Source organism: Salminus brasiliensis, chromosome 11, assembly GCF_030463535.1.
Source record: "Salminus brasiliensis chromosome 11, fSalBra1.hap2, whole genome shotgun sequence".
NCBI classification, from domain to species: domain Eukaryota; kingdom Metazoa; phylum Chordata; class Actinopteri; order Characiformes; family Bryconidae; genus Salminus; species Salminus brasiliensis.
Genome location: NC_132888.1, coordinates 35,693,956 through 35,807,110, shown reverse-complemented (window position 1 = coordinate 35,807,110; position 113,155 = coordinate 35,693,956). Strand labels below are relative to the sequence as shown.

Here is a 113,155-nt window from a genome sequence, read left to right as displayed (position 1 = left end):
CCACTTCTCCAAAACTCTATAGTGCAGTAGCAGCCTGTAGTAGATTCTCCCTATTACAGTCAGTGGAGAATCAACAATGATCCTCAAGCTGATATTTCAAGTCATGGAACTGTGTGTGTGTATAAATTCTGCAGCTTAATTAGTCAGTGTTTCATTTAAAGACTAAAACTCACTTTGGGTCCAAAGGTGCAGCTCCACTGCTGAAAACAGGATGGTTCTCCATGGACTGGTCACTCTTCACAGACACCACTGGATTCTGGATTTTCAGCCAGCTTTACCCTGAGAGCAGTTGATATACAAAATACTGTGTTAAAATACTAGTGAGTAAATTCTTTCTTTAGTCTGAGTGTAAGAGACAGTATTTACTCCTCTTATTGCTGATGGAAACTTACTTTGGGTTAGAGGTTCCTCCTGCTGGAGTGATTAAGCTCAATCGTAGAGTGTTTCTCTTCACACACACATTTTCTGTTTAGAATAGAAACAGTGTTATCCAACAACACCCGATTACTGGAGCCAATGATAATACCTGATTTTTGGCATATTTTTCTTTCTTTCCTGTTCGATTGTGTCAGAATCACTAACAGAGAAAAACACAACACTACAGTCACATCTGAGACAATCTGAGAGCACTGCTACCTTTTCTGAGACTCGTCTAGAAGTTCTTCAGTCAGAAAGTCCGTCTTCATCCACCTTCAGTGAAAATGAAACTACTCTGGGCGTGGTCTGGGCATGCAAAACAACATGCCAGGCCTGTTCTGAAACAGTGATATCAGAGAAAATAGGCGCTATTGAAAACTGACAGCACATGTCTATGATGGTTAATCAGCTCACCCAGGTGAACCAAACAACAAGCCTGCAACAAGCACTCAGTCTGTCCATCAGACCACCATTTCCAGAGTTGTCCCACAAAAGGTTACTCGCTCTAGCGGCATACCTGGTAGAATGCTGAAAATATGTGCTGACCAACCTAAGGATGTCCTGACAGACATCTGCAGTACAGAGCCGACCCAAGGCATACTCGAATTACGTGGCCGCTTAGGGCCCCAACGTCACCAAGAGCAACAAGATGTCATGATAAAAATATAGTAATATATAAACATTAAATAATAAAAAAAAGGTATTACACAGGTAAAAGCAATTTTCATATTAATTTATTTTCATAGTTGGCACACCAATACTAGGTTAATCAATTCCTACTGTTGACCTACTTGTAAATGACATATGTGAGTTGTTTCTAAGTCTTTGGACAGCTCTTAGGATTGTTGTTTTCAGTTCATTCAGCAGAACACAGCTTTTCCAAACTCAAATTTATCAAAAGCTACTTGAGATTTACCAGGCACAGAATAACTCAGTGGGCTTGCACTGATTAGTGTCAACCACAAAGTTGGCCATGGCATCGCTCACATTGATTGACTTTGCCTCCAGAAAAGCTAGGGAATAAAGATTCTAAAAGTTATGTCAGAGAAAGCTAAGGCAGAGGAAGGGTCCTTGGGTGAAGATGGAAGTGGTTTGGTTCATTTTTCAACTGCTGTTTATTTTGTGCCATTATTATTTATATTATATTTACTTCTTTATTTTATTTTTTATTACAACTGCTTATTTTTATATAAGAAGATATTGTGAATGTAATTAGGTTTTATTTTGTGGTGGGAGTAATGCACACTTTTGCACATCGGTTCAAAATGAAAAAACAAAAGAAATTAAATTGGTGAACTTGATTACTGTAAATGTCTTCTGCTGATGTTACTTTCAAAAAGCCACACTTATATAGCACTCTGTATTTAAAAGTGAAAATAATTAGAACATTTTTGTGAGCTTGCTGTAAGGTTAAAAACAATAGCCAGAATGACACCAGTATGACATAAGCTAATTACAAATAATGCAAATAATAGTGGGTACGTTACACACACAATGTAACCTATGGATTGGTAAAGCATCTTTTGCTGAGGTGGTGTAGGGGGGCCCCCCCAAGTGAAAACCTGCTACTCTAAAGGCTTGGGTTGGCCCTGCTGCAGTATTTCCCTGAAACAGTCAGTTGTCCCAGAGTGCTTCGAGACAACTACCCTCATGCTGAAGAAGTAATCTGTGTCCTGCCTCTGTAGTTTGCATGGTACACGCTTCACGCTCAATAACTGACTACATATAAAAACATAATTATTATATGTAATTGAAATATTAAAGCAATGTTTAATAACTTATTTAATTCTTATTAATAAATTAATAAAACATTTGTAAAGTGTAAAGTGTTTTGTGAGGCAGTGTAATACATATAGTGAATCTTAATATATTTACAGTGTGTGTGTGTGTGTAGATGGTACTTTATGTATGGTCATGAGCTGATCTGGAAGTACATGGAGACACAGCAAGACAAGATCAGACACTATGTTGGATGAGGCACACGATCAAATAACTGTCTTTGCAATGGGGCCCTCAGGCTGTTACTGACATTGTTAGCTAGTTAATATGCTGCAGCTGGGGAGCACGGATCAGGAACAGGGTGAATTGTACCGTAATGATGTGCAATGAAAAGTGGTGCAATGAAAGTGATCAAGTCTGTTGTGAGACCACCCATCAATAGTGGATATAGGCAGAGGATCTTCCAGAGATACCAATGGCAATCCCAAAGTCCTAGTCAAGTTGTAGTCAATGAAATTGCCAGTAGCACCTGAATCTACAAACACTAAGGTGCTTCTCTTGGTCTGGTTCCTAGGCCATGGCAGCATTGAGAAACACCCCAGAGGTATGAAGAGATGTGTTGGAGTCCATCACAGGGCTCCAGTCCTGTGATGAACTTTAGCCTTTCCCAATAATTCTGGACATGTGTCCAGATTGCCCACAGTAAAGGCATCTGCCCTCTTGCATGCGGGACTCCTGCTCTTAGTGAGACAGGCGAGTATGCCCCAACTGCATGGGCTGTTCACCTCCATCAGGTGAGACCGGAAGTGGGTGATGCAGAAGTAGTAAGCCTGATGTTGTTGTGGGGAAAACCTTGTACCTCGGACGTGGGGCTAACTCAACTTCATGTTCCTCACTCAATCCTTGCTGGGAGGCTGCCGTTAATGCAGATTAGTTCCAGCCACTCTCAGCAGCCACAGTGCAAAACCCAACTGTATAGTCAGCCACACATCTCTTCCCCTGACGTATATTTAGGAGGCAGGGGCTGGTCTCTCCCCCACTGACAGGGTGATCAAAAGCCTGATGCATGGCAGTCATGAATAAGTCTGTGAATGCAGACACATCAGGTTCATTCTCACAAACAGGAGTGGCCCAAGCAAAGTCACAACCTGTGAGTAAGGAAATTATATAAGCTACTTTGGCCCTCTCAGTAGGGAAGCGAGAGGACTACTGTTCGAAAGCAAGAGGGCATTGGAACAGAAAGCCACAATAGCATCCTAGATCCCCGTCTCTCTGAGGGGGGTAAATGTAGTTTAACCTGTGGAACAGGATCAGGGACTGTCACAGGGTGTAGCCACAGGAGTTGCAGCATGGATGGCTGCAGATAGGGCTGGCAACTGTGTTAGGATGGGTTGGAGAGCTTGCTTATCTCTACCAATGGCGGAACATTGGATTGCTAAGGCAGCTTTGACTGTCTTCTCTGATAGCACTGCTAGGTCCATGACTGGCTCAGTCTTGCTGTAACATGGTAGCTCACCTGGAGGTGGATTAGAACTACCAACCTCTTGGGTGGGAGACCAGAATGAACTGAGCGAGCTACCAACTAAGGAGATCAGGAGTTAGGCAGAATCAGAGAACAAACTAAATGTAAAATTAACATAAAGTACTGAAAGCAGGAAATATGCAATTACAATAGAAACTAAAAAGTTGCTTTATAGGGGATTTCAACCCCCAACCTCTTGCTTATGGGACCAGAGGAAACATACTGTGCCACTGAAGCAGATTCATGGAACGTTAAGACCAAAGTGGAAAACTTGCCAGGGGATGACTGACAAGCTCAAAATTACAGAGCAAAAGAAAAAACTTAAAATAGAGTAAGCTTCCCAAACATAAGGGACAAAGGCGGGAAAAAGAACAAAGCAAACCAAAAAAAAGGTTAGGTCTGACACCAACAAGACATCAGAAAAGAGCCCCAGAAGACCACCCAAGGTAGGTTTACCAATTTACTGTCCAGACTTGTGCATGAGAAACCCAATACTGAGCACAGGGCTAGAGGTTGGCTCTCTTTAAATAGGAAAGGCACAGGTGTTGCTGATTGCCCCCGATTAATCAGGGTGTAGTGGTTCTGGGTTTCCCCCCTGGTGGCTGGGGATGGCATAGCAGGTTGCCCAGCCACAGTCTGCACCCTTACATCTTCAGCACTAAGAGAAGCTATGTCCAGATATTCTACACTGATTAAGATAACGACAATCCTGGACATTTCCAAAATTACCCATTTGTTAAATTCTAAAGTACTAAAGTATGACAAAAAGGCTTTCCCTGAGACAAAACCAGGGTCTGCCTCACCCAAAGAGCCAGGGACAAGCTAAAGATCATCACCGTTTGGGTCAATCAGAAGCCATGGCTCTTCTCCAGTTTTATGTAGAAGTAGTGGTCTAACAGTAGCCCAGCACTTTTGTCCTCTGATGGTGGAGATGGATCCAGAGTGGAAGGGAAGCTGTTCTTTAGGTGCTTCATGACCAGCTGCTCAAAGCTTTTGGTGATGATTGGAGGTAGCACTTGAGGTCCCTCAAGTAGTAATTGAGGCAGGACACAGATGACTTCTTCATAACAGGGATGATGATGATCTCTTGATCAGTCTCCCATTTATGCAGTCAGACCTGGCAGCCTTTCATGGGTTAACTCTGGAAAGGGTGGTCATGACATCAGCTGTGGACAGAATGAGTACTTGGTAGGAAATGGGGTTGTCCTCCACACTGGTTTGTTGTTCTGGGCTTCAAACTGTGAGTAGAAGTCGTTCAGGTTATCTGGCAGTGACGATTTGCCATCACAGACATGTGGTGTCAGTTTGTGGTCAGTGTTGTCTTGGATGACCTGCCTCAAAAGCAATGTATCTCTTGTCTGATATGCTCTAAAGGCAGCATCATGGGTTTTCATTAGCAGGAGATCCTCTGCAGTCTTCTATGACTTCTGGTTAGAAGGTGTGGTGATGGTCTTGAAGAAAGTCACATCATGTGCCAGTTGAAGTAGCCTGTCCCAGGAAGACTGCAGTGATGTCTAGAGCAGTAGCATTGATGAACCTGTAAGAACTGTTACTGCCACTGTAAATCATGCATTGAGAATGTGTTACGGTCTGGTGTGGGGTTTGGACTGAAGTGCAGTTTAAGTTGTTTTATTATGAGTAAATGGAAATGGAAATTCTCTTGTGGTGTGTGCTTGGTGACTGTTGGGCTTGAACTTGTCATCTCGGTTTGTCTTCCTCTGGAGATAGACTTCTTATTAAAAAAGGAGAGTCTGTAACCACCGTCTTTAGTTGTAACAATGAAATATTTTATTTCAATCAAAAGAACAGTGTGGAGAGAGTCTGCCAATTCTGAGTGCCCCTCGGTCTCTCTCCCCGACATAGGAATATCTTGAGTTTTTATACCCTACTTCACGTCATAATCTGTTGGATTGTTGCCATATGTGGAATGTTTGCATTTCATCCATAAGGAACATTCATTAGCCCCCACCATTACATACGTGGTCCACAGACACATCTGGACCACGTTTAAATCAATGTCATGTCCACCCAAAGGGATGTCCAAATCTAAACAGCATCTTATGTTCGTTCGATTCATGTATAGTTTTCACATTTGGTCAAGAAACGGGGGCCCCTTTCTTTTCTGCATCTACCCTGTGTGGCTTACCATATCACTCCTTAACTCCATACCATTCCTTCAGGCCTATGAACATCTGCATAGCCAATGAAAACACTACAAACTCCCAGCCCTGGTAATGGGAGCCCTGTGTATTTCTACTGTGCCACCACAGCTGTGAGGGGTGGCAGTATAAACACTGATCATAAGCCACACAGAAAATGGCGGGAAAACAAACAAAGGAAAACCAGGAGTGATGTTTACTCAAACTAAAGACAGCAACTCAAATGCTTTTCTCTTTTTGCTTTTCTCTTTTCACTGTTACCAACTTAAACTTTTTTCTTTCCTGTTCACAACTGTTCACTTTTTTTCTGTTCACAACTTAAACTTCTCTTTTCTCTTTTCTCTTTTCTGTTCACACCATAAACCCACTGTTACCGTTCGCTCCTCTACAAAGGTGCGATGAGGAAGTGTGTTTGGCTGGATGTATTTATACCGTGCCTCACAGGTAGGCCTGGTCAGCGTTGATTACCGCTGGGAATTCTGGGGCTTGGAGTTCTTTGCTCCAACCCCACCAGCTTTCCTACTTTGCTGGCCGGGCCCCCTGCTGGCGGCTGGCGGTACATGCTGCCTGCTCACAGTACCCCCCCCAGGGACGCAGAATCCAGGATTTGGTGTGCCGGAACCCAGGACCGCTCCTCAGGCCCGTAGCCCTCCCAGTCAAGCAGATACTGGGTACTGCCCTGGACCGTACACACGTGTATGCCGGGGCACCCCCACCATGCATGGGGGAGGGGGCTGGGCCCGAGGCACAGGGGCCCCACATACAAACAGATGCAGGCGGGACACATGGAAGGTGGGATGCACCTTCATACTTGCGGGCAGTTGCAGCCGGAAGGATACCGGGTTCACTTGCCGAAGTATCTTGAGGGGCCCCATGTACCTAGGGGACAGTTTGTGTGAGACACCTCGCAGCGGGAGGTCTCGGGTGGACAGCCACACCCTTTGACCCACACGGAAAGACGGAGCACAACGCATCTTGCGATCCGCAATCTGCTTTCTGGCCCTCGAGGTCGCCAGTAGGGTGGCCCGAGCCTTCTGTCCTACAACATCGACGGACAAGCTGCACAGCAGAGGGAACCCCCACCTCCATCTCTTGTTCTGCGAACAAGGGAGGTAGAGTACCCAAATTGGCACTCGAAGGGAGACATACCCAGGGACAAGTGCCAAAGCGTGTTGTGAGCGTACTCTGCCCAGGGCAGTTGGTCCACCCAAGAGGCCGGGTTCCCTGTGGTCAAGCAGCGGAGCAGCTGGCCAAGGTCTTGGTTGGTTCGTTCAGCCGGTCCATGCGATTCTGGGTGGAAACCTTAAGTAAGGCTGACTGTGGCTCCCATCAACTGGCAGAAAGCTCTCCAAAACCAGCTGGCGAACTGGCATTCCGTGCACCCTCACCACGTGCTGCAACAGCAGTTCTGCTGTCACTTGAGCAGAGGGGAGTTTGGGCAATGCCACAAACTTGCATGCCTTGGAGAAACGGTCCATGACCACCATTATAACAGTGTTGCCTTTGGATGGTGGAAGACCAGTCACGAAGTCCAGGGACACATGGGACCATGGACGAGCCGGAGTCGGCAAAGGGTGTAAAAAGCCAGGTGGTCGGGACCGAAGTGCCTTGCCCTTGGTACACACTTCACAAGAGGCAACATAGGCACGTGTGTCCTTGTCCATTCCTGGCCACCAGAAGCATCTCTGGAGGAACTCCAATGTCCGGACCGCACCTGGGTGGCCAGAAAATGGGGAGGAATGTCCCCATTGCAGAAGCGCCTGGAGAACTGCGGAGGGCACATATTGCCGACCAGGAGGACCACCCCCGGGGTCAGGCTCCGGTCGGAGGGCTTGCACAATGTCCTGCTCAATGTTCCAGTGGAGGGGAGCAACTATTTGGGAGGCAGGGATGATTGGTTGTGGCTCTGAATTTGGATCCCCGGGGTTCCCACCGCCGGAATAAGGCATCTGGCTAGGTGTTTTTTGAACCCGGCCTAGGACAGTGTAAAATGAAAGCGGCCAAAATACAGTGCCCATCGGGACTGCCGAGGGTTCAGTTGTTTGGCCTGCTGTATGTAAGCCAAATTTTTGTGGTCCGTCCAAACAATAAATGGGTGTTTGGCCCCCTCAAGCCAGTGCCTCCATTCCTCCAGAGCCAACTTCACTGCAAGGAGCTCCCTGTCCCCAATGGGATAGTTGCGTTCCACCGGGGTTAGCCTGTGGGAGTAGAACGCACAGGGATGGAGCTTTTTACCTGGTCCCAGGTGTTGGGACAGGACCGCACCTACACCTACATCAGAGGCATCTACCTCGACAACAAATTGTTCATTGGGGTCCGGTAGCTATAAAACCGGGGGTGAGGTCAACTTCAGTTTAATCTCTTCAAAGGCCCTTTGAGCCTCCATGGACCAACGAAAGGGGCCTGGGGTCTTTCGAGTCAGGGCAGTGAGGGGAGCCACCACTGTACTGAAGTTCTGCACAAAACGGCGAAAGAAGTTTGCGAACCCCAGGAAGGACTGGACTTGCCTGAGAGAAGAAGGATGTGGCCAGTCCTTGACGGCCTGAATCTTGGTTGGATCCATTTGGGGGGTGCCTTTGGAAATTATGAACCCCAGGAACGACACAGTCTCTGTGTGGAACACAGACTTCTCCAACTTGATGAAGAGACGGTTCTCCAAGAGCAGTTGGAGGACTCGCCTGACGTGTCCCACGTGTTCCTCCAGGGACTGGCTGTATATTAATACGTTATCGAGGTAGACATATGTGAAGCGGTCCAACGCCTCCCATAACACATTGTTGATAAGATGCTGGAAAACCACTGGGGCATTCATGAGGCCGAAAGGCATGACGCGATACTCATAATGCCCTGTAGGGGTGATGAAAGCGGTTTTCCACTCATCCTCCTGTCGTATGCGGACCAGGTTGTAGGCACTGCGCAGGTCCAGTTTGGTAAAGACTGATGCCTGCTGCAGTGTCTCAAAAGCAGTCGACATGAGGGGGAGGGGATAGCGGTCTTTCACAGTGATCGCGTTCAGACCTCGATCATCTATGCATGGTCGGAGTCTGCCAAGAAACCAGCCCCAGCCGGGGATGAGGATGGACATATGAAACTGGACTCCAATGCCTCCTTAATGTAGGAGTCCATGGCAGCACGTTCCGGGGGGGAAAATCGCAAACAGGCGCCCCCTCGGGGGAGTGGTTCGGTTGTCCAGGCAATTGCATACGTCATAGAGGTCGGTGAGCGAAGAGGGTAGGTCATGAGTGGCAAGCTCGTCCTTCATCTTGCCACTGAGAACCCGTAAAAAGATTGGCCTCAAGGCCTTTTCACCCCGAGCACTCTCCGCTGCCAGAGTGCGAAAGTCTATAGCATATTCTGCTACAGAGTGTGCACCCTGGGTGAGGTATAGCAGCCGTGGGCCAGCGTCTCTGCCCTCTAATGGCTGTTAAAACGTCTTCCTTAGTGAATGCCTGAGCAGTAAGACAGTCAGGAGAGTTCTGCTCCCACAGGGCCATAGCCCACGCTAGAGCTCGGTCCGTGAGCAGTGACACCATGTAGGCCACTTTGGAGCGCTCTGTGGGGAACCAGAAGGTTGCTGCTCGAACGCGAGACTGCATTGCAGCAGGAATCCTCTGCATTTGTCTTATTCCTCAGTCTAACGCTCAGGTGTAACCAAGTGGGCCTCATGTCCAACCGTGGCTACCTCAGGAGGAGGGGGTTGGACTGGCTGTGCGGCAGTCTCAGGGCGGGCCTGTGTGGCCTCAGCCTGAACTGTTACCAGCTGGTTCAACCGCTCTGTGATCGCCAATATTGCCAAAATCTGTGATACTCCAAGATGGCGCCGCGGAGGTGGCAGCCTGTTGCAGCAGCTCCTGCTCACTTCTGAGCTTTTCTAACTTTTTTCCAATTTAGAAGTTTTTAAGTTAAGTTTCTTTGGTAGTTTAGTGTTGCTTATGACTCTAGGCACAATGGACACCAAAAGCGTGGTGATTTTGCTGGTTTCTACGCTACTTTTTTTCTTGTTTACGACCGTGTCTGGAGATCCCGTGCGGAGTCGCGTGCCTATTGTTTACACCGGGGACCAGCTGTTAGCGCTCAGCAGCGCTGCTGTGCTGCCGCGTGAGAGGCACGACATCCCCCGCGAGCTGAGGAGGAGGCGGCGGGGGAGCCGGGCTGGAGCTCTGTGTCGCGCCCGGAGGAGACGCTACAAGCCCGCTCTTCCTTCTGTAGTCATGGGGAATGTGAGGTCGCTCCCCAATAAGATGGATGAGCTGGCGGCGCTAACGCGACATCAGAGGGAATACCGGGAGTGCAGCATCATGGTGTTTACAGAGACCTGGCTAACCACGCTGACTCCAGACACCCCCGTATCTGTGGAAGGATTTCACCTCAGCCGGGCGGACAGGACGGAGGAGAGCGATAAGAGGAAGGGAGGCGGACTGGCAGTATTTGTGAATGATAGATGGTGTAACTCTGGGCACATCACTATTAAGGAACAGATTTGCTGTAAGAACATTGAACTGTTAGCCGTTAGCATGAGGCCGTACTATCTGCCGAGGGAATTCTCGCACGTTATCATGATAGCTGCGTACATCCCCCCCTCTGCTAACGCTGACTTGGCCTGTAATGTTCTGCACTCAGCTGTGTGCAGGCTGCAGACACAGCACCCGCAGGCCCTCCTTCTTATCTCCGGAGACTTCAACCATGCTTCACCTTCACCCAGTATGTAACCTGCCACACCAGAGACATGAAAACACTGGACCTGTTTTTTGCCAACACAAAGGAGGCATACAACTTGTCACCTCTCCCTCCCCTTGGAAGATCTGATCACTATCTGGTTCACCTTCTGCCTGTGTACAAACCCATTGTACATAGGGAACCAGCTGTCACCCGTACAGTGAAGAAATGGTCTAAGGAGTCTGAGGAGGCTCTGAAGGACTGCTTCGAAACAACGGTGTGGGAAGAACTGTGTGATCCTAATGGGGAGGACATTGACAATCTCACTCACTGCATTACGGACTACGTCAACTTCTGTGTGGATAACACCGTGCCCACCAAGACTGTTCGGTGTTTTTCCAACAACAAGCCATGGATTAATCCAGATATAAAGGCTCTCCTAAAAGCGAAAAAGAGGGCCTTCAGATCTGGTGACAAGGATGAGCTGAAAGCTGTGCAGAGGGAACTGAGAAGGAAGATCAGGGAGGGGAAAGCCAGCTACAAGAGGAAGCTGGAGGAACAGTTGCAGCAGAACAACGTCAGGGGAGTATGGAAAGGCCTTCAAACCATTTCTGGCCACACAAAGTCCAACTCCCAGGTGGCGGGGGACCAGAAGTGGGTGAATGATCTTAATCTATTTTTCAACAGATTTGATCAATCACCTAGCCCTGCCCCCACACAGACACCCCTGCTGTATCCCCACTCAGCAGCACTACCATCATGCTGCCCTCCCCCTTCTTCTTCTCTCAGAACTTCTGGCTCACGATCATCACCATCATCATCCCCTAATGGCTCATCGTCTGGCAGCATCAACCACCCATTCACACATTCCAGCACCCAACCCCCCTGCTCCAACCTGTCCTTCACAACAACCCAGGTGAGAAATGAGCTGAGGAAGATCAAGCCTAAGAAAGCTACAGGTCCTGATGGAATCAGTGCCAGGCTCCTCAAGTCCTGCGCTGATCAGCTGTGCAGGTTAGTTGAGCATATGTTTAACATGAGCCTGAAACTGGGAAGAGTACCACAGCTGTGGAAAACATCTTGTGTGGTACCTGTGCCCAAAACACAGCACCCAATGGACCTAAACAGCTACAGGCCGGTGGCACTGACTTCCCATCTGATGAAGTCACTGGAGAGGCTGGTCCTTAACCACATCCGCCCTCTGGTGAGCCCATCCATGGACCCTCTTCAGTTCGCCTACCAGCCTGGTGTCGGGGTGGATGATGCTGTCATCTATCTTCTACACAGAGCTCTTTCTCACCTGGAGAAGCCCGGCAGCACTGTGAGGATCACCTTCTTCGATTTCTCCAGTGCTTTTAACACCATACAGCCAGGGCTTCTAAAGGACAAGTTAGGACATTGTGGAGTGGACAGTCACCTGTCAAACTGGATACTGGACTACCTCACCAACCGACCACAGTATGTGAGGGCACGGGACTGTGTCTCTGACTTGGTGGTCAGCAGCACAGGAGCCCCTCAAGGAATGGTCTTGGCACCGTTCCTCTTCACCCTGTACACTGCTGACTTCATGTACAGCTCACCGACCTGTCACCTCCAGAAGTTCTCTGATGACTCAGCGATCGTCTGCCTCATATCCAATGAGGAGGACAGCGAGTACAGAGAACTTATTCAGGACTTTGTGGACTGGTGTCTGCAGAACCATCTGCAGATAAACGCTGGAAAGACCAAAGAACTGGTGGTGGATTTCCGCAGGTGCAGACACCCCCCTCCATCAGTGAACATCCGGGGTATGAACATCGAGAGTGTGGACTCTTATAAATACCTGGGTGTTCATCTGAACAACAAACTAGACTGGTCAGTCAACATTGCTGCACTCTACAAGAAAGGCCAGAGCAGACTCTACCTGCTGAGGAGATTGAGGTCCTTTGGAGTGCAGGGAGCGCTCCTGAGGACGTTCTTTGACACAGTGGTGGCATCTGCCATCTTCTATGGAGTGGTCTGCTGGGGCAGTAGCATCTCGACGGCAGATAAGAAGAGACTGGACAAACTCATAAAGAGGGCCGGCTCTGTCCTGGGGTGCTTCTTAGACCCAGTGCAGGTGGTGGGAGACAGGAGGATGACAACCAAGCTGGCATCCATGCTGGAGAACAGCTCCCATCCCATGCATGAGACTCTGGCAGCACTGGGCAGCTCCTTTAGCGAGTGTGTGAAGGAGCGCTATCACAGGTCCTTCCTTCCCGCTGCCGTCAGACTGCACAACCAGCACTGCTCCCAGCGGACCACATACGCACACACTTAACTACACACACATGTTCATGTTCAGGGAATACTTTGTGCAATACCCCCCCCCCATGTGCAATTAAGAGTCTTTTGCTGTAAATAATATTGTTTATTGCTTTTTTAATTCTTATTTATATTGTGTATATAGTGTAAATTATTTATCTAATTTTTGTAACTGAGTGTCTTGCTATCCCTTTCTGCTGTCACACTGTGAATTTCCCCACTGCGGGACTAATAAAGGACTATCTTATCTTAATAGCAGTTGCTCATGGCGGCCGATGGCCGTGCCTTGATGTTGGAAAGCTTCCTTAATAGGCGCCAACTCTGCTGAGTCCATTGTTGGTCACACCTTTCTGTTATGGTGTGGTGTGGGGTTTGGACTCAAGTGGAAATGGAAATGGAAATTCTCTTTTGAAACAGAAAACGGAAAACGGCGGGAAAACAAACAAAGAAAAACCAGGAGTGATGTTTACTCAAACTAAAGACAGCAACTCAAATGCTTTTCTCTTTTTACTTTTCTCTTTTCACTGTTATGAACTGTTCACTTTTTTCTTTTCTGTTTACAACTTAAACTTCTCTTTTCACTTTTCTCTTTTCTGTTCACAACTGTTCTCTTTTCGCTTTTCTCGTTTCTGTTCACAACTTAAACCCACTGTTACCGTTCACCCCTCTACAAAGGTGCGATGGGGAAGTGTGTTTGGCTGGATGTGTTTATACCGTGCCACACAGGTGGGCCTGGTCAGCGTTGATTACCACTGGGAATTCTGGGGCTTGGAGTTCTTTGCTCCAACCCCACCAGCTTTCCTACTTTGCTGGCCGGGCCCCCTGCTTGCGGCTAGCGGTACATGCTGCCTGCTCACAGAATGAGGCCACAGGTCTAGGTCTACCCTTGATTTATAGGTGTTTGCACCTGTTTGTAAAGATGAAGACACATGCAAAATCAAATTATTTATTTTAAATGAATCAGATGTCATTTCAAAGGATTAACAGAAAAGCTTGCGGGGGTCAGATACAGATGCTTCCATGTTTCCCCCTGTAGAATGATGCTTTTGCAGCAGCTACTTCCATTCTAAACCTAGAGAAAAGAAACTAATAGGAGTGGAGGTCAGAGTTATCTTGTGACCTACTCCACTTTTTTTCAGCCATTTGTACTTCTCCTTACCTCTCCTTTACCTCATCTTTTAACTCTCTCTACGGTTGTTGCGGAGAACATCGGTCAGCCACGGGGAAGGTGGAGAGGAATTTGCTGATTAAGACGAGAAAGGGCAGAGGAGGTCGACAGAGGTGGAGATAGATGAGAGGAGAGTGTCTGTAGCAGTTTCTAGTGGGAGAGAGGAGAAGTCAAGATGTGGAAGAGTGGTCAGGACAGTCCAGGCAAGAGCTGAGGGGGAAACAGAGCGAAGAGTGCGGTGAAGAGTAAAAGAACTTGTGAAAGTAGTGGTTGAAGAAGGAGCAGAGAGAGGGAGTGAGAAGGAAAGAAAGTGATGATCTGAGAAGTCCAGAGAAGTCACAGCCACATCCAGAGCAGGGACAGGTCTGCTGAAGATAAGGTCCAAAGTGTGTTTCCTGCTCTGTGTGTTGGTGCAGACTGATTGAACGTGAGATCAAGGGATGATAGCAATGGGAGTAGGCATGATGACTGGAATTTCTCCGATGGAAGGTTGAAGTCGCCAAGCAGAATAAGTGAGGCGGCTTGGATGACATCGGTGAAAATCCAAGAAATCCGGAAAATTGAATAAATCTAACCCCGCATGAAAAACAATCAATGATGGTAAGTATGGTAGTGTTATCCTCTGAGTCCGGGGGGGCTGTGACGAAATCTACATGCAAGATGGGACCAAGGACGATAAGCGACAGGTAGGGGCATGAGTTTGCCAGCGGGAAGGGTCTTACATTGCAAGCAAGTAGTGCAAGAGAATAAGATAAGATAAGATAAGATAAGATAGTCCTTTATTAGTCCCGCAGTGGGGAAATTCTCAGTGTCACAGCAGAAAGGGATGGCAAGACACTCAGTTACAAAAATTTAGATAAATAATTTACACTATATACACAATATAAATAAGAATTAAAAAAAGCAATAACAATATTATTTACAGTAATTACAGCCTCCACATGCCTGTATGACCTCCCTACAATGTCTGGGCATGCTCCTGATGAGTTGGCGGATGGTTTTCTGAGGGATCTCCTCCCAGACCTGGACCAAAGCATCCGCCAAGTCCTGGACAGTCTGTGGTGCAACGTGACGTTGGTAGATGGAGCAAGACATGATGTGCTAGATGTGCTCAATAGGATTCAGGTCTGGGGAACGGGCGGGCCAGTCAATAGCTTCAATGCCTTCATTTTGCAGGAACTGCTGACACACTCCAGCCACATGAGGTCTAGCATTGTCCTGCATTAGGAGGAACCCAGGGCCAACCGCACCAGCATATGGTCTCACAAGGGGTCTAAGGATCTCATCTCGGTAACTAATGGCAGTCAGGCTAGAGGGGAGTTTGACATGCCACAGGGATTCCGCATGAAGTGCGCATCACAGAAAATAATAGGGCTTACATTATTAAGTCTATGATATGATGTTTTCGCCTTATTTTGATATTTAGAAATAATGTAAATTGCATTTGTAAAAAAAAAGGAAGATAGCATGATCTTTTTTCTTCTATTTGGCACGCCTGTACTGCCTATGCCACGGGCCAGCCCTTTTGCTTAAGCTCACTCTGGACCCACAGCATATACATGTGTGTCTCTGTCTGAAGGGAACAGAAAAGTGGAGCATGTGAGAGATCCGTCATATCCGGATCATCCAGACAAATTTGAACTGTGTTCTCTGGAATGTAGTGGTGCTCCATCCAATACATTTGGGAGTTGGGGATAGGGTTGGGTGATCATCGAACATCTTGACCTCGCTAATGCTCTTGTCACTGAATGCTATCAGTTTTTCACAGCAATGCTCCAAAATCATTTGGTCTGGTTTTAAACTACTGTTTTCCCCTCTTTTTATTAAATTAGTGTAATTGATTATAATTTACTGTAATCATTATCTCTTTATTGCATCTGTACTAAAGTAATGTACTATGTTAATAAGGGAGCTACATCATATACAGACATGTGTGACTTGTTTCTCCTGTAACCACTAAACATTACTAAACATTTCTGCCATTGACGTGTGCCAATGAGGCCCTGATAGGCTGAAGGTGTGTCTGAGTGGGTGGAGCTTGGGAAGAGTCCGACAGAAAACACAACACACACTCTTGCCATGTGCAATACTACATTTGTCCAGGAGGGGGAATTTGTGTTAGTTTTGGTCTGAAAAAAAAAGTACTGCTGAGCCACCACTGCCTGACAACATTTAGGTAACATCAGTAAGAAATAACAGTGTACAATAATCCTGTATTACTCATCCTTTCTTTTCCTTTTCCTACAGTGAAACACACACTAAACACACTTTAGTGTAGATATTTCAGAGTGAGATAAAGCTGACACACACACAAATGGTTATTTAGGTTAGGTTATTCCAATTCACTCACACACACTGAGGAGCCAAAACAAACTCAGATCCCTGCATAAAGTGGCTCAGTGAAAGTGGTTTGGAGTGTGTGTATGTGGGTCAGTGTGTGTGTGTCAGGTGAGATGCTGTAGATGGACAGAGTGCCGGCTGGCCAGTCCAGATACACTCCTACTCTGCCAGACTGCTGTGGATGGAGAAATTCACAGATTGTCTTTTTATTGTGATAAACAGTGTACCTGTAATCAAAGTACTGCAGACTCCAGGACTGATTATTGAATACAAACCGACTGTCTAGACCACCTCCTTTCCTCCTGATCCCTCTGTAAGACATGGCTACATCAGCCTTCCCCTCTCTCCACTCAGCCTCCCAGTAACAGCGTCCAGTCAGACTCTCCACACTCAGGACCTGACCCCAACAGTTAAACCTGTCTGGATGATCCGGATATGGCTGCTTCTGTCTCACACACTCCACCTTTCTGTTTCCCTCACACAGAGAGAGACGAGTGTGTGCTGTTTTTGGGTCGAGAGTGAGCTCACATGCATCTGCACACACACACAAACACACATTTTAAAAGGGACAGCATAGTGGGAGTGTGTGTGTGCATGTGTATGTGAGTGAGTGATGGATTTTCTTACATTTCTTCAGTCTTTGTTTCATCCTGTTCTTCCCTCCACAATCCACCCTTAACACACACACACAGTTTTATTAAGATGGTAAAAGGTGATAAAGTGTGTGTGGAAATGAAACTGAAACTGGTTTTAGAAACTAAACCCTTATTAATGTAGAATTACTTATCAAAACCGTATCAATAATGTGTCATAATTATTAGCACCCCATAAATGCTTCCGAGCAGAACGTTGGGGAAGAAGGTTCTCATTTCTGTTTCTTATTTGAGTGTTCAGGAACTCTGAAGAGCTCATTCATGACTTTGTGTTTCACTGGAGGGGAAATATGATGAAACAGAGGCCACGTTCCCTCAGGCTCTCCTCAACACAGGGAGGATTAGAGAAAACACACATGATCAGAGCTGCCCTTCAGAAATCAGACAGAGTCTAGAAAAAACAGCTCCATCTCTGAAAATGATCAACTCTTCCACTGTCCAGCTGTAATACACACAGAGAACTTCAGGGAACCTGCCTGGAAGCGGATGTGAGTTTATTACCCTCAATGCTTAGTCACCAGGATGGTGGCAATCTGCAGATTATCTCAAGTCTCTATTAAAATGATCTGACAGCACCACAAATGTAAGCGGAATGTGTACAGCAGCACTGTTTGCTCTTAACTACACTGTATATCTGGTGATGTGTTTTATAAATCTGGCCAAGTAAGGCCACAACTCACAGTAGTTTCTCTAGTTTGCAGTGTGGATCCTCCAGTAGATCAGAGAGCAGCTTCATTCCAGACTCTTCAGGGTGATTATAGGTCAGATCCAGTTCTCTCAGATGTGAGGGGCTTGATTTCAGAGCTGAAGCCAGCAGAAAACAGCCTTCTTCTGTTATCATACACCCAGACAATCTGCAGAAAAGAAATGGAAAAAGAGGGAGAGATGGAATTTACACAAAATCATCTGCAAAACAAAAACAACAAACTCCAAACTCTACATAAACATCAACATTTTGACATCAAACAGGACTAAATGAAACACAATAAAAAAACTTTCAATGAGCATTATTCATCACTGCACATCACTGCACATTCCTAAATTAAATTAATTTTTTTATGAATTAATACAACAAGACTCAAGAGCAGAACCAAATTTTATATGGGCATCATTGCAGAGTTAGGTTATAGCCAAATGTGAAATCAATATTTTATTTTTATTTTATTAGTTATGTAAATAATGTAGAATCTATTTTTTTTTTATTCTTACATTTGATGCTATATTTAATGTAGTCTATCTTTTAGCTCCTTCTTCCATGTGACTGGACAGTCATTTAAGAATTGTCCTAATAGTGTCAGGACCTCGTTGTCACGCTCTCCCCCGGGGTATTCCCAGGACTCCACTCTAGTGCCCATAAAAGGAGCTAGGATACCGGAAGTCGGCCGCGCATCTCTGAAAGTGTTTCATGGTTCACTGCCACACCTGACCAGGCATGACAACTAGCTGTACCGTGTATGAATATATATCATCAATATATGTCAGAAATAAACTTTTACTTGGAAGACCAGATTACAGAAACACAATTAAAAGTTGCACATACTGCATATTTTGGGTAAAAAAGTTTCTGTTAATAATAAACTATTCTACTTACATTCTACAATACACAAAAATTTCCATCCCTATGCCACTCTGGTCACACTAAAGATGTGTGGAAAGTGGAAAGGGAATCCAACCAAATAAGATCCAGATACTACTCCATTATGCTATCAATGCCAGGTGTAAACTGCTTAATGAAGTCAGTGATCAGTGGGTGTGTCTACCTATAAAACTTTATATAAATACAAAAACTAAAACAAGCCTTTTATGATAGTGGCTACTCCTGCTCCTGTCAGTGATGTGCGTTCTGCATTAAATGTACTCATTTTTCTGACACAGTTGAATATGTGATTAGTCTATAGTCGCAGTACTTTGCTTGAGCTTCATGTATCCAACGCATCCAGCAACTCGAGGGGTTTACTGGCTTTGGAGCCAGAACTCTCCTCTAACTGGGCATTCTACAGTGGCAAGACCAAGAGGCCTGCACAGTAGTGGTCATGCCTACCATCACAGTCCATTCCAGGAAATGATGCAAGCTGTGCCAGAGACCTTCAAAATTTTCTTCTGCCAAACATTTGCTCACTGTGGAACAAAATTGACTATTTCAGACTGGATTTAACTACCTTCACTCACTTCAAGTCTGGGGACAAAGATGCTCTTATACCCAGATACCTACAGATGTCAAACGAAAGCATCAGAGTTGAGTTGAATGCATTCACTTTACATAAATGTATGTAACCTGAAAATGAAATACATTTTCCCAAAAATTATCAGAGCAGCCCACAGGGTCCGTAATATATAGAAATAAGTCATTAGCATACAGTGTGTTTAGTTGCTGCAAACTTTAGGGAAATAGAGAGAGGCTCAATAGCCCCCAAAAAATGAACAAAAAAAACAGAATCTGTTGTGTTGTGTTCTGTGGTATTACTGAACAACATTGAACATTTCTTGTGAATAAGGAAAATATTCTGAACAACACTTATTGGTATGCTCTCTAGCTTAGGGTAAAGTATATAAAAGTCATTTAACAAATATTTTAGATATAATTTTAAAAACATTCAGGAGGAAAATTGGTCCATTTTTTTTTAAAATATTTTTTTAATCAGAAAGACTCTTTTTTTCTTTTTTTTTTTGGAGTTTTTTTGGTATGTCATGACATTTGTGAAATGCTGCAACAAGGTTTTTTACTGGTATACCACTACTATATAACATTAGAATAAACCCAAATAAGCATAAAGTCAGTAGTCAGTGAGAGTGAGAGTGTCTACCCGTCTTCACTGCAATAGTTATTGAGCTCTCTAAAACAAAGATATGCTAGTTGTTCTGCACGTCCCAGGGAACATGAAAGAATACTGATCTCTTTAAATATGAGATCTTTGTAATGGTTTGTTATAATTTAATTAAAAAAAAATCTCACCTGAGTGTCTCCAGTTTACAGTGTGAACTCTTCAGTCCAGCAGAGAGCAGCTCCACTCCTGAATCCTGCAGGTCTTTGTTACTGAGGTCCAGCTCCTTCAGGGAGGAGTTGACTGTAGAGTTGACCCCAGACTTTCACAAGAGTTTACCCCAAGATTACACAAAGCTAATCTGCAAAAGGACAGAAATTACAACTGGTTCTATAAAATAGGACATTAAGTACATTATATGGTTGGGATTCATAAAAAATCATTATGTTTACATGATGTTGTCATGGAATTCTGTCAAGAATCGATAAGGCAGACAAGAATATGCATTGAGTAGCAAAGTTTTATTGAGTCTGCACGCAGCTCGTGACCACGATACAGACTGAGGTAAAAGCATTTAACATACATATTTATAGTATAGATTAGGGAGTTGAGAAAAGGGAGGGGGAGAGGGTGTGCGTGCCACACCGACGTCTGAAGAGATACATTGTTCAGGTCGCTGTGACCCATAGATCAGAGTACTGGCGCCTGAGAGGACACATTGTCCGGGTCGAGAGGTTACTAGCAGGTTAAGATAGGCTGTAAATACGTCAGGTGCACTCCCAATGCAGCTGTAATCTATGCTAGGAAAAACAATAGTGTTTCATGGGAAGAGAAGAGCGATTTAACACATGCCGTACAGGCAGTTGCAAGGCCAACACATGATTATGGTTAGCACACACTATCACAAGGCTAAGCATGATTACAATGAATAAGTGGATTTTAAATGAGTCTATTATGAATCAACATAAAATTATAATGTGGTTATAATATAATTTTCCATAACACTTTTCCCTTTTATTCTTAATAAATAATTTAAACTTTATTATGAAACAATTCTCTAAGGCCCTCAAATTGGCCATCATTCTCAGAATTGGACGTCTCTAAGAAAAGGGCTGCAGCTTGTACTTGTATGGATTTTGAGACACAGCATCCCACCAAGGAGAAAAAACATGGCCCTAGAATCAAAATGGTCAATATCAACATTACAATTAGCTACCAGCGACCACAATCTGAGTACCTCATGCCCTAATAGGGCCGACAACCAATCCCACCATCCCCCTTGCATAGTGTCCGGAGGAATCACTGCTTTACGCATGTGGCTCATGTATTCTGTGATGTTTGTACTGAAATCGGGAAGATAAAAACAGCATGAAGTATTTATCATTTTACAGACCCCCCCTTGGTGTGCTGAGAGTAAATCCAACACCATACGATGCTGTACCACGGCCGCTCGTATGGCCTGTTGTTCTTGTCTCAGAGCTCTTACAGCCCCAGCGGTGTCATTCACTGTTACCATGAGTTCGTATGCCAGTCCATTGATCTTCATTAGAGTCGCTGCTGTTCCGATCCCGGGTAGAAGCGACCATCCGATGGTACCTGTGAGTGTGGTGAATGGCTCCATCAGGCGGTACTGCCCGTAGTGTGTCTGTTGAAGTGACCTCTTCATCCTTGTGTGAGAAGCTTGAGGTTGTTTGGCGTTGTGTAGGCTGAAAACCGTGGACCTGGGAAGAACAGCCCCAGCATAGCAGCAGCCGGTCCAGTTCCTGGGGAGCTGTCCATAGGCCTTATCCCCACAGATCCATAACAAATTTTTGATGCCCTGAGGTTTAGTCATTGTGCAGTCGTATTTGGTGGTGTTCCCCTTGCATTTGGTGCCTCCACCTGTCACAGTGATGTATCTGTCACATCGTGACCATCCTACACTACGAGTCCCAGTTAAAGAGCAAGTTGTCGATTGGCTGATCACATTGCACATGGAGGGAGTGATGTGATAGACCAGGTCAGTTTGGCGAAGTGGCATGACGACCCATGGAACTGACATGTGCTGACATACCAGGCAGTGTGGCTGTTCAGCGGACCTGGCGTGTATTGCTGCAGACATGCAGGCTGTGTTGTGGTGGCATTGGATTGCTAACCTTTCTTGTTCAGTCATGCTACGGCCCTGGAAACCTGGCTCCAAGTCCTCTGCCACTACTTCCTCCTCCTCTGCTTCCTGTGCATTTAGCAGTCTTTCCTTCAGCAGTTGTTCATCCGTTGGTACAGGGGGGAGAGCGATGAGGGAGAGTGGAGCACAATAATCAACCCCTGCTCGTTTAATGCAGCATTGGTAGTTGCCGCTAGGGAGAGTTTCATTCCATCTTCCAGTCACATTTATACCCAGCTGATTGCCATCTTCTGGTAGTGTTATCAGTGTGATGTTGGCCCCACTCTTGATCTCTGACTGGGCAATGGGGTCATAGAGATATTTCCGGTAATCTGCATAGCTATAAAGATGGCTGGGTACTTTTATGATGCGACAGTTTAGCACCTGTGACTTATCCACATGTGCTGTGATCATTTGACGCAGGGGGTTGTCAAATGCATGTTTCCACAGGTAGTCTCGCCCACTGGATGTGTAGATTAGGTGTTTGCGTCCCATCTTGGCAAGTCCAATGTCTGAGGCAGGTCCCTCAGTCTCCCATTGGACAGTGACAGTTGCATTTGTTTGTGCTGTTGCCATCCGGAAGCAGTAGATGAGCAGAAACACAGTCACACCCCACCCCGGTGTTCTTGGCAGTCCCCAAGTGCCCATAGTGGCCGGCATTGCCGAAAACACCCTATAGCACAGGTCCTGACCTAAGACGGGGTGTGCTGTGTTTCGCTGTCCTCCACCGGTGGTGCCCTCTTGCAGTGCGTGTGATGTACCCACGTTGCTCGTCCTTCAGTCCTCACAGCTGTGTGGGTGACCATCAGCATGTGATGCGGTCCATCCACCCTCCTGGCTGGAAGTCGTGCAGCGGACTCTCTGTTGGGCTCGGCAGCACTGCTTTCACCTGTGTGCACGAATGGGGTCCTGTTGTCACTTGAAACTCGGCTTGGCAGCCCCCATCTTGGGATGATTTCTCTCAGGAACGCCTTTGTGACTGCTGCTCCATCCTGTTTTTTCTGTTGGAAAAGCCTCAGACCACATACTGAACATGCACAAAACCAGCAAGTATTTTTCCCCTTCAGCCGGAGTAAGTTCTACAAAATAAAGTGCTGAAACGGTCCAGTTGCTGGGGGGTGACCAGCTGGTGGGGCTCTTGTGAGTCCCTGGCCACGAGTTGTGTTTTGTGCACACACTAAACATTTTGAACAAAAATTTCGGGTGAGTGTAGTGATGCCTGGTGCATACCAATGTTTTGTTATGCTATGGACATGTAGCTACGCCCATGTACAATTTCAACTAGGCCCCTCATGTATGCTCTAGGCAAGCAGGGGCGATTTGTTTGTGTGTGTGCACAAACAGAATTTAGTTTGCTGCATTCGGCTTTTCTCCATTGCTTAATTTCTGTTGCAGTAGCCATGGACTGAATTTCAGTGATGCTTGCAGGCTGTGTAGTGTGAGGTAGCTGTGAAGCTCTGCAAATGCGTTACCTTTGCTGACAGGATCTTGGGCTGCTGTATGAGCAGCACATTTCATTACTGCAACCTCAGCTGGTAGCATAACAGCTTCCAGAAGATCCTTGACTAATGCATGGTGTTTGATTTTGCTCCCTGAGCTGGTTGGGAAGTTCCTGTGCTTCCAAATATTCCCGAAGTCATGCAGATTGTTTACTCTTTTGCCTTCGGGTAATTTGCATGCTTCAGTCAGAGCTACAAGTTCTGCAGCTTGAGCAGAGTATGATGGGGCAGTGCCTGTGTTTTGAGCACTTCTGTCTCTGAAACCACAGAATATGCTACTCTGTTAGTACCTGTGTTGTCTCTGCGAGCAGAGCCATCCACAAAAGCTCCATTTCCGCATTCTGTAATGGTTCCTCTTTGAGGTCAATGCGGGGGCTACATGTATGTTGTAGGACTGCCTGGCAGTCATGAGGTTCCCCGTCCTCAGCTGTTGGGAGGAGGGTGGCTGGGTTGAGAGTGGAGCATCGCTTTACAGTGATGTTTAGCATGTCTAAGAGTGTGGTGTGATACCTCAACCACCTTTGTGCAGATAGGTGGGACACCTTCTGGTCCTGCAGGATGCGGTGAACCGCGTGTGGGACCATCACTGTCAGTGGAGCATAAGCAACAATGTCCCTGGATGCTGTAATTGCCTTTTCTGCTGCAGCTACTGCTCTGAGACACATTGGTAAACCCTGTGCTACAGTGTCTAACTTGCCTGAGAAATACGCCACTGGGTGTTGTTTATTACCATGTGTTTGAGTGAGCACAGATGTCATGTATTTGTCCTTAGCATCTACCATTTGAGTGAATGGTTTTGTTGGATCAGGGATTCCCAGAGCAGGCATTGTTTGTAAGGCCTTTTTTAACTCATTAAAAGCTTGCTCTGCTTCTGGAGTCCACTTTAAGACTGAGCTGCTGCTTCCCTTATTGGGAATAATATCTCTCAGAGGGCCCTCTTTTTCTGCATAAGAAAGGATAAATGTTCTGCAGTATGAACACATTCCCAAGAAGGAGAGCAGCTGCTTCTTTGTCTTGGGTTTGGGGAGAGAGACTATGGCCTGTGTGTGTGATCAGCTGACAAGGCCTGAGTGTCTCTGGAAAGTATGTGACCCAGGAATGTAACTTCCTGTTTGCAATATTGCAATTTGCTTTGCTGGCCTTGTGCCCCTCATTGGCTAAATGGGTGAGGAGTGCCAGGGTGCCTGCTTGACACAATTTCCATGTGGGGGGTTGTAAAAGCCTTGTAAAGGTATACGTCTGACCTTCGAATGAAAATGCAAACCAGAATTGACTGTCTGGATGGACAGGTATGCTGAAAAAAACATTTGCCAGGTCAACTACTGAAAATCACCCATGATCGCTTGGTATCTGAGAGAGTATGGTGTGTGGGTTGGGTACTTCTGGCGCTCGTGGATGTAAAGCTGCATTTACAGCTTGTAAATCCTGCACAAATCTCCACTCATCTCTGCCTGGTTTCTTAACTGGGAAGATTGGAGTTCGCACAGGAGAGGAGGGGCATGGAATGATTACTCCAGTTTCTTTCAAAGACTGAAACACGGGCCTAATGCCCTCCAAAGCCTCCTTTTTTAAAGGATACTGATGTTGTTTGGGCCTGTAATCTGACTTTGGCACAATACGGACTGGTTCACAGTTCTTAACCAATCCCACATCATGTTTCCCACACGCCCAGAGTGTGAGAGGCACAGATGACAGCTCCTCCTCCTCGGTTGGGGTGAGCGCAACACCGGTGAAGAGCTCATTCTGTGTGAGCAGCTCCACAGTTCGGTTCACCAGCAGCTCGTAAGCATGCTTTGGTTTCCACGCATTAGCAGTGGGGCTAAAGAAAACTAGGGTTTTAGGTGGGTTGCCAGTCCGACAGTCGACTGAGCCATGCAGCCCATGGCCCCACCTCTTCCCACTGCATTGTGTCCTCTGACCTCCCCAACGCAATGTGAGGAGTCGAATCCGACACATCAAACAACTCACTCTGTACTTCACACAACTGAACCAGGGCAGCAGCCCACCGATCACTCCACACGAGTGCACACACGTTCAGCATTTCTCTGTCTACTTTAAAAACTCAGTTTCATAGTCAAAATCAGGTCCATCAGAAACATGGGCCATACAATATAAATCATCTGGCTTTTTCCAAAGCAAATGGGTTGAGACTGTGCTTTTCACCTCTCAGAGGAAGTGTTTCATTGTTTCTCCTGTGCTGTCCAAACACTGCCACTCATAGGCATACCCTGGTCTACCTGGGTCATACTGAACCATCTGAGGTTCCCCGAAAGAAATGGAGAGCCCCTTTGGGGTGCTCTGGAGTGTGCAATTCAATTTGCACATCAAATCTCGTGCCATGAGGTTGGCTGGACAGACAGGTGAAACAATGAAACAATGTTCAAACTCATAAGTTTCTACTTTGCATTGGAGGGGAGTGGACACCTTTTCTGTTACCGTATTACCCCCTACACCTATAATAGTTACAGTTATGTCAGGTTGAAGTGGACACACAATCTGTTCTTTTTGTATTACTGAGTGGGCTGTCCCACTATCTACCAAAAACTTCAATTTCTTCCGATTTATTACAATTTCAATTTGTGTCAAAGCTGTGGGGTTTTTACTGAGTTGCTGTGCTAACGAATAGTATGGATTTTTCACTTCCCTGCTTGGTGCGTCTCCGTCTGTGTCCTCGCCGTCCCGCCCAAGCTTACGCAACAGCAGTCGTCTTAGCTCCATAGCTGTGGGTCGGCAGGATCTCACAAAGTTCTGTAACTCTTGGCTGAAATGTTCTCCCCCCACTGTTGCTGAGTGGGGGAGACTGGAAGCGGCCTCTGCAATATCAGCTTCAGTCCAGTGTCTGTGTACCATAATCACTCCTTCTGCTCCAGCCACCTCAACCATAGGGAACTGTCCAGCTGGTGGAGTTAGAGGTGGGGGAGGCCAGTATTCGCCCTGTGGAATCGCTGGCATTGCAAATACCGGTCCTCGTGGTGGATCACTGCTGGGGGGGCGGTAGGCCTGTCTTCTGCTGCCGAAAGCGGGTATGTCCACTCACTGGGATGTTTCCTGAGGCCTGTTCCACTCGCCCTCATTCTTCCTCAGTCAGGCCTTGGTCCTGTTCACGGGTCAGTGGAGCATACGGTCCCTCTGAAGTGTTTCCAACTGGTTTGGATGCCAGTTCCTGTGTGGTCCTATCTAGCACCCCCTTAAAGTCCTGTAGTTGGTCTCGCAATTGGGCTTGTAGTGGTGGCTGACGCGGTGCGTCTTCAGCTGGGTATGGAGGGGGTTCTGCTGCGGGTGTCGATGCTTGCACTCCAGCCGCTTGGTTGATCTGCTTGTCGGGCCGTTGGTTGAGCCGTTTGCTGAGCCACTGGTTGAGCTGCTGGCTGGGCACTGGAGGTGCGGCGTCGAGGTCGGGATCGGCTGTGAGATACACACACTGAGAGACACCGTTAGTTCCCCCTTTTCCCTCCCAAGCCTGTATCTGGCCTTGACGCTTCTCTGGTTCTTCCAGCCAGAAATTCAACATGCTCAGCATTCCCACACTGTGATTTGACCAATGTTCTAAAGTTTTTTATCTGTTGTATTTGGCTTACTGCCCAGTCTAGTTTTGAGTTTCTCAAAATATTTCTTCTGATATTTAACACTTGCTATCATTATGAGGAAAACCAAAATATTTAACCCAGAAGTGCACATAATGCACTTCTAATAATAATTTTTGAAAAAATGCTGCTTCTTTTTATTATATTATATTATATATATATATATATATATATATATATATATATATATATATATATTAAATAAAAAATAAAAAGAAACTTACTATGATGGAATCCCATTTTGCTCTCTCAATGCACTGTACCTTCTGCAATTTAGTCCCAAAAAGTTTTACTGTGAGGTTTTTTTGCCTCAATTTCTCACTACGTCCCCACCACCTGGACCCGGGTCACTAATCACTATCGATACGTCTAAAGATAGAGGACTTAAAACCCATCCGTCTAATAATAGCGGACTAAAAAACCCGTCTGTCTACTACCAGAGGACTAACATCCGTCTAACAATAGAGGACAAACATCCGTCTAACAATAGAGGACCAACATCTGTCTAATAATAGAGGACTAACGTCCGTCTACTAATAGAGGACAAAACCGCAGCAGTCTACTGCGCCTATTTCACAGTACGTCATGAAATATACACTAAGGTGGTGGAGGACCAAGGCAAAAACTCCAGGGATTTCGGAGTATATTGTTATACTCACTGAATGATCCAATTCAGGTTCTAACAGGTCACCACTGGTTCGTTTGGATGAGGCAGGCCTTGCAGGCGGAGGGATGATCAGTCGCGCTCACCCCCACGGTACTTGCCCTTGTTCTGTGGGTCTTCCTCGTTTGGGTCCGGTTCGTTTCTCCGGAGGGCGTCCCCGGTGTGCGCACAGCTGCTCTACCTCTGCTGCAAGGCCGTGCTCATCCTGTTCATGACGCCAAGTTTGTCATGGAATTCTGTCAAGAATCGATAAGGCAGACAAGAATATGCATTGAGTAGCAAAGTTTTATTGAGTCTGCACGCAGCTTGTGACCACGATACAGACTGAGGTAAAAGCATTTAACATACATATTTATAGTATAGATTAGGAAGTTGAGATAAGGGAGGGGGAGAGGGTATGCGTGCCACACCGACGTCTGAAGAGATACATTGTTCAGGTCGCTGTGACCCATAGATCAGAGTACTGGCGCCTGAGAGGACACATTGTCCGGGTCGAGAGGTTACTAGCAGGTTAAGATAGGCTGTAAATACGTCAGGTGCACTCCCAATGCAGCTTTAATCTATGCTAGGAAAAACAATAGTGTTTCATGGGAAGAGAAGAGCGATTTAACACATGCCGTACAGGCAGTTGCAAGGCCAACACATGATTATGGTTAGCACACACTATCACAAGGCTAAGCATGATTACAATGAATGAGTGGATTTTAAATGAGTCTATTATGAATCAACATAAAATTATAATGTGGTTATAATATAATTTTCCATAACAATGTTTACAGTCATACAGATACAATAGTATTCTAAAACACGATAAAATGAATCATGTTGTCAGTGTCCTTATCATGTTTCTCAGCTTCTCCACATTTTTCCAGTCAATTTACAGAACATTCACCTTAGTGTCTCAAGTTTACAGTGTGAGAGCAGCTCCACTCTTGAATCCTGCAGGTCATTGTTACTGAGGTCCAGGTCTTTCAGAGAGGAGTTTACTGATTGTAGAGCAGAGCATAGAGCTTTACATGAGTTGTTGGTGAGAGAGCATCCAGAAAGCCTGCAAACGCAATAGAAACAATAAACAAATAATATATAAAATGGGCCAAACATGCAACCTAAAAAAAGAAAAGTCATTCTACTAGTGTTCAAAATGTGCCTAATCCCTGATCCCTGAACACTGAAGTTCAGAATGTACAGTGCCAATATGGGGGTGGCGGAGGTGTATGTTTTAAACTGGCTTTAAACTTAAGGGCACAATCTGCTTTCATGCTTTTTAAACATCATCTTCCTAGATCATCAAGATTTGTACTGATATACTACATAAGATTTCTACTGATTTTGACCATGTGAAATTTACTAGATACTCAGATATTCTGATTGTCTGGCTTAGCACAGCACAAAAACAACGCTTATTAGCGGTTCTCTGAGAGCCTAGTGCAGCTTTTAATACAGTCAACCACATATAGCAGCACACATACCCATTAAGCACATTACTATCTTTGAACTTAAATTCTTTTTAAAGGAAAAATAGCATATTATCTTTCTGGATATCCTAAACAATTAATTTGCTTGCTACTACAAATTTCCTGTTATTTTCAACCAATCAGAGAACTGTAAACTAAAATATGGGTATGCATGTGTTCACATATTCTGATGGCCATTTTGAAAGCGGTCTGAAAACTTCAAAAGAACGTAGTCCTGTAAACAGTCCTGTGACATTTTTTAGGTGATTTTAACTTCAAGTTTGGGTGACACTACTTTTTACTAAAGAGGGATAAATGTTTTAAACTATGCATAGCACCACTTGAATGTGGTAAATAGTTTGGAGTTAAATCTTTTTAGAAAGATAGCACAGCTACAGTACATTGTATTTAATCAAAATGAAATAAGGCTGCTAATTCATACATTATTTCCATTTTTCAACACAAAGACATATTTTCAGACTCAATCAAACCATAACTCACTCCCTAAAACACTTATTGTTAGTCTGTTACTAACAATGTTTTCAGTGTGTTCTTACCAGACTGTCACTTTGGATTGGTCAGCTGTTTTCCTGTCTTTCTGTGTCTTAAACGTGTGTGCAAGATATGCTTACATTAGCACACAAGAAGTTGTACCAACTACCACACGAAATAAGTAAGTGAAAGGAAGCCTAAGTAAGTCTTATGCCTTCTGCAAAGAGAGAGTGGGGAGGGCAGTCTTGCTGTGACTTTTATGTACCATTAAACCCTTAATAAATATACAAACTCTGACTAAAATAAACAGGACAAAATGCTGTTCTCGAAAATGATTTGTAATATTCTAACTGAAATGTGGTCAATGTTTTTACTCAATCAATATTCAAATACATCTATGAATGCAGATGTTGTGTTAATGTAGATAAAACACTCACACAGCTCTTCTGCAGGCAGTCACAGCTGGGATCAGTCTCTCATAACTCTCCTCTGATGTGTTATATTTCTTTAGGTCCAGCTCCTCCAGCACCTCCTCCGAGGTCAGAAGCATGCAGGCTAGTGCTGAACACTGTCCAGGAGAGAGCTTCTCTTCTGAGTGTTTCTCTGAGTTTAGATACTCCTGAATCTCTCTGGAGAGAGACTGGTCCTTCATTTCATACAGACAGAGGAACAGATTGATGGATCTCTCAGTAGTAAGAGAACCGTGATGTTCTGGATCATCTCCTTTGATTAAGCTCTTAATGTACTCAGTAGTTTTGGACTTCAGTGAGATGCCCAGCAAGAAACAAAGGAAAAGATCCAAGTGTCCAGTCTGACTTTCTACAGCTTTATTCACAGCTCCCATCAGCAGCTCATCCAGTGGAACATTTTCTCTGTATCACGGTTTATATAACAGCAGCTCATCCAGAGGAACATTTTGTCTGTACTGTGGTATAAAACACTGCAGTTCCTTCATGTTCTTGCTTTCATAGCAGTGAAACACATAAACTGCAGCCAGGAACTCCTGAAAGCTCAGATGAACAAAGCAGTAGACCTTCCTCTGGTAAAGCACACATTCCTCCCTAAAGATCTCAGTAAAAACCCTAGAATACACTGAGGCCTCAGTGACGTCAATACCGCTCTCTCTCAGGTCCTCTTCATAGAACATCACATCAGCTGTTTGAACGCCAGTTCAGCCAGTTTCAAAAGCTTGGGTCTGTTGGATTCCAGCAGTTTCTTTGGGTCTCTCTCATCTTTCTCCTCATACTTCTGGTTCTTCATGTTGGTCTGAGTGATCAGGAAGTGGGAGTACATTTCAGTCAGAGTTTTAGGGATTTCTGAGTGATGACGTTTGATGAGTCTCTGAAGCACAGTGGTTGAGATCCAGCAGAAGACGGGAATGTGACACATGATATGGAGGCTCCTCGCTGTCTTAACATGGAAGATGATTTTCTGGGCTTGGTCTTGGTCACTGATCCTCTTCCTAAAGTACTCCTCCTTCTGTGAGTCATTAAATCCCTGGATTTCTGTCACACAGTTAATGTGTTTAGGAAGGATCTGATTGGCTGCTGCAGGTCGGCAGGTTATCCAGATTAGAGCAGAGGAAAGCAGCTCTCCTTTGATGAGGTTGGTCATCAACACACCCACTGATGAGGTGATGTCAGATATTTTCTTACACTCCTCAAAGTTCAGTGCAATTTTGCTTTCATCCAGACCATCAAATATGAACACAGCTTTGATCTCCTCATAGATCTTTGGATCCAGGTCTTTAAGCTCAGGATGGAAGTCACACAGAAGTCCATGAAGACTGTACTGATAGTCTTTAATCAGGTTCATCTCCCGGAATGGAAGAACAAACATTTTTTTCCCCTTCTTTTTTACTTCAACTTATATTATTATACTTTATTTATTTTGTATATATTTTTTATTATTATTTATTAATTTCTTTTTTGTTATCTTTATCTATTGGTGAATGGAGGGACAGCAAAGTAAGAATTTCATTGTACAGCGTAACTGTCTGTTTCTGCTGTGCATATGACAATAAAACTCTTGAATCTTGAATCTCTGCCCAGTCCAGAATGAACTTCTGCACAGAGACAGTTTTCCAAATTCCAGCAATGCCTTTAGTTAGCACACTCCTCAGATCTTGAGCTTTTGGTTCTTTATCTTCTCGTTCTTTGTGTTTGAGACCTTTATGATCCTTTAGAGGTTTAAAGATGTCTGTGCAGTTGATTGGAGTATCTTCTCTGTGTCTCCTAAGTGTTTTCTCCATCTGTAGTACCTCATGTTCTTCATTCACCCCTTCACTCTCTCCCTCTATGATGTAGAGCTGTGTATAAATGCTGTTCAGGAGGGTTTTATTCTCTTCTGTTTTGATTCCCTCAAATAAGCTTTCATACTTCTTCTTCATGCTGCTTTTGTGTCTCCTCATGACTCTGTACAGGACATTGTCTACTGGTTGCTGAGAATCCTGCTGCAGGGGTACAGTTCCCCCCACCAGTGTGCATGTGTGTGGTGCTGTGTCTGTGGAGCCCTGCCCAAAGGGGGTCAAACAGAATCATCAGAAATATAACATCAAACGAAACCAATTTAAATAGTTGAACACAGCCTATTGAACAAGAGCTTTCTCCAAATTTAACATAGCATGCCACACTTAATGGCAACAGCAATCTCAGAATTATTCAACCCCCTAAAAAGAATCTCTCATAAGAGCACATATATGCAAGACAAACAGAAACTGCTGATGTTATCGATAATAGGGTGGTGGGTTCAATTTCCGGGCTTGGCAAGCATCAAGGCCCTTTACCCTCTCTGCTCCCCGGGCGCTGGAGTTGACTGCCTACCGCTCTGGGTGTGTGTGTACTCATTGCCCCTAGATCACTAGTGTGACTGTGTGTTCACTACCACAGATGGGTTAAATGCAGAGGACACATTTCGCTGTACAGTGTACACTGTACAGTGACAAATACATGCACCTTTACCTTTAATACTAGCATAGCATAGCAATAGCATTTTAGCATTAATACCATATAGCCAGTGACTGGACACACTGGACTGTCCTGCTGAGGTTTTAAGTCATAACCATATATATGTGTGTGTGTGTGTATTATATGAAGTAAGGTTCTATTGCTTAATTACTCTTCAGTGTTTCACTGAAAGACAAAAACTCACTCTTGGTCAAAAAGTGAAGCTCCATTACTGAAATTAGGATAATTAATGAACCGGTCACTCTGCACACAGCTGGGTTCTCCTCGTCCACTGCTGAAACCAAGAGGTTGCTCGATGGACCAGTTACTCTTCATAGACACACAGCTGGGTTCTCCTCGTCCATTGTTGTATGCAGGAGGTTCTGTAATAGACCAATCACTCTTCATAGACACACAGCTGGGTTCTCCTCATCCACTGCTGAAACCAATAGGTTGCTCGATGGACCATTCACTCTTCATAGACACAGAGCTGGGTTCTTTTCCTCCACTGTTGTATGCAGGAGGTTCTGTATTAGACCAGTGTCTCTTCATAGACACACAGTTGGTTTACTGGAGGTTCTGCAGGCTTTCCGCTGAGGCAGTTGATCTACAATGAGAGTAAAGTGTTCAGTAAATACCTTCTTAAGTCTGAGTGTAAGAGACAGTATTTACTTCTCTGAGTGCTGATGGATCCTTGCACACCTTGGGTCAGATGTTCCGCATCCACTGCTGGACTGATGAAGCTCCATTGTAGAGTGTTTGCTCTCCAATCACAATCACGGTCTGCTCCACTTCTTTAATCTTTAAGCTTTTGGCTCAGAAAAAAAGCCCTGGGAATGAAAACCTAGCCTAACCATATTTTGATAATTTCAATATAAATTGCTAGTTGCAGCTCATATACCCCAGTTGATAACAATTACCTCAGGACATCTAAACCACACTTCAACCCAATCTAAAGACGACATTCTAATAACTACATTCTACATTCACAAATGTTTCAGCATGATAGATTTAACTGGTCAACACAACTTATCCATGACTTCTTTCTAAATTGACTACATTATAAAAATGTTTTATATGCTGTACTCTGTTTATTTATTGCTGTGTAAGCTCAGTGCTTCACTAACAATATAGTGACAAAGCTAATAGAAAGTGGATCCACATGGTTACTCCTCAATTTATGTGCTAACACATCAGAATACCTTCTGAGCTGAACCGTGACCCGGACAGTGCTTCAGCCTCACTGCAGTGAACATCTCAGTTGTGTGAATGGCTGATTCAGGATGGGATTTACTGCATTCATCTACAATTCATTCAACACACACAAGACCTTCAGCACAAGAGTCAGTAGTGCACTGGGATATTTATAAGTGTATGTGATCTATTGTATTTGTCACATGAAGAAACTTTAAATTTTACTTAAAATAATGGCTACATAGAGTCATTAGATTTGGTTAATATCCAGTCATGCCCAAAGTGCATCAGCCAATGTAAACGTCCAGATTACAGACAGAATGTAATAGCAACTTTAATAGCAAACGCATTTAGTGGCTAATAGAGCAACAGATTTAAGGAACTTCCATACCAATGGTTAATAAAGGCTGGTGAATACCCACTGCAGATGCAAGGTCTAGTGATGTAATTAATGAAAGGGCCACGAACACAAAGGCACCACCCAAAAATTAAAACAACGAATTGATCACCCATTGACAAACAACTTCAACAGAAGCTCCTCCTCTTTACTGATAAACACCAACCAGCTCCATGGTGTTTGAGTGTGTTGGATCAGTGTGTTATTTTTAATAACCTGAAAAAATAGTATTTTGAGTCTAAATAATTAGAATGCTTATTGTATTGTATGTATTATATATATGTATTATATACTAATATAAAAATAGTTATTTGAACTGAAGAATCAGAACTGAGTTAATCAGTCTTTCAGTATTAAATAATGAAGTGTAGATTTTCAGCACTTCAGTAAACAGCAGTTCAGATACAAACACATTAGAAACAATGATCAATAACACTGACTGAGGGACTAAGTCATATAATGAGTGCTTGATTGAAAAATGAGTGATTCACTCTACTTTGGAGTGCTGGATATCACTGCCTGGAACAAAACACTTGTCAAACTGGTCTTCTGGGTCACACAGTGTTACTGCACCTTTTTTTAACAGACGTTATTTCAGCTCCTGTCTGATAATTCAGATTCCAACTCTGGACCATAACACACATAACTCACAGCAGAAACATCAGACTGGACACTGAAATATCAGACATTTCATATGTACTGATCCACCTTTATACTGAAACATACACACACACACACACACAAACACTTTAGCTAAGAAACACCTTGACAGGTAATAATCACGTGACCTACTTTACTGTGTAAAGTTTGAGTGTCTGTCCTGTTGGAGTGTGTAAATCTACTTGATACTGAAGATTAGAATCACTAACATAGAGAAACGCAACACTACAGTCACATCAGAAACAAACTGAGAGCACTGTTACCTTTTCTGAAGCTCCTCTAGAAGTTCTTCAGCCAAAAAGTCCAACTTCCTCCACCTTTAGTGAAACCGAAACTGGGATAAGGTGTGGCTCGTTTTGGGGTGTTTCTGCCTTTCTGGACTGTGCAGAAGTGCCCCCAACAGGACTATTGTGCAGTGTTGCGAGGTGAATTAGCAGAACGTTCTATGTTTCTATATTTGGGTGATTTCTTCACTGAGGGGTCCCAGTGTTTTAAATTCAGGTCATAAACTCATGTTAGAAATACTTCTTTTTTTATTATTTAAATATAAATAACTCTGTAATTAAATATATTATTTACAAAATATTATTTTACAAATATTATTAGTGTAAAATAACCTATTTAAAAGACTCCAAAACTGAATCTAATGTCAGAGAGTTTATTGAGTCCACTTTTACCTTTATTATTACAGCTTCAATTCCTTCTGTTTCTCTGTAGAAACCTGCAGGAGATCTTTTCCACACCTCCAAGGTTCAGTCATAGATATCTGAACATTTTAATGCCTCTCACAAAACAAACTCATTGATATGGAGGTCTGGATTCTGGGGTAGTCAATATATTGTTCTAGGAACAGCAGATAAACTCTCCTGATTATGGCTTAAAACTCTTGTGATGGAGTTTCATTTTCAGAAGAATCTTTAGTTCCATACTAAACAGTTCAGAAGAGCTCCAGCTTAAACTGCAGGAGTAATATAGATCTAAAGATCTGAGGAGAACAGGATCTAAACGCCCCTGCTCTGGTTCCTCTACATTTATCTTTAGAATAAATCAAGTTGAATTAATTATTTTTTTTAAAGAGAGAATGTAAAAAGCTCTAATATGTAGGAAAAAATGACACGGCTTTACAGAGTTGAGCTGCTGTGATCGGTGTGAATGTCTTGGTCCGGGCAGTACGCAGCCCGGCTACTCAACTACTGGCTGCTGTTGAGACTGCACAACACTTCAGCACAATCCACCATTTGATTTGTATTATTATTATTGTATTATTATTATTGAAGTATTTAGTTAAATATATTGCATAAATGCATAAATGCATAAATTTTGATCAGAGAATGAAAGCATGCTTTATCGGAGAGCACTGATGCTTTTTTACGCCCCTACTAGCCCTACTGCTCCATCTTATATCTCACCTCCCTCCTCTGACAATTAGCCTGGATGCAGTTGCTCAGCCATGGAAAACCTATTCCATGAAGTGCTCTATGCACTGTTCTTTAGCTAATCTGAAGGCCACATGAAGTTTGAAGGTCTATAGCAATTGACTCTGCAGAAAGTTGCCGACCACTCTGCACAATTTTCCTCAGCATCAGCTGACCCTGCTGTCATTTTACTTGGCCTACCACTTTGTGTCTGAGATGCTGTCTTTCCCAATCGCCTCCACTTAATTATAATACCACTGACCACTGACAGTGGAATATTTAGTAATGAGAAAAACATTCACGACTGAAGCTGGAATTCACTAAGCTCCCTTTCTTTCACAAATATGTGTAGTAGCAGTCTGCATGTCTCTGTGCTCTGTGCTGTTTTATACATCTGTGGCCATTGAATTGATTGGAAACCTGAATTTAATGATTTGAATGGGTAAGTGAAAATTTTGGCAATATAGTGTATATTAATTATATATGAGCTCAGTGTTGGTCATCATCAATGCTTTACTTTAAAGCATGCAAACATTGTAAACATTGTTTTCAGCCATCACCCATGCCACATCCCTTCTAGTGTGACATATGCTGAACGCCTCTTTGATTTGTGTAGGACTATAAGAGAGTTGAATGTGTGTAAAACTGAAACATATTACTACTATTAAATCCAATCCAAAATACAAGGCTTCTGTAGACTAAAACAAACTGAGAAAAATAGTTTTAATTTCAGGTCATACAAAATGATATTTCACCATTACCACTAAGAAAAGTAGTTTATTATCTAGACACCAGTGTGTGTACTATGTCAATCATGTCTATGTAGCAGTGCTGCCCAGACAGAAATGGTTTCTATATACAGAATATATATATATATATATATATATATATATATATATATATATATATATATATATATATATACACACACACACACACACAAACATACACACACCCATCTCATTATGAAGAAATACATAGTGAAAAATAATAATAATAGGGTTTATCATTTTTGTTATTGTGTTTCATTCCGTCCTGTTTGATGTCAGAGTGTGGAAGTATATCTCTCTTAGTGTTTGTTGTTTTTGTTCCTGCTCCTTTTTTCCTTCCTTTCTGCATATTGTCTGGTTGCATGGTTACAGTAGAAGGCGGTTCTTCTTTAGCTTCAGCTCTGAAATCCAACCACTCCCATCTGAAATAACTTAATCTCACCTATAATTACCAAAGAATGTCTATAGTGAAAGTGCTCTTTGACCCACTGGAGGAACCACGCTGTAAACTGTAGAAACTGCTGTGAGTTGTATGTTATTCAGATTCAGTAAACACCGCCAGATTTCCATTGGAAAAGAGGAAATATGTTGAACTGACACGTCTTCTCATTCATGTCAGTAACAGTTATTGCAACTGCCTGCAGAGCTGTTTTGTCTCTGTCAGATTTTTAAAAGTCAGCTCTGATCATGTGTGTGTTCTCTAATCCTCTATGTGAAGTGCTGGTATTCTTTAAGGACACATTGGTTAAAAAAACAGTACTGTATTTGAAAGGTTCTGCTTTGCTGAGCTTGAGCATCACAACAATCAGCACAGCTGGAATTGAGGTTTTTGAGAGGGATTTTTATCTAGGAGCACATTAATGCAGAATTCAATATTGTGTATTTTACCACAATTAAGCTTTACTTATTTATTTGATACAACAATGATTGTTTACCACATTGCAGTGAATCAGTCATAGAGATGCATTAAATACATTTTCACCACTTATTGATGAACTGATGTAATAACCAAAATTACAGTCAGTGACCACACATCATTCCCATTATTGTGAAATGGAAATGATGTTGAAAGCATTGCAGGGTTGAAGTGGTTTGGTTACAACTTAACTAATTTAAAAAGTTCAAAAATTGATGCTAATGCCTCACAACCCACTTGTTCCCACACTGCGCCTCAGTGTTTGCCAACTACTCATACTAGATTGCTCACAGGTAATTACGCGAAATCTATTTCTTTAGGTGTTAGCTAAACTGGTTTATTCTTGAGCCATTTTGGGAGGATGTTGGGTAGCTGCTGCATTGGCATTGTACCTGTTCTTGGGTGGAACAATCATCACCACTTTAACACCTTCTAACTCAACCACCATTGTGTCAGCTGCTGTCTTCCTCCCCTGACCATGACTGTTTTGTACTGCTAAATCTCCTGCAAGATATCTCAGCAGCTGAGAGGAGGCATTACGAGGGCTGTGTAAGGGCCCAGTGTGTATTTCATGAAGGCTCAGAAGCTGGCCAGCTCACTGGCTCTTGTTTTGTTGATGCTTGCAGCTTGCTAGCTGCCTATACACACCATGGACACCATTTACATTTTACATTCAGAGAAGCCATGTTCCTCTTTTTGTTTTCTGTGTTGGTGTTTTTCTGTCACATACAATGTGGTCAGTCCTGTGGTGTATGCTTTCAAGACACCAAACATGAAGGAAGCAAGCAAATTGGTCTGGAGCAAGACTCTACCATGTCACTGAGGACAGTAAAAAAGATCAGAGCAACCAGACAGGAGGAATGTAAAAAATGCAAGCGGCTGCAAAACTGTAACGACTCTAGAGTTAAGGTGGAATTGCTTTGAGGAGAACTGCAAAATGAAATTAGGTATAAGCTACTATGACTGTCTTAGACCAACACACTGCTACCATATATCAGTTTGCAAAGCCAAAACTGTTTTAACCCCTTAAAGCAGAAAGGCTTATCATACACTAAGGTGTATTACTTAGTAACTACAGGGACTTCTGTACAAACTGGTGGAGCAATTCTTTGGTAGGAAACATTTTTGGCTTATTTTACCTTCTGATGATATAAGCTTACTGTGCCTCAGTAAATACTAAATCAGGACTGGCTAATCACCTGTTAAAATCTATTAACATGACATCTGAATCATGACTTATGCTGCTTCAGTAAGAGCAAAATTACCTTCCGTTAGTATTGTGTCCATATAACTTAGATTTGGAGTATAGTATGCTTGAAGAATGTCAAGAACACGTAAAAAAAAAAAAAAAAAAAAAATTAGACATGAGAACCCCCTCCGGAGAGGACAGAGGACAGTGTTTTTTTGTGTTCAAAAGATATATTTCAGTGAACCTGGCGGAGTTCATCAATGATCCTGAGTAGATCAGCAGCCCTGATTCCCCAGTTACTGCTTGTTCTCTCTATTTCTTTTGCTATTTGCTAAATATTAATCAAAATATTAATGAATTCTTCATCAGTGCTTACAGGACACTGTACAACGGGTTGCAGTTGGCTGAATATTCTCAGTCCAGCATGACAGCAGTGCCTCATACACTTGTATCAGTGCAACACACTCCTAAAACACCACCGCCACGTTACTCAGTTTCACTGCAGTGCTAAGAATTAAATTGCAATATTAATGCATTTTTTAGATATGAGAACCCCCTCCGGAGAGGACAGAGGACAGTGTTTTTTTGTGTTCAAAAGATATGATTTCAGTGAAGAAATCATAGAAAATAGCTAAGAATGATCCACCACCCAAATAACACCTGCTTCGGTAGTCAGTCCTGTGATGTCAGTGGGGTCCCATGTGACCACCTTGATTATCTTTTAGATCTCCTTAATCCTTACCTATATACTTATTACATAGGGTGTTTCTAATGCTGTTATTGTGTGATTTTGGTATTGCTGCTACCCGACTGGGACCTGAGTACCTCATTTTGTTCTCTTTCTAGAACTGTAGTAAACAAACTCTAATTCTAATCTCTGGCCAAATTACAGGTGTTTATCTAAGTGGAAATCAATGACCAAATCTTCCACATATAAAATTTTTCTGCACATTTTAAAATGCTGATGAATTGAACAGGTCTGACAAAACATACTTCTTGTAGCTATTTATTGTGCCATTACTTTTGCACATATTTTTTTTAACATTTATTTGCAAATGGAGCAAAAATATTTTACTTAGCAGTAGCATTGTCTAGCAAATAATGCAGTAATTATGCTTTAAAAGCAGTGTGCTCAATGTAGATAATGTGAAGAAATACCAAACTTTTCATTAGACATATGCATATACAGCAGGTGAAAGAAGTATGAAACACATGACCAATTTTCGAAGTAAATATTGTTCTATAGGTGCTATTGACATGTAATTCTCACCAGATGTAGGTAACAACCCATGCAATCCACACATGCAAAGAAATCAAACCATATATGTTCATATATTAAGCAATGTGTAATAATGAAAAATGACACAGGGAAAAAGTATTGAACACATGAAGACAGAAGTGCAAAAAGCCATGGAATGTCACAACACCAGCTAAAATCTATCAGTGATTAGAAAACAGTCCTGCCACATAGTGCAAATTAATATTAGCTGTTTCAACCGATGGCCTATAAAAAGGACTCGTGACCAAGATGCCTCAGGATGAGTAAAACCTGTGAGCTCTCTCAAGACCTTCGCAACCTTACTGCTGCAAAACAGTGATGGCAACGGTTCCAGAAAAAAAATTTAAAAAAAGAATTATCAAATGAGTTCCAGTCCAAAGGCTGAGGGGCAACTGTGGGGCCGCCTTTATGTCCATAGAGCAACCAGCTTCCTCTTCCCTCAGTCCATAAAAATGTGCAAATTAGGTTGTGAAGGTCTTGTTTATTAAACAATTATTAATAAACAAACTTGGTGTTAATGTCCAGGCTGGGTAAGGTTCCCACTGTTGACATGCCGGACCATAACAAGTTTAGTGAGTTTCATAACACAGAATGAGTTATGTTTTTGTAACACACATTTTTGTATTATTATTATTATTATTATTATTATTATTTCAATTCATTGTAAATATTGTTATACCTAGGCTATTTAAATATATATTTCTCATATTTCTGGCAGGTGGCATTGCAATAAAATGCTAGGCCACTATTAGTTTTTTTGGCACAACATTGTTCATGTTAACAGTTATGTATTTTTATGACTTGAAGCAAATATTAAACACTTTATTAACAAAGGGTTCCATGAGCATTACTGTGACATACAACCCTAGTTCAGAGTCTGGTAGACTGAATCTGATTGGTTGGCTGTGGATAACAGACATTGGTAGACAGACTGATTGTTGGTGGGGTCTAGATTCTGATGGGTGGTGTTTTCTCTTGTTTGGAAATGCGGCAGAATTGGATCATTTTCATAATCTGTCTGAAAAACGTAAAATTTAGGGTTTTAAATAAATCTTGTTTATCAAAAAGAAATTATATCACAAAAGTAATTTGATCATGTGATGTTATATTTACCTCTGTGGATGACTTTGGCATTCTTTCTGGACCCTCTGGGAAATTGTTGGGAGCTGTCCAGAATATAACAATAGTTGAAATGTATTTATTTGATAATTGTCCATATTCAAAACTGTAGTGTGTAACTGTTTGGTGATGCCATTGGTTTTATTTGGAGTATTGAAATGTTAAAGTAGGGGTTAAAGTAATGACTGTTACTAACAGGAGGTCTTTTTTTTAAATAATCATCTGACTTCAAATGATTGGAAGTAAAGACAAAGATGCAGTGGAGTACTTTGAGTATGTAGCTTTTTTACCATTGTATCAAACTCCAAATTTGGTCCAAATTACATGCATTTATTCTAATTTGAAATCAGTGGATAAATTCTCTGATACTGAACCATGAGATCTAAACCATTGTGTGAACTGAACTGTAACTTCTGTGTACTGTTACACTCCTAATATGTAATCCTGCTAGTTACCATCCTATTTATTATCCAGATTACATAACGTACACAGTCGTGAAATTAGATATGAAAAAAAGGAAATCTTTGTATTTAAGATATTTAAAAATATAAGCAGTTGATCTTTATCTAAACAATATTTAGGTAATATAATTAAACACAGACTTAAATTAAATGCATTTTGAAATTATCTGAAAAATCTACCTAAAAAATAGTTAAATTAGAATCAGGAGCAGAACACCAGCTGCAGATGATGAGAAAATTGATTCTGGAGGAGTCTGTCTTATTTAAACATCACACATTTAGTCTGGTCTGCCCTTGATGGTTGAAGTGAGTGGTGAAGATCACCATGGCCAGATCTGAAGAGCTCTCTAAGGCCTTCAGAAAGAAGGTTGTAGATGCAGAGGATGTATAGAAAAGGCTGCTACAATCCTCACATCCTACAACTGGCTGTTCTAAAAGGACAATGACCCCAAACACACACAGAGCTCCACCTCCACTTCTTATAGTAAAATATTTGTAACATTTTACATCTACAAGCATCTGGTTTGTCCCTCAAGCGCTACACGAATATCTCCCCATGCTTACCACAAATTTTGAGTTACTCATTAATTTGCGAGGGAGTTTACAGGATATGAAGGTTTTGGGAAATTCTAACATTCTAATGTTAGTTATCTAAATACTTAGCCCAAGATTCTCCAGTTACAGTGCCAGTCCCTTGTACAGCATCTCCTCCTCATACAATCCTCAGAGCTTTTCCCAAATAACTGGTTTCCAGGTCACATGTGCTGGCTCCTAGTCGTCTGTTCTTTTGCCAGCCCCCTGTGTTGCTCCAGTGCCAGCTCCCCACATCACTAGAAAGCACAGCTGTTGCCTGCCATCCTCTGTCCAGCCTCCAATTTAGCCATTGTTACAGTGTCAAGTCCAGTGTACTGCTCAGTACAATGTCCCCGCTCCCGTTTAGTCTCCTGTTCTGTCCCAAGTCTAATTCTAGGTCTGTTTCCTTGTCCCTGACCTCTCCTATGGGCCAGCTTATTTGGTGTGTTCTGTTGTGTGCATTGGGAACTCCTCATTAAGGGAAGTATATCTGTACCATTTAGCCCAGCCATGCCCCTTTCTTTGGGTCCTCGTGTCACGACACTAGTCACGTGATATCGGTGAAGGCTGTGTTGTGTTGCTCATGATGAGGGCCAGCTGGTTTAACCCCCAAGACATGAAGAGACGCTGTTACGCACTACTCCCTTCACAGTTCCCAGTCCCCTTCGAGCTGAATGCTTTTACTCCCTATGGTTTCTATGGAGTCTCAGTTCAAATGTCCATTTATTTGGTGAATTTCATTATTATTATATGATTATTATTATTTGGTGTGTGTGTGTGTGTGCCCTGTGTTTAGAGTTTAGGTTTGGAACAGTTTTGTTTACCACTGACTGTTATAGCGGCAATATTATACCCCATTGATTTTTGTCATAACAAATCTAGCTTAAACCTGTAGTGTGTGTGTGTGTGTGTGTGTGTGTGTGTGTGTGGTGTTACCATGTGTCTTGTTTCTGTTCCAATAAGTGAATATGAAGAATAAGAGTCCAATCAGGAGCAGCAGAAGCAGCAGAATCACACACACAACAGTGATTGGAGTAGAAGCTGGAAATGCTGGAGGTAGAGAAACACAATAACATATAGTGACTCGATAATCAAATTATTAGAAGTATCTGATATTGCTGACAATGTCTGAGTGAAACTAAATGTTTTGTTAGAATATCAGGGCAAAGAACAAGAAGTAAGAGATCAGTTCAGAGTTCAGAGCCTGTGAGATCTTTGCTTACTTAGCTCATTCAATCTACCTGTAATCTAACACTGCTTTTTAAGTTCTCCCTGAAAACTGTATAAGCTGTATAAGTATAAGCTGACCATAATGGTCCATCAGTATGACCAGCTTGACCAAACTGATCAACCAGCTTTACTTAACTAGTCAGCCATTATGACCAGCTTAACAATCATCTCAGTTAAATTGTTCATGCTGATAGACCTGGTAGTTCATGGAAATGAAAACATGCTGCTCAACAGCTAAACTGGGTAATCTGGGTAATACACCCCTAGGACCAGTTTTTTTATTTGACCTTGTGGTCAAACAGCATTGCTGGGCTATGCTCAGCTAGTTTTGACCTGTGCGGGACAGATTCACATCCTCTATCAGAACCACAGTGAGAATATGTCTGAAGTCTAATGTGACGGGGTATGTACTCACCAGAAACTGTTAAATTGATCTGTTGGAAATAAACTTTGTATCCATTATCAGACTTCCAGTCATACTCAGCCGCACACCAGTATTCACCAAAGTCTTCCACAGACAGATTGTTGATGGTCACAGTAAAGGTCAGCTGTTCTTCATCATCACACACAGAGAATTTCCCCTTGTCTATCCACTTTCCACTCTGTTTAACATATGCTTTAGAGAAACAACGATCAGAATTCTCTCTCTTGCAGAGAAACTTGAACTCAGTCCTGTGGGATTGTGGGTATTTGCAGCTGATGTTCACATCTTCTCCCATACGACCAATCACACTGATGCTGTTCTCATACAGTGGATCTGTTAGTCATTCAAGTGAAACAAAATATAAACAATTAGATGAAAACTGGGACTGTGAGTGGTCAGTAGCCTAGTGCATACAGTGGCATGCAAAAGTTTCAGAATTCAGTCAAACTTTCTGTAAATAAATGTGTAGAAGATGAGCTGATCTCTAAAAGGCTTTTTGATGAAAAGATAAAACATTATTTCAATGTTTCAATGTAAGATTATGGTGTTATTTTTGTTTTGTACAAAGTAAAAAAAAAAAAGTATTTTTTTTGGAAGTCCATTTTTAGGTACACATTTTCTCAGTTTGTAATGTAACTAAGAACATTACTTCTGATTTGGTTCAAATTCAGCTTAAAGTAGACGCTATTTTGGGATCACATGCAGCCCTAATATAGCCATGAAAACGTCATAAACAAACCCAAATTAGTCTTTCTAAACACAATTGATAAAAAGACTTATATACTGACATCTTGAAAAAGAAATGATTGCTTTTGATGACACCAGTGAAGGGCCGCATCATTTAATTTAGACAAATAGGGATGTCGTTTTCTAGAAAGATGTTTTCGACAACTTGAGCTTTTCAAATTTTTACTTCTAGGGCAATTCTAGGGCAACTTTAAAAACCATCTAGGTATCATTGCATGCTCAAGATTTGAAAGAAAAAAGTAGTATCTCCAGTGTTTTGTACTTCATATATGCACTTGATTTTGACACATTGCCCTACTAAAAGCATCACCTTATTTCTCCAGAAAAAGTACATGTACAAAGTACATGCGCAGAGTTACACAACAGGTTGACTCAAATTACTGAATATTAATAAATATCATGCCCCTATTAGGAATTAATAGAAAAAGCCTTTTTGGGATTGAACTAAAGAACCTATCAGCAATTGTGTGTATGTAAACTTAGATACTGCTCATAAAATTCAGTGGCAATCAAGAGATAAATGTATGAAGTAAAAGAGCTACAACCAGTTAAAATAAAATTGCCAAGATGCCAACTACACATCGACGCCCAACTTCAGAGGTTTATGTTTTGCAACATGTCTTTCTATCTGTATATTAAAAGAAAATCTTGTTGCTTCACTGTAGCTGATGCTAACTATTGCTGATGGCATTTGGGCTTCCAACTAATTGCAGTGTTGGGAGATACTCACCTTCCTTTATCTCTAGATTCACTGTCGTGTTGCTGCCTTTTTCAACTCCACACTGGTACCTTCCAGAATCCTCTACAGTGAGCTCTGTCATCAACACCCAGAACTCTGCACCACTGCTGTTATCAAACACTGAGAATCTTCCTGTATTACTCCACTTATCTTTATCTTCTGTCTTGATCAGCTCAGTACAGCCTGACCGTGAAACTCTACAGAAGTACTTTGGGTTGGATTGTAGCTTTGACTGATATTTGCACTTAATGAGGACACTTCCTCCTGAATATCCTGTTACATTCCGATAAGCTTCACCACCTCCTAAATAAGGAGAAATGTCCATTAAACAAAGCCTTGATTTGACACCACCGATGCTGAAGATCAGTGTAGAAGTGTATTTTCTTACCTGAAATCAGGCAGAGGGTGAAGATGAGGAGGAGCTTCATTTTGAGCTTATTCAGACTCTCACATCCACACCAGCTCAACTCCACTACAGACAGTCAGCAGAGCTCCTGAACTTCTACCCCAACTCTGTGTCCGCCTGACTATGTTTGTGCTGCAACTTCAGCTACGTCTTTACCACAAAGTTATGACACTTCCTTTTTGTAACATATATAGAACTAAAGACGCCACTGCAAGATAATTAAGATGTGAAATGTGTAAAGTGGAAAAAATAAAAGTAAGGTGAAGCCTATATATATTTATGGTTCTATATTGTTGCCCAATTTATATTGTTCTCTTACTTCTGTTTTCTTAGTATTATTACTATTTTTCTGCCATATTTTGCTGGCTAACATGACGTTATCTACAATATAAATAGAATAATCATTTAAAAGCTTCTTTCTGTGTTTGCTCCTAAATTAAAAACATTACAATATGACAAATATGCAAAAATCTATTAATCTACCTGTACTAACAAGTAGTAGTTTTTGTAGTTATACAGTTTAGTTTTTATTCTGGAATTGATCCTGGCCTGTATTGTGACTATGAACTTGGATTATGGACACACTAGTAAAGCCTCTTTTACCTTTTACCTCTGTGAGTGTCTGAATCTGTTTGGCATGTTATAGTGTCCTCTGAGGGCTCAGAAGACCTGAAGGGTTCCACACTGACCTATGGTAATACTGCTACCCTATGTTAAATGTCAGCAGAGCTCCTGAAACTTTTACCCCAACTCTGTCTCTGAATGATGTCACTGCTACAGCTTCAGTGGTGTCATTACCACAAAGTAATGACACTTCCTTTTTATTAACACATATAAGGATAAACACATCTCTGTGAGAAAATTAAGATATGAAATGTGTAGAGTGGAACAAGTGAGTGTGCAGATACTTCAAATAAACTCTGTTGTTTACATTTACATTTAGGGCATTTAGGAGACATACGAAAATGCTTTGCTATTTATTCAAGAATAACCTCAGCTAGTTTGAATAGACCAAAATTCAAATATACCTCGAAGTTTAGACACAACTAAACACAAGTCAATATGGAGACCATAGTACTCTACCATTCGCTCCCAAGTACTTTTGGAAGAGGTGAGTCTTCAGTCTGCGTTTGAAGACAGCGGGACCCAGGGGAATTTAGAAACGTTGAAGACGACCCGTGCCGCTGCATTCTGGATAAGTTGCAGGGGCCTGATGGTGCTCAAAGGGAGACCAGCCAGAATGGAATTGCTGTAGTCAAGCCTTGAAGTGACGAGAGACTGAACGAGCACCTGGGCGGCCTCTCTAAAGAGGAAGGGTCGAATTCTCTGGATGTTGTACAGGAGAAATCTGCATGACCCAGTTACGTTTGCAACATGGTTTGAGAACAATAACTGATCATCCATGACTACACCAAGGCTTCTAGCCTCTGTAGATGCAGTGACCAGTGAGTTCTCAAAGGAGATGGCAAGAACGTTTTGAAGTCCAGCAGTTCCTGGTATGTACAGTAGCTCTGTCTTGCTGGGGTTGAGTTTAAGGTGGTGGGCGCCACCATCCAAGAAGAGACAGGGCAGAAACCCATGTGTCAGACGGTGGGAAAGAAAGGATGAGTTGCGTGTCATCAGCGTGACAGCGGTAAGAGAATCCATGAGAGGATATCACTTTACCAAGAGAGCCAGTGTAGAGTGAGAAAAGAAGAGGACCAAGAACCGTGCCCTGTGGAACGCCAGTGGAGAGACTACAAGGACCGGATGTATGCCCCTGCCATGTTACCTGGTATAAGCGTCCCTGCAAGTATGATGCAAACCATTGTCATGCAGAGCCGGAAATTCCAAGGTCGACAAGGATAGACAGGTAGTTTCAGTAGAGTGTGCTGCTTTGAAACCAGACTGGTTAAGGTCCTGTAGATTGTTCAGAGTGAAAAAGAGACAGTTGATTGTAGACGGAACATTCAAGAATCTTTCAGAGGAAAGAGAAAAGAGAAATGGGTCTGTAGTTGCCGATGTCCAAGCTTCTTTAGGATAGGGACAACACTGGCAGACTTGAAGGTTGGTGGTATGTGATTTGTTTATGATAAAACAAATGAAAGGAATGAGGTTTGGATCAATTGTTTGGTATAGTGTTGATGGAACAGGGTCTTGCGGACAGGTGGTAGGATTATTAGAGGTGAGAAGGTGTAGGAGGTCATCTGTGGAAAGTGGAGAAAGGCAGGACAGAGAAGAGGGAGGAGGAGGGCCGGGTCTAAAGGGGCAAAAGGCAAGGAGGATTGGCGGATCTTGTCAACCTTTTCTTCAAAGAAAAAGACAAAATCTTCTGCAGACAGGGTAGTGGGTGGTGGGGGAGTAGGAGGGTTGAGAAGGGAGGAGAAAATGGTGAAAAGCTTGCGTGAGTCAGATGTTTCCGGTTTCCCCCTGTAGAATGATGCTTTTGCAGCAGCAACTTCCATTCTAGACCTGGAGAGAAGAGACTGATAGGAGTGGAGGTCAGAGTTATCTTGTGACTTCCTCCACTTTCTTTCAGTCAGCTTAGCTCTTTATGGTTGTTGCAGAGAACATCTGTCAGCCACAGGGAAGGTGGAGATGAATTTGCTGACCTAGATGAGAAGGGCAGAGAAGGTCGAAAGAAGAATGTGGTCGACAGTGGAAGAATGGTCAGGACAGTTGAGGCATGAGCTGAGGGGGAGACAGAGCGAAGATTGCAGTAAAGAGTGGAATAACTTGTGGAATTAGTGGTTGAAGGAGTAGAGAGGGGGAGTGAGAAAGAGAGAAAGTGGTGTTCGGAGTCCAGAGAAGTAACAGCCACATCTAGAGCATGAACAGGTCTGCTAAAGATAAGGTCCAGAGTGTTCCATGCTCTGTGTGTTGGTTGAATTGACTGGTTGAATGTGAGAGCAAAATGATGATAGCAATGGAAGATGGCATGATGACTGGAGTTTCTCTGATGGAAGGTTGAAGTCGCCAAGTAGAATAAGTGAGGCATCAACAGGGAGTTCACTCAAGAGAACATCCAGTTTATCAATGAAATTGCCCAAGGGACCAGAAGGACAATAGAGAATAATGATGTGGAGTCTAGTGGGAGAAGAGACAGTAACAGCATGGTATTCAAAAGAGGAAATGTCAAGGTTAAAAAAAGAGTGAGAGAGAGAGGAGAGGAGAGAGGAGAGAGGAGCTAGGCTGTGCCACCACCCCTGACAGTCCTTCGCGGAGAGTGGGAAAATTTAAAGGAGACGAGAAAATCAAGAAACAAAGAAACAAAAAAGTCAAAAACAGAATAAGGCAGTATCCAAACATTAAACTAAAAATGCTAGACAAGAAGTGAAAAAATGGTAGACATCAAAAACAGGTTGAGCACACAGAAAGACAAAGGGTAAGTAAACACTTGGTATGCAACGATAATCAATGACAATATTCACATCGAGCTAACAACACATGCAGACATAAATACAAAACCAAAACAATAGACACAGGTGAAACCGGTTAGTATTCTGGTGATGTGTATGTGGCCATAGCCCTCCCAGTCTACAAGATAACTGGCCTCCTCACCTCATAGAGTCCAGCAACTGCCGAATGGCATAAACCAGTGTGCCATCCACCTGGCGTCTGGCATAGCCTCGTCCATAGGTCCTGGTCACAGGTTTCAGAAGAGACACATGAAATGAATTAGTGGCCTTGTATTGAATAGGGAGATCTAGTTTATACATCACCTCATTAATATGTTTGAGAATTTTGAAAGGACCAATATATTTGGGAAGTAACTTTTGGCACCCCACAAAGAACCAAGTGGACAACCACACCCGATCTCTGGGGAAGTAGGTAGGGGTGTCACCTCATCTGTGATCTGCTTGCCTCGACGACAAATCACATTCTCTATGTCAAGTCAAGTCAAGTCAAGTGGGTTTTATTGTCATTTCAACTATATACAGAGTACACAGTGAAACGAAACAACGTTCCTCCAGGACCATGGTGCAACATAGACAGTGCATACAAAACACAAGTGCAACACAATACAAGTGCGGACAGACAGTACAACACATTACAGAGAATAATAAATAATTGGCGGTAGTGTGCAAATTATGCAGTGTGTAATAAATATTGAGTCCAGTGAGAGAGAGAGAGTGCATGTAACAGAAAAGACATCAGTTCAGAAGTTGAGTTGAGTTGAGAAGTCTGATGGCTTGGGGGAAGAAGCTATTGCAGAGTCTGGTCGTGTTGGACCGGATGCTCCGGTACCTTCTTCCTGATGGCAGGAGGGAGAACAGTCTGTGTAAAGGGTGGGTGGAGTCATCCACAATGCTGGTTGCTTTGCGGATGCAGCGGGCAGTGTAAATGTCCATGACGGAGGGGAGAGAGACTCCGATGATCCTCTCAGCTGTCCTCACAATACATTGGAGGGTCTTGCGGTCAGAGGCTGTGCAGGTCCCAAACCAGGCAGTGATGCAGCTGCTTAGGATGCTCTCTATGGTCCCTCTATAGAAGAGGGTGAGGATGGGTGGAGGGAGACGGGCCTTTCTCAGCTTCCGGAGGAAGTAAAGACGCTGCTGGGCTTTCTTGGCTGTAGAGCTGGTGTTCAGGGACCAGGTGAGGTTCTCCGCTAAGTGGACACCAAGGAACTTAACTCTTACCGATCTCCACAGAGGAGCCATTGATGTTGAGCGGAGAGTGGTCGTGTCTTGTTTTCCTGAAGTCAACAACCATTTCTTTGGTCTTCTCTACATTCCAGTGAAGGTTGTTGACTGTACACCAGTCCGTCAGCTGCTGCACCTCCTCTCTGTATGCTGACTCATCACCTTTGCTGATAAGACCCAGCACAGTTGTATGTGTTGTATGTGTTGGTGAGTATGTTCCCAAACTTGTTTGCTCCTGAGTATCCAATCATCAACTGCAGGAATGTCTGATGCATCAGCAGACCAAGGCATCAGTGGGGGCTGAAAACCTAAGATGGTGGTTTCTAAATGATTTTGTTGCCAAGTGGACACTGGGGTATAGCAGGGGGTTGCTACGTTATTTTTAAGTGGTTGCTAGATGGTCGCTGTGGTGGTGTTAAGTATCCCAGGTGGCTACTATGGTGTCTAGGATGGCTGCTCAGGTGTTGCCAATTGATTGCTAATGGTATCCCAGTGTTTGCTATGATATTGATAAGTAGACGTTTGATGGGTGCTACAGTGTGACAATATAATTACTAAGGTATTTCAGACATGATGATGCTTAGTGCTTGCTGTGGTACAATTATATTTGCGGTTGTTATGCATTGCTACGCAGAAACCTTGCACCCAATCAAAAAGCTGTATACAAGCACAATCTGGAATTAGTGGGGTGTGACTTCTGTATGTGTATCATTGGGATATGAGAATGTTGCCAAAACATCTGCACCCCATTCATTCCTAAAGGAACAAATTGAGCAAAAAATTGTTGCTATGCAGAAAAGTGTCTGATCAAAAAACTGTATACAAACCTGTATTGCCAGACGTTATGTGGAACAATAAGAAGAAAGGAGAACCAGGGTCCAGAATCGTTGCACAGTTGCACAGTAAAATGGACTCCACCAGGCAGTAGGTAAATGTTGCTAAATGATTGCAATGGTATTCCCGTTGGTCTCAATAGTGTTGCTAAGTAGCTGCTACGGTATCCCAGGTGGTTGCTGTGGTGTTGCTAAGTGGTTGCTATGGTGTTACTAGGTGGTCACTACGGTATCCCAGGAAACCGTGTTTTCGATCAAATAGTTTTAAACAAGCCCACATCACACAATCAGACTGAACCATCTGGGCAAAACTGGGCACAACAAGTTATATAACAAGTTTGGTAGAAACTCTCCCCACCTTTGCTCTGGTAATGAGAGGCCATAGGTGACACAACATCACCGGTAAGATGGCAGATGTAGTGCATCCAAGATTGAGTTGAGACTGCACACTCACCTACAGAGGGTCTACTACTTTACCAGTTTAGCTGTCCCCATTGTGCTTATTGAATGATTTTAACAGTTCTCATAGGGAGAGCAGCAATAGTCCTGAATTTTCTTCTGAATTTGTAGACAATTTGTCTAACCGTAGACGGATGTATGTCCAGGTCTTTTATTTTAGACTAGACTATTAGGATATACATTTGAACAAACACTATTCAGAAGATACATACAGAACAAGCCACCCATATAGCACATTTAACACACAAAGCCTACACATAAGTGTAGTGGGCATTTAAACATCTATTTCAGTGGGGAACTTGTCAAGAGCTGTTAAGGCAGAATGTAAAATTTTTTTTTTGCAAATTGGACTTTCATACATTTAATGCTTTTATAATCTTTCCAGCTTTCAGCATCCACGTAACACTCTGTGATGTATTGAAAGTTGTTTAACTGAAGGCATAGTTCATACTAACCAGTCTTTATTAAGTAGAACATTTATGTCTATATATTACATGTCCAATCTCATCTTCTTAACGGGATCACCTTTTGCCAAATAGCTGTTGTTAACATGTGCATGTCCTCAATGTGCTCAGAAAAAAACATTAACAGAACAGCTGTGTGTGTGTTGTTAGTTTAGTTAGGACTGATCTTTCCAAAAGGTTCAATTACCTTTTCTTGCAACTGTTGTAATTAATTCACAAATTACTCATCACTATAAAAAGACTACTGTGCTGGCAACATGTAAAGTATAATCTAAATCTCTTTTAGTTTATACTGCTCTAACCGTCACATGGATCAGTTCATTTGATTTATCTGCTATAATACAATTAGCAGTAATTGTAGCCTATTGTACTAGTAAGACAACACTATCCTTTATTAGTCCCACAGTGGGGAAATTCTCAGTGTCACTGCAGAAAACGGATAGCAAGACACTCAGATGCAAAAATGTAGATAAATTACACTATATACACGCAATATAAATAATAGAAGTAAAAAGCAATAACAATATTATACTAGTAACAATAGTTATATATGAGATGCAAAGACGAGGCTTTGAAATGTCACTTCAAAATGTAATATATATAAAATATCAAATAAAATCATGAACACACTTTTTCACAGTGTTTTAATTTTTGCACTAGTATATACCTTTTCCCATGTAGACATGCATAAAGTACTAGACATGAGTAAAAGTACAAGTGCTCTATTAAAAAAGTGACTTGAGTAGAAGTAGAAGTCTTCTTTAAGGACCATACTAAAGGGAAAGTACTAGTATATAACATTTTTGGTACGTAAGTATTGCTAGTAGTTTATTTTAAAATGTACTATCTAAGTACTGAAAGTAAAAGTACATTACTGTGTTCTGTAGTTCTTACAGAAAGCAGTCAAAAGTCTGAATATCAGTGTTTATATTATTTCAGATGCAGTGATGAAGTGATGTTTACTCAAACAAAAGACAACAACTCAAATGCTTTTCTCTGCTAACTTCAGCTTTTCACTGTTCACAACTTAGACTGTTTTTTCTTTTAACTTGAGGGGGAGGGGATAGCGGTCTTTCACAGTGATCACATTTAGGCCCCTGTCCAGATGAGGAATGACTGACTCTGGCTTAGGGTCTCTCTGAGGGGGTTCTTCCTTGTGACCCACACAAGCCACCTGACAATGTGACCCCCAAGCATAGACTGAGCGGGTTGTCTAATCTATTCGTGGGTTGTGGAGTTCCAACCAGGGGTAGCCCAGCACCAACTGCAGATGAGGTGCCTGAATCAGGTACAATTCCACCTGTTCAGTGTGCACCCTAATCCGCAGTGTTATTGGTTGGGTGCAATGGATCCCACAATCCTCCCATCTATGGCATGGACGGGTAGTGGGTGTTCCAGGGGGTCCATGGGAAGGCTGAGACTAGCTGTCAGTGTGTTTGTATACAATTGCCCACAGCCCCAGAATCCACAAAGGCTGTCAGCTATTTATGTTGGGAGGTCCAGGCTAGAGTAACCGGGAGGTGAAATCCCGAGATGGGGGATACCACATGGTCTAAGGCCGGGTTAGACCCTCTCGTTTCCTGACTTACGAAGGACTGTCTTAGACCTATCCCCCGACACGGGTCGGGGTGGTAGATGGTCAGGTAATCGGGCACCTCCCATTTGCATGGGCTCAGGAGCCTCCCGTGATGGGGGTTCCCAGGTGGGATTGACTGGCTGCTGGTGCCCAAAACCTGTAGCACAAGGGTTACGTGCTCTTTCTCTGGCCCTCTGATGTATGCGGTTGTCCAGGCAGATGCACACGTCGTAGAGGTCGAAGAGTGTAGAGAGTAGGTCATGAGTGGCCAGCTCATCCTTCATCTTGCCATTAAGACCTAGCCCACGCTAGACCTCGGTCCGTGTCACCATGTAGGCCAGTGACACCATGTAGTCCACTTTGGAGCGCTCTGTGGGGAACCGGGAAGGTTGCTGCTCGAATGCGAGACTGCATTGCAGCAGGAATCCTCTGCATTTGTCTGATTCCCCAGTGTAACGCTCAGGTGTAACCAAGTCGGCCTCATGTCCAACCGTGGCTACCTCAGGAGGAGGGAGTGGGACCGGCTGTGCGGCAGTCTCAGGGTGGGCCTGTGTGGTCCCAGCCTGGCCTGTAACCAGCTGGTTCAACCGCTCTGTGATCGCCAATAGCAGTTGTTCATGCCAGCCGATGGCCGTGCCTTGATGTTGTAAAGCTTCCTTAATCGGCGCCAACTCTGCTGAGTCCATTGTTGGTCGCACCTTTCTATTACGGTATGATGTGGGGTTTGGACTCAAGTGCAGTTAAACTTTTTGCTTTATTTTTATTAAATGAAACAAGGTGCGTGCTAGGTAATTGAACTCCCAACCCTGGTAATGGGAGCCCAGTGTACTTCCACTGCGCCACCACAGCTGTGAGAGGTAACAGTATAAACACTGTTCATAGGCAATATAGAAAACGGCAGGAAAACAGACAAAGGAAAAACCAGGAGTGATGTTTAGTCAAACAAAAGACAACAACTCAAATGCTTTTCTCCTTCAGCTTTTCACTGTTCACAACTTAAACTGTTTTCTCTTTTAACTTCAGCTTTTTACTGTTCACAACTTGAACTGTTTCTTTTAACTTCAGCTTTTTTCTTACTGTTCACAACATAAACCCACTGCTACCCTTCGGCCCTTTACAAAAGTGCAATGGGGAATTGCGTTTGGCTGGGTGTATTTATACTGTGCCACACAGGTGGGTCTGGTCAGCGTTGATACCGCTGGGGATTCTGGGGCTTGGAGTTCTTTGCTCCAACCCCACCAGCTTTCATACTTTGCTGGCCAGGCCCCCCCTGATCACATCCTCTGGCTGTAGTAGAAGGACAGGACTGTAGAAGACAGAGTTCATAAACATGAGTCTTCAGTCAACTTTCTAAACAAACTCGCCCAAAAGAGAGAAAGCTGAACAGACCTGACTCAACCTGCCACATAGCCCTGCCACAGCTTAAAGCCCTGAGCTTCACTCTCTGTAAACTCAACTACAGCTGAAAGATCTCAGGCCATTAAGCCACATAAAAGGATTTGAAGGTGGTGAAGATGGAGGTGTTTCTTCTGGTGTTTTTTCTTCCATCTGGAAACAAACTAACAGAGCTCTAGCGTTAGTGTCCACACTGCAACAGCAGAGTGAGAGGAAGAACGCAGCATGCTCACTCATGGCTTGATCACTTGTTCGGTTCAATGTTGAGGCGACTTCATGAAACCCGGTGACGGTGCCATCTTGCGCTCTGGTGGTGATGATGTGGGTTTGAAATGATTCGTACCATTTTTGTAATTGTAGCATGTAATGATGCAGCACATAAAAAAAATAACAAAGTAAAAGTGGAAGTAGGAGAAAACAGAATACTCCAGTAGCTACAGATACAGTATTTTAGTACTGAAGTAAAGAAGTGAAGTAGTTCTGCTTCCTTACTATACATCTATGTACACTGCTCCAAAAAATAAAGGAAATACTCAAATAACACATCCTAGATCCAGTTCTTTACAAAGATGAATGTGCTAACAACAAAATCACACAAAAATCCTCAATGGAAATCAAATTTATTAACCAATGGAGGCCTGGATTTGGAGTCACACACAAAATTAAAGTGGAAAAACACACTACAGACTGATCCAACTTTGATGTCCTTAAAACAAGTCAAAATGAGGCTTAGTCCACATGCCTGTATGACCTCCCTACAATGTCTGGGCATGCTCCTGATGAGGTGGCGGATGGTCTCCTGAGGGATCTCCTCCCAGACCTGGACTAAAGCGTCCGCCAAGTCCTGGACAGTCTGTGGTGCAACGTAATGTTGGTGGATGGAGCGAGACATAATGTCCTAGATGTGCTCAATCGGATTTAGGTCTGGGGAACGGGCGGGCCAGTCCATAGCTTCAATGCCTTCATCTTGCAGGAACTGCTGACACACTCCAGCCAGGTCTTGCATTGTCCTGCATTAGGAGGAACCCAGGGCCAACCGCACCAGCATATGGTCTCACAAGGGGTCTGAGGATCTCATCTCAGTAACTAATGGCAGTCAGGCTACCTCTTGCGAGCACATGGAGGGCTGTGTGGCCCTCTAAAGAAATGCCACCCCACACCATTACTGACCCACTGCCCAATGCTGTAGGATGTTGCAGGCAGCAGATCGCTCTCCACAGTGTCTCCAGACTGTGCTCAGTGTGGACCTGCTTTCATCTGTGAAGAGCACAAGGCGCCAGTGGCAAATTTGCCAATCCTGGTGTCCTCTGGCAAATGCCAAGTGTCCTGCACGGTGTTGGGCTGTGAGCACAACCCCCATCTGTGGAGTTGGTTTCTAACCGTTTGTGCAGACACATGCACATTTGTGGCCTGCTGGAGGTCATTTTTGCAGGGCTCTGGCAGTGCTCCTCCTGTTCCTCCTTGCACAAAGGTGGAGGTAGCAGTCCTGCTGCTGGGTTGTTGCCCTCCTACGGCCTCCTCCACATCTCCTGGTATAATGGCCTGTCTCCTGGTAGCGCCTTCAGCATCTGGACACTATGCTGACAGACACAGCAAACCTTGATGTGCCATCCTGGATGAGCTGCACTACCTGAGCCACTTGTGTGGGTTGTAGAGTCCGCCTCATGCTACTACGAGTGTGAAAGCACCACCAACATTCAAAAGTGATCAAAACATCAGCCAGAAAGCATAGGTACTGAGAAGTGGTCTGTGGTCCCCACCTGCAGAACCACTTTTTATTGAGTGTGTCTTGCTAATTGCCAATAATTTCCACCTGTTGTCTATTTCATTTGCACAACAGCATGTGAAATTGATTGTCAACCAGTGTTGCTTCCTAAGTGGACAGTTTGATTTCACAGGAGTTTGATTTACTTGGAGTTATATTGTGTTGTTTAAGTGTTCCCTTTATTTTTTGAGCAGTGTATATACTGCAGTAATAGTAGACTGGCTCATCAAGATTTAGTTGCTCTCCCAAACTTAGCAGTCCAGTAAACTTGCAACTACAGTGAGCTTGATTTTTCCCCCATCTGTTTTGCACCCCAACCCTGTGGCTCTCTTTTAAATGCACATGGTGGAAAAAGCTTATTTGGTCATGTACTAAATACAGACACAGAACAGAAATCTGACACCTTAGACACGTTGTCAATGTGAGATACCGCTGTATATGGTATCTGGTATTATATGGTAATACCATTGTACCGCTCAACCCAAAGCCTTTTGCTAGCAGTGGTGGATGAAAGAAATCTTGCATCATGTATCTTGTGTTAAAAGTAGATCAAAGTAGATACAGGTGTGGTTCTTATTTGTGCACAGTGGTCTCTGTCTGATTTCTAAAGATCAGCTCTGATCATGTGTGTGTTCTCTAATCCTCTCTGTGTTAAGGAGAGCCTGAGGGAACGTGGCCTCTGTGCCTCCTCATCTGTCAGCCATTGTGTGCATACACTCACAGACACTGTATAGCTTTATTTCTGGGATTTTCTTTATTTTTAGAAACAATAAACAATATTAAACATGTGACATTAAACAAATTATAAATACAATACACACTATATGGCAGAAGTATTGAGATACCTGCTTATTAATTATTTCTTCTAAAATCAAGAGTTGGGGTTTAGTTGCTGTCTTTACTGTCCAGGAAAAGATTGGACTAGATTAGGACTAGATTTTGAAGCATTGCTGTAAGGATTTGATTGCATTCTGCGATAAGATCGTTAGTGAGGTTAGGATGTTGGATGATCACCACCCTACTTCATCCACAACTCCACAGCATAATCCAAAGCTATTGGATGGAGCACCATCATCATTCCAGAGAACATAGTTCTTCCAACAGGCCAATGGGTTTGTTTATCTACTCCAGAGAGTTCTATTATATTGGCGATACTACTTTACAGGAACTAGACTGTGGGTGTTCCTCTATAAATAAAACCAGTGCAGTATTCCTAATGTTGTAGGACAGTCTTACTTGTCTTGCCATCTATGACATTATCATAAGAAAGCTGCTGTGAGATCTCTTGATTTCTACTATGGATGGAAAGTGCACAGAGTCGTTTTTGCACTATAGTAGATCTCAAGTAGTCTATGCTTTCAATGAGTTTGAGCTTAGAGAAGCAATTAATTTATCACCCTACATTTACTTCAGTCGATTTTTCCTCTATTGGGCACCAGATGGCTTCGACCTCTTTGACATATTGGCTGACAGCTGCTATGTTGTAAGCTAATCTTTGTGTTCATCACATTTTCACATGCTCACTTCCAGCACACCTCCCCCACTGGCAGAAAAGTCTAACTAGAGCACTAGGAGGGGAGTTTGACATGCCACAGGGATGCCGCTTGAAGTGCGCATCACAGAAAATAATGTGGCTTACATTATTAAGTCTATGATATGATGTTTTCGCCTTATTTTAATATTTAAAAATAATGTAAATTGCATTAGTAAAAAAAAATAGTAAGTTAGCATGATCTTTTTTCTTCTATTTGGGTGCCTCGCCTGTACTGCCTATGCCACGGGCCAGCCCTTTTGCGTAAGCTCACTCTGGACCCACAGCATATACATGTGTGTCTCTGTCTGAAGGGAACAGAAAAGTGGAGCGTGTGAGAGATCCGTCATATCCGGATCATCCAGACAAATTTGAACTGTGTTCTCTGGAATGATGGTGGTGCTCCATCCAATACATTTGGGAATTGGGGATAGGGTTGGGTGATCATCGAACATTTTGACCTCACTAATGCTCTTGTCACTGAATGCAATCAGTTTTTCACAGCAATGCTCCAAAATCGTGTAGAAAGAAAATCATTTGGTCTGGTTTTAAACTACTGTTTTCCCCTCTTTTTATTAAATTAGTGTAATTAATTATAATTTACTGTAATCATTATCTCTTTATTGCAGCTGTACTAAAGTAATGTACTATGTTAATAAGGGAGCTACATCATATACAGACATGTGTGACTTGTTTCTCCTGTAACCATCACTAAACATTTCTGCCATTGACGTGTGCCAATGAGGCCCTGATAGGCTGAAGGTGTGTCTGAGTGGGTGGAGCTTGGGAAGAGTCAGACAGAAAACACAACACACACTCTTGCCATGTGCAATACTACATTTGTCCAGGAGAGGGAATTTGTGTTAGTTTTGGTCTGAAAAAAAAAACGTACCGCTGAGCCACCACCGCCTGACAACTTTTAGGCCTAATATTTAGGTAACATCAGTAAGAAATAACAGTGTACAATAATCCTGTATTACTCATCCTTTCTTTTCCTTTTCCTACAGTGAAACACACACTAAACACAATTTAGTGAAGATATTTCAGAGTGAGATAAAGCTGACACACACACAATTGGTTATTTAGGTTAGTTATTCCAATTCACTCACACACACTGAGGAGCCAAAATAAACTCTGATCCCTGCATAAAGCGGCTCAGTGAAAGTGGTTTGGAGTGTGTGTATGTGGGTCAGTGCGTGTGTGTCAGGTGAGATGCTGTAGAAGGACAGAGTGCCGGCTGGCCAGTCCAGATACACTCCTACTCTGCCAGACGGGTGTGGATGGAGAAATTCACAGATTGAATTTTATTGTGATAAACAGTGTACCTGTAATCGAAGTACTGCAGACTCCAGGACTGATTATTGAATCCAAACTGACTGTCTAGACCACCTCCTTTCCTCCTGATCCCTCGGTAAGACATGGATACATCAGCCTTCCCCTCTCTCCACTCAGCCTCCCAGTAACAGCGTCCAGTCAGACTCTCCACACTCAGGACCTGACCCCAACAGTTAAACCTGTCTGGATGATCCGGATATGGCTGCTTCTGTCTCACACACTCCACCTTTCTGTTTCCCTCACACAGAGAGAGACGAGTGTGTGCTGTTTTTGGGTCGAGAGTGAGCTTACATGCATCTGCACACACACACACACACACACATGTTAAAAGGGACAGCACAGTGGGAGTGTGTGTGTGTGCGTGTGTATGTGAGTGAGTGATGGATTTTCTTACATTTCTTCAGTTTTTGTTTCATCCTGTTCTTCCCTCCACAATCCATCCTAAACACACACACACACACACACACACACACTTTTATCAAGATGGTATAAGGTGATAAAGTGTGTGTGGAAATGAAACTGAAACTGGTTTTAAAAACTAAACCCTTATTAATGTAGAATTACTTATCAAAACCGTATCAATAATGTGTTATAATTATTAGCACCCCATAAATGCTTCTGAGCAGAACGTTAGGGAAGAAGGTTCTCATTTCTGTTTCTTATTTGAGTGTTCAGGAACTCTGAAGAGCTCATTCATGACTTTGTGTTTCACTGGAGTGGAAATATGATGAAACAGAGGCCACGTTCCCTCAGGCTCTCCTCAACACAGGGAGGATTAGAGAAAACACACATGATCAGAGCTGCCCTTCAGAAATCAGATAGAGACTAGGAACAACAGCTCCATCTCTGAAAATGATCAACTGTTCCACTGTTAGATCAGTAATGAAGAGCTGTAAAACGCACAGAGAACTTCAGGGAACCTGCCTGGAAGCGGATGTGAGTTTATTACCCTCAATGCTTAGTCAGCAGGATGGTGGCAATCTGCAGATTATCTCAAGTCTCTATTAAAATGATCTGACAGCACCACAGATGTAAGCAGAATGTGTATGTAAGCAGTTAGGTTAGAGTCACATGTGAAATCAATATTTAATTTTTATCTTATTAGTTATGTAAATGATGTAGAATCTATTTATTTTTTTTATCTTTACATTTGATGCTATATTTAATATAGTCTATCTTTTAGCTCCTTCTTCCATGTGACTGGACAGTCATTTAAGCATTGTCCTACTAGTGTCAGGACCTCATTGTCACGCTGTCCCTCTGGGTATTCCCAGGACTTCGCTCTAGTGCCCATATAAGGAGCTGGGATAGCGGAAGTTGGTCGCGCATCTCTGAAAGTGTTTTTTGGTTCACTGCCACGCCTGACCAGGCATGACAACTAGCTGTACCATGTATGAATATATATCATCAATATATGTCAGAAATAAACTTTGATTTGGAAGACCAGATTACAGAAACACAATTAAAAGTTGCACATACTGCATATTTTGGGTAAAAACGTTTCTGTTAATAATAAACTATTCTGCTTACATTCTACAATACACAAAAATGTCCATACCTATGCCACTCTGGTCACACTAAGGATGTGTGGAAAGTGGAAAGGGAATCCAACCAAATAAGATCCAGATACTACTCCGTTATGAAATGCTGTTAATGCCAGGTGTAAACAGCTTAATGAAGTCAGTGATCAGTGGGTGTGTCTACCTATAAAACTTTATATAACTACAAAAACTAAAACAAGCCTTTTATGATAGTGGCTACTCCTGCTCCTGTCAGTGATGTGCGTTCTGCATTAAATGTACTCATTTTTCTGACACAGTTGAATACGTGATTAGTCTATAGTCGCAGTACTTTGCTATTTTTAGATATAATTTTAAAAACATTCAGGAGGAAAATTGGTCCATTTTTTAAAAATAGATTTTTTAAATAAGAAAAATTCTTTTTTTTTTTTGGTTTGTCATGACATTTGTGAAATGCTGCAATAAGTTTTTTTTACTGGTATACCACTACTATATAAAATTAGAATAAACCCAAATAAACATAAAGTCAGTAGTCAGTGACAGTGAGAGTGTCTACCCGTCTTCACTGCAATAGTTATTGAGCTCTCTAAAACAAAGATATGCTAGTTGTTCTGCACGTCCCAAGGAACCTGAAAGAATACTGATCTCTTTAAATATCAGACCTTTATATTGGTTTGTTATAATCTCATTTTAAAAAATCTCACCTAAGTGTCTCCAGTTTACAGTATGAACTCTTCAGTCCAGCAGAGAGCAACTTCACTCCTGAATCCTGCAGGTCATTGTCATTGAGGTCCAGCTTCTTCAGGGAAGAGTTTACTGACTGTAGAGTTGACCCCAGACTTCCACAAGAGTTTACCCCAAGATTACACACAGCTAGTCTGCAAAAGGACAGAAATTACAACTGGTTCTATAAAATAGGACATTAAGTACATTATATGGTTGGGATTCATAAAAAATTATTATGTTTACATGATGTTTACAGTCATACAGATTCAATAGTATTCTCAAACCCCATAAAATTAATCATGTTATCAGTGTCCTTGTCATGTTTCTCAGCTTCTCCACATTTTTCCAGTCAATTCACAGAACATTCACCTTAGTGTCTCAAGTTTACAGTGTGAGAGCAGCTCCACTCCTGAATCCTGCAGGTCATTGTAGCTAAGGTCCAGCTCTTTCAGAGAGGAGTTTACTGATTGTAGAGCAGAGCAAAGAGCTTCACATGAGTTCTTGGTGAGAGAACAGCCAGCGAGTCTGCAAAATAAATAATATATGTATGTTGTGTGAATAATGAACTGAATTTCACGTAATGAACATAATGAACTGAGTTTTTCTATACTTGTAATCAAAGCATGTCCAGTTGTCCTTTCACTTTTTCACACTACCCAATCCCTGATGTTCCACTGAAGTCCAGATTGTGCAGTGTCATAAAGGGAGTGGTGGGGGTGCAGCTATTCTGTATCCTAACAGGTTCTGTTAGCAAGTACCTCCTGAAGAATTCTCCATACTTCAAAAAGTTTGCTTTAAACCTCAGGGGCACTCAGGGATGGATTAGACATCTGGCATACCGGGCATTTTCCCGGTGTGGCGATATGCTATTTGGGTCGACTGCCCTTTTGTATTTAAATTAATACACTGCTCAAAAAAATAAAGGGAACACTTAAACAACACAATATAACTCCAAGTAAATTAAACTTCTGTGAAATCAAACTGTCCACCTAGGAAGCAACACTGATTGACAATCAATTTCACATGCTGTTGTGCAAATGGAATAGACAACAGGTGAAAATTAGTGGCAATTAGCAAGACACACTCAATAAAGGAGTGGTTTTGCAGTTGGGGACCACAGACCACTTCTCAGTACCTATGCTTTCTGGCTGATGTTTTGATCACTTTTGAATGTTGGTGGTGCTTTCACACTCGTGGTAGCATGAGGCGGACAACCCACACTAGTGGCTCAGGTAGTGCAGCTCATCCAGGATGGCACATCAATGCGGGCTGTGGCAAGAATGTTTGCTGTGTCTGTCAGTGTTGTGTCCAGAGGCTGGAGGCGCTACCAGGATACAAGAGGGCAACAACCCAGCAGCAGAACCACTGCCTCTGTGTAAGGAGGAACAGGAGGAGCACAGCCAGAGCCCTGCAAAATGACCTCCAGTAGGCCACAAATGTGCATGTGTCTGCACAAATGGTTAGAAACTGACTCCATGAGGATGGTATGAGGGCCCGACATCCACAGATGGGGGTTGTGCTCACAGCCCAACACCGTGCAGGACGCTTGGCATTTGCCAGCAACATCCTTCAGCATGACTGGTTTGGCAGTGGGTCAGTAATGGTGTGGGGTGGCATTTCTTTAGAGGGCCACAGAGCCCTCCATGTGCTCGCCAGAGGTAGCCTGACTGCCATTAGGTACAGAGATGAGATCCTCATACCCCTTGTGAGACCATATGCTGGTGCGGTTGGCCCTGGGTTCTTCCTAATGCAGGACAAAGCTAGACCTCATGTGGCTGGAGTGTGTCAGCAGTTCTGACCGGCCTATTAAACCAGTAGATCAGGGGCCTGATTGACACTGGCCTGGCCCTATCACATTGTTAAACAATTCCTTGCCGGTCTTGGAATTAAAGGCTCTGCATGGCAATGGTTTGCATCATACCTGCAGGGACGCTCATACCAGGTAACGTGGAAGGGCGACACGTCCGCTCCTTGTAGTCTCTCCACTGGCGTTCCACAAGGCTCAGTTCTTGGTCCTCTTCTTTTCTCACTCTACACTCACTCTCTCTTACCACTGTTACGCCGATGACACTCAACTCATGATTTCTTTCCCACCGTCTGACACACAGGTTTCTGCCCGTATCTCAGCATGCCTCGCCGATGTCTCTTCTTGGATGGTGGCTCACCACCTCAACTCAACCCCAGCAAGACGGAGCTGCTGTACATCCCGGGAACTGCTGGACCAAGAAACGATCTTGCCATCACCTTTGAAAACTCACTGGTCACTCCTTCTACTGAAGCCCGAAGCCTTGGTGTAGTGATGGATGATCAGTTATCGTTCTCAAGTCATGTTGCAAACGTAACTCGGTCCTGCAGATTTCTTCTGTACAACATCCGGAGAATTCGACCCTTCCTCTCTAGAGAGGCCACCCAGGTGCTTGTTTATTCTCTCGTCACCTCCAGACTTGACTACTGCAACTCTCTTCTGGCTGGTCTCCCTCTGCGCACCATCAGGCCCCTGCAACTCATCCAGAATGCAGCGGCACGGGTCGTCTTCAATGTCCCAAAATTTAGCCATGTCACTCCACTGCTGCATTCTCTACACTGGCTTCCTGTAGCTGCCCGCATCAGATTCAAAACCCTGACGCTGGCCTACAAAGCCAAGAACAGACCAGCCCCTCCGTATCTGATGGCAATGGTCAAAAGCCGATCCGCACCAAGAGCCCTTCGAACTTCAAGTACGGCTCGGCTCGACCCACCATCCCTCAAAATCCGCGGAAGACAAGCGCCCAGGCTTTTTTCTGTCCTGGCACCAAAGTGGTGGAACGAGCTGCCCCTGGGTGTCCGAACGGCCGAGTCGCTCGCTGTCTTCAAACCCAGACTGAAGACCCACCTCTTCAGAGAGTACTTGGACGATTAGAGTACTATGGTCGCCTTATTGTATTGTGTTTAGCGATGTCTAAACTTAGAGGTATCTTTTGAATTATTAGCCTATTCTAACTAGCGAAGGTTTTCTTGGGTAAATAGCAAAGCACTTTGTAAGTCGCTCTGGATAAGAGCATCTGCTAAATGCCGAAAAAAAAACAAACAAAAAAAAAAAACACTAAGCCTTTTTGCTTTGGTCCTGGCTGCATATTGAATTTGGCAAAAAAAGTTTTGTTTCCTAAGGCGTGCGGAGCAATGTAGGATAAACGTAACTTTATCTGTTAGGATCTTCTGAGATGGTAAGAAAACGTAACGGCGGTGCAGATAAACTGCGAGAAAAAAGAAACTTTGTCACATGTGCCAAAATTACAGACATGATGCCTGGTGGTGATGGTGACAGCGGTTTTGGCAGTGGCATTCACAGTGAGCAGGAACATGTAGTAGAACCAGTGGTAAGCTGGACTGCTTTTAGGCTGCTGAATTTCCTAACAGAGTTGCCAACCACACATCCAGGACCAGAACTGTAAGCACAGGGACCCCACAGGGTTGTGTGCTGAGCCCCCTGCTGTACACACTCTTTGCATGTGACTGCATGGCCACATAGAACAACACAGGTTGTATCAAGTTTGCTGATGATAGTACAGTCATTGGGCTGATCACTGGTGAGGATGAGATGGCGTACAGGAGGGAGGTGGCAGATCTAGTGGCCTAGTTATAACAACAACAATCTGTCCCTTAATGAGGACAAGACCAAGGAGATGATTGTTAACCCAAGGGGAAGGGAGAGCTGCAGGTTACACTATAGAACTCCTGCTGACTGTAAGACCACAACTCAGTTTCTTCAGTTCACAGCATGGATCCTTCAGTAGATCAGAAAGCAGCTTCACTCCTGATTCTCCTGGGTGATTATAGGTCAGATCCAGTACTCTCAGATGGGAAGGGTTTGATTTCAAAGCTGAAGCCAGAGAAGAACAGCCTTCTTGTGTAACCATACATCCAGACAATCTGCCGAAAGGAGAGAAAGAGGGACAGGCAAAATGTACACACAACCAAAACCAGCTGCAGAACAAAAAAACAACAAAAGAACAAATTAACTATCAACACTCTGCCAAAACAAACTGAAAGGAACCAAAGCAAAGGAGAAATGGAGTAAATTACATGAACACAATACAAACACAATACAAAATACATACAGCTGCATGAATTATGGGGCATCTTACAGAATATATTTCCTGCTGACCAGATAATACACTATTCGGCTTACATTCCACAGATAGTGGAAAAAATATCACTTTGTAAGACCTAAAAAAATTATTGGTCAAATGAGGACAGTCTTTTTAAACATTCCAAAACAAAACTAAGAGATATGCTACTATGTCTGCACCTCCTGAGAAAGAAAAGGAATACTAATCTCTTTAAATGTAAATTAATAATTTATATTGTAAATCACAGAAGATTCACCTGAGTTTCTCCAGTTTACAGTGAGAATTCTTCAGTCCAGCAGAGAGCAGCTCCACTCTTGAATCCTGCAGGTCATTGTTACTGAGGTCCAGCTCTTTCAGAGAGGAGTTTACTGATTGTAGAGCAGAGCATAGAGCTTTACATGAGTTGTTGGTGAGAGAGCAGCCAGAAAGCCTGCAAACACAATAGAAATAATAAACAAATAATATATAAAATGGGCCAAATTATGCAACCTAAAAATAGAAAAGGCATTCTACTGGTGGTCTGATAGTGGGTGCCAATCCACAGAGTTTTTTGTGTACCAGAAATACATCACAGAATGCCTTACTACCTACAGTGGACAGCGCAGTGGGTGGTACAGATGACTAGCAGGGTCTGGCTAAAACTGTCCATGCAAACAGAAAAGCAACTCTGGCAGAAATCACTACAGTCTATACTAGAGACCCCCCATGCATATATCATATATATTTATGCAGGGTCAGTGCAGCGTTCTTAAAGTCATGGGACACAGTACTAGTTCCTGTCCCATGACTTTTTTTGTGTATAACACTGTACTGTACTCGGTTCTTTACCTTGAAATAAAACTGAATTTATTTTTAAATATGTTTTTTTTAAATAAAAAATATTGTTGTGAGCTTAACTGGAACAGGAGCAAGCATTAACTGTACAAAATGTACTCATTAAGCATATTGATTTTTGCCATTGGACAGTAAACCTGTGGCAGTGGGACTAAATGAAACACCTGAATTCAATGATTAAGAGGTGTGGCCTGCTACTTTTTTTTTATCCACATAGTGTTGCACAGATTTTCTGATTATTGTTTATTATTCTATTTCCCCACATTAGGATAGTAAATAAATGATCAAAACTGCAATGGGTTAACTAGGTGACCGGATTAAGAAATTCCATTAATTAATTTAATATAGTTAATTAAGGGCTGTAATACACACTCCACATTTTTCTATCTGTACTGTCACTTGTAACAAACAAAAATACTGGTTAAAATATTGATTACAACTGTAATTTTTGTTTTAGAAATAAAATAATTTATATGTATTGATAAATATCATTAATATTTTCATATTGCATTTAATCAAAATGTAATAAGGCTGCTAATTCATACATTATTTCCATTTTCAACACGAAAACACAAAGACATATTTTCAGACTCAATCAAATCATAACTCACTCCCTAAAACACTTTTTGTTAGTCAGTTACTAACAATGTTTTCAGTGTGTTCTTGCAAGACTGTCACTTTGGATTGGTCAGCTGTTTTCCTGTCTTTCTGTGTCTTAAAAGTGTGTGCAAGATATGCTAACATTTGCATACAAGATGTACCAACTACCACACAAAATAAGTAAGTGAAAGGAAGCCTAAGAAAGTCTTATGCCTTCTGCAAAGAGAGAGTGGGGAGGGCTGTCTTGCTGTGACTTATGTACCATTAAACCCTTAATAAATATACAAACTCTGACTAAAATAAACAGGACAAAATGCTATTACTGATATTCTTACTGAAACGAGGTCAATGTTTTTACTCAATCATCAACATTTAATAACAAATATGAATGTAGATTTTGAGTTAATGTGGATAAAACACTCACACAGCCCTTCTGCAGACAGTGACAGCTGGGATCAGTCTCCTATAACCCTCTTCTGATGTGTTGTATTTCTTTAGGTCCAGTTCCTCCAGCACCTCATCTGAGGTCAGAAGCATGCAGGCTAAAACTGAACACTGTCCAGGAGAGAGCTTCACTCTTGAGCATTTTTCTGATTTTAGATACTCCTGGATTTCTCTGGAGAGAGACTGGTCCTTCATTTCATACAGACAGAGAAACAGATTGATGGATCTCTCAGTAGTAAGAGAACTGTGATGTTCTGGATCATCTCCTTTGATTAAGTTTTTGATGTACTCAGTAGTTGTCTCTGAGTGTGTGTGTGTGTCAATAGACCCTGTAAGAGTCTCTGATTGGACTCCAGTGAGATGTCCAGCAAGAAACGAAGAAAAAGATCCAAGTGTCCAGCCTGACTCTCTACAGCTTTATCCACAGCTCCCATCAGCAGCTCATCCAGTGGAACATTTTCTCTGTATCGCGGTTTATATAATAGCAGCTCATCCAGAGGAACATTTTGTCTGTACTGTGGTATAAAACACTGTAGTTCCTTCATGTTCTTGCTTTCATAGCAGTGAAACACATAAACAGCAGCCAGGAACTCCTGAAAGCTCAGATGAACAAAGCAGTAGACCTTCCTCTGGTAAAGCACACACTCCTCCCTAAAGATCTCAGTGAAAACCCCAGAATACACTGAGGCCTCAGTGTCAATACCGCTCTCTCTCAGGTCCTCTTCATAGAACATCACATTGCCCTTCATCAGCTGTTTAAAAGCCAATTCAGTCAGTTTCAGAACCATAGTTCGATTGGATTCCAACAGTTTCTGTGGGTCTCTCTCATCTTTCTCCTCATACTTCTGGTTCTTCATGTTGGTCTGAGTGATCAGGAAGTGTGTGGAGGCTCCTCACTGTCTTAATGTGGGAGATGATTTTCTGGGCTTGGTCTTGGTCACTGATCCTCTTCCTGAAGTACTCCTCCTTCTGTGGGTCGTTGAATCCCTGGATTTCCGTCACACGGTTGATGTGTTTAGGAGGGATCTGATTGGCTGCTGCTGGTCGGCAGGTTATCCAGATTAGAGCAGAGGGAAGCAGCTCTCCTTTGATGAGGTTGGTCATCAATACACCCACTGATGATGTCATGGTGATGTCAGATACTTTCTCACACTCCTTAAAGTTCAGAGGAATTCTACTTTCATCCAGACCATCAAATATGAACACAGCTTTGATCTCCGCATAGATCTTTGGATCCAGGTCTTTAAGCTCAGGATGGAAGTCACACAGAAGTCCATGAAGACTGTACTGATGGTCTTTAATCAAGTTCAGCTCCCGGAACGAAAGAACACACATGAAATCTACATCCTGATTGGCTTTTCCCTCTGCCCTGTCCGAACTTCTGCACAGAGACAGTTTTCCCAATTCCAGCAATGCCTTTAGTCAGCACACTTCTGAGATCTGGACCTTTATGATCTTGTAGAGGTTTAAAGATGTCTGTGCAGTTGATTGGAGCATCTTCTCTGTGTCTCCTGGGTGTTTTCTCCATCTGTAGTCCCTTGTGTTCTTTATTCACTCCTTCACTCTCTCCCTCTATGATGTAGAGCTGTATGTAAATCCTGTTCAGGAGGGTTCTATTCTCTTCTGTTTTGATTCCCTCAAATAAGCTTTCATACTTCTTCTTCATGCTGCTTTTGTGTCTCCTCATGACTCTGTACAGGACATCGTCCACTGGTTGCTGAGAATCCTGCTGCAGGGCTACAGTTCCCCCCACCAGTGTGTGTGTGTGTGGTGCTGTGTCTATGGAGCTCTGCCTGATAGGAGGTCAAATAGAACATCAAAGAAAACCAATTTAAATAGCTGAACACAGCTTATAGAACAAGAGCTTTCTCCAAATTTAATATAGCATGCCACTCTTAATGACAACAGCAATCTCAGAATTATTCAACCCCCTAAAAAGAATCTCTCATAAGACCACATATATGCAAGACAAACAGAAACTGGGGCAGTGGTGCCTCAGCGGTTAGAGCGCCGGTTATCGATAACAGGGTGGTGGGTTCGATTCCCGGGCTTGGCAAGCTGCCACTGTTGGGCCCTTGAGCAAGGCCCTTTACCCTCTCTGCTCCCCGGGTGCTGGAGTTGGCTGCCCACCGCTCTGGGTGTGTGTGAACTCATTGCCCCTAGATCACTAGTGTGAGTGTGTGTTCACTACCACAGATGGGTTAAATGCAGAGGACACATTTCGCTGCACAGTGTACACTGTACAGTGACAAATACGTGCACCTTTACCTTTTTTTACCTTTGATGCAACACGTCCTTAGAATTATAGCATTTTAGCATCAATACCATATAGCCAGTGACTGGACACACTGGACTGTCCTGCTGAGGTTTTAAGTCATAACCATAGGTGTGATATATGAAATAAGGTTAACCTGAAAAAATAGTATTTTGAGTCTAAATAATTAGAATGCTTATTGTTTTATATACTAATATAAAAATAGTTATTTGAACTGAAGAATCAGAACTGAGTTAATCAGTCTTTCAGTATTAAGTCAAGTCAAGTCAAGTCAAGTCAAGTCAAGTGGTTTTTATTGTCATTTCAACTACATACAGAGCACACAGTGAAACGAAACAACGTTCCTCCAGGACCATGGTGCAACATAGACAGTGCATACAAAACACAAGTGCAACACAAACAAACAAGTGCGGACAGACAACACAACACAGTACAGACAGAGAATACTAAATAATTGCCGGTAGTGTGCAAATTGTGCGATGTGTAATAAATATCCAGTATCCAAAGTCCAGTGACGTAGTAACGTTATTAGTGCAAATGCTTTGTGCAAAAATGCTTCCCATTTTATCTGGGGTAAATGGATGGAGAGAGAGTGCATGTAACAGAAAAATCAGTTCAGAAGTTGAGTTGAGTTGAGAAGTCTGATGGCTTGGGGGAAGAAGCTGTTGCAGAGTCTGGTCGTGTTGGACCGGATGCTGCGGTACCTTCTTCCTGATGGCAGGAGGGAGAACAGTCTGTGTGAAGGGTGGGTGGAGTCATCCACAATGCTGGTTGCTTTGCGGATGCAGCGGGTGGTGTAAATGTCCATGACAGAGGGGATAGAGACTCCGATGATCCTCTCAGCTGTCCTCACAGCTGTCCTAAATAATGAAGTGTAGATTTTCAGCACTTCAGTAAACAGCAGTTCAGATACAAACACCTTAGAAACAATGATCAATAACACTGACTGAGCGACTGAGTCATATAATGAGTGCTTGAGTGAAAAATGAGTGATTCACTCTCGTTGGAGTGCTGGGTATCACTGCCTGGAACAAAACACTTGTCAAACTGGTCTTCTGGGTCACACAGTGTTACTGCACCTTTTTTCTATTTTTTCTATGTTATTTCAGCTCCTGTCTGAAGATTCAGACTCCAACTTGGACCGTAACACACATAACTCACATCAGAAACATCAGACTGGACATTGAAACAAAAGACATTTCACATTGTACTAATCCACCTTTATACTGAAAAATACACACACACACACACACACACAAACACTTTAGCTAAGAAACACCTTGACAGGTAATAATCACGTGTTACTGTGTAAAGTTTGAGTGTCTGTCCTGTTGGAGTGTGTAAATCTACTTGATACTGAAGATTAGAATCACTAACATAGAGAAACACAACACTACAGTCACATCAGAGACAAACTGAGAGCACTGTTACCTTTTCTGAAGCTCCTCTAGAAGTTCTTCAGCCAGAAAGTCCGACTTCCTCCACCTTTAGTGAAACCGAAACTGTGGGATAAGGTGTGGCTCGTTTTAGGGTGTTTCTGCCTTTCTGGGTTGTGCAGGAGCGCCCCCAACAGGACTGCTGTGCAGTGTTGCGAGGTAAATTAGTTGGAGGAAAATTTAACAGAATGTCCATGTTTCTAGATTTGGGTAATTCTTCACTGATGGGTCCCCAGGGTTTTAAACTCAGGTTATAAACTCATGTTAGAAAGACTTTATTTTAAAATAAATACCTCAGTAATGAATTCAAAATCATTTGAATTAATTAAAATTCATAATTACCCAAAATCATTATGATTTCCGTTTTTAACCTTTCAGACATCAACATGGATCATGGGTTCCTCCTGATCATGCAGTAGGTTTATTCATATTTTTTACTTTCTCGCAAACTATCCCTCACCCCATCTTCTCTCTCTCTCCCTCTCTCTCTTTCTATCTATTTCTCTCTCACTCGCTCGCACACTCTCCCCCACCCCATCCCATTTCTAATAGCCTCTCTATTCACACCATGTCCCCAAAAGTCCTGAATTCCTGAAGAAGCGAGCGTACCAACCAAAATGGACCAAAACACAGCAGGTAAATAAAGATTATTTTTATATCCTCTTTCCACTCCTGGTTTCTGTTGGTGAAATGAAATATGTACAGCTTTATGATAATTGCATAGCCAAATCACCTACCATAGCAATCACTGTGAGGACACACCAAACTCTTCACAAATAGTGAAGGCATTGGAGTGGGGATTGAACTCATAACCCTATGTGAGATATTGTAAAATACGAAAAAGTTGTTTATATATTAACCTAATCAATACATTATGTTTCTTTATGTTTTTATGTGGTAAAATGTAATTATATGTTATTATAAAAAAAAAAAAAAAACTTTTTTAATGAATTGAAAGTTTTTTTTTGCCATTGCTGACGAGGCTAAAGCAGCAAAATATTGATGTTTAAAACATTTAAAAACTGAAATCGTAATTTTGATTATATTTTGCTGGTGCAAGAAATAATATATTGAATTACTTAAATATGTAATATGTAACAACCTGGGGACATAAAAGTTCCCCTCAGTGAAGAATTAGCCAAACATGTAAACATGGATGTTCTGTTAAATTCTCCTTCAGCCAATTCACCTCACAACACTGCACAGCAGTCCTGTTGGGGGCGCTCCTGCACAACCCAGAAACGCAGAAACACCCTGACAAAGTTTCGCTTTCGCTTAAGGTGGATAAAGACGGACTTGCTGACTAAAGAACTTCTAGAGGAGCCTCAGAAAAGGTAGCAGTGCTCTCAGATTGTCTCAGATGTGACTGTAGTGTTGTGTTTCTCTCTGTTAGTGATTCTGATCTTCAGTATTAAGCAGATTTACACACTTAAAGAGAACAGAGTCAAAAGCTGCGTACAGTAGGTCATGTGATGATTACCTGTAAAGTTGTTTCTAATCTGAACGGAAAGTGTGTGTGTGCGCGTTTAGCATAAAGTGGATCAGTACCATATGAAATGTAAAGCAGATCAGATCTGACTGTCTGTTCTGCAGCCTGTTGTTTCTGCTGTGGATGTAGAGTTGATATGAATCAATGTTTGAATCTGAATCTTCAGGCAGGAACAGAAACATGGATGTAAGAATCCATAGAATATGCAGTAGCCACCTGTTTGACCAGAAATGTCACAAGTCTCTCGAGATAATAAAAGATTCATGGATTCCTGACTGTTATATCTAAAAAAAATATACCTATTAAATATTAAATAAATGTTTGTCTATTTGATTCCCAGGTTATTAACAACATTTTTAGAAAAGATAGCTTTCTAATTCAGCTACATGTACTGATAATTAATGCTCTAGTATTGTAGGACAGGTGTATTGTTAATATCTTTTATGGAGCACTTGAAAGAAATATCCATAATGCAGAGAACCTCTGTATTAATGACTTCCCCAAGTACCGGCAAAACGTGTTCAAGTTTAGACTGGAATGCATGTCTCAAATGTCCTTTTAATGGCCTTTTAGGTCTCGAATATAGTTTTAATAAAAGTAACATATGTTTAGGCTTCATATTGGTGCTGTCACACATAAATCTTGTATTTGAAATTTTTAAATATTTGTTGATTTTTTTCTCTTTTTTCTTCCAATGTGGTACTGCCAAGTAACCAAAAAATAAAAAAATAAAAAAATAAAAGAACGATCGTCAACCAAGCAGTGAGAAAATATCAAAAAGAACAAAGGACACCAGGGGAATGCTGGCCAGCCCAAATGACAGGGGAAATGTAGAAATGAAAACAAAACAAAGATAAAAAGAAGGACAATAGTTTCCTCCAAAGAAAAAAAACTGAATTAGAGGATTCCCAAAGACTAATGGTAGACAGAAAAAGGGAAAAATGGAGATGATACTGGTTTCCTCCAGAGAAGTAAAAAAAATGGATAATAATAAACTGGAGAACTTTTGAGGAACAGACTCAATGGAAGTCAATGTTAAATTATTTTATGTTAAGTAATCTCAAAGCATTTTTACTTGTTCATTCATCATGGAATTATGACATTATATGAAGTGCCAAAAGGTTTGCCCATGACATGACACGTTTATCATGAAAAGTTTCTGTTCAAATGTATATAATGTCTGATCTTGTACACTTATTAAGTCATGGGATAGTTGGATGGGAAAATTGCTCAAGAAGTGTTACTTCAGGGGACGGCTTCTGGCAGAAATTACATGCACATTCAATGCGGGATGCCTCACGCATATCCCACAAAAGTTGTGGGACAAAGCTGGTTACAGTCCCATGACTTATGGCATGTCTGTGTATGTCTCTTGAAGGAAGAAGCAGCTGGACAAACAGCATTGTTGCCCATCTAAGACAAAATGTGATTAATAAAATACAGGGTCATCACAGCTGGTTGTGTGTTAGAAGTTCAGTTAGATTGTGTTTGTCTATAATTGTAACCGAGATAACAATCAGAATACATTTTAATAATATCCGTGCAGAAATCCAGGTAATTAGAAAGGGTTCACTTACTAGCATGTTTAACACTTGATCATTTGATTACATGTAAATTTTTTATGGATGAACTATTCACAGAGAACCGTGTGTGTGTGTAGAGTGAAAACTTTTAACAACAAATCACAAAGCAGCTTTACAGAGATCCGGTCCCAGCTTCTTTTGAGCAAGCTGGTGGCAAATACTGTTTCTTACACTCAGACTAAAGAAAGTATTTACTGAACACTTTACTCTCATTGTAGATCAACTGATCTCAGGGGGAAGAAGGCCTGCAGAACCTCCCGAACCCAGATGAGAGTCTATGAAGATTGACTGATCCATGGAGAAACCTCCTGCATTCAGCAGTGAAGTAGCAGAACCCAGCTGTGTCTCTATAAAGAGTGACCGATCCATGAAGGATCCTCCTGCATTCAACAGTGAAGGAGCAGAACCCAGCTGTGTCTCTATGAAGAGTGACCGATCCATGGAGGATCCTCCTGCATTCAGCAGTGGAGGAGCAGAACCCAGCTGTGTCTCTATAAAGAGTGACCGATCCATGAAGGATCCTCCTGCATTCAGCAGTGGAGGAGCAGAACCCAGCTGTGTCTCTATAAAGAGTGACCGATCCATGAAGGATCCTCCTGCATTCAACAGTGAAGGAGCAGAACCCAGCTGTGTCTCTATGAAGAGTGACCAATCCATGGAGGATTCTCCTGCATACAGCTGTAGAGCTGCACTGTGTGACCCAGAGTGAGTTTTATTTGGTGTAACTCTAAAGCAACAGAACCTTATTATATAGAGAGCACACTTCCCTGACTATGACTTTAATCCTCAGCAGTGGAACAGGGAGAGCAACTCCCTGTACTCATGTTTATTAGTATGAAAAATTGGACATGAATAAGACAAATATTTATTTAAGACGTATTTAAAACTAGTTTAAAATTTAAACATTTTATTATAACATTTATAAAAATACAGACAAATGAATAAATATTAATGAATATTAAAATATTCAGGAGTATATATTATTATGACTGGATATCAAAGTATGATTTTAAACTGCTTAGTATGAACACTTATGAAAACATGTTTTAAATATGATGAATTATTGTGTGTAAGTTCTCCAGACTAATCCGGAATCATCAAAAGCTATGCAGATTTTCAAATCAGAATTATATAGAAATCTAATCTACACAGTTAAGTCAATATAGTCAATGAACATATTTTAAGTGTCCACATTTTGGGTTCTTTAGCTTTAATCTGAGGCTGACATTATCTAGAAGTTGAAAACCTTGCAAACTATTGATAACTATTAGCTTCTATTGTTTGGTATCAGCATCATTAGTCTACTTTAAAACTAAAGATGAAACATTTAGACTTTGATTGATTGATTACATCTGTGGAAGTGAAAGAAATTGGAAAAACTTCCTCAATAGGGGAGTGATAAGTATGATATTTATATTCTTAAATAGTGAACGATTGTGGTGAACAGTTCAGTAGTTTATTTTGTGTTTCTGATGTTTGTGTTACTGTGTGTGACCATCACATCAGGCAGAGCTCCATAGACACAGCACCCCACACACACGCTCGGACTCTGGTGAAAGCTGTTCCACTGCAGCAGGGTTTTCAACAACCGGTGGACAATGTCCTGCACAGAGTCATGAGGAGACACAAAAGCAGCATGAAGAAGAAGTACAAGAGCTTATTTGAGGGAATTAAAACAGAAGAGAATAAAACCCTCCTGAACAGGATTTACACACAGCTCTACATCATAGAGGGAGAGAGTGAAGGAGTGAATGAAGAACATGAGGTTCTACAGATGGAGAAAACACCCAGGAGACATAGAGAAGATACTCCAATCAATTGCTCAGACATCTTTAAACCTCTACCAGATCATAAAGGTCTCAAACACAAAGAACCAAAAGTTCCAGATCTCAAAAGTGTGCTGACTAAAGGCATTGCTGGAATTGGAAAAACTGTCTCTGTGCAGAAGTTCATTCTGGACTGGGCCAAGGGAAAAGCCAATCAGGATGTAGATTTCATGTTTGTTCTTCCGTTCCGGGAGCTGAACTTGATTAAAGATCATCAGTACAGTCTTCATGGACTTCTGTGTGACTTCCATCCTGAGCTTAAAGTCCTGGACCCAAAGATCTATGAGGAGATCAAAGCTGTGTTCATATTTGATGGTCTGGATGAAAGCCGAATTCCACTGAACTTTGAGGAGTGTGAGAAAATATCTGACATCACCATGACATCATCAGTGGGTGTGTTGATGACCAACCTCATCAAAGGAGATCTGCTTCCCTCTGCTCTAATCTGGATAACCTGCCGACCAGCAGCAGCCAATCAGATCCCTCCTAAACACATCAACTGTGTGACGGAAATCCAGGGATTCAATGACCCACAGAAGGAGGAGTACTTCAGGAAGAGGATCAGTGACCAAGACCAAGCCCAGAGAATCATCTCCCACATTAAGACAGCGAGGAGCCTCCACATCATGTGCCACATTCCTGTCTTCTGCTGGATCTCAGCCACTGTGCTTCAGAGACTCATCAAACATCATCACTCAGAAATCCCTAAAACTCTGACTGAAATGTACTCCCACTTCCTGATCACTCAGACCAACATGAAGAACCAGAAGTATGAGGAGAACCATGAGAGAGACCCAAAGAAACTGCTGGAATCCAACAGACCCGAGCTTCTGAAACTGGCTGAACTGGCTTTCAAACAGCTGATGAAGGGCAATGTGATGTTCTATGAAGAGGACCTGAGAGAGAGCGGTATAGACATCACTGAGGCCTCAGTGTATTCTGGGGTATTCACTGAGATCTTTAGGGAGGAATGTGTGCTTTACCAGAGGAAGGTCTACTGCTTTGTTCATCTGAGCTTTCAGGAGTTCCTGGCTGCTGTTTATGTGTTTTACTGCTACCAGAACAAAAAGATGGATGAACTGCAGTGTTTTAAACCAGAACAGAGAGAGTGGACTGAATGTTTTCCACTGAATGATCTTCTGATGGGAGCTGTGGATAAAGCTGTAGAAAGTCAGAACGGACACCTGGATCTTTTCCTCCGTTTCCTGCTGGGCATCTCACTACGGTCTAATCAGAGACTCTTACAGGGTCTACTGACAGACACACACACACACTCAGAGAAAACCACAGAGTACATCAAGAGCATAATCAAAGGAGATGGTAGACAACATCACAGATCTCTATCTACTGAGAGATCCATCAATCTGTTCCTCTGTCTGTCTGAAATGAAGGACCAGTCTCTCTCCAAAGAGCTTCAGAAGTATCTAAAATCAGAGAAACGCCCACAAGTGAATCTCTCTCCTGGACAGTGTTCAGCACTAGCCTGCATGCTTCTGACCTCAGAGGAGGTGCTGGAGGAGTTGGACATGAAGAAATACAACACATCAGAGGAGGGTTATAGGAGACTGATCCCAGCTGTGACTGTCTGCAGAAGAGCTGTGTGAGTGTTAGAGCTTCAATAACACAACATCTATATTCATAGAACATCTCCCACACACTGAATTGATTAGGAACATCTGTACACATACTCATTCATGCACTTGTCTAATCGGGAAATCACATACAGATTCATGAAACGTTTACATCAACCATCAGAAAAATGTAATGTAATCTATTGAGCTGGTTTGTGTATTTTAAAACTGCTAATCTTCTGTAATGGTGTAATAAAAAAAATGCTTCAGTGAGCGTCAGTTCTGCAGACGGAGACACCTTTTTGAGACCTTTTTTTGCTACAACAAAACCAAAGATTGGAAGTATATTGAGCTTTAAAAGCAGATACCCGAGCCTTTAAAAAAATATTCTGATTCTGAGTCACTGGATCGGATTGGAACATTCCTAGTCCTCAGACCTGACGCATTTATACACAAGACCTGTGCATTCTCAGATTTTGTAGAAAATAGAAATTATGTATACATTAGTAACCTACTTACATTTATATTTAATACTTGTCTTACCATCTAAAAAAGTTCCACAATATTCCAGAGAGCATGAAATAGTTTGAGCTGTTTAAGTAACACAGATGGGTATGCATTTACATGATTTCCATTCAATTTATTTTTTTAAACTGAAAAACAATACATTTCAAACAATTAATTGGAATACAGTGAAACCTAACTGCAATATAAACTTTGAAAACTATCTATTTAGATACATTGACATATACACATGTCATCTTTCACCCATTGTAAACTGTTAGCTGTAAGATATGAGCTGTACATGGTTAGGATAGTAACGTTAGCTGAGTTAACCTGGCCTTAGCATTTGTTTGTTTACCAAAAAACTGGATGCCTTTCTCTTGTCAAAGTCATGAAACATCTGCATGCTTTTCTTTTCAACTGTGAAACCTCTCTAATTTAACATTAGCTAGTTTAATCTAGGTTAATCTACCTTTCTTTCCCTGTCTTTATTTCTCCCTCCCTCTTGTCGAGTGTGTAGAGATAATACAATAATGTATTGGGCATCATCTTATGTCTCCACTTTCTGCATCCTTTGTTTCAAATCAAGTTCCCTGCATTTTTTTTACAATTGCACTTTTCACATTTCATAAAATTCTGAAGCAGCATTGGCAAAATATATGAAGCGGAAACACTGCTCTGCATCTTTTGCCTGGGTTCTTTACCAGTCAAGCTTTATGGAAGAGCAGGAAAGAAAATTAAATCAGTCAATTCACACTAGCAGGTAGCACGTCCTGGTAGGCTTGTGAAGGTGGAGAGTAAAATCAATGCAGAACATCCTGGAGGACAATCGAAAAAACTACAACTGGGGATAAGGTTTATTATGCAGCAAAAAAAATGACATGAAGTGACCATGCAGTGAAAACTACACAGAAATGGTTAAAAGACACTAAGGGGAATGTTCTGGAGTTGCTAAGTCAAACCAATAGAGAACATGTGGCTGGACATGAAAATAACCTGTAACCTGACAGGGGGTGCAGCAGTTTTGCAAAGAGGAGTTTAGATGTGCAAACCTGATTGAGAAGTGTTAAGTGCAGCCATTACAATTACAAAATATTTACTTAAAGGGGATTAACATTTATGTAGTCACTTTTTTACACTATATATTTTTGTATTCAATTGTCTTTACTTTGTAGAAAGTTTGTAAATTTCTAAAAAAAAGCCAAATTATATTTACTGTGGTGCATTCTAGCTAAAATATTCAAGAGGTGTGTTGGCCTAAAGGAGTTGCTGTAAGAGCTCCACAAGGGGTGCATATTGTCTAAAGAACTTTGCTTGTAACACAGTTTAGGAGAAACATCAAAGAGACCATACAGAAAGCTGTTATAGTTTTAAGCCTACAATATAGTTAGTTTTTTTGTATTGGTACTTAGTACATGACATTAAGCATGAATCAGTTCATAAAAGCAATTGAAAGAGAAAACACCTGGTGGTGAAGGGGTAAAAACTTTTATTGGGACTGTTTGTATTTCATTTATTTTTTAAGATTTATGTTTATTATATATTTTGTAGACTGGCTGGCTGTTCTCTCACCAAAGACTCCTGCTATGCTCTCTGCTCTGCTCTACAATCAGTAAACTCCTCTCTGAAAGAGCTGGATCTCAGTAACAATGACCTGCAAGATTCAGGAGTGGAGCTGCTCTCTGCTGGACTGAAGAGTTCCCACTGTAAACTGAAGACACTCAGGTGGATCTTCTGTAAATTCAGTCCTGACAGGAAAAATAAAAAAAGAAACTGTACACTAACCTGTTTAATGTATCTAATTTGCATCTCTCGCTTTAATCACTGCAGTAGTAGAAGAAGACACACATAAATGCTGTCTTTATATAAGTGTACACAGTATACTTGATCTTTTATACTTTTCAGATAACCTTCTGTGAGTATTTTGTATAGTAAACTGGATGATGAGTTGTATTTTCTCTTCTTTTACAGACTAGCTATGTGTAACATTGGGAGTAACTCTTGTGGAAATCTGGGATCAGTGCTACAATCAGTAAACTCCTCCCTGAAGGAGCTGGATCTCAGTAACAATGACCTGCAAGATTCAGAAGTGGAGCTGCTCTCTGCTGGACTGAAGAGTTCCCACTGTAAACTGAAGACACTCAGGTGGATCTTCTGTAAATTCAGTCCTGACAGGAAAAATAAAAAAAGAAACTGTACACTAACCTGTTTAATGTATCTAATTTGCATATCTCGCTTTAATCACTGCAGTAGTAGAAGAAGACACACATAAATGCTGTCTTTATATAAGTGTACACAGTATACTTGATCTTTTATACTTTTCAGATAACCTTCTGTGAGTATTTTGTATAGTAAACTGGATGATGAGTTGTATTTTCTCTTCTTTTACAGACTAGCTATGTGTAACATTGGGAGTAACTCTTGTGGAAATCTGGGATCAGTGCTACAATCAGTAAACTCCTCCCTGAAGGAGCTGGACCTCAGTAACAATGACCTGCAGGATTCAGGAGTGGAGCTGCTCTCTGCTGGACTAAAGAGTTCTCATTGTAAACTGGAGACACTCAGGTGAGTTTTTTTGTAAATAAGATTATTAATGATAAATATTAACATCTGATATTAAAAATAATCAATATTCCTTTAGTGTCTACTCGTGGTTCAGAGCTACTAGTGTATCTATTGCATTGTATTTGTTGAATTGCTGAATACTTGCTGTGTACATGCATTTCTCAATATAAAGCAACCAAACCTGTGTTCGTCTAACTAATTTCTTCCATCTGTGTATTTCAAACCAACATCCCACAAACTTTACTGGCCAGCACATTCTGACAAGTTTTACAGGTAGACACTCACTAACCACTGACTTTATGTTTTTTTGGTTGTCATAGAAAGACAAATTGTGTAAGGCTTATATGTATACTATACCATTTATGGCTGCCTCAAGATGTTTTGGGATTTTAGCAAAGAATATAACTAATACTTATAGTGATTTCATCATTATTTGTGTTATCGAGTAAACAGCACCTACTTTATCTGAAATGCCTTGAGCCTTGGTGGCTGAGAAAGCAAAATAATAATAATAAAAAATAAATAAATTATTCAGATTTGCTGCAAAGTCATAGATAATATACAAAATTGGAAACAATTTCATGAAAATGACAACACCTGCATTCTGTTTAAGAAATGTGCATATTTGCCCCATAGCACATACTACTGCTGATCACAGAAATGGCACTAAGGAACCAATTGAATGGAAAACAAGGTAAATTGGTTAACTATGATTACAGTGGTTTATCATGGGTTTGTGACAGAACCAGTCTATTCATACTTAAAATCTAAATGCACGTATATGTGTGATGTTATGGGTAAACAGACACACAGGGCTAAAAACACCCCAAAAACAGAGAGAACCCAACAGAGGACATTCATTTCATATACACAGCCTGGCCAAAAAAGGTCACACTCTAATATTTTGTTGGAACGTTTCTAGCTCTTTCGCTGTGGCATCGTTTCCACAAGCTCCTGCAATGTCTTTTTATTTATTTCTGTCCAGAGTTGCATTAATTTCCCACCCAACATCTTGTAATGATAATGGGACCACTCTCCAGCACTCAGGAATTCTCAGGAATTGGTGGCCAATTCATGTGTGAAAAAGATGTCTCATGCTTCTTAAACCACTCTGTCACAATTTGAGCCTGATGAGTTCTGGCACTGTTATCTTGCGATGCCTCGAGTTCCCTTCACATTGTGTGTATGGAAATGCTCTTACTTTCTCTATTAAACTTTTCCCTGAGTTCTACTGTTGTTTTTCTCAATTTGATATCTACGATTACTAGTATTCAATATTTCCTTTTGACCACATTCCTTCCTCTGAGATGATGTTTTCCCACTGTACTTCCACTTTTTAATAATGCGTTGGACTACTCTTAACCTGATTTTAGTAGTTTCAGCAATCTTCTAAGATGTTTTTTCTGTTTGATGCATGTCAACAATTCGACCCTTCTGAAACAGATTCACATTTTTTCATGACCACAGGATGTGTCTTTCATGGTTGTTTAACAAATAAGAAAAGCTACTTGCTGCACCAGTTAGGGTTAAATAACTTGTTGCCAGCTGGGACATAATCACCTATGCAGTAATTACCCAATGGGAGGCTCTTAATTTTTTGCTTTGTTAAATCCAGGTGGTGACCTTTTTTAAAATACACTGCTAATCCATATGCACAAGCACAGTTTATTGCCAGTAAATAGTTACATTTGCTTACATTTGCTTACTTTATAGCCAATAACATGAAAGGAAGTTAATAAAGTAAATTCAATGATGTGTTTAAATGCACTCAGAAGAATTTACATTTATGTTTCAGTATAGTGATTGCTTACAGCTGTGTCTGAAATGGTCCACTTGTTTATCAATCCCTACATGGATTGTTTTACATAGAATACAATAGAAGGTAGAGTGAGAGATGTTGCTTTTCCATCATTCGGTTGCTGTATTGTAGATTCTGCTGAAGTAAGTCAATTAGTGTTTGAAAAACATGTATTGTGAAAAAGTAATAGTTAAGTGAGTTAGTTTTGTTGTGTTTGATGTCAGAGCGAATCTCTTGAGTTCTTGAGAGGGTTGTTGCTTCACAACTGCAAGATTATCTATGCACCAATAACCTATTTAAGACGTTCCAGTTTGATGTTTAAACATGGCGATAACAACTTATTTATTGTGGTACTGCCATCTATTGGCTGCCAAGAATACCTACACATGAATTAAGAAATTGCTGGAATTTTTGATTGTTGGTTGCATCTTTGCCTATTCAGACTGCATTTCTGTTTTTTTGATACCCCTGTCAGCACATTCCCTGCTGCTCGAAATCTAGTTGTTCTGTTTTAAATTGACATTTTTCTTTACAGTAAAGGAGAGCCGAGTGTGGAGTCTTGCAATAAAGATGTTGAGATCTTGGTGCATGCTTACCTTCTAAAACGTTCACCCTTTTTAGTTAGTTCAAAACACACTAAGAAATATGCCATATCACTCTAGTACTTCATCAGCTACAATGGCTACCTGTTACAGAACATTTATCTGTACTGTAGTGTTTGTTTTATTTGTTTCACTCCACTGTGTACTTGTAGTCAGATGAAATGACACAGAAAAAAACCTCTTGCCTGTACTGTTGACTTTTAAGACCTTGCATGGCCTTGCTTCTACTTATTTGTCTGCTCTCTTACATCCGTATGCCCCTTTGTGCAAGATAACCTCTAAAATTAGCAGTTTGTTCTGCAGCTGTTTTTGGCTCTGTAAATGGCTCTTCCATTTGTTCCTTATTTTTTTTCTTTCCACAGATTATCGGGGTGTATGATTACAGAAGAAGGCTGTTCTTCTCTGGCTTCAGCTCTGAAATCAAACCCCTCCCACCTGAGAGAACTAGATCTGACCTATAATCACCCAGGAGATTTCGGAGTGAAGCTGCTCTCTGGTCCACTGGAGGATCCACACTGTAAACTGGAAAAACTGCTGTAAGTTGTGTTCTTACTGGGACAGATTCATAAAACAAACCAGTAGCACTTAATTTTATGGTGCGGTAAATAGTAGTATTTCATATGTAAATAGTCAGTAACACATAGCAACTTGCAAGTATGACACATGCTTAGTAAGGCAATACTAATTTATCTAAAAACTGTCAGATACATACAGTGCTACTCACTGTAGGCAGGGCATGGTACAATACAATAATTATTCAGAATTGAACATGTAATAAATAATAGTGACTTTTTGTACATACTTTGCGCATAAGTAATTACATATTACATCAGTACTTATTCAGAAATAAGTTGTAAATATTGCCAATTGCATTTAGGTTTGAAAACACAAGGCCTGTAATTAAATGCAAAGTATGTAGAGAGCTCAGCATACTTCTTGCAAAATGTTTGTGAGCATTTTACGAAGCCAAAAGCACTTTTACAAGCTCACATACTTTATGCTATATATTATTTTGCCTGTCACATATGCTCCTCAATGTTCATGGTGCACCTCTTTAAAAAACAAAACAAAAAACAAACACAGGCTTTGTGGCATAGTGTCTGCGTTTGTTAATTTTCTCCCCAGTTACCCCACATTGTTAGTCGGAGCTATGCGAAAACCATCTCCACAAAAACTATTCTGAGCCTTTAACTCTGCACAGAGCCTCCCGATGGCTGATCTGGCTTAAACATGGCAGTCAAACTGGCATTAAAAGTATGTCTGTACATGTCTTTGCTGGTATGACCCACATTTTCTGATTATTGTCTATTTAGGTTTAAAAGGTGTTTGATTCTATGCAAAGTAGTGTAAGTGCAAAGTAGGGCACTGCAGAGCATTTTAATTGCTGATCTAGCTAGTTGTTTAGTTGTCTTCAGCATCTGTCAAAAATACACAAACCATTTGACCAATGTGTTTTTTACCTGCAGGGTCCACAGATTATGTCAAGACCAATTTTGACTTGAGCGAATGAAACTGTAGGACTAGTTCGAAAAGTGCAACTGGTCAGTAAGGAAAAACTGTGTTTTTTGAACAGACACGTAATTGCAAAGTTGGTACACCACATCAAATGGAACATGTATCATATGGCCATGTGCAAAGTATAGAATCCCTTAGAGACCAATCTTTTTGAAACTGTTCTGGTTTAAAGACAATGCCCAGATGAATATACCATGCAACTTTTAGTCTGACTGGTAAATGTAATAATTGACATATCAAGTTCTCCTTAGACTTTTCAGAGTGTTTTGATACAAACATATTAGGTTCTAATTAGGTGGAAGTTAATGGTCCAAACTGTAAAATAAGTACAGTTGTACATATCTGGTAAATTTTAGATGAGTTATTATTGTCTTACTAAGTATATGCCATATAATAACTAGGACTTACTGATTATTTACCTATTAAAAATTTACTGTACTGTAAAATAAAGTGCTTCAAACATACTGCCAGATTTAAGATGAAGTACAGCTGTAAAATGTTTGCGCATTCATGTCAGTAAATGAAAATAGCATCACCAATCAGATTAGTAAGATGTTGTTACTGGGATATTGTAAATCGTCTTGCTGAAAGATCCAAGCATCACACACTGAGGGTCTTCTGTATTCACCTACTATTACGCCAAAGTCACCTTCAGGGTTTGTTACCAAATGTTCTAACCACAGAACCCAGTTCTGCTTACGGTTCAGGTAAGATGAAAAAACATCCGTTCTTTAGACACGCCTTCCAAAATAGTTTCCACAGAGATAGCATCTGATTGGAGTTTGGAGACTTGAGATCTTCTGCAAATCTCCACCATCTTGCTGACTGAGGTTTGCAGGTTCTCTGAAGTTTTTACTGGTTTAAAGGTCTTTATTACTGATCTAACAGTGGATCTGGGAATTTTGAGACATGGAGCGGAATTTTATTGTCTGATTTCTAAAGATTGGCTCTTTTAATGTGTGTGTTCTCTAATTCAGGTGGTCTTAATAAACAAACAGAAATTAGAACATTCTTCACCAATTTCTGGGGTGTCAATAATTGTGACACATTATCGAATAAGTGGTTAATAAGGGGTGTGTTGTTTATCACCTTTTACCATCTTTACCAAAGAAGTGTGTGTGTGTGTGTGTGTGTGTGTTTAGGATCGAACATAAAGGGGTGATCAGGATGAAACCAGGAGTAAAAAAATGTAAGATGTACACTCTTTCTCTCTCTGTGTATCTCTCTGTCACATACACACACGCACACACACACACACACACACACACACACACACACATAAATTCTGTGTAATTGCTCCCTAATCCACGTGTGTGTTTGTGTGTGTAGATGCCTGTAAGCTCACTCTGGACCCAAACACAGCACACACCCGTCTCTCTCTGTCGGAGGGGAACAGAAAGGTGGAGTGTGTGAGAGAGTATCAGCCGTATGTTGGTCATCCAGACAGATTTACCTGTTGGGGGAATGTTCTGAGTGTGGAGTGTCTGATTGGACGCAGTTACTGGGAGGCAGAGTGGAGAGGGCAGGGGGCTGATATAGCCGTGTCTTACAGAGAAACCAGGAGGAGAAGATATAGTAATGACGATCAGTTTGGCCGTAATAATCAGTCCTGGAGTCTGAAGTACATTGATAACAGGTACTCTGTTCATCAGAACAAAAAGAAGATTGGTGAACGTCTCCATCCACACCAGTCTGGCAGAGTAGGAGTGTATTTGGACTGTCCAGCCGGCACTCTGTCCTTCTACAGCATCTCATCTGACACACAGACACTGACCCACATACACACACTCTACACTACATTCACTGAGCCACTCTATGCAGGGTTAGGTGTTCGTTCTGGCTCCTCAGTGCAAGTGTGTGAGATATAGTAGCTTCAATACAACATCTGGATAAATGAGAGTTAAGTTAACTGTGTGTGTGTGTGTGTGTGTTCGCCAGTAAGAAGTGGAAACAGGTTTTTTAGAAAATATGCAATTTTATTTTACTGTAAATAGGTCATTGATGGGTTGCATATCTGTACACACTTTTCACATGATATTTGATTACATTCTGACTTGATGTCTTTCTGACTCTGTTATTTAACTCTTTCAGGATGGTCTGTATTTATGACTCTGCTCTTTTACTCTTTCAGGACAGTCTGTCATTTTGACTCTGTTCTTTAACTCTTTCAGGACGGTCTGTCATTCGGACTCTGTTCTTTAACTCTTTCAGGAAGGTCTGTCTTTCTGACTCTGTTATTTAAGTCTTTTAGGACAGTCTGTCATTCTGACTCCGTTCTTTAACTCTTTCAGGACAGTCTGTCATTCGGACTCCATTCTTTAACTCTTTCAGGACAGTCTGTCATTCGGACTCCGTTCTTTAACTCTTTCAGGACGGTCTGTCATTCAGACTCCGTTCTTTAACTCTTTCAGGACAGTCTGTTATGACTCTTAAGCTATGATAAAGGTTTATTTTATGTTGGTGAGGTTGTGTTCAGTGATGACCTATCTCATGTTGAAGGTATTGAACAGTTGGAGTGATCTAGTAGAAATTGTTCTAGACAGACTAGAGTGTTTAGAATCAGAATTGGTTTAATTAAATGAATTAGTGTAATTAGTTACTGACAGTGATAAACACAATCATTTTCACTGCTGTATGAAAATGAATTCTTTATTACTGGATATTGTTACAGCAAGAAAAATAGTTTTTGTTACAATTATATTTGTAGTTCTCAAAATATCAAAATAAAGGATTTTTAAATAGGTTTTCCACACAATGTTTCACTTTAATTATTACTGCTTATATAACAACAAAATAACTAAAATGCATTTCTAACATCAAAATAACGGTTTCTCAACCTCATTTGTCAAGTCTTGGTTAAGTCATGGGAGAATTCTCATGTGTTCTTGGGGTTCAGGAAGATTGTGAAGATCAGAAAGATCAAGGATTTCTCCAGGTGGGCAATGGTACTCAAGTCAAAGGGGCTGTGATGTGTTTAATGTTCTAGTAGCAAATATAGAGCAGTGTGGCCAGTACACCTCTGGAGGTCTGGAGTTGACGAGATGGAACCAAATGTTCCTGGGTGTCTAGAGGGACACAATTCCTTTAGACAGACCCAGTATCGTTTTCAGCCCTTAAACATTTTATTCATCTAAAGATCTGCAGATTCTACAACAGGTATGATGATGATTATAAAGAGAAGTGGTGTGTAGACACACTGTGGAATTAACAAAATAAGTTTGCAGTGATAGCATGTCGGCTTGCAGCCTAGTCTAACTTTTTGATACAGCTTGCTGTATTACCTCCTTACACACTGCAGTAGGGTGTCAGGGTTACTGCTCAGACTGTATTTAAAGATGAGAATGATATTTTATACATATTTGAGCTCAAATAATTAAATCTCTTCAATAATAATTCAGTCTCTTAAATAATTATTCAATTATATATTGAAAGTGATAATATAAAACAAATACATACATAATAATTAATTACACAATTAATAAAAACAAATCAGAAACATATTTCCCCCTGGTGGATTGTGTGTGCACTGCATGCTCCAGAAAATATATTTAGATGTTTAAATATCTTGAGTAAAATTGCAAAGGCAGCTCAGAGTATAAAAGGTTTTGTGTCCTATATACTTTAGTTTTATTTATAAAAAAAACCCATTGAATGAACTGTAATACAATTGTAATACAAAATAAAAGTCATCTGTGCACAATTGTTTCATTATTATTATTTTTAATTATTGGGCAGAAGGACAAATAAACTATTTGAATTATCTGGTATTTGAGGGTTCAGGCTTTAAAAGGTTAATCCCCCAGAGGGAGTGTGGCTAAAACCGACCAAATGAGTGTTTTGAACTGTGTTTCATCACTGAGATTTGGTCGTCATGGTACCCACTGTGAGACAGCTTGAGGGCAGGTTGTAGGAATACCACGGTATGGAATGTAATAGTTATTATACATTTGCTTACTGTTGGTTTAAAAACCAGACTGGATCAGGTGCATCTACAGTAAACTGGGAACTCTTCTGATTATGGTTGTGATGGAGTTTCATTTTCAGAAGAATCTTTAGTTTCATACAGTTCCATCTTAAACTGCAGATCTAATGATGACCTAAAGATCTGATGATCCAAACGCCCCTGCTCTGGTTCCTCTGCATTTATCTTCAAAATGTATCCAGTTTAATTCATTTATTTCTAAAAGGAGATTTTTTAAATATCTGCTATTCTTTTCCCTACTGGTTTTTGTTAGTAAAGTGGAAGAAAGTACAGCTTTATGATTTATTTTCAGGAGACGTTTTACACACGTTTTACACACTGAAGGCTGGAGATTCCTTTACAGGCAGGCTGTGGTCTGCTTACTTTCAGTTTGCAGCTCCTTTTCTTCACATTGGAGTCTCCAACACTATCAGCTGTCTGAGCAACACCACATTAACCTGGAAACAGCCTGGAAAAAAGGCCAAATAAAAATGTATTTTGATGGATTGTAAAATTAGTAGAATATTTAATAAAATTTGTGCAGGACTGGATTGCATTAGAGTTTAGGTTTAGATTGGATTTGGTTATACCTGGATTAGGACAGTGCAATATATAGCATTTGAATTGTTTGTTTCTCAGTTTAAAAACTGTACATGATGAAATAGTATCTGGATTACCTTTTTTACTCTACTACACCTACTACAGTATTTACGGTAAATTTCATGCGCAGAAAAAATAAGGTCCCAGAAAACTTTCGTTTTCACTTTAGATGGATGAAGACGGACTCTCTGACTGAAGATCTTCTAGAAGAGCTTCAGAAAAGGTAGCGGTGCTCTCAGTTTGTCTCAGGTGTGACTGTAGTGTTGTGGATATATTATTTCTAACATTATGCTGTGCTTTATTCAGAAGTTTAGCCTATTTGGTGAAACCGACTGAACAAACAGAATTAACCAGACTTGTCTAAAAAAAACCCTGCTTATTGAGTTAGCTCACTTTGTGGGTCTTTATTTTACACTTTAGCCTTGTCACATTACTCTCACTTGCCTCTTGCGTCCCTCGTTTGTACGTGCCCATATAGTTGTGTAACACTGCCAGTTTGTTCCGGTGCAGTCAGCTATTCATGGGAGACGTTACAGTATTTGATCGTGCAGAGTAAACTTTACTTTCATTTTCAATGAAGGTGGATGAAGAACGTCTGAACGAGCCTCTGAAACAGTAGCAGTGCTATCAGTTTATCACAGATAACTGTTCTCCAGTCTGATGTTTTTGCTGTGGGTAAATTGTATTTGGTTCAGTGTTTGAGTCTGAAATGTTCATAGTACTCAATTAATTACTCTAACTACACTAAACTACTGTGTTAATTAGACTGTACTAATTTATTAACCAACATTAAACCACTGTAGTAAATGCCTTATCTCCAATCAGTGTTTAAGTACTCACTAATCGAGCAGTGACTTTTAACTAATTAAACCTTAACCACTAAATGTGGCCGAATTGATTCCCAAGTTATTAATGGTAGTAACAGGAAAGCTAGTTCCTCTAATTTAGCTACATGTACTGGTAATTAACACTCCAATATCTGTAACAGGCAGCAGTTATTTGTAGTTTTTACCATTTAAGTTTAATGACTCAAATTATCTTAACTCCAACTGGACATAGTATATATATTAAGTAAATTGTAATCCATTTGACAATACTCAGATTCACAAAATGAAGGAGTAGTTGCTTCCACTTAGAATATTGAATTTAATGATGCAAAATTAAACAAAGCTTTAGCCAGACTTAAGTTAGCTTATATTATGACTCTATCTAGGCCTAAACAAGTAACAGCTAAAGAGCTTTACTGCTGATCCCTTTGCTGTATTTAAAAAGTCTACTAAAGTAGACTGCAATTAGACCTTCAGCAAGCTCTGTGGCTCTGTGTAAGACACAGTTCCACTTACTGGGAGACAGTTTCATGTTAAACTGTTTTCTGTCTAAATGCCTTGCTTTCTCTCTGTCTTCTTCTGTTTTTACAGGGAACCAAACACAGTTGTAGAATGACACCTTCATAGAATGTGGATGGAGAGTAAACACTATATGATGGAGCATCACTCCAGCAGTAAAAGAGGAACCTCTGACCCAAGGTGAGTAAGGTTTCCATCAGCACTTAGAGAAGTTAGTAAATACTGTCTCTCACAATCATACTAAAGAAAGTATTTACTGAACACTTTACTCTCATTGTAGATCAACTGATCTCAGGAGAAAGCCTGCAGAACCTCCAGAACCCAGCTGTGTTTCTATAAAGAGTGACAAGTCTATTGATAATCCTCCTGTATTCAGCAGTGGAGGAGGAGAACCCAGCTGTGTTTCTATTAAGAGTGACCGGTCTATTGATAACCCTCCTGTATTCAGCAGTGGAGGAGAAGAACCCAGCTATGTGTCTATGAAAAGTGACTGGTCTAGGATAAAACCTACTAGTTACAGCTTCGGCGGTGCACCGTCTGACCCAGGGTGAGTTTTTGTCTTTGTGTAGCCAGTAGAGCCTTTGTACATAGAACACACACACACACACACACAATGGGACACTGATGATGCAGGATGTAATTTCATAAGTTCATCAGACAAGTGTTCATTTTGTCAGGTGATTTGAATTTTGTTTTAGTCTTTTGGCTAAATTGTATTTTATGTTTTATTTCATATTTTAGTACTTTTGTCATTTTTAGTAATAACAGTTATTGTTAGTTAGGCATATTTACCGATATGGCATTTGTCTAATTAAACACTTACAGCACAGTGTGTACATAAAGTGTAGAGTGCTGTAGCCCCTTGTTGCCCCTTTGTTTTGCAATATTAATAATTTCGGCAGTATTTAAAATGCTGTAAATTCTGTAGGAACTGTTGTCACTCATTAAGGCTCAAGTTCAATTGCACGGCCGTTATGAAAGATTTGACCTGAACAGCTAACAGTAATGATGGGTTTATATGTCTTATCAACATTAAACAATGCTAAAACTAAGCTAAAGTCAAAGTAAACATTGTTAATGTGCGTTATGGCAAAATTTGCCTGCAAATCTGAAAGCAACATTAGCTTACCTCTTTGTAAATTTCTGGGTAACAGGTACACAAATGTCTCTTGAGGCTTGTTGTGTTTTGTTTTCATGTATTTATATTTCCCTTCCTAGGTATCAAGACTTTACAACACCTACAGGCTATGTACAATCCCTTGTTGCTTATTGTGTGATTGACATTTTTCATTCACCATAAAAATTAGCAAAAGTTAATGGGGAGGTGAGAGATACCCAGTGTTTATAATCTGTGCTAAAAGTCTTTAGAGTCATAGCATGGCCAAGGAGCCATGGCTTTAGGTGATGTCTGCAAAAATACAGAGTACAAATCAGAGGTAGCAAAATATTTACACTGGCTGCTGTTTTTTGTAGCATAACTAGACAAGACTTTTCTCTGTGTCAACCACCTGTTCCAAGAATTATGTTACAAAAGAGAGATAGCAAGCTGCTTTACTTGTAGAACTAAAATGATAAGCTAGCTACTTCGTTAACATTGAGCTTCACATCGTTTCTTCAGTCAGATGGCTCGAACATTTAGGATTGAATCACACTAGTCTTTTAGCCTTTAGTCCTTTATTTCACTTACACAGATGGAGTTTAGATTGATTTTTAAATTTTGGTTTAATCTGTTGAGATTAGCTCATAGCCATTAGCATTTTGATTGTTTTATCACTCTTTGGTATAGCAGCACTTTTTAGTGCAGTTTAATAGTTTATTATTTTGTGTTTTTGATGTTTGTGTTACTGTGTTTGACTCCCATTAGGCAGAGCTCCACAGCACTATACACACATGGTCTAGTGGGGGGAACTGGACCTCTGCAGCAGGATTCTCAGCAACCAGTTGACGATGTCCTGCACAGAGTCCTAAAGAAACACAAAAGCAGCATGAAGAAGAAGTATGAGAGCTTATTTGAGGGAATCAAAACAGAAGGAAATAGAACCCTCCTGAACAGGATTTACACACAGCTCTACATCATAGAGGGAGAGAGTGAAGGAGTGAATGAAGAACATGAGGTTCTACAGATGGAGAAAACACCCAGGAGCCACAGAGAATATACTACAATCAACTGTTCAGACATATTAAACCCTCTACAAAAGCATAAAGGTCTCAAACACAAAGAACGAGAAGATGAAGAACCAAAAATGCCAGCCCTCAGAAGTGTGCTGACTAAAGGCATTGCTGGAATTGGAAAAACTGTCTCTGTGCAGAAGTTCATTCTGGACTGGGCCGAGGGAACAGCCAATCAGGATGTAGATTTCATGTTTGTTCTTTCGTTCAGGGAGCTGAACTTGATTAAAGACCATCAGTACAGTCTTCATGGACTTCTGTGTGACTTCCATCCTGAGCTTAAAGACCTGGATCCAAAGATCTATGAGGAGGTCAAAACTGTGTTCATATTTGATGGTCTGGATGAAAGCCGAATTCCACTGAACTTTGAGGAGTGTGAGAAAGTATCTGACATCACTATGACATCATCAGTGGGTGTATTGATGACCAACCTCATCAGAGAAGAGCTGCTTCCCTCTGCTCTAATCTGGATAACTTGTCGACCAGCAGCAGTCAGTCAGATCCCTCCTAAACACATCAACCGTGTGACGGAAATCCAGGGATTTAATGACCCACAGAAGGAGGAGTACTTCAGGAAGAAGATAAGTGACCAAGACCAAGCCCAGAAAATCATCTCCCACATTAAGACAGCGAGGAGCCTCCACATCATGTGCCACATTCCCGTCTTCTGCTGGATCTCAGCCACTGTGCTTCAGAGAATCATCAACCAACATCACTCAGAAATCCCTAAAACTCTGACTGAAATGTACTCCCACTTCCTGATCACTCAGACCAACACGAAGAACCAGAAGTATGAGGAGAAAGATGAGAGAGACCCAAAGAAACTGCTGGAATCCAACAGAACCGAGCTTCTGAAACTGGCTAAACTGGCTTTTAAACAGCTGATGAGGGGCAATGTGATGTTCTATGAAGAGGACCTGAGAGAGAGCGGTATTGATGTCACTGAGGCCTCAGTGTATTCTGGGGTTTTTACTGAGATCTTTAGGGAGGAATGTGTGCTTTACCAGAGGAAGGTCTACTGCTTTGTTCATCTGAGCTTTCAGGAGTTCCTGGCTGCTGTTTATGTGTTTCACTGCTACCAGAGCGAGAAGATGGAGGAACTGCAGTGTTTTATACAACTGGATGACCTGCTGAAGAGAGCTGTGGATAAAGCTGTAGAGAGTCAGAACGGACACCTGGATCTTTTTCTTCGTTTCCTGCTGGGCATCTCACTGAAGTCCAATCAGAGACTCTTACAGGGTCTACTGACGCACACACACACACACTCTGAGAAAACCTCAGAGTACATCAAGAAGTTAATCAAAGAAGATAACAGATCTCTATCTACTGAGAGATCCATCAATCTGTTCCTCTGTCTGTCTGAAATGAAGGATCAGTCTCTCTTCAGCGAGATTCAGGAGTATCTAAACTCAGAGAATCACTTAGAAGTGAATCTCTCTCCTGGACAGTGTTCAGCACTAGCCTACATGCTTCTGACCTCAGAGGAGGTGCTGGAGGAGCTGGACCTGAAGAAATACAACACTTCAGAGGAGGGTTATAAGAGACTGATCCCAGCTGTGACGGTCTGCAGAAGAGCTGTGTGAGTGAACTACATGAACACATCTGCATTTATAGAACATCTATATATAAATATTCATGGTTAAGTAGGAACTCTGGAATCACATCAGATAAATTACAAATTAATTTCATGAACAATTTATCTTTTCTTTTTTATTTTAGGGTCAGGATTTTGTATATTTACTTATTGGTACAACAAGATGGTGTTTATATTTACTTTGAACTAATCTGCACTGTTTGAGAAAACTTTCTTTAATAAAAATCTACATCTGAATTATTTCTCTTTGTGATTCAGGAGAACTATGACTACTTATTAAAACAATACCTGGTTATCTACACATACACACAGACACAGGTCAGAGTGAGAAAAACCCTTTCCATAATAGGGGTTCTGTAACTGCAATGGGCATCTGTTCAGGAGAGAGTAGAGAAGTCAGAAAGAGGTGAAACAGCATGAAGCAAATTAATATCAGTGTCTATCTGTTAATGTAAAACAGGCAGAGCAGAACAGTCACAGTTACAAAAACACAAGTCGGAACAAGCCAAGACATTCTTTTAAACTGGGTGGAAATTATTTTCCACATCTTTCTAAATTAGTTTTCTCAAAACCTTTCAACTATGGAATTCAGATCTGTTTATCTTTATCTTTCAGAAGCTGTTAGTTATGACCAGAATAAATGGGGCACCACCTGGGACTTATTCCAGGACTGTAAAATTGACTTAACTAGTTGTATCAATTTAGACCATCAACCAGCTTACCTTGATTTACAGTTTGGTTCAGAATTAAATTATATTCTCTATTCTCAATCTCTATTCAGAAGGCAGTTTGATTACTCCAGGGACCCAATCTCTTTGTATACACTCACACATGAGACAGGTCTGACAAATCGCTGTTCTGTGGGATGAGTGTTGTTACACTGAACACATGAGATGCTAGTTTATAATGAATAAAACATTTTAAACATGTAATGAGTACTATGGTCACCTTATTGTCTTGTGTTTAGTAATGTCTAAGCTTAGAGGTATCTTTGAACTATTAGTCTATTCTAACTAGCTGAGGTTTTCTTGGGTAAATAGCAAAGCACTTTTGTAAGTCGCTCTGGACAAGAGTGTCTGTTAAATGCCGTAAATATAAATGTAAATGTAAATGTAAATGATGAAAGATAATTTTATGTTTACAGCATTGCATATAGATATGTGTTCAGTGTACTTTCCAAACAACTCACCTTAATACTATTCCAACCACAATCTCAGGAATAATGTTCTGTGGGATGAGTGTTATTACACTCACACATGAGATGCTAGTGTATAATGAATAATGAACACATGTTAATAGTCAGTAGTGCACATAGATGCTCCTTTAATATATTTGATATCACTAAAATGCATTCATTTGCAATGGGCAGGTATGCAGCTGAGGCAGGCAGCCTAGTGCCGAGGAAACACAAAATAAACATAATAGAGCTGAAACTGTTTTGTGCTACATACATATTTATAAATATCTAAAGCCCATTAGAGCAACCACTGTCATTAAGTGTGAGAGAAATTGCAGACATGCGGAACACGTGTCATGGGCTGTAAACTTCTTTTTCTTCTTTCTTCTTTGATAAGGAACCTTATGGAGATTGTCCATACTTTTTCACAATCTAGGTTCTCACATCCTCAGACAATGCCTTACTCTTGTTTCTTTCTCTCCATGCTCAGTGTGGTACACAGACACAAAAATTGAGTCACCTCTTCTCCATTTAAACTGGTTGAAGGTGCGATTTATATAGCCTATTGCCCGCACATGTTACTTTCACAAATACAAATTAATGAAGTGAAATTAATTATTGAAATCATACTATTTTCTTACAATTTTTAAAAGGCGCCAATAATTTGGTTCTTTGTCAGTAACTGTGAGAAGTGGTGCATTTTCTGAAAGAAGTGCACAGGTGCCAATATTTTTCATTATGACTGTATAAAAAGATATTCTATACATTATTGTTATTTTAACTGCAGCAACACAGTTGATGCAGTTCATACAAAATTAAGCCAACCTTAACTTTCAGTGGAAGTCAAAGCAAAAAGATTTTATTGGTCTATTCATCATGAAATTCTAACACAGTTTAAAGGACAGATAGCAGTTTCAAATTATAAGAAAACTTTACGAGCCCAGATCACTGGGAACATTTACGGACTTCCCAATTCCCAAGATAATATTCAGCTAGTTTTAGAACAGATGTATGGAGGATTGTCCAGGATGTAATTGTTCACAGCAGAACCTGCTATGATACAGAAAGGCTACACTTTCACAACCCCCCCATAATGACACTATACATTCTGGAGTTCATCAGAGATTGGTCAGTGTGAAATTGGAAAGGAAGACTGAGCATGGTTTGAATAACCTTTTAATCGATTTCAGATCTCCTGTTCATGTTCTTTTATGTTGATATTTGCAGACTTGCTGGCTGTTTGCTTACTAAGGACTCCTGTGGAGATATCTGCTCAGCTCTACAATCAGTAAACTCCTCATTGAAAGAGCTGGACCTCAGTAACAATGACCTACAGGATTCAGGATTGGAGCTGCTCTCTGCTGGACTGAATAGTTCTCACTGTAAACTGGAGAGTCTCAGGTGAATATTTTGTAACTTCATTCCTGACAGGAAAAAAGAAACAAACTGTAAACCTGTAATGTCTCATTTTGTTTCAGAATTCAGTTCAGTTCAAACGTATGTGTATAGCACTTTTCACAACAGATGTTGTCATGGAGCTTTATAGAGATCCAGGTCAGAGTCTCTTGTGAGCGAGCCAGTGGGGACAGTGAAAGGAAAAAACACCCTCACATAGAGAAATAAAAAAAAAATATTTGTTTGTTAATAATGTTATTTATTTTTTAATAGTATAAATAATCTGGTGGAGGGCTTCTAATGGTAGTCCCTAAAAATACAGGCCTTGCACCCAGTGATTCAAGACACACAACCTGACCAGGATGAAGTGGATAAAAAGATGGATAGATGGATGGAGGTAGTAGCATAAGCTGAGGCCTTAGTATTTGTTTATTTACCAAAAGTTGTCCGCCTTTCTCTGTAAATTTAGTCACATGCGAACTTTTGTGACTTTCTGTTAATTTAACATATTATTTTCAGAATGCAGTGTGGCATATTACAGAATTGAAAAGTGCATGGGGTCATGAAGTTAACATCTTCAAATCTGAAGCAACAGTAGCAATATGTTTGCAGAGGCAAATATATGTAGCGTAGATACTGGTCCTTGCTCTGGTGAGCAGCTCCTTTTTAATCCAGCTGGACCTTATTTAACAATTTGCATTAACTTCCAGCCAGACAGGCATTACAGTTGTCTAGCCTTGAGGTTATAAATGCATGTACCAGCTTCTCTGTGTCCTTTAGAGATATTGCTTTTGTTTCTTTAGTATATTTCTTAGTTTAGTAATAGTATGTAAATGGGCAAAGGCAGTTTTGATTAATGGTTATGTGAGTGTCAAAGATAACAACCCCTGCTTTTCTTACGATATGATACAAGGATATTACTGAGAAACCACCTATTTTTACCTCAGTAATAACTGAAGCTTTTATCTATACTGAGGTCCAGTAATAAGAGCTGTTTTCCTTTTTTAATTGAGTAAGAAGACATGTTTCAACCCATCTTTAATTTCCTTTAGACTGTTTGTAATTCTGGTCTATTGAAACTATCACTAATAATGCTTCAGTAATATAGAGTTCCCAAATAAATTTGTAACATGTTGTCTATATTACAAAATAACATGATTTGCCTGTTCACACAAATATCCTTCTTTTCATTTAAAGATATGCTGTAATGTATGGTCTTTTTTTCAGACTCGCTGTGTGTAATCTTGGGGAAAAATCTTGTGAAGCTCTCTGCCCCACTCTAAAATCAGTAAACTCCTTGAAAGAGCTGGACCTTAGTAACAATGACCTTCAGGATTCAGGAGTGGAGCTGCTCTCTGCTGGACTGCGGAGTTCACACTGTAAACTGGAGACACTCAGGTGAGATTTCTGTTAATTAGACACAGGTAAACACACTCACTCACTGACTTTATGATTATTTGGGTTCAATCTAATGTTGTTTAGAGCATTACAGGTAGACACACTAAGGGATGCTCTTTGAATCAGAAAGCCCTTGGCATCATGGGCCTTGGCAATGAAAACTGGCTCTTAGAAATTACATTTGTTGGGGGAGTAAGAAGACTGAACTGGTGCGGGAGATTTAGACATACCAACTAGATAGTTTGGCTCAATTCTACACACAGTTAATTCAAAACTAATTTACAGTGTAAACCCAATGTTCTCATTTTGCCTGAAACATTGATGCAGTAAATCCCTGGTGAGCAAGCCAAAGGAGACAGTGGTATCAAATCTGAAAGAAGAAATTTTGGGAGGAATTATGACTTACAAGGGCAACCCATGCTCCTCTGGTCAGAACAACTTTAAATGATTTTAATATTGATAAAAGCCACCATACCACCACATAAGACTGTTCTTCTACTCAGGTGTTGATATAACATTAAGTCAGATCATTAATTTCTTGTGACTTTTGGCCTTTAAAAGAAGAAACTATGTATTGTTGCTGTTAAGGATGAAGAAGCGATAGAACATCCACCATTTCACATTTTTTAAACAGTTCTCAATTTTCTTTAATCATTTGGTTTGGCTGATATGTACAGTTGTGTATCTCAAAGGAGAGATGTTTTTTTTCTCAGCAAATGTCAACAGTTTCGTTCTCTCTTCCTCAAGCAATATAACTTAAATATAGCTTGAAGGACATTAAGAGAACACAGCTTTTCCACGTTTCCTTAGCAATTCTTGCATTTGGCTATTGAATCCCACTTGTTGCTTTTTTCATAATGAAAAACTGCCATTCTCTAAACAACTGCATACGTCCTTCCAGGTAATTTTTCTGTACACAGTTTAGCCTTTCTTTTTGCACAAAGCTTTTCTAACACTCTGCCCCAAATCTCCTTCATATGCCTCTCTCTGCAGATGTAAGGCATAAGTTTAGCACCAGGTGTAGACTTGTTTCTTTAAAACCAGGAAAAAATCCTGACTGTTTATCAGCTCTTACATTCATTTTCAGGGAACCCTATGTCACTGGAACCTGGAAACATCTCATATTTGTCATCTTTTGCACTGTAGCTAAGTCTGGTAATTTGTTATTTTCCGGGAGGGCCTGTGATGTATAGAATATGGTTATGGTATGGAATATGGTCAGTAGGTGCTTTAAGGATAAAAAGAAACCAGTTTGTTACTCAGTGCACAGCAAGAGTAGACCAGCCAACCTTTTTATGCAGTGACCAGTGATTTATCCTTCAGTGATTGATAGCACTTCTAATTTACTATACCCCAGGTGCAGTTTATTAAAGAGATCATTGCTCATGCAGTCTGTAGCATTCTGGTCAAAACCACTTTGGTTAGGCTTTTTAAAAGTAGTCAATGATCAGTAGTATCAAACGCTTCAGTTCAATAAAATGGTTAAATAAAAATGGCTGCAGAAATGTTCCATCTATGGCAGTGAAAAGATAATTTAGAATTAGTGTAGTGGCAATGCAGTGCTTTTATCATGTTAGCGTTCTGATGCTGTACTGGGCTGAGTGATGGACTCTCTGTGTGTATCAGGTCAGTATTCTGATGATTTTGTTTGTCCTGCATTGGAATACAAGCTACAAATGTCAGCATATGGCTGAATAAACAATGCAAAAGACTATAGCAGAAGAAAAACTGTACTCAACACTGTTATTGGTATTGAAATCAATTGTTTTGATGTGAATTGGTACTTGGTAGAAAAGACAACTTCGATATAGTAGTTTCAACACAACTGTAGTAGTTTCAACACAACTGATCACTGACTGTTTTTTGAGTTCATTCTAATATTACATAGAGTTAATGACAGGTAAACACACTTACAGATGACTGACTTATTTGGGTTTATTTTAATTTTATATAGAGTTTTACATTTAGACACTCTCATTGACCTTATGAGGTTGTTTACACCTTGCATTGCCAGCATTTTCCATCTGTATTGTTTATAATCTACTTTGGCCAGATTCTGTATCCAATTCCAGTTTTACTTTCTATAGCCAATTTTTTTTAACCAAGGTGGTCTGGCTTGAGTTCTGTGAATGGTTAAAGGATTGGTGGTGGGATTGTGGGATTTTCATAATGCAGTGGAACAATCAATCGCTCATACATTTGGTTGCGACTATAAGCAATTGCACTTTGTAATACTGTCATATGAGGCTGATTATCTACAAGTAAATGAAACAAGTGCACACAGAAAAAAATCCAGAATGCGACAGAGAGACAGTAATAATTGTTCAGTCATTTCCGTTTGTGTCTGTATCCAGACACAAAAATCGCATTTATACTCATGTTAAATGTGGTCTAGATGGGTCTCTAACCACTTTTGAATGTGGCTTGAAATGATCCAATTGTAATCCAGTCATAAAATAGTAAGTGTGGGAATCACTACAAGCCCCAAGATAAAACATAATTTTACTTATGATTATGATCTCACAAATTGATTGAATTGTGACATTTAATGATGTATAGTATGCTAAGTGTTGTGATTATATTTACATAAGATATTGTATTTGGGACTGCTGCTACGTAAAGGTTAGAGAAGCAGCCTTGGGACCAAAAGGTTGCTGGTTGCTGTTTTTTTTTTTTTTTTTTTTTGAGAAAAATAAGTGTCTTGACTGCTTAAAGATTCTTTTTAAAAGAATTCTGTGAGTTGCCCAATAATGTGCTGTTTTTTTTGGTCGATTACATGCTCTCTGCTTTGGATTTTTAGTTCTTCCCAGATTGTTTCTAAATGTTATATTATATATAGAATTAGATACTTAAACCATGTTTTTAATTAAAAAATTACTACTAACTAACTAATTATTTTAATGAGCATTGTACAAATAAATCAATAAGAATGTAATACAATATGTATATATCATAAGTTAAATACGTTGTGCAAATGAATAGTGTTTAGTTGCTTTTTCTTTCCTTTTTACAGATTGTCGGGGTGTATGGTTACAGAAGAAGGCTGTTGTTCTTTGGCTTCAGCTCTGAAATCAAACCCCTCCTGTTTGAGAGAACTAGATTTGACCTATAATCACCCAGAAGAGTCTGGAATAAAGCTGCTCTCTAATCTACTGGAGGATCCACACTGTAAACTGGAGAAATTGCTGTGAGTTAGTTATAATCTAACTAGACCAGATATAATAGATAAAATGCACGGCCACTTTACAGAGACATTAAGAGAAAATACATTGTTGTAATAATTTGCTTATACATGACAGTAACAGACTTCATAGTAAGAAGATTTGTCACTGAGGTATGGTGATTTTATTTTACTCCTGAAGGGTGTAACTGTGGCCTAATCAGACTAAATTGAGGAGAAAACATATGTATTATTATTATTATTATAGTTTTTCACTGTCTTTAGAATAAAATAAATCAAACGGTATATATTTTTAAACATAGTCGTGTAGAAAGTAGCCCCTCTTTGAATTCTATTGTTATATAAATCAGAACATAATTATAAAATAAAAAAATGGAAACACTTTAAGTGGTCCTTTATAGATTAATAAACTAAACAGAGTAACATGTCAACAACATATCAGTGCAGTAGCAGCAGTGAAGCATGTAAATACGAAGATGAAGATATGAAGATGTTCTGTTGATGCATTACTGACATTCAGTAGATTTATTTAGGTTGACATGTTATGTAAAATAGACATAATACCTTTCTTTCATTCAGCAACACCTAACCCTAACCTTTAACCCTAGTCCTAGTCCTAACCTTAATCTTAACTCAAAACCTAACCATCATCCTGGTGGCTTAATCTCAACCTAATCCAGTTAAGATACAGTTCCAGGTGTCAGCAGCAGGTCTATAGCAGCTGGTTGTGGATGTTGAGATGGTCTGTATTAGACCTGTAAGATGATTAGTGATCTCTCAGGTGAGCGTCTACAGATATGAACCAGGACTCTCCAAACAAAAAGTGAAAAACAGCCACAATCAGCAGATGTCTTCAGTATAACTCTTTTGATTAGCTACTTAATGTTTAGATGTCGCTACATCACAATATGCTGTTGATTTGTTATGTGTGATGAGTGTTTATTTAATCTTAAAAGGACAACTTAAAATAAATACAAAATAAAAATAAAAAAGCCTCTGGATCCTAGAAGTTCTAAAATTAAGTAAATACAATCTTATGAGCAACACATACAGATTCCAGAATATCCTTATTTATTTAACAAAAAAGCCAAAATGAAAATGCTGTGTTTTCAACACAGAAAACAGAATGCCACACACACAACAGTGAGCTTACAGAAGAGGAGGAATGTTATGAGGGTCAGTGGACCAGATGCAGAAGAATCAAACAGTAAAACACACTTTTGCATGTGCACCGAACTCACTCTCAGTTTTGGCTGTGTTTCTGTCTATACCATGCCAAACAGATTAAGACGCTCATATACATTGCATGTTATTCTGCTCTTACAGTTCGGATTTCACTTTGCTTTGTTTTACTCTTGACTTAAGTAAAACAGTCAGTAATAGTCAACAAGGACATTTAATGCATTGAGCAAAGTTCAATAAACAGACTCTCACATGTGGACAAACCTGTTGGTACCCCTCAGTTAATGAAAGAAAAACTCACAATGGTCAAAGAAATAACTTGGATCTGACAAAAGTAATAATAAATAAAAATGCTATGAAAAAATGAAAATCTGACATTGTTTTTGAACCATGCTTCAACAGAATTATTTAAAAAAGTAAACTTATGAAACAGGCCTGGACAAAAATGATGATACCCCTGAAAATAAGGTGACCAAAGGGACATGTTAAATCAAGGTGTGTTCACTTATTAGCATCACAGGTGTCTACAATCTTGTAATCAGTCAGTGAGCCTATATATAGGGCTACATGTAGTCACTGTGCTGTTTGGTAACATGGTGTGTACCACACTTAACATGGACCAGAGGAAGCGAAGGTAAGAGTTGTCTCAGGAGATTAGAAAGAAAATTATAGACAAGCATGTTAAAGGTAAAGGTTATAAGATCATATCCAAGCAGGTTGATGTTCCGGTGACTACAGTTGCACATATTATTCAGAAAGATCCATGGGACTGTAGCCAACCTCCCTGGATGTGGCCACAGGAGGACAATTGATGACAAATCAAAGAGATGGATAATATGAATGGTAACAAAAGAGCCCAGAAAAACTTCTAAAGAGATTAAAGGTGAACTTCAAGCTCAAGGAACATCAGTGTCAGATCGCACCATCCATTGTTGTTTGAGCCAAAGTGGACTTCATGGGAGACAACCAAGGAGGACACCATTGTTAAAACAACTCATAAAAAAAGACTGAAATTTGCCAAACTACATGTTGACAAGCCCCAAAGCTTCTGGGAGAATGTCCTATGGACAGATGAGACAAAAATGGAACTTTTTGCCAAGGCACATCAGCTCTATGTTCACAGATGGAAAAATGAAGCATATCAAGAAAAGAACACTGTCCCTACTGTGAAACATGGAGAAGGCTCTGTTATGTTCTGGGGCTGCTTTGCTGCATCTGGCACAGGGTGTATTGAATCTGTGCAGGGTAGAATGAAATCTTTAAGCAATCAAAGGATTCTAGACAGAAATGTGCTGCCCAGTGTCAGATAGCTTGGTCTCAGTCGCAGGTCATGGGTCTTGCAACTTAATTACTAAAAACACACAGCTAAAAACACCTAAGAATGGCTAAGAGGAAAACATTGGACTATGCTGAAGTGGCCTTCTATAAGCCCTGACCTAAATCCTATTGAGCCTCTTTGAAAGGAGAAAACATGCTGAAACATGCTGTCTAGAAAAGGCAACCTTCGAACCTGAGACAAGTGGAGCAGTTTGCTCATGAGGAGTGGGCCAAAATACCTGCTGAGAGGTGCAGAAGTTTCATTGACAGTTACAGGAATCGTTTGATTGCAGTGATTGCCTCAAAAGGTTGTGCAACAAAATATTAAGGGGACCATAATTTCTGTCCAGTCCTGTTTCATTAGTTTATTTTTAAAAATAATTCTGTTGAATATGGTTAAAAAGCAATGTTGAACTTTCATTGGTAAATTTTCGTAGCATTTTTATGTATTATTACTTTTGTCAGATTCCAGTTATTTGTGACTATTGTAGGGTTTTTTTTTTCAATTACCCGAGGGGTACCAACAATTTTGTCCACGTGTGTATAAAAACACTCATCAGTATAAGCACTCCTTTTGGATAGAGAGTCCTGATACTAACAAAATAGCTAGATCGAGTATCACATCCACAGGACTCCACAGGATTCCCACACCATCAGTATTCTAGGCTTCATAACTTAGGATCAGAGTAACATACAGGCATGATACACCTATCATAGCAAACAGCAGGACTGTCTAACCACAAACTAAGTGCTCTTGACCTGTCATCAACTCTTAGCGAGTAATCCGGTTCGGAAAAGCTGCTAAAATCCAAACACATTGATTGCAGTTTTGGGGACTTTTTGGCTACAAAAGCTCAGATCTTCAGCAGATATCCACAATCCTGCTGACTGTGCACTGAGGGGTATAAACTTGCATTGTTTGCCATTCAGGTTCTCTGAAGCCCTGACAGCTTTAAAGCTCTTCATTACTGATCTAACAGTATATTTGGTGCATTTCTAGACATTGAGCTGTTATGTTTGTGTGTGTTTAGGGTGGATCATGGAGGGAAGAACAGGATAAAACCAGGAATAAAGAAATGTAAGACACACATACACACATTCAATCGTACAGTTTGTATGGCCCTTTGTAATCGGAGTGTGTGTGTGTGTGTGTGTGTCCACAGATTTCTGTAAGCTCACTCTGGACCCATGCACAGCACACACTCGTCTCTCTCTGTCTGAGGGGAATAGAAAGGTGGAGTGGGTAAAAGAGGATCAGCTGTATCCAGATCATACAGACAGATTTGACTACTGGCAGCAGGTTCTGAGTGTGGAGAGTCTGACTGGACGCTGTTACTGGGAGGCTGAGTGGAGAGGAGTGTGGGCTGAAATAGCTGTGTCTTACAGAGGAATCAAGAGGAAAGGAGATGGTGACAACAGTCGGTTTGGACGCAATAATCAGTCCTGGAGTCTGCAGCACTTTAATGACTGGTACATTGTTTATCACAACAACAAGAGACTCTGTGAAGTTCCCCACTCACACCGGTCTGGCAGAGTAGGAGTGTATCTGGACTGGCCTGCCGCTACTCTGACCTTCTACAGTATCTCACCTAACGCATACACACTGACCCACATACACACACACCACACCACATTCACTGAGCCGCTCTACACAGGGTTTAGGGCTTATGAGTCCTCGATGTGTGTGTGTGAGATAGAATAGTTAAAGGTGGTGTGTGTCTGTGTGGATAGTGAGTGTTGGTAGTGTGTGTCTGTGTGGATGGTGAGTGATGGTAGTAGGTGGTGTGTGCTTGTGTGTGTAAACTTTATTTAATTTAGTTGTCTTGCTGCATGTTCCAACTCATGTTCAAACTATCTAGAGATGGTTTTGCCATCTTTTACAGTCTGATTAGCATCAACAACTCTTCTTCTGAGGATCTTAGTAATTGAATTTGTTCGTTCCATGACACACTTCCACAAATGTGTTGTGAAGATCAGACAGAGAGCATGATTTCATTTACAAGTAGGATTACCAACATTATTTCTATTTGCTAAAAGTCAAAGGTTTAAATGCACTAAGATTATTATGCCTTTAAACCAGTTGGGACAGCTCATATGATGTCATGTCTTTGAAGCGTCTGATAGGCTTATTGTCAACATCTGAGTTAATTAGAGACTCACCTGTCGGTGTAGTTTAAGGCACATCTGAAACACACTGTTTCTTTGTGCAACATGATGGAAAGGTTGGTAAAAATCAATCAAGATATCAGGAAGAGACCTGTGGACTTGATAAAATTGACAAATTGAGTTGTGTGGGCATAATAAGCATCCTTATGTTTGGAGAAAGAAGGGGGAAGCTTGCAAGCCACAGTTGTCTTGTTGCATGTTCCAACTCATTTCTAACACCATTCCAACTGTAAAACATGGGGGTGACAGCATCATGATGGGGTTGTTTTGCTACAGGAGGGACTGGAGCACTTCACAGAATAGATGGCATCATGAGGAAAGAACATTATATGGAAATACTGAAGCAACATCTCAAGACATCAGCCAGGAAGTTAAAGCTTGGACGCAAATGGGTCTTCCAAATGGACAATGACCCAAAGCAGACTGCCAAACTGGTTACAAAGTGGCTTAAGGAGAACATAGTCAATGTTGTGAAGACAAAGCCCATATCTCAATCCTATTGAAAATCTATGGGCAAAGCTGAAAAGGCATGTGTTAGCAAGGCAGCCTACAAACATGGCTTAGTTACAACAGTTCTGGAATGGGCCAAAATTCCTGCCAACTATTGTGAGAAGCTTGTGTCATACAGTTTAAGGGCAATGGTACCGAATACTAATGAAATGTATTTAAACTTTTGACTTTGAAGAAAGTAATAAGAATTGCCTTAACAAAATTTCCTCTCTCATTATCCTGGCATTTAGCAAATAGCAATACTTTTGGTAATCCTAATTGACCTAAAACAGGAAAAGTTTATTCTAAATTCATGTCAGACTGAGAAAAAAATGCTTTAATCTTTTTATGTAGTGTATGTAAACTTCTTTTTCAACTGTATATTACAATGCATATATTTAGTTTGAATGGCACTTGCTATTATCATACTTAAAACTAAAGCATTTTTGCATATTTGACACCAGATTTGAAACCAGTCTCACTGGTTCATGTGATCCTAAAGATCACATGCCATAAGAAGAGGGATGATTATGGAGTTCTATGTGTTCTGTGCAGATGCACCTTGAATGCGGTCATGCCCTAATTGTATTGTACTGTTTTTAGTGATGTAATGTGGACTGTAGAGGGGCTCGAGGACTGTTTAAGAACTAAATTAAATGTTAAACTCTTGTTTTGCTTTTTAAATAATTAGAACAGAGTGTTAGAGTGTTTTTAGAGTGCTTTTGAATAAGTTCAGACCTTTTCAGATAATCAGTATCTTGTTGACATGCAACTTGTTCTTATCTGATGCATTTTAGTTAAAGTATCAAATTGTTTTCCCTTTCCTTTCATTACTGTGCCTTTGCAAATGCAAAAGTTTTGCCAAATGTTTTAGGTATATGATGAGAATCGAGGTCATTTCATTGAGTTTATTTGGGAAAAAAAATTGGTTAAAGATTTATATCTTTACTTATATCCTGCAAAAAGGCATAACACAAAGCTACCTTGTGTTTTGGGCAAAACATTTTTTTATCCTTGCCTCATGTCAGTTATTGTGTTCATGCACTCTACAGGCACTGTATATGTTTGAGATTTTCTTTTTGTTTCTTTAAGAAACAAAAAAAACAGCATTAAGTTGTAAAAGCAGTATTAAAGAAACACAACATTAAAACAAATTATACATACACATTTTAGAATACTATATGGACAAAAATATTGGGACACCTGCTAATTTATTATTTCTTCTAAAATCAAGGTATTCATGGTATTAATATACTTTATTCTGCTTTTGTTTGAGTAACTGTTTCTACTAAAAGGCTTTCTACTAGAATTTGAAGCATAAGGATTTCATTGCATTCAGTAAACAAGAGCTTTAGTGAGGTCAGGGTGTTGGATGATCACCACCCCACCTCATGCCAAAAGGCAATAGATGGGGCACCAACCATTGCTCCAGAGAACACAATTCCAATGCTCCACAGCTCAATGCTGGGGGCTTTATACCCCTCTAGCCCACACCTGGCATGAGGCAGTATGGTGCCAGTAGGTTTGTCCATCTGCTCCAGGGAGTCCTGTTCGATTGGCAATACTCACCTACAGGGACTAGACAAGTAGACACCAGACAAAAGAAGGCTGAAACACAGGGGTATTTATACACAGGGACAAATGAGGAACACCTGGGACTACCAAGGGGATGTGTCTAGGGAGGAGTGGGAACTTTAATGGACAGGAGGAGCTTGAACCCAGCCATGTGCAGGAGAGCACATGGTGACACAAAGCAGAGGCAGGAAAGACACTCTACAAGTTTGTATCCAATAAAACAGAAATTTCTTATTGGGACTGTTAATTCACGCTGCATGGTCAAATATCGTAACCCATCACCCATATACGCACATTCACATTTAACCTCACATTCCACGCTGCAAAAACTCAGCAGGGAAAAAACGTTCAGCAGGGAAGTAGCACAACCAAGCCACAACGATGTACACACACACACTTACACACAGACTAAAAATATATTGTGCCTTGCAAAAGTATTGTTGCGTAAGTGGGAGCACGATTGTGTTAATTCATTCATTATCGCTGGTTTAATTAGTTATGACCAGAATAAATGGGACACCACCTGGGACTAAATTCAATCTCTATTCAAAAGGCAGTTTGCTCCAGGGACCCAATCTCTTTGTATACGCTCACACATGAGATGCTAGTTTAATAAAACTATTACTATAAACTAAAACTTAAAATAATGAATAAAACATTTATTAAATTAAACATGTAATGATGAAAGATAATTTTAGGTTCACAGCATTGGATGTAGATATGTGTTCAGTGTATCAATACTCATCCCACAGAACATTATTCCTGAGATTGTGTATAGTATTAAGGTGAGCTGTTTGGGAAGTACACTGACTGCTGAGTTTGATCACGTGGACAGCTACTGCTATCGGTTAGAACTGGACTGGTCTGACCGCTGTTAAATGAAGGTGACGTTGTTGGTGTGCAAGACTTAACTATCTGAAAATAATGTTTCTGCTCTGGTTAAACTCTAGGCACCAGTAGTTTGCACGTAAAGCTGATCACTTTACTTTGCCGCAGGGTCTGTAGCTTTGAAGAGGGTCCTGTAGGTCGGCGAGAGGTCCAGTCAAGACTAGGCTTTGAGGTGTCCGAGCACATGCGTCTTGCGCACTTTCACCATAGACTTGCTCGAAGGTTCAATTGGCTGGTTGAAATTTTAGGAAATTATGGAGCAAACGTGGTGACTAACAAAACGAAAAAAATAAAAAAACTAGAAGCACAAAAATAAAATAAAATAGAGTATAGATTCAGATTGAGTAAATCCAAATATGTCCAAAACGATCTTAAATTGAATTCAGATTCAACACTCAAAAATCTAAGTTGTTTTTACTTATTTGGATTTCAATCTGAACAAATTTTTTTTCTTCTGAATTATAATAACAAGATATTCTAAGTTTGCTTTTCTTGAAAGTGTTACAGTGTGGCGTGGGGAGTAGTAATAAGTACTTTTTTATGCCAAAAAGATTACAATTTTTTAATCTTAAGTGTAGGTAGGGGTGTGTGAATATTTTTCCATTTTTTCCCATGGTAAGAGTGTTGAAAATGTTTCTAATTCTTTGCACACGGTGTCCACTTTTTTGAGTGTAAGCTTCTTTATTAATCCCACATCAACAAATGTAACATTTGGTAAGGAATATACAGACAACATAAAAAATATATAACACCTTCTGAGACTAGATTCTGTCCGAAGGAATTCCCCAAGCAACATACTGTGGATTCAACTTCAGCTTTTTTTTTCATGCTAGGTATTTCCTACACGACAGCTGTACTGAAGACCCACAGTGTAGCCAAAAAAACAAGATTGTATGTTTTTATGACATTTGCAAGAAACATTATACAGTATAGATTTTAAAGTTCACCAATATACTGTATATCTGAACATTTTCTGCTTTTTCTGCCAATGCACACGTTGATATGGAGATCTGGACTTTGGGGTAGTCAATATATTGTTCTAGGAACAGCAGATGAACTGTTCTGATTATGGGCTTGAAACTCTTGTGATGGAATTTCATTTTCAGAAGAATCTTTAGTTCCATACTAAACAGTTCAGAAGAGCTCCAGCTTAAACTGCAGGAGTAATAATGATCTAAAGATCTTAGGAGAACAGGATCTAAACGTCCCTGCTCTAGTTCCTCTACATTCAGAATGAATCCAGTTAAATTATTTTTTTTTTAAGAGAATGTTACATTTTTTTAAGGTCATTAATTATTCAAATGACCACACTGTTATTGCAGAGATTTAAAAGCTCTAACGTGTAGGAACAAATGACATGGCTTTACAGAGTTGAGCTGCTGTGATCACTGTGAAAGGCTTGGTCCGGGCAGTACGCTGACTCCCCCTACTGGCTGCTGTTGAGACTGCATAACACTTCAGCATAATCCACCATTCTGTTAGGGGTGTAAATTAATATTTGTATGATTTGTAATTATTTATGTAAATATACTGAGTGCATAAATGTTCACACTGTAAACTGGAGACTCTCAGGTGAGATTTCTGTTAATTACATTATAAATATATGATGATTATATTAATGATGATTATAAATAAATAATAAATGCTCATAAATTAATAAATGATTGTAAATAAACTTTAGGTCTATTAATGAAACATATACCTTGAGCTCCTTTAGGAGATGCAGAAATAATTTCAAATCTTTTTCTCTGTTAGTACATACTTACTTACTTATGATCTTTAAACTATACTTTTCTAACCAACATATCAAGAACTTTACTGACCAACAGCACATTCTGACCACTGAGTTTGTTTACTTGGATTTAGTCTAATATTATATAGTTTTACAGGTAGTCACACTCATTGACCTCATGGGGAATTAAAAATAAGGGTAATACCCCTACCCCAGGCCATCCTACCCTCTAAATCCACCTAAATCCAATAGAACATCTTTGGGGCATCCTCAAGCGGAAGGTGGATGGTCTTGAATATCCACCAGCTCCGTGATGTCATCATGGAGGAGTGGAAAAGCATTCCAGTGGCAAGCTCTGATAAACTCCATGCTCAGAAGAGTAAAGGCAGTTCTGGAAAATAATGGTGGCCACACAAAATATTGACATTTCAGGAACCTTTACTAAAGAGTGTACTTACTTTTGTTGCTGGTGGTTTAGACATTAATGGCTGTATATTGAGTTATTTTGAGGGAAGAATAAATTTACACTGTTATATAAGCTGCACACAGACTACTTTTCATTGTGTCAAAGTGTCATTTTGTCAGTGTTGTCTCATGAAAAGATATACTTAAATATCTGCAGAAATGTAAGGGGTGTACTCACTTTTGTGATACACTGTATGTAATAAGATCCCGCAGGTACTCAGGAGCGAGGCCATGTAGGGCGTTATATGTTAATAGAAGAATTTTGTAATTAATACGGAATTTAACTGGGAGTCAATAACGTGCTGATAGAACCGGACTGAAATGGTCAAATTTTCTAGTTTTAGTAAGGACCCTGGCTGCAGCATTTTGAACCAGCGGAAGTTTATTGAGGTTCCTGCTGGAACAACCTGACAAAAGTGCATTACAGTAATTAGCCTTGAGGTAATAAAAGCATACAAGCTTTTCTGTAACCTGTAGAGATAAGGAGTTTCTGTTATGTTCCTAAACTGCATAAAGACTGTCCTACTAATATTAGCTATATGTTGCTCAAATCGATTGCTCAATTGAATATGATTAATATATGATATGATCAAGATTTTTAGCTGCTTGACCAGGAATAATGGAAGCATCAGCCAAGTCTAATATTAAGTCGGATATTTTATTTCTTGTGTCTTTTGGACCTAAAATGAGAACCATGGTTTTGTCACTGTTAAGAAGAAGAAAATTATGTGACATCCAGAGTTTTATATCCTTTACACAGTATTCCATTTTCACAGTCTTTCATCTAAATTTATTGTCAGGTTTGGCTGATATATAGAGCTGTGTGTCATCTGCATAACAATAGAAATTAACATAATATCTGCTTATAACTGAGCCCAATGGTAACATGTATAATGTAAATATTAGCAGTCCTAAAATAGAGCCTTGCGGAACACCATATCTTACTTTTGTGTAATTTGAAAAGAAATCTTTTATCTTTACAAACTGATAGCGAAGACAGTACAGAATTGTACAAGACAGTACAGAACTGTTTGGTGAGGATAAAAAGATATTAATTTTCATTTTTATTTTGGAGAGGTTGAGGGACTTTGGAGACTCCAAAAGGACACTTGAAAAGCTGCCTGTTCATTTTACTTCAAAACTTTAAAACAGCAGGTGAAATGT

General features: G+C 40.9%; 2 protein-coding genes and 3 pseudogenes across 2 annotated transcripts; 2 read left to right on the top strand and 3 right to left on the bottom strand.

Annotated features, from left to right (window-relative positions):
* Positions 1–14,686: 14,686 nt before the first annotated feature.
* LOC140565121 (NACHT, LRR and PYD domains-containing protein 3-like) lies at positions 14,687–70,511 on the bottom strand (annotated as a pseudogene).
* LOC140565646 (NLR family CARD domain-containing protein 3-like) lies at positions 23,832–54,217 on the bottom strand (annotated as a pseudogene).
* On the bottom strand, positions 59,716–60,398 carry LOC140565645 (stonustoxin subunit beta-like; annotated as a pseudogene).
* Positions 70,512–73,172: 2,661 nt separating the features above from the next.
* On the top strand, positions 73,173–88,068 carry LOC140565017 (uncharacterized). Its single transcript, XM_072690755.1, has 9 exons — positions 73,173–73,237; positions 75,194–75,680; positions 76,482–78,401; positions 80,428–80,601; positions 80,848–81,021; positions 81,268–81,441; positions 84,204–84,377; positions 86,499–86,545; positions 86,686–88,068. Exons 2-9 carry the CDS (start codon positions 75,271–75,273, stop codon positions 87,222–87,224), a joined length of 3,612 nt encoding a protein of 1,203 aa, XP_072546856.1. The 5' UTR covers positions 73,173–73,237; positions 75,194–75,270; the 3' UTR covers positions 87,225–88,068.
* Positions 88,069–90,083: 2,015 nt separating this feature from the next.
* LOC140565020 (NACHT, LRR and PYD domains-containing protein 3-like) lies at positions 90,084–108,640 on the top strand. The gene is made up of 9 exons (XM_072690759.1): positions 90,084–90,140; positions 91,336–91,443; positions 91,544–91,810; positions 93,128–95,011; positions 97,431–97,604; positions 98,826–98,996; positions 102,010–102,183; positions 105,708–105,754; positions 105,840–108,640. The coding sequence occupies exons 2-9, from the start codon at positions 91,373–91,375 to the stop codon at positions 106,376–106,378; spliced, it is 3,327 nt and encodes a 1,108-aa protein (XP_072546860.1). The 5' UTR covers positions 90,084–90,140; positions 91,336–91,372; the 3' UTR covers positions 106,379–108,640.
* The last annotated feature ends 4,515 nt before the right edge of the window (positions 108,641–113,155 follow it).

Excerpts from the sequence above, each read along its gene's own strand:
- LOC140565020 (XM_072690759.1), top strand. The coding sequence starts at position 91,373 with ATGTGGATGGAGAGTAAACACTATATGATGGAGCATCACTCCAGCAGT. Across the intron at positions 91,811-93,127 it reads GGTGCACCGTCTGACCCAGG|GCAGAGCTCCACAGCACTAT; the intron begins GTGAGTTTTTGT and ends GACTCCCATTAG. Across the intron at positions 95,012-97,430 it reads ACGGTCTGCAGAAGAGCTGT|ACTTGCTGGCTGTTTGCTTA; the intron begins GTGAGTGAACTA and ends TGATATTTGCAG.
- LOC140565017 (XM_072690755.1), top strand. The coding sequence starts at position 75,271 with ATGGAGAAACCTCCTGCATTCAGCAGTGAAGTAGCAGAACCCAGCTGT. Across the intron at positions 81,022-81,267 it reads TGTAAACTGAAGACACTCAG|ACTAGCTATGTGTAACATTG; the intron begins GTGGATCTTCTG and ends CTTCTTTTACAG. Across the intron at positions 84,378-86,498 it reads TGTAAACTGGAAAAACTGCT|GATCGAACATAAAGGGGTGA; the intron begins GTAAGTTGTGTT and ends GTGTGTGTTTAG.